Genomic DNA, 144,179 nt, shown 5'->3' with positions numbered 1-144,179 from the left:
TTGTTTCCAAGTGTATGAAATACTTTAACAGCATTATCAGACACTTAATATAAATGATAGGTAGATTTACACAGAGGCAAAAATGTATGTACTGTGAGCACAAAACTGCATCTCAGCCTATGATTGAAGTAGAAATGGGTTTGGTTGTCTGTGAGACATTTACCCGTGTGTTTGGAGTTAGATACAGGTCTGTTCTGGTAAGCATTTAAGCATTTCTGTAAAGGCAAACATAGAATTATAGACTTGTAGAATCATTTAGATTGGAAAAGACCGTTACGATAATCAAGCCCAACCATTAACCTAACACTGCCATGTTCACCACTAAACCACGTCCCTAAGCACCACATCTACATAACTTAATAAAGTCAGGAATAAAACTACAGGAGAAATATTAATTTAGGTCTGTTTTGATGCATTTATGCCTAAACAATAAAATGAAAAAATATTAAAATCAGAATTAAGGGTGAATTTTTAATTGAAGTATTCACAGAACAGCCTACTTTTGTCAACTATGTAGTATTTTCTTTAAAATGTTTTTCACTAATGTGAAAAAACAAAGCCCACTAGATCTTGCAGAAGTAATCAACATTTTTTAGAGGTTTCCAGAAAAGTAGGTTAAAATGAGGTCACTGAAAGTTAGTTATTAACATTGGCTTTTTGGTGAGCATAACTTAACTAGGTCTTTAAGTATATTTTCCTTTTTAAGTTCTCAGAAACCAGTTTCACTATTTCTTTGTAATGTCTGTGTTTTAATCACTGTTCAATTCACTGAAATACTTCCAAATTTCCATTGACAGAACTGAACTCATTACCAGGGCACAATGATGCTTCAGCCCAGACCACACGGTAGGATCCCATTCCTTTTTTGATGGTCATTTTTCAGCTATGAATGAATGCTGAAAGTCCAGGAGGTAACTGTTTCCCATCTGAACAGAGATCTGGGAGAGATTTTGATGGGCCCATTCAGCGTCAGTTGTTTCAGAAGTATGTCTCTACAGCATCTGAAGATCAGACCTTTTTAGTCTGCCTATTTAAGTTTGCACTTAGATATTTAATTCTAAGATACACACATTCATTCTTGCTAACTGGATACACAGAAATCACTGATAAATTCAGGCCACGCTAGTTAAAAAATATGCACACATCTTTACATTCTGTGACAGGTTTCTAGTGGCCATGGCTGCAGGCCTCATACGAAACTAAAATAAGTCTAAATAAATTATCTAGGTAATGAGCTTGAATAACTTTTTTACTGCTTCATTGATGTAAGCATTTTATAATCAGATTTGCTTTGCTCTCACACACCATATATTAAAATAGTCAGCTCTTCAGCTTTTGAATGAATGTGATCATGAATGCAGTCCAATTCCTAGAATTATAACACTTTTTCTCAGTAAATCAGACCTAGATAAGGACCAAGGCAAACCCTGAAACTTGCTGTACTGCCCAGATGATGAGATTTCAATACAGTGCACTTAAATGGGTGTTCTTTGTCCTGAAAGTGATGTGAATTTTCCTGCTAAAAAGCAGTTCTCATGATGATAACAGTATGCAAAAAACTCTGTGTGGTTGATCAGCACAACGTTTATACCACACTTGGACCATATTTTAAAACTCAGTGAAGGACTTATGTGTGGATCTGGGGTTCTGCTTTGCACTGTAATGATTTCACTCAGTGGGAATGTTAATTTGCACACATTATCCTATTATCATACCTCTCTCCAGGCTTTATTAACTTGAGTGCAATACTGCGTGAATGTAGCTAGACTGCCTTCAGATATGAATTGGTTCATGTACAGCCAGTGCTTTGTAGGTTGTTTCCATGTGTATTTTTCCATATTGTCCCCTGTATGTTTCTATTACAGTCTATGCCCACCTATATGATATTTAGCCCTTCACTCCAGGAGATTATCATCAATGTATTATATATTAATCAGAATTATTAATCAGTAACTTGCCTTGCATCAGTACACACCAGCATTTGTAAATGTAAAAATGTAAAATATATGCAAAATGGATTATAAGGGTAAGAAAAACTGAGCAGAGTAGCAGAAGTGAAAAGCTGGGCGAGTGTTTCTACTTTTACTTAAAATTGGTCAGTATTTTATACTGACTGAAGGAGAGAGGTGAGAGAATGTGAAAATTGTTTGATGACAAATAGCGGAAATCTCTCTTCATCCAAATACAGCTTGGGTAAGGGCTAGCACAAGTTTCTCATGAATTGACTGTCTTCAGAGGTATCAAACTAACAATCACACTCCTCTAGTCCCAGGCTTGTCTGACAGTTAAGATGCCAATAATATCAAACATGGTGTTGTGGGTAGTTGCTCACTGGAAGCCATACTGATCAATCTTCTGTATCCCCTGCGAAGTGGGTTCCCAAACCAGACCCCAGAGATACAGTCAGAGTGGAGAAGATGCCAGTCCCTGGTCAGCCAGTCCAATGGGAGCTGCAGAGGCAGCAAGGCACCATTAGTGCCTCTGTCAGGAGAGAAACAGTTCTTACCAACATTTTTGTGACTCTGATAGAGAGTGTCTGAAGACCAAGAATCGCTGATTCTAGTTGCAAAAAGGTGTTGTCCATAAGAATGATTAGTTTGTTGTTTGTTGTTTTATTGCAATCTGTTAGTGCAACGCAGAGCACCCTACAGGCACAAATTACAGTCCTCGCTGTGGTCATAAAACATTGCAATCAAAATTTCAAAAGATATTGGGCAGGTATCCAGCGTTAGATCCACCTTTCTTTAGGAAGAGTCTCTCTACCAACTTGCCCTACCCCAATTCACTGTGAGCTAAGCTCTCCCCACCCTGAATAACAGCACTAATTAAGAAAGTTTTTGGCTAATTACATTTCATACTGCTGCTTAGGTTGACCTAATTTGAGCTTGGCAGGCTCTGTAAGGAAAGTTAGTCAGTGAAGAATAGACACTGTGCAGCAGTAAACAACTCAATGCAGGCAATATCTCGGCAATCTAAAATAGACATTTGTATCTCTTAAAAGGTAAAAACACAAAATGATGTTTCTTTGTTGTTAATTTTATAAGAACTTTCTAAGGCAAAATTAAATGGTGTCTTTGTTGTAGCACAAGTATTGCCTGATGTGTGCAGAAAACTGGTGAATCATTTCCTGTTTGCTGCATTGTCGCTTCACAGCTTTTCCCCGGCAAGGGGAATGATGTTGCCCAAAACAACCCACAAAGCACATCTGGGCACCAAGTTTCATTTGAACTCCCAGATCCTTCTTGCCATGGAGGGCTGTAGACAGTGGTGTGTGTGGCGTGCTGCATTCTGGTGCGGGCACAGTGGCCAGGGAGGGGAGTGGAAGGAGCCAGGCAGGGATTGACACTCCACCCAGCCTTGCCCTTTCCTGCAAACCAACACAATGGGAGATGGCACTAACTTGGTGATGCAGATGACCTGATGAAGTCCACTCTCTCTTCAATGCTGCAGATAATAAATTGTCAGGGGGAAGATGGAGCGTTACTCTCTTTTCCTGGCTTACTTGGCATGCGGATTGCCATTGCAGGGATCTTTGGCAGTTCTTACACCCACACAAAATGTTACTGAAGTCAAGCCAGGAATGACACAATTACATTAGCAGGGCCTAAGTCTGAACAAGAGTCATGACATGTGTGGCTGCACTATGTCACATGAAGGAATGGTATCAACGCACTGCTCGCTTTGCTGAAGCGCTGCTCGAAGGTCAGTGGAAATACATAGTCACAGAAACATTATTCAAAGGAGGTTTGTGAAGGTCATCGACTCCAACCTCTCTCTGGAAGTGGGACTGCTGCCAGCACTGGTTGATCAGGTCACCTGTGACCGAGGTTGAGTCCTGGAAACATCGAAGGACTGAGACTCCACAACCTCCACAGGAAAGCTCTTCCAGTGCTGCACTGTCCTCCTAGCAAAAACATTTTTTGTAACATCCAACCTGAACCTCCAGTTTGTGGCTATAGCCGCGTGTTATATCGTCTGCCACCTCTGAGAGGAGTTTGCTTTTCTCATCTGCTTCTGACATGTCAAAATCGTCACTAAAGTCAATAGATACTCTGTCCAACACTCTCCTCCCATCAGTATAGGCAGTCCTTCAATCGCAGGCTGCAGTCAGGTTTGTCAAGGAGGATTTACCCTTGGTTTACCTTTCTGTCTGTACATGACTGGAAATTATTTCCAAGAGGGCATGCTCCATGATCTTTGCAGGGTTTGAGGTAAGCCTCACTTGTCTACAGTTCCTCCTCCCAGGTCCTCCTTCTTGCCTTGCTTAAAGATGGATGTAACATTAGCCTTTTTCTAGTAAGAATCAGAGATCCCACTCCCCCAGTTTCACTATGGTTTTCAGCTCAGCAGTTGTTCAGTAACTTTTCTAAAAGCCTCTCACATGGACCATGTTTTATACATGCTCTACAGACTCCCATCACTTCGAAATCATTCCTGACGCTATTCAAGATATCATTTTGCCCTTGTAGAGCATATCATCCATGTCCTTTATTTTCTTCATTTAGACGTGGCTGCCTCGTTGGAACATGAGAGAGAGCCATTGACAGAGGGGATAGTTATGCAGACAGAAAATTAACACAGGCTGATGATAAGCTATGTTTTCACTGAATGAAGCTTGAAAATTTCAGCCTTTAGGATACATTTCAAAACTTAGCTATTCCTGCTATTTTACTATAGGAGCCCTGTACTTTTTCTTCTTTTGGAGTGGAGAATAGTTTGTTTAGTCCTTTTGCAACCAGCTTGCCATAATGTAATTTACATTTCTTTTTTGAGTACTAGCAGTAGAGTTTTATGAGAGGAGCATTTTCTAAATTATAGCAAATGAACTTAATGGATATTATGCTTTACTCAAATTAAATACCCCCACCCAAAATATAGAGTTTACTTAATATAATTTAATTAATGTTTTGGACATGCAGAATGCATACACACATTGTATAGTTGAGTGTAAAAAACCAGGAAACACTGGCATATGACTTCACATTGTCATTCACATATCACATAATAATAAGGATGCTAAGTAACAGTTGGCATATAGGAATTTACATCACGGAAGTATTCCTTTATATAACAAGTATTTCCTTAGTCTCTTAAGTCCCAAATGTGGTTCTTAAAATTTCTACTTGCTATATATCTGATGTAAATCTTAGTCAGTCACTTCCTTCCTATATTCCTTCTATCCCTTCAGATATCTGAATTCCACATCTGAAATGACAACATTAAAAAATTAAATTGCAGAAGCCAACAAGGGCAATCAATCACATTTACCTAGGTTGTTTTAGTAAATAGACAAATCAACCATGAAATCAGCTAATGGAATTAAATTAATTGTATGTGAAAAGTCTGCTCTGTGCGTTGTATACGAGCTCAGCTTTTGCCTATTGAATCACTTTGGTAACACTTGTGCATAGGTTCTGTGGAGGGGCGTGCTATGCCAGTCACCAAAAATTAACTGCCAGCTTTCCATTGTTCATCCTTCAGAGCCAGTGTAATGCAACTTTACAGTGTTCTCTCTGAGCTCTCAGTGAGCTGCCCTGCCCTATGCACACTCTTTTTCAAGTCACAATATCTCAAGATGATAGCAGAAGCAAAGCTTCATGTCAAACATAGTATGAGGACAGCAAAATATTTCTGCAGTGCTGTAGAAGTTGCACATGCAGTATGTGTTGCATGGACATATGCGGATTGGGTACTGGAACTTACTGGAACTGAAATGTTCTCTGGGTTTATCCCTGTTCAGCATTTCTACCACATATACAACCAACAGCTTGTGCTCTGACCTAATAGTTACAGCTCACTAGAAGTAAAACCAGTAATTGTATGAGAAAAAAAGAGAAGCCAGAGAGGCTGAACATTGAATAGGAATTTTTGACAGTCAGTACTGGGTGTGTGAGAGGGAAAGACAGCATGAGCAAGACACAGCCTCTCAAAGTCTGAATGTACTAGGCCAGTTTTTCAGAGGCATAGCTCATTGGCTGCACCCATGCATCAACCCTACTCTTCTCTGTAATTCTGTCAGCTGTAATAAAAGGAGAAATGAAACATTTTGCTATCCCCAGCCACTGTGTTCAAATAGCTCGTTAAGTTTCTACCCTGATGGCTTCTTGGAGAGTTCACCATTTTCCTTTTTCTTTTCCCTAAAGGAATAATGCCCTATTGTTATCCTGCTCCTGAATACTTTCCAAGATGATGTCAGGTGAGTGCACAATGTTCCTCATGCCAGAAGTCCTCCTTCCCCACATTATGTAGGGTTCATTGTCAAGTCACAGACAATTACTTTATCTGATACTTGTCAACATGCAGTCAGACAGGAATTCTTTACCTCCAAAACTGCCTACTCGGCACCATCCTCTGCTGACTTTGCCCTCCTTTCGGCTTGTCTGGAAGGAATAAATGGGGTGGAAAGGAGTCAACAAGCTTGTTTTCAAGCCGTTGCACTCAGGGCTGAGCTGGGAAGCTCTCTGGAAGTATATCTTGTACAGCTGGAGCTCTGGACTCCCTCAGAACACCTCTGAGATCCCAGCACTGATGAAGGCAGGTGGTTGGAGAAAAGGTACTCAAGAGCCTTTCTATTTCCTTAAAGCCCCCTGTGAAGCCCACCAAGCAATAGCACAGATAGCAGCTTGCAGTGCATGCTCCACAGCCCGTTTTAGGCAGGCACGCTGACAGCATTGTGACAAGTCCATCACCCGTGTCACCAGTCAGCCCCAGGCAACAGCAGAAAGACCAAAGCTAAGAATTTACATCCCCCTAAAATGTGAATATCCATTGCTCTAAACGTCCTAGGTCATCCCTACATCTGTGCAAATAAATGGGAAAAACTTGGTGCTTTGCTTTTTTATTCTCATTCTTGCATTATTTTTCTATCACCTAAAACAAAGCCAGCTGATTTGTTTTAATTCCAGCTTAGATAAGATAAACTTACAGGTAATGTCCTCGCTTTTGTCTAGCAGCATGTGAATTAGCTAGGCATCTGATGCTGACCCAACATATCCATAACAGTGATATGAAGTCAGTGGATCTATTTGCAGAGTGGTATATTACTCAATTTAAGGGCAGAAGGGCAGGGAGGGAGGCCATGCAAAATCTGACTCATTTACCTATAAATCAGCTTATGGCTGGGAAGATATTTATTTACTGATATTTGGCCTCAATCAGTAAGAGAGGCAACAAGAACAAGTGGCTACAAGACTGCTGGAGTCTCAGGAAAGGTTAAGGTTTGATGTTGATACTTTGCCACACAGGAACGAGCAAATTTGTTTTCAACAGCTTTTACTCCAGGTGATTAGATGAGGTGAGACAGGTTTGTTACTAGTAAACCGTTTATCTCTTTTTTCAAAAACAGTACACAACATCTATGAAATGTAACTGATCAGACACACCCTATAGGAGATACACCCTTCCTACCCTTGTAAGCCAGCAAAATCTACATTTTCATCTCAGACCAATAGTGTGAAGCACAGGGGATGCTCAGAGCCAGCATCTCACCACATGTAAACCAAAGTAGCTCTTCTCAAGAGAGTGGAGTAGCGCCAGCTGTGCCATTTCAGATCAGATCTACAAACCACCACACATGTGTCTGTCTGCGTATAGGAGCAATCTGAAGTTATCTGCTTATAGCAGTAGGCCTTCAAAACATGTTTAGAAAACATATTGTGCAAAAAATTTGTCCTTGCTAGGAATCATGAATCCAGGGGTCTTTACACCAAGAGCAACTTTTAGTCAGTCCTCTTGCTTAACAGAGACTAGAAAATGTCATCAGCACTTCCTCAATTAAGTGCAATGCATTGTATTTGAACCTGGGTTTGCTTATCTAGGTTTCGTATCTACATTAATATCTACAATTACTGTTTTATGTATTGCAATGTCTTACAAGCAGGTATAAATAGAAGAACCATGAAACATAGACTATGCTGTCTGTAAAACAGCATTCCAGCCAAAAGATTGCTTTGTAGGCACTCTGAACTTTTAAAAGCATGGAATAATACTATTTTATTTAAATTTAAATTGTTTTAGCACATTGACCTGCCCTTCCAATCAAATATAACCAACATAGTTCAAAAGAGGTGTCCTTCCTATTTGTTAATAATTAGGGGTTTCCCAGAATAGTGGCAGTTTATCGCAGACTCCCCAGCCCTGCACTGCTTGAGTACAGATATGGAGGAAGGGAGAAGTAAACCTGGTATTACTTCTCCACAGGTAAAACCCCTTTTCTCAGAGGAGAGTGGTACTGTGTCTCCCAGAATGGACATTGCCCATGGCAGAGTACATTAGGGAGGAGTTCAGCCCCACCTCTGCACCCAGTTTAATGCTGGAGTTGCATTCACCAATACATAACAATGCCTCAGAGGGTGAGATGCTTATCTACTATAAACCCCCAGGGTTTGCTGGTCTAGCATCACAAAGCAACATGCATTGACTAAGGATATTGACGGCATCGCAATGTCTAAAAACTTTGAACAGACACAAGCGTATGTGCTTACGCACATCTTAATATACAGACATTGTGTAAAAAGTATCCTCCCAAAACAGACAAAATGAAATAAGGCTGAAATTCTGGAGTTCAGCTATTATGCTTTCTGATCTGTCTTTAGCTTGCTTTCTGTTATCATTGGTCTTTTAACAACTCAGGTGACCAGCACACATAAGCAACACAGTATTGTGATGGCTTGGTAAATGCAGACAGCTTGATATTAGGAATATTGTGCTTATATCTTTTTCAGAGGCTGGCCTTGATTTCTTTGCTGCCCCTGGTTTACTGCAGACCATCAAGGACTGGCACTTCCCAAAGCACTGCCATCACAAGAAAACATGGCTGCCTCTTCCTCCAGGTTCAGTCATGTATCTGATATTTGGAAAGGTCTGTGATGGAGGAGAAAGTGATGGAAAGTGGATTATTTTGTTTCCACTACTCTGGCGTATCTGGTAATCAGGCTTTTTATCAGTCCCCCTTGCCAAAACTTAAATATGTACTTAAAGTTTGAAAGTATATATTATGTAACAAACCACCATGGCTTATTGGGCACATATGTATTGTGATACACCACACAGGCCATGTATCATTTACCTGGCAGACCATAAGGACTAGAACGACAATCCTGCTAAGAGGTCAATGCAATTTGTGTGAAGTTGATGGCTGTGCACTGGCACAAAACCTCAGTTCTCCCCCTCGAGTGGTGCATGGGAAACCTCCTGCCCTGAGACACAGGGTCCGGGCAGCACAGACCTTCCCGCCTGCACCTCCCCACTGAGGCTTTGCCTCCACCAGGCAGCAGTGAAATGCAGTGCAGTGCAGCCTGCCACTTCTTGTAAATCTCAGAGATTTATAGTCACAAGGGATGCAAAAGCAAGTTACTAGTCATAAAGCGACGTAATACCGGTAGCTTTACACAGCGAACTGAACTTTCTTTGAGATAGTAGTGACTAAAAGGCTGTAAAGTAATGACTGATAGAACTGTGTTGCCTTTTTACAGCCAGGATGCTGATAAGAGTCCTTAAAACTGTTCTCAAGAAGTGAACTTCAGTCAGTAAGGGAAAACCTTCAATCAGATCTTATAAAATCAATTCTTTTATTGGTTTAAAGTTTTACAATCATGTGAAACGCAGACCTGAAGTCAGTGGCAGATTTATAGTTAGAAAATACTCTACATAAATGCTATGACCTTTCTTTGTGGTGGATATATCAGACAGCCACCTTCATGAGGACTATGATGGCAAAGCATGAAGACAGTTTAGCTTCTCGCAGAAAATCTTAGAAGCACACAGATCTTAAGTGCATGTTTATGAGATGAAGACATTTTGAATATTTTCATAACCCATACACAAGAAAGGGAACACACAGTAAGAATGTTATGTCAGGGCTGCTCAGGGTACGAACGTCATTTCAACGCTTCCTTTTGGGACCAGCCCAATAATGGTATGCTCCCCACCTCTCACCGCGGGGTGCAAGAGCAGAAGAAGCAGCTCTGGGTTGGAGCTTGGCGAGGTGGTAAAGGACAAAAGGCACATCATCACCCTCACAAGCAGCTCTGTGAAAAAGCTAGAATATGACGAGAGATAAGTAGCATAAATGAAGAGAACACCATTAGACCTGGTTAGAGCATATGAGCCTTAATTACTATTTCCAGAACACTTTGATGTCCTTAGGGAGAGAGTATATGAAGTTCAAAATGACTAGTTAATAAGTGAGATTTTCAAAAGCATTTAAATAGTGAAGGAGTTCCAGAGACCGCTAAGTTACATAGGTAGCTTTGAAAATTCCCCCTCCAGATAATAAATGTATGTCCCACTATTTGTTAAAAAGCCTTTCTTCTCCAGTGGCGCAGTATTACTTGCATGCATTTTGTAGTCATGTTTTTGTTCTCTGATTAACTGAAAGCATAGCCTCAGTGTATCTCTATGTATGTTGTGCAACAGCAGATTTAGAATTTGCATTTTTTAGATTACTAGACAATAAAAAAAATAGAGATTGCACAGATATGCACCGCCCTTCATTAGAGGCAGTGATATTCTCTCCCACCCAGTCCTGCCCATCCAAGACAATATTGCACATACGCCTCCAGACAATGAGACTACCACACCTTTTGCCTCTAATTAAAATTATTAAGTTGAGAAGCAAATAAATGCATTTTAGTCTGTGCTTGTTAGCCAAATGTCTTGATAAAACTGAACATGTTCTGCTGCTGCCCACCATCTGTTCTTATAAATACTTCTTAAAAACACTGAACAGGAAAATAGATTTGTCATCACTGACTTTCACCACTTTATACTGACTCTGCCCTCAGGTTTTTCTTTATGCAGACTAGTAAACGTCCATAGAATAGGATAAATATTTCTCCCATTAAAACAATTTTGCATCTGACACATTCCAGAAGAAAAGATTCAATCCTAATGCGTGTAGAAAGCTGACTACATAGAGCAATGAGGATGTCTTTATTGAGGACAGTATCTTAATGGGGCAATTGTGCTTTTCCTCTCTTGACCCATTCCTTACATATTCTCAGTCCTTTCACTGTTAGATAAATCATCATAGAAGCACTGTGGCTCCCTGTCTTTGAGAAAGAGGTAACTTTTCATAGTGCTGCAGCCTTTGAGGCATCATAACAGCATGCATCTTCTCAGCTTCCCTTTGCTGCTGGGAGTTTGAACACCTTCAAGAAAATATGCCTTTTCAAGTAATGAGTTAAAAAAAAAAAATACCCAAAACATCCAGACTTAACCGTATCATCTAGTCCTGTCATGATTCCCAGTATATTGCACATAATACAATGAAGAAATCCTGGCTGATGCAATACAGCAAACCAGCCATTGATTAATATGGGTTGACAAGAATGTCAGTGCTGTTTCTCATGCAGACTCCTCATTGAATTTTACCCAAGCTTACAGTGGGGTATTTTAACTAATTTGCCGTCAGTGCCTTCCTTAGAAGCTTCACCTCAGATACAATGTTATAGTCAATGGTGTTTCTAAGACAAAGGAAAATTGCCTTATTTGAGGCTAGTGTTCATCTCTAGAGCAATTGTTCTTCTTTGCTTGAAAAACGGGTATATATCCTCCTGCGTGCAGGACCAAATGTGAGCTGTCTTTCCATAGATAACAGCAATTAATTCTTACTTTTTATAACTACTCTTCTTTCTTCCCACAGAAACTCCTCCCAGCCAAGACTTGGTTCCCAATAGACAAGTGAGAATTAGCCCAGGTATTTATAAAATTGAGCTTCACAAGAGGGGTGAACAAACGGTGCCAGATATCAACATTATCCCATCACAAGAAGGTCAGAAGTGGCTTACACAGGTGCAGGTAGTAAATTGCTCCAGGCTTCACTTCAGGCAGAACAGAGGCTACTCTTTGTTTGGCAGATTTTGGTGAGATAAAGGCTGAGTGTGAAGATTTTTGGAATACCAGGACTGTTTAAGAAAAAGCTGCTCAGCTAATATTAAATCAGTTGTGGGAGTGCTGGTACTAATCCCACCAAAGATCCATGGCATTCCAGGTCGTGTGAGGCCAGGGCTGCTTGGTAAGGAGCAGTTGCACCTTCTCCTTAGGCCAATGCAAGGCTCTCCTCACTGCCGGAAAGGACGAGAAGACCAAGAATAGGACGGAAAGATCTCTAATACCAACTACAAGAAGTATGTGATTGTTTTGAACTGCAGAACTACAAGGAGGTCAGAAGGAACAGCAGCATCATGTCTTGAAATGGTAACAAGCATATCTAAATGGATTCTAGCGTAAAGCATGGGAAGGAAAAAAAGTGCCTTTTCTAGTCTTCTGTCAATTAAAATCCACCATTTGCAAAAAATCCCTAGAAATTCCTTAGGAGTAGGCTTTTCTTTGCAATTTCTTGTGCCATCCATTTCAGGTTAGACTGGAAATATTGTGAAAGAGGCTCCTGACTCGTGACCATCCCAGGCTGTCTCAGGCTCTTGACTCCCTCATATTCAAATCCACAAGCTTCTCAGGAAGTACAGGTATATAAGAGACTGAGGATGTTATCTTGTAAAACTGAGGACATTAGACTGGCTTCAAAAGTCAGAAACTAACTTTGCATCATTGCCAAGGCTGTTTCTATGCCAGCCGAGCTGAGAACAAAGAAGAAAGGTGAGGGTGAAAACAGGCACTTGATTGCAACTGGGATTTGTTTCTGTTTTTTTCTCTACACATTGAAGTTTCGGGGTTTTTTCCCTCCTTTCCCTGTTTCCAGTTGTATGCAGGTAACATAGTAAAGTGAATCTATTAAGCTACCCAAAGCTTTCTGAAGGCAATGGGAAGGAATTACATTAACTGCAAGTATGCACTGGGTTAATCCATGGGTTAATCTGACCTTTTTGTAAGTGCAAGTGCATGAGATGTTCTGAATACAACTTCATATACGGCAGTTACTTCATGCTATACCTTGCTAGTGCAGCATATAGGCATCTGAGATGTTGTTTAAAGCTCACAGTTTCCCTCTAAAAATCTCAGTAAGTACACACTGAACTTTGTTTCAAAATTCTGGAAAAAACCCACAACAAAGACCAAAAACCAAAACACCCATCACATTCTCTGTTCTCTGAAGTTCTGGATTTCTCCCATATTTGCATCCTAAAATCACAAAGTAAGAAGCTGAATGGGCAGAAAAAGTGTATAGAAAGAGATTGATGCCTGTTTTCCCCTTACCTGCCTGAAACAGGTAGTACTTCCTGGCATTAATTTCAAATTCAGAGAGGAATTCATAATTCTTTAAATCATGTGCATACAAGCGCAAGCATCCATATATACAAATACGTGTATGACATGTATATGTGTGTGTATATATCTATTGGTACATAGGAGCTGGAATCAAATAAAATATAAACAGTATCTTTTGGGCCCAAAGAGCCACCCATCATTGTCAATGGTGTCTGGAAAATATCTTAGATATACACCAGTGCCTTCCAGCACAACCACATAAGCTTCTAACAGAACTTTAAAAAACTTGGATAGGCAAGAGCAGAACAAGAATTATTCTAATCCATCTTTATTATTAGGACCATAAATTGTTAGTTGGGCTTACAAAAATTTCTCTATTTCAGATTTTCCAAATGTTATGAGGCTATTCTTTTCTCAACATCCATCAGACTATAACAGAAGGAAAACTAGCATTAAAAGCTTATTCTTTGGGGGTTTTATATTTATTTTTCACTTTTTTTTCTCGCTTTTCTCACCCTGTTTGTAATTCTGCACCCTCTCAAAGTTTGCACATCTATGGAAGCATTACTGTGGGAACGGGAGGAGTTTTGAGTAATGACAGAATAGCTTCTGTTAATTTAATTTTCCTTTCTGTCACTTAGATCTTTACAAACCTGAGAACATTTAGAAAAGTTGCAGAAGAATGAAAGAAAAATATGCATTTGCTTGTTGCAACAGGGAAGAAAAAGCTTAACCTGCCTGCTATTAGCTTCTTGTATTTACTGGAAAAATAAGAAATTAAAAGAGGAAAATAAGAAAATTTAGAACTAATATTTTGAGCTTGCAAAATTTTTCACATGTTGAAAAAGAAGTTGAATACGCCAAATGGTTCCTTTTTCAGTCTTACAAAACACCTTTCATGCATTTCTAGCTGGAGGTATTGTTCCAGCTTCCACATGAGTAGTCGTATAACTCTTTCCTGAACTTCTCCACAATTTTTAAAAACTTTTCATCCCTATTGCCTCCAAATAGGCAGTTGTTTTTTTTTTTTTTAAATGAACATCATTAAACACATGTGACTCATTAGTGATGATGGCTTAGCTTGGGACAACGTTGGTGGTTTCTACTCCTAGCTTTCTGTCCTGGCTTTCTTTTGGCAGTCCTTCCTCTTGCTCCAGGGGTAGCTCAGCAGCACATGAAACTCCTTCACCACTCAAGTTTGGAGGAAACCGGGATCCATTTCATCTTCCCTTAATCACCTGCCTCTAATTTATGGCAGCTCAGCAACTGCAGTACAGACAAGAGCCTTTGAGAGAAGAGCAGGGCAGATTTCCTGGCCGAAATCAAGGGCACAGGCTAAGTACATTAGCACATGCCACGTGTCACATTAAGGAAATTTGAGGAGTAATGTACTCAGTGAAAACAAAATAGAGCTTGGCAGCAATTTAAATATTTGGGGGGTGAGGGAGGAGGGAAGAGAAGGTGCTACAGAGCCATTAAGAGTAGTCAGATCAACATTCAGATCTGGAAAAAAATGCTTAGGAGGAGGGAGATGCTTAGGCCCCAGGGAGATACAAAATTAACCCTTGACAATATATTCAGAATTTGCCAATGTTTTTAATAAAGTCCAGGTAAAAAAGTGCACATTACTTCTTTAGCAGGTAACCCAGCCTTTTGGCTCAAGGTATACTATTTTTGAAATGGTAGGGGTCAGTACACAGAGGAAGCATTTGGGGATGTTTCACCACAACATTCAACACAAAGTACATGAAATTGATGCTCTGTCTTAAAGATCATGCCCACAAAAGTTCTCCTTGTACTGTAGCAAAGTATAAAACAAAGCCATGGTCCCCTGGCTTTGTGACTTAAAAAATGAAGTGAAAGAAATAAAATTGTTTAGCTGGGCTTTTAGATTTAAAGAATTAAATCCTGTGTTTACACATAGGCCCAAAAGAATTAAACAAACACAGAAAAAGGGGAACATTCCTTGGAGATGTGGCTGATCATTTTTCTAACCTGATGTGTCATCAGCAGCCTAGATGCTACCCTTAGAAAGAATGTGGCATTACAACATATATCCTTGTACATCCAGTTCCTTTTTTAGGAGTCTTTGTTTTCTCATATTTGAATTGTATTCGGCACCCAACATATTTCCTGAGAAAACAACTGTGTGTTGGTACAGGAAGCTACACAGGTGACAGTTTAATTTAGAAAAGAATAGCAGAAGAAAGCACGCAAATACCACATTAAAAATTGATTCTCTAAATTAAAGCAGGCACAGCTTTCCTCTTATTGCCAAAAAGGTATTTGCCTATCCTATGTTTTGTTCTCATTTTCCTGAGATACTTTTCCTAGGAGGTTCTCCAGGTCAGCAAGTGAGTGTGCTTAGCAATCCTGTGGGCTCCTAAGAATGTTTGGCAACAGGCTTCTGGTTCATCAGCATCAGTTTAAGCGGCTGGGGAGTGGGGACGAGAGTAAAAGAGGATAGTATGTTCTGTTGTCAGATCTTGTACCAGGGCCTCACCATCTCTAACAGCAGGGCTGGTGTCTCTAGGGAACCACACAGGTCCAAGCAACAGCTCAAAGCACCACAAAGGCTAATTTAACATTATGAATGCATTCAGCACAGTACGTCAGGTAAGAGCATTTGTAATTGTGTCTTATATTAATATGGGGTTGGGTTTCTTTGAGGAGTTAAAAAGTTCTGGCTCAAGAAGAAAAATGCAGTATTAGAGACTGCATCTTTCAGTGCTGAATCATCTCAGACAGAGAGTCTGAAGAAAAGATTGCTGTCGAGTACTTGTATATATTGTTAGTTAGACCTGGTCTGGCAAACGCCTTAAGTATAGAGCAGCCACTGGATACCACAAGAAGCAAACCAATGCTGCATGCCCTATAATCTAGGCTTTAATCCATTGTTGATAAATCCTGCAGAAAACTATTAAAGCAAACATTAGCAAGTCAACCCATGTAAGAGAGAGGAAGAAACAGACAGAAACAGAAGCACTTTACGTTATTGATGGATTTGCTGTCATGAAGACTGCATTGTCTTGCTTTCACCACCAGTTTGTAACTCTCAGCCTTGCGTGTACAAATGGGTTTTGGCCCGGTCATTTTTACATTCTGCATAATCTCAGGTCCTTTGTGGTTTTCACTTTGGTTTTGATATCATACCAAATACATCTTATTCTTCAAAGTATCAGAAACTGGTGATAAAAATCATCTGGGAGTGAGCATTGGCAAACTCACCTGGCAGAGAAACTGGCTCTTAACCTTGCATTGGAGGGGAGGGGAGGATCTGGCTGAGCACTCTGCAGTAGGTGAGGTGCTGCTGAGATGTGGGACAGCTGGAAAACTCCACAGTAGCAGAGACGTGAGATATGCCAGCTTCTGTTTGGGGCTCCACAGTGTGTGTTTGGTAGGATTGACGACGTCTACTACCTTGTTGGACTCCAGCTCTCAAATTCTTCATTTCACAAGCAGCTCCACTATCTTTAAGAGAAAGACTTGCTGTTACTTTCACCAAGCCCCAGCTCTTCATTTAAAAGTTCTATTGCCTGAGATTTTCTTCTGGCTTCCAGCTTCTTTTAAGGGATAAATCTTAGAAGACAACAAGGAAAAGCACATGCAGTCAACTTTCCACTATTCTGGTCATGGGGATGGATAATCAGGAATTACATTAAATGGGGAGTTTAATGGAAAAGGACTACATTAGTTTAATGGAAAGGGATTTTTTAGCTCAAACATAGTGGTGTTTAAACACCTGAGCTGACAGGTTCAGTAGCAGCCAAACTGCTGCAGGTCTCCCCAGCCCAGGAGCATGAGGCTGAGGCACCCTAACAGGCTGGTTCTTGGTGGTACAGTGACAGACCTAAGCTGCCCCTGCATAGCACCACTTTCATGTTCACAAAGACCAGATATGAGTTTACTGGGGCTCATTAGATCAGGCTCAGTCAAGATCTTTCTGGACCTGCTCCAGCCCTACACACAGCCAGCTCAGGCACTCCTGAAACCATCAGCCATTTAGCAAATGAACAGGTAACCCATTCATTGGCAATGGAGTTGACTGGTGCCATTTACATGACATTTGATGAGCAATCTCTGCATGGATCATAGAGGGGCAACGCCCAGCACATCTTTTGCATCTCCTTTTCCACATTGCAGCCTGTGTGTTCCCTCTATAACCTTTATAGAGGAAACTACACACACAGCTGGTGTACAGCTGCCACCTACAAAGGACCCATATCTCAGTGCAAACAAAGCAGTAAATGGTTTAGCTGCATAAAGTGACAACATAATAAACAGATTCTCTTTTCCTGTACATTCATTCCTGAATATCTGCTTATATTTGGAAACATTTATGGTATTGAGGATGATTTATAATTGTTCAACACTACCCGCTTTAAAGCATCTACTCTTTTCAACAAAAAATAGTAGCTGGATACACTCCTTATGATTCTTTACTCAGGCAATGCTGCAGATTTAAACAGGAATTGGGGAAACTGCAAGGAAATAGAGATCGTAGATGAAAATTCAGTGGGATATGATAAATTAGCTTACCACATGGCTGAATCCAACACAGATGTCCAGGGTTGTCCCCCCAAACCAACAGCAGGATGTTGTGGTAGCTGCCGAAGCACACTGTGGGAGTGGGTTAGGCACCTCTGAATGGCAATGCTGAGCAGGGAGCCGTGCCAGTGCAAAACCCTGGCAACGGGGCACCGAATTCCTGCCATCAGCTACCTAAGGTAGGGCAGTGCCAGGCTTTCCTCAGAGGTCCGCAGTGAAAGGACAATGGCATTTATCACAAGTTGCAGCAAAGGAAATTCTGACTAGATACAAGGACAAAATTGTTCACAGTTAGTCTAACCAAGCACTGGAAGAGGTTGCCCAGAAAGATTGTGGAGTCTCAGTTCTTGCAGATATTCAAAGCTCAGTTTGACATGGCCCTGAGCAACCTGTTGTATTTGACCATACTTTGAGCAAGAGGTTGTACTGGATGACACCCAGCAGTCTGTTCTGACCCACATTACCCTGTGTTTCTGTGAACCACTCTCCAGAGTCTGGGATGGTCACAGAGAAATGTAGTTAGGAGGTGGAACCCAGTTATTTGGAACCCATCTCCAACAAGTCTCTCCCAAAGTCCTGTAACCATTTCCTAAAAAGGAAAAAGCAGGGACTGCAGTTTGTTTGAAAACTTGGGACAGTGGTGATGCCAGTACTCAAGTCCTGTATGATATCCTGCTGGCTAAAGCACTTGAAAATAATGCCCAAGAAACAGCTATGCTTAGTGCTGTCTTTAACTTGAGCAGGTTCAAACACGTATATTGCAGCCACCAAGAAATAAGGATTCTGAAGAAAAGCTGAGGGACGTGAATGCGCCCAGCCCTGTGGTGTAAGGTTAATGTCTTCTTCTGAGAAAGGCAACCTTCACACCCCACGCTGGACTGTCTTTTGCATGGGCTCAGCTGGAGAAACAGCCATGGAGCTGGGGATATGTCAAGCTTTATTCCCTTCCCAGCTATACTGTAGCCGCTGGGCTGCAGTCATGCTGCCCCTGGTTGCTCCCTTCCTGGCCCTTTGAGTCACATATAATTTATTCTGCCAAGAGCCAGCTTCAACAACAAGCTCCAAGTTTCTCCCCGTCCTACAGCTGGCCTGCTTATTAGGCTGCTGTCTTGGGAAATGTACACTTGAGCTTCTGCAGGCTGAGGAAGACCTAATATTGAGGTTTCCTTGGGCAGGCACCCGAACCACTGCACCATTAACTAAAAGAAAAATCCACATGGGTGCCATCCCCATTACCTTCTCCATCATAACCAAGGCATGTTTTCAAAGAGCTTGGCCCCTGCTGAGCTCTGCAGGCAGCTGAACGCCGTCTGTGGGTGTTAGGTGTGCTCTGGGAACAGGTGGTGGGACGGGTCCCGAGGGAGCAGGGCCAGGAGCTGCCAGTTTCCCACATCCCGCCTTTCCTGGCATGGAGCCACACAGGCTGCAGTGCTTCTGGTCGAGCAGCGAAGCAGAGCTGGAGGTGCCTAGGGCATGCCAGGACCTCTCTTATGAGCGCAGGCAGTGCTGGGTTTTGGGAGCAGCTGAACAGACCCTTCTTGGATTGCTGCTTCAGAGACAGGCACCCGCCCGACGTGCCTTTCTGAACCTCAAGCCCTGTGACATAGCCAGTTTACACACCTACAGATTCTTTGGGCTTTCATGCTTACACCCAGTACTCTGCTTGAAACATGTTTTGGGCACCATGCAGCTGTCTTAAATTTTCTATACCCCATTTCTTCTCTCTTCTGCTAAACCCTCTCTCCTACTCTCCTTTCTATCCTGCCATGGTGCCTTTCTGCCTAGGCTGTCCATGCACTTTTTTTCAGTGGGCATTTTCTCTCCGTACATTCCCCCCACCAGAGCTGATGGGCATGTGTGTGACAGGACTGGTACTTCCCAGACAGACTCTGGTTGCGTGACCAGAGGCTCTCCTGCCACCCCAATTGCAAAGTAGCCAATGAGATCCACAGACTGCTTTCAGAGTGACCCTGAGATTAGGTCCCTCAGACAGAAAGAAATAGCCGCAGGTCTAGGCTGAGCAAAAACCTAACCTCCTCGAGCTTCTGACTCCAGACTTTCTCTACCAGCTTAGTCTTTCCCTTCTGCCATACACATCATGTGCTATCACTTCTTTTTTACTGTCTCCAGACTCATTCCAATAAAGCATTACTGCAATCCCATGACAAGACTAGCATGGACCAAAAGTGCCACCGAAGTTGTTTATGGCCACGTTTAAGTATTGAAATTTGATTTTTGCTTTTGTTCTTTAGAGATTAAAATAACGCTTTTCAAATAACTCTTCTGTCAAAACTGTACTAAGACATATTATTTGCAGACTAAGCCTCTTGCTTTTCCACTTTGGAAGGCAAATGTGGGTTAGGAGTGGAGCATAGGTCTTCCAATATCTCCCACACAAGCTTCTTTTGTGCTGCTCACTTACAAATCCTTCCATCCTACAGAAAAGTAGGGAATGTGTCAGGACCAGGATCTTAGTCTAGGAAATTGCTTAAGCACCTCATCACAGAGCATGATGTGTGCCTACTTCTTCAATTACTTTGCCTGCCACTCTTCTTGACAAAACTAATATGGTTTTTGAAATATTTTGACTTTAAAAAAATCAAATTTCAGAAAGATTTCATTTAAATGAAAATAAGCTGTAGTCTTTTCTCACACCCAGACTCCTACTTCACAGTTTCCTCCTTCAGTGTCCACTTTAAAAAATATCCTGAATGTCCATATGCTTCTTCTGTTCTTTCTTAGTGATGAACTCTTCATGGTACAAAAAGTACCGCGAATTGTTCTCCTATACCATTGAAGGCCAGGAGATGACAATCCACTGTACTCTACCCTGCAAGACTCCAACTAGAAGTTACAAGGACAGAGTAAACACTGATTTTTCCACCTTTGAAATGGCACAGTATACTTTAAGAAGTGGCACAGTTCAAAGAAGTTGTGGGATGAAACAGAAGGGCTGGAACACCGCAGGCAATGGCAGAAAACATACAATACAGGCATCAGAGAGGGTGACACAGGGACATCAAGATAGTGTTACCCAGAGACAACACAGCACTAACAGCACTGGCATATGGCCAGAGATAACAAGCCTACTTATCCCACTACCAAGTTTCTGAAGTACACTCTTCTCTTCAGTGCTCAGCGATCTGGCTGGATTTACCATCTTGGGCTTAATGCCAGCGATGCCAGACGTGAGTGTGGATGCTCTGCAGTCCTGGTGCTGGGAAAGCAACAGAAGGGACCTGAGGTGGCTTTGCACATAGTCAGCTGGAGTCCAGCATGGCTCCTTAAGGTAAAGGCTTTATTATTACCAGGGTGAAAATGAAGAGTGGGGGGGAAGGGTGGGACTGGGAGGGTGAAGGGGGAGAAAGGAGGGAGGAGCAGGACTACCCCATTTAAAGCCACTGAGCTCAGTTTAGCTGTTCTGCTTCTGTCCTGAGACTGCAACACAGCTGCAGTGAAACTGTCACTAGTGGTGTTCCCCAGGGGTCTGTGCTGGGTCCAGTCCTGTTCAACATATTCATCAATGACCTGGATGATGGGATAGAGTGTAACCTCAGAAAGTTCACTGATGATACCAAGCTGGGAGGAGTGGCTGATACACCAGAAGGCTGTGCTGCCATCCAGTGAGACCTGGACAGGCTGGAGAGCTGGGCCGAGGGGAACCTGATGAAATTCAACAAGAGCAAGTGCAAGGTCCTGCACCTGGGGAGGAACAACCCCATGCACGAGTACAGGCTGGGGGCTGAACTACTGCAAAGCGGCTCTGCTGAGAAGGACCTGGGAGTGCTGGTGGACAGCAAGTTGACCATGAGCCAGCAATGAGCCCTTGTGGCCAAGAAGGCCAATGGCATCCTGGGGTGCATTAAAAGGAGTGCGGCCAGCAGGTTGAGAGAGGTTATCCTCCCCCTCTACTCTGCCCTAATGAGACCACATCTGGAGTACTGTGTCCAGTTTTGGGCCCCCCAGTTTAAGAAAGATGTGGAACTCCTTGAGCAAGTCCAGCGCAGAGCTATGAAGATGATCAGGAGACTGGAGCATCTCCCTTACGAGGAAAGGCTGAGAGACTTGGGTTTGTTTAGCCTGGAAAAGAGAAGACTGAGGGGGGATTTCATAAATACCTATAAATATCTAAAGGATGGGTGTCAAAAGGATGGGGCTGGACTCTTTTCAGTGGTGCCCAATGACAGGCCAAGGGGCATCGGGCACAAGTTGGAACACAGGAAGTTCCACCTCAATATGAGAAAGAACAACTTTCCTGAGTGGGTGCCAGAGCAGTGGCACAGACTGCCCAGGGAGGTTGTGGAGTCTCCTTCCCTGGAGACGTTCAAAACCTGCCTGGATGCATTCCTGTGCCCCCTGCTCTAGGTGTGCCTGCTCAAGCAGGGGGGTTGGACAAGATGATCTCCAGAGGTCCCTTCCAAACCCTACTATTCTGTGATTCTGTGAAACCACTACCAAACCGGAGCTGGCTCTGCAAGCAGCAGGGCTGTGCCTGGGTGACATTTCTCCTAAACCAGTTAAGTGCAGCTGGTCCCCAGCTGGCTCTGCCATCCAGTAGAGTAGTCCCCCAAAACAACCATAGGTAACTGAATGTTAACTGGCCTGGCAATTTATGTTGCACAGTTGGTGGTATAAGCATCTAGCAGTGTCAGGGTCAACTATCTATGGGATCCTTTTAAAAAAACTCAGAAAACACAGGTCAGGTGCCTTCCTATAAACCCAGGAATTTACATTATGTTTTCCAGATGCTTATGATGGGCCCTAGTCTCCACTTGTTGGACTTCCTCTGACTGTCATATAGCATTCAGACACACTGGTGTAATATATGTGTTGGTATTCATACCTTGCCTTCACCACTGGTGGGTTAGCAGGGGGCTAACTAGGCTTCACAAGGGATCTGACCTCCTCTTTGCCATGCCAGACACAGTGTGGTCTCCCCACCCCTCCAGTGTCAGGTGACCAGGCTTAGCCTTGAAAAGTGCCCCTGAGCCTGCAGGTGCCTGCAAACCTTCCTGCAACACAACCCATCCCACAGGCATAATTTGAGAAACACCCCTGCGCAAGCTTGGTCTCAGTCTTAATTGTGCTACGTGGTAAAGCACCGTCCTGCCTCAAAACAATTCCACTCAAGTGGCCTCAACAACACAGGGATTTGGAGGAACTACAACGCTCTTCTCAAAGTACAATTGTCCTGTTCCTCTTCTGATAAAGCCTATGGTCCTTAAACCACACACAAAGCAGGAGACTGGGCAAGCCAGCACTGAGAATCCCACAGAAGAGAGGCTATCTGATAAAATTGCCTCTAAAATCTGCCTCATGCACTACTAAAATACTCATAGCTTCTTAGAACAGATGTTAAAGGGCAAACTAAGATGGAAGAATACCTTTTTTACTCTAACATGCTTAGGAAAATCCATTGGAAGAGTGTACACTTGAATTCCAGTCCTATGATACCGTAAAGTCTCTGCTGTGCCTATCACTTTCTTCTGAAACTAATTTATGTCAAAATATACTAATATTCTCCCTTTAATCCTGAAGCATTTTCCATGAAAGCCAATGGAAGCTTTTCCAGTGCTTTCAATGTATAAAATACCTTCTGAAAAAACCCCACATGTAGCTATTATAGCTACTTAATAGGTATAGCTTTATAACTATATTTTATATAGTTATATAGTAATAACTAGATACTTATATAATGTAGTTAACTACAACACAGTTAAATAGCTGTTATAGCTCAGTTCAGCAGGAAAAGGAATATTAAAATTTTACTGGAATGGTTTAACATTTGCTAGTTAACTTGCTAGAATGATTTAAGTGCACTGGCTGTCTCCTCTCCTAGCTATGCTCAGAAATCAAGTGCAGGCGAAGAAACTTTGGCTGAATAACATGGAGGTTAACACATGGGACTGAACCAATTTGCAAATCTTCTGGCCTGTCTTGCGCTGGGAGCAAGGAGCCAAAGGTGTTTTGCTAATCCCATAACCGTTTCAACACGGAGGTCCATTCCTCCATGCTGTAAAAGCACTGAAGAGACCTCCAGAGCACACCCAGTTCAGCCCTTCCACCGGAGCAGAATCATTCATGTGTGGCAGATGTTGGTATAATCAGTTCTTACAAACCTGCAATGAAGGCGGTTTGCAACGTAGCTTGTCTGGTGCTTAGCCACTAGATTTATTTTTTAATATATATAAATTATTTAAATAATCTTCTTTTCTGCAGATTAGACTCCTGTTTTATACCCTTCCTAGTGTGCATGCTAAACATTTAGTTACTCACTGATTTCTTTAAAACAACCTCTAAGCAGTACCAATGTTTGTCCACTTCACAACATCCTATGCTGATTTACACTAGCTGAGCAGCTGGTCTACAGTTTTAAAAGAGCTGTTCTGCCAGTGCCAGGCACTTCAGGGGACTGATGATGGCAAATCAAGATTTATGTTTTTGTGTTCATCTGTTTTGTGATCCTAACGCACTTAGTTTGATAGTGACGATAAGTTATTGTGAGTTTACAGTTCTGATGGTGACCTGTAGAAACCAGCTGTTTGAGGATGGATTGTGCCCACCAACAATAGACAGCTAGGCAGGTTTTGCAGTCTCAGAAAAAGCAGCAGGTCATTCTCTCATCATGCTCTCAGTTTTGCTCTCTCTAACACAGTTAAATTAATATTAAAAATGAGAGAGGGAGAAAAAGAACTAAATCTATGTTCTTTCCTAAACCTTTCAGCAGACGGTTGTTGAAGTTTCTCAGCATCACACAACAGGATTTTTAATTCCAGCCAAGATGTCAGCTGAGAGTTTTTGCTTTCAAGAATGGTCTGCTCTGTTTCTCACAGATGCCTGATGCATTTATTTTATGTGAATGGTCGTTCTGTAGAAAATTCTTGCAACCGTTCCTGGTTTGGCATGGAAAGTGAGCGCTCTAGTCAATGAGACAATGGAAAAAAAACCGAACCCTGTTGTATCAGCTTGGAAATCAATGCTCCTAGGAATTTTGTTCACAGAGAAAACAACAGAGCAGCAACTGATACTGTCTTCTTAATGGCTTGGAGATTTATCTTTAACTCATTACCTGAAATAACTCTGGACTGGATGGCCTAGATACACAATTGAAAGTTGTGTGACCCAGATTAGATTCCACCACACCTCTTGGCTATTGGCACGATTTGGCCCATATGGGATGTAGTGATAATGTCACTGGACCTCATAGGGAGGAGGAGGATGGTAAAAACTATGGGAAGAGCGGCAATACAAATAAACAGAAAATAGCATCAGTATAAGATCTTTTTGATATACTAAGAGTTTTAAAGCATGAATCCAACTGCGCTGCTCTCTTCTGGCCTGGCACGGCTTGTCCTGAAAAGAATAAGCCTCTCTGCATTTCCAGGCGCTTGTACGTGGGACTGCTTCTGAGGCAACAGCAACAAAGGGAGCAGTACACAGAATAATTTGTAAGAGAGAAGTTTTATAAACTTTAACAGGGAGCTTGCGACTGATTGCAGCATGGCAAATGATGGTATGAAGCTGGTTGACAAAGAAGCCAACAAGGGAAGAGTGCAAAGCAGTGCTGTCTAACAAGCTGGTCCCTGGGTCAGTGCTAGCCTAGGGGTGGATATCTCTTGGGCTATTTTGGCAGATTGTTTGCCCTAGAAATCAAAGAGTGAGCAGAAAAATCGATTTAGTAGGTCTACATGCTAAGTACTGTAGGGAAAAAAAGCAGGGATATTTTGCTTAGAGATAGACCTAAAATAACATATAGAAGAAAGATTTGAAAGTAAACAACTGGTACTTGATTTTTCTCTGAACCAGATGTACCAGGATCGGTCTGGAAATTGTCCCTAAAATCAGGGTGAACTTCAATGAACATTTAGTGCTTTTTCACATGGAAACACTGTTCCTCCGGCCACAATCGGGGTTATAGCAAGTACTCGTGGTGTCAATGCAACACAGAAGCTCAAAGAGAAGTGTTGGAGAGGTAGATCAAGAGCAAAGAAGGCTTTGAGGGTATTCGTAGCCTGGGAGCAGTGGAAGAACCAAATAATGAAACAAAGAATAAGGGCAGTGCTGAAGGAGATAAACAAGAGGAAGGGAAATGTGCTTGATGAATATCAGGTTGATAACAAGGGATTTTGTTAAAAGTGTTCAGCCAGAGTAGGCCACACCAGGAGGGAGGGGAAGCAGAGGGAAGCCTAATGAATGAGCTAAAGTCTGAGGATGAAAATGCAAGTCACTGAGAGTGAGAGTGGGAGAAGAGGGGAGCCAGAAGGCAAGGCATGGGGTGTGCTAAGGCTGGGTGGTGTCAGGCATGGTGTACATCACAGGAATGTGCAGTAGGAATAAAAGTCAGAGGGAGGATATGATATGAACTGACAAAGGAGGGAGAAGAGGGCAGCTAGCAGGCATGGAACCATCGGTTTTCATTCAGCTTCCCTCCCATGTAAAGGCTATCACAGGAATTTACCCTCTGTGTTTCAAGTATTTGTGGCTGAATTTGTGATATTTCTTCACAGACAACTTTGGTAAACTCTCCCTACCACTACTCTCTGTGCTGCCATTGTTGAGGGCCTTTACAACATCAAGTAGAGCAGTAAAAGCCATCTAACTGCTGTGCATGCAGGGTGGAGGCACCAAGCACTGTTGTTATTGAGTGGACAAAACACAGACAGTGTGGGAGCTGCTGAAAATTAGTCATATTTTAGTAGTGTAGCTATGCTACTTTTCCTGATATTAAATGCCCTCTGACATGCCAAATTTACCACAGACTATAAACAAAAGTTTGTAGCCAATTCCTGAACTGACACAGAAAAGAAGAATTTAAAAACGCAAGTTCATAAATTTTGTCATTATAATTGTGTAAATTACATTCCTGATCTCATCAGATGCCCCTTCTCCCAGTTACAGGCCCCCAGCTTCCACATCTCCTGCTGCAGAGCCCCATGACTCTCCCAGGCTCTAGTTCTCTGTGGTCAGCCAGGATGACCTCATGGTCCTGACTCATCTTCAGTTCTTCTGCCTCCAGGAGCCTCTGCGGTGTCCATCACCAAACAGCCTTGCTAAAGCAGAGCCTGATCTACTCGGAACAAAGGCAAGGCAGAGAAAATGGATGCACAACAAAAGAGCTATCTATTCGAGTTTGTCTGCATGCCTCTCACTAAGGCTGACTGTGATGGCTGCTTCTCTGGCCTCCAGAGCCTCTTCCCCATATCACCATGTGTCCAGTGGCAGCTCCTGACAGCTGAGTGCTCCCTCTTGGGAGCAACTTCTTAACTGCTTGCTGGTCTCTGGACTTTCAAGCCTCTACATCAGCAAAGTAGAGCCTGAAGCTTTTCACTGAACAGAATATAGGATGCTCAAAGTGATCAGCTTTTCAGTGCCTGCCGGGATATTGTTGTCTATAAAGTCACTGTACAGACTGACATGTTTTCTTCTTCCCACAGTCCCACTTAATTAGACCAATGCTGGCTAGCCAGGAATCATTCTCCTACCCCTCTAGAAATCAAACAGATTGGCTTAATTTCCAAGGGTACATTTACATTGCAGAGAATATGATGCAGAGATCCCCAAGCTAGCACTGGGCTGATTTGGCAAGTCCACACCACACAGCAATGTACTGTGCAGATATGCCAAGAGGGACGGAGAGGCAGAATAATCATGTTCAGCTGGCACAGCACTCAGGGCTGTATTGCTTTTGGTTCAGTGCAGGCTTGCATGGAGCCTCTGCACTTAGTTTCCCACCTTTTCAAGCTATAGGAGTAAATTGTACTGCACCAGCTTAGATGTCTTTGTGCACACCCTAAGTTGTTGATCAGATTCTTAGATTATTGCATGGCAACTTCACTCTATCACAACCTCTCTCTTTTAATCAGTGAGAAAGAGTCCTTTAGTATGACCCATTTTACTTTCATTTTGTTATGCTTCTGGTGTGAGACACTTACAATCTCTTAACCTCTACTTTCATGCACTGATTTTTTAAGCCTATCCTGGAGAAAGTCGAATAACACAAGTCCTAGGATGTCTGCACTTATCCCTATCCCTTCCTTCCCTCCAATATATCCCAAAGCCTTTGTGAGAAATACTTACAAAAAGAAAAAAAAAAAAGATATTTTACTCAGATAAAATAATGATCTGGTCCTAGATATGATATGATTAACAGTTTTGGCATCAACCTAGATTAGTTATCCTAAATTCAAGAAACCATTCCTTCTAGCAGGTCCTAGCAGAGCAAGGAACAGGCAGCATGAGAAAATTTGCCATCTTGCAAAGTTTTTGTAGCACTGACTCTGTGTTCTTGAAAAGCAGCCAGCACTCCATCCCATCCACTTGTAAATGTTCCGCAGTTATTCTCTTAATAACTCAAGGTTGATGGATGAGTGTAAGGTTGGGCAGCTTTGTTTGATAGCCTAGGGGGGAGAGAGGGAGGGAAAGAAACAAGTATCAGCAAATATATTGTGCAACAGACAAATAAAAAGAATTACACAATACACTCTATATTTTAAATTAGCCTTCTGGAATGTTGTCATTGCCACCAATTGATGTTGCTTAGAAGAATTCACCAGCTAATGCTGGCACAATCCTACCAATAATTTCATTTGAAGAGAAACAAATGGGTCCAAATCATTGCCCCCTGCTAGTGCTTAAAAGAGTGTCAACAATGCAGAGCAGTAATTTCAACAAGTTGAATTTTTTAAAGAAAGATATTCCCTTCACTTCAGTCTCCTTTTCCCTTCTGAGCTTGAGCAGCAACTCAGAAGAATGGGAGATCTCAAGCATGAGGTGGAGGGAAGACTTGAGATTTTTACGCACCTCAGAGCCACTTTGCTAGTCATTTTCGTAGTTGTTTCATTCAGTGATTTTTCAAACCCCTAGAAGACACAGAACAAAAAGTTTTGTGCGCAAAATTTTCACAATGGGATAATTAGAAAAGCAGTCACTTCTGTCAGTAGACAAATTTGGTAGAAATGGGGACTACCCCTCCACTTGGTAAATACTGCTATTGTCAAGATTGCCAAAGTTAATTTTAAATCTATTATGAATTCTTCTACTAAATATCAATGGATTACCTTCTGCTTGAAGAAGAAGACATAAAATTCCTTTCTTTTCCTTCATCTCTTGCCACTTCTCATCCACACTTCTTTCCATTCCCTCTCCTTGCAGGATCAACATCTTCCTCATTCTGTGATCACTAAAGCAAAACATAAAATAATGAAAATATCTCTAGTATGAACTTAGGGTTTTTTTTAAATGAAGCATGAATTTTGCAATTAAGAATGTGTGGAAGAATTATGGGAACCATAACGATTTCAGATCTATTACATATATGCAAACCAGCAGAAGTTAAGGACAAAGAATATGGTCGTGCATAGTATAGCACAGATCACTGGGCTCATCAAGCAAACCTCCAGTGAGAAGGTGAGCACCTACAAGTCCTTTTGATGTTTGGGCTGGGCTCAGAGTTTCACATAATTAATACACTTTTTTCAAAACCAGCAAGCATTGTATTCGTGCCTCGATGAAGAAAAGGCACAATAGCATATGCAATGGGTACTCAAACATACACTTATGAAAATCAACATCAAAATGCCTGTTGACCTCAGCTGTAATCAGCACTCTGTATGTATGAGAACAGACGTCTGAAGCTAATTGCAGTAAAATAGAAGATTCTGATAAACAGAGGAAAATATTTTTGAAGAGTTTGTAGCCACTGTGCAGCCAACAATACAATCCCACTATTGGCTAAGCCAATATGTAATTGGGTATTAGCTCTGAACTCCTGACACACAGTAATAGCACAGAGCAACTTCTGCAGGGAGCACTTGCCAGGCTCCCTCCCTGCTAAGACTCTACCTGACACCCTCCATGACTGGGGCCTGCTGGGGAGGTAAAGGTGGTCTTCCTCACCCTGCATGTCATGATACCAAGCTCCAGATATTACAGAAGACTGCAGCTGAACATGAGCTGCTATGAATTAATTTAACCTGTCTCCTGCTCTCTACCCTAGCCATTAATGGCATTTCCAGCATAGTTCAGGCTCTTAATCTTTGAGACCCTTCATGGTCATTACAAAAGGCCACAGAGAGTTGCAGAGCGAAAACTGCCATCAGCCTCAGCGCTCTCAGCCACAATCCCCTGAGGTACAGAAGTCCCTGTGGTAAGAAAAAAATCTTTTTGGCAGAAGTTAGAACTTTCTTCTAGAGCTCTGAATCTGCAGAATGAACTTTCCAAGGAGTTAAAGGCCACCACAAACCACAGAACTTCCTGCTCCAACTGTATTTGGCCATGTCTTTCTAACAATAATAAAAAGAAATGTGTCGACTGGTATCCCACCAAAAGATGGCTGCAGAAGGCCCACCCCCAAGGGGTGGCTGGCAGAGCACATCATGGCATGCATGTCCATCACTACTGTGAAGTACAGATACCATACCCATGACGGTGGAGGCTATGTAAGAACAGAATATACTGCCCTTATCAACTATGGGAAGATCAGGGTGCATGTGCAAACAGCAAATACTCTGAACAGGCCAATAAGTATGTAAATATCCTTTAAATCGATTAAGCTTTGAAAGACAAAAATGCAGTGCTGCCCCTGCCAGAGGCTTCCAGCTAGCATGCTATTTCTGCTGTTTGCCATCTCCAGCTATCCATCAGAGAAATCAATTTTGTCTGAGGAAGGACTGAAAAAGTTATCTCCACATTTGTCCTTCTTGAACCACAGTTTTTATGCTGTAATACTGTCGGATCAAAACAACTTATGCTTTAGTGCATTGATCACACCAAAATGGCAACTGGTTTTACTCTTATTTTTCCCATTTATGCAGCTCAGGAGTAGAGGGCAAGACTTACAACTACTTTTTGGGGTATGGAAGCAGAAAGGATTAGATAAAATGTCAGAGTACTTAAGTGAGTGCCCTAATATGTATCCAGCTGCCTTCTGCTAAATACCCAATTAAAGCCTCTGTGAAGTTGAGTCTAGAAGGCAGGGGTTCCTCAGTCCTATACCATGTTTAATTCATCTTTCATTACCATAACACTGAATATTATAGCACCAAGTAATCCAGTAATTACAGTTTTCCTTTTCAAGTCTACTGGAGTTCATTGATGCAGTTGGCATTAAAACAATCCTGGGATTTCTCAGAAGCAAACCAACTTGCCTTTATGTCTTTATTTGCAAATGTATTTACTCATACAAACAAGTTAAAGCTAATTTCTGAAAAACATAATGTGAATTCTATTTTGTATGATCCTGAAAGAGCTTTGACTACCTCGGCATTAAACACACAGAATCCTGCTTGGGAGATATTAATATCATCTCTTTCTTTCTAATGAAGCCTGTTTGACTTGACAAAACATGTATTGTCAAATACATGACAGGTACAGATGATTCGGGAGATAACATGGTACAAACAGGCATAAGGTCTGAAACTCAGGTAACTACCAGAAATTCCCATACAACTTTTATTTTTATGCTATATTCCTTGTGAATTTGTTCTTTCAATATATGAGTAATTACAGAAGTAGTTTAATGACAAAATCATTAGAATAACCTGACATTTATAAATTCTCAATGGTTTTTCTGCTTGTACATCATATCCTTCCCCCCAGATTTCTTTGACAATTGTAGCTAGTCTGGAATGAACATGGTTTTATGAATGAGTATATGGTGACTGCTGTTGATCTTGTCAGAGACTTTTAATGTTATCAAAATACAAGTAATAATAATTAATATCTACATGACAGATATGGCCTATTCAGTGAAGAACTAAAATCAAAATTATAGCTCTGTGGGGTTTGCCAAAACTGAAGGAAAAGCTAGAAATACACTATTCTGTAATCAGGTCAACTTACCTCATAGCACTTGTTGTACAAGCCTGAATCACATTATGTTCCCTTGGCATTTCTGTGGTTGCCAACTTTTTATATGCAAACCTTGTAAAGAGCCTTGCAAACAATTAGGATTAATTCATAGCTCCCAGTAAGATTGGCTATACCCCACAGGTGCAGGTCCGCGTTGTGGCAAGCCCCTCCATGTTGGTCCTGCAGGGACACCTGGCTGCATCCTGATGGCACGCTAGGGCAAGCCCCAGGGGTCACCATCTCCCTCGTCACCCCATTTACTGGTGGAAACCCACAAGACAGTCAGAAAGGGAGATGCAGCAGGTCACTACAGAGCACAGCCAGTCTGTAGCGAACTACACATGGCTACACAGAGGTTAATCCCACAGGAGCAGGATTAACCAAATCAGCAGTTCTCAAGACAATGCTGTGCTTTGGGTTGAGGAAGGAAAGTGCTGGTGACAGAGATACAATGGAGGCATCCATCATAGTCCAAACAAAAGAGAACTACATGCTTATTTTGCCTTTTTTTTTTTTTTTTTTTTTTTTTTTAAATACATCAGTATGTATATGGAAAGGCTGGATTGTTTGGAAATGGTCGAATTTCTCTGAAGGGATGGAGATCCTGGAAGTTTTTGTTCCTTCAGCTGATGCTGATACACAACTTTGGATGCTTAGTACCTTTGAAAATCAGTCACACACATAAGATAGGTATGTGAGGGCCTAATTTTCAATTATGTTTTTTAAAAGGATCTGGGTTGTAGCCTTGAGAAATAGAATAAGTCTAAGAAGTTTTCATTGTCTTTCAACTCTGTATAATAGCCTGACACAGGGTATTTTCTGTAGGTGCTCATATTCACTTTGCAGCCAATCTGAAATCAGTGTGTTCAGATGCATAAAACACTCAAGGATGTTGCTGTCCTCTTTGAATGGGTTTAGTGAGTTATGCCCAGGCCCATGGGTGTATTTAGGTGCCTGATGACCAATGTAATTAGTAGGAGCCAAGTGTTCAAATATCTTCACACACTCAGGACCTGCACCCATCCCTGGGCAGAATGGTGAACAAGAGATAACTCAGCTTTCTACATCTATCAAGGGCAATGCCAAAACCAGTGACTTCTGTGAACAGCAAGGCTGGCACCCTGCTCAGCACTGCTGTAAGGTGCAGGGTAGATACTGCTAGGACAAAAGGGCACCCAACACCAGCTGGGATTCCATCCTCCTATGGACAAATGAAAACCTGCACCAGCATGTTCCCAGAGGAGCCCCACCACACCCAAACATGCAGTAGCGGCTGCACACACCGCCCAGGTGTAACACAGAGCCCATCTTTCTCCATTGCCGCATGGTACCAGGCCCTGCTTCAGCTTGACGCTGCCCACGTGCTTGTATGGGCCTGTACTTCACCAATGCTGAGAGACAAACATGTGCATGTTCCTGACGCTTCACCTGTGAGCAGTCAGGTCTCCAGGCAGCACTTCTGCCACCTCCTGGGGCTACAGAAGGGCAGTCACCAGCCAAGAGGGGCAACCCTCGGGTGTTGCCTGTGATACAATCAACAGAGCTGCCCTCTAGCAGTACTTGGATCAGGCTGGGTGCATTTCTCATTTGGGGCCCAGTTCTTCCACTGCCGAATTAACAAGAGTTTGTGATGGGGCATGTTCAGGCTTCCAATGCATTAGTAATAACGCTAATGATATTATATGTTTTGCCTGCATTACAGTACAGTGCTTAGAAAATAAACATCTTGGCTTTGCCTCAGTGTTTATCTTCAATAAATACCTCAGCTTTGCCTCAACAATTATCTCTCCACAGCAGACCATTATCCAGTAGCAACATACCATTCCATTAACAGTACCATTTAAAATACATCCTTTTTGTGCTGCAGAGACAGGAGTTGTATGTGGGAAATGTCTGGGGTCTCATGTATTTTTGGAATTAAAACAGAAATTAAACCATTCAGGCTATTTTTTCTCCTCTCGGGTTTTGTTTTTTCTATTTCTTATTTTGCACAATACAGGCTCTCTCCGGCTCGTGAGATTGCAATTGGAGAAATCTGGAAGGCTCCCAGAGAAAGCACATTTTAGGGCAAACCTGTGCCAGGGGCTACTGCAGGTGATAATAACTGATAGAGGTTCAACATATCACCTAAATCTGCTTCAAACTGGCGATAGGGCTTTAGGAACAGGTAGGCATTGGACTTCTTTATATCTTCTAAGGAAGAGGTGTGAGAAGTTCCTGGTGATAATTGTTAAATGTTAACATTGTGTTGACATTTAAATCTGATTGCACACAAATCAGCAAGAAACCTAGAGGTTAGCAGGGTGTTTAAAGAAAAAATTATCTTAGTAATTTTGGAGTTGGTGTAGGAACACTGTGGGAGGAGCCACTGCTGTGACTACAGCGCTCTGTGCAAACAGCCCAGGCAGCAGCATCTGGGAGGTAACCGCACTCTATTATGCATCAGGCTTTTTGTCCTCTGCCTTCTGTACTGAGCCAAATATGCAGTTAGCACTTAGCAAATATGCAGTAAGGCAAATTAAATGGGAGAGTATCTGTTCTCATGTGCACCAGTACAAGTCCAGAGGAACTCTGTTGAGGTTGCAGAAGTAAATAATATCAGCACCTGGCTCATTGCATTTATGACCAGTTAAACTTTGGCAGAAATCTCAGCTAGTAGGACCTCTCTGAGCAAAAATGTTGCAGTGATGGAAAGCGGCTGAAGAGGAACGGACAGTGGCAGAACTGGGCAAATAGAGCCCAAGTGAGGATGGAAACAATACATGGGGTCTGCAGTTAAAATCGCCATGGTTAAATCCAGTAAAGGATATGGGTGTTGGGGGGGGGTTGGGGGGGGAAGGGGGTGTTTAAGCTGTTTGAGACACTTGCGGCCAAGCCTGCCATTTTCCAAACTCATGTGGTACCTCACTATTGAACCTCAGCCTTCCTGGTCTTCTGTGCAGCCCAGAGTCACCACCATCTCATACATGCTGAACTCTTAGCACCCACCTACTTCATGCCCACGGCTGTGTGGCATCCCGGACTCAGCAACCCAGCATTAAGATCTCCTGAAGGGCTCAGTCTAGTGGGTGCACTCTGGACACACCTCAGCACTGAGTTTCATGCAGATCACCACAGACAGGGCCCTGTACCTTGTGGAGGAGCCCAATATCTTCCAAAATAACCAGTCACCCACTTTTATCAGCTTTGGGACCCAATACTGGTGGCACAACACACAGGAGCAGGCAGCATCCCCTGAAGCAAATAGCTGTCTCTACCCTCATCCATCATCAGCCACTAAACAAGGTTTCTGCACTGCTGTGGTGAGGGGCTGGGGAGATGGGGGTGGAGGCTGCTCTGTAATCTGGGTTATGGCGCGATGAGGAGGTTTCATGTGGTAATTTAGAAAGGCTCCCTACAGGAACAGCTCTAGTAATACTCCCTATCTCCTCCAGGAACAGTGGGACAGATTACAATGTTACCTGGGCTGACATCATCCTCAGGTGTGGCTGAGCAGGCCTGGCAAATTTGGTACATGCTTGTTAACCAGCAGAGATGAGCTGGAGGTCCTCCTCCACAGCCTTGTTTTCTCCACTAGGCAGCGAAAATAAAAGTGAGCCTAAAAAATGAGATTCAGTCTTGTGGTTCAGGAGCTCAGGTGGGACAGAGGATCTTTTGTTCCTACTCCTCTTGCGTATTTTATCTGATGTGAAATGCATGGATAGCCCTGTGAGCAGGGACAGACCCAAAGTCACATGAAATGATGGAGTGGTCATTAATGAAGAAATGAGATCCCTGATAAGGAGCAATGTGACATACTTGGCAAACTGCACAGAAGCAACCAATTTTTGATACGAACTTCAGCACAGCCAAAAGTCATCATTTGTCAGAGGACAAATCTTGCAGGGCATCCTTACAGTTTAATGGAGCCCTTAGAAGCAGTCACTCTGCAGAGGGATCAAGGCAGGTAACCCAACAGGAGAAAATGTTTGTTCCAACAAAAGAGCTAGAGGAATCCTTGTGCATATGAACCTGGGAACTCTGGATGCTATGGACAAAGTCTATAGCTGGTCTCTGGTTAAAAGTGTCCCGGCGTCATGTGTACAATTCAAGAAGAATGATAATATATTAAGGGGCTTCAGAAAGGAGTCGACTGGATGACTGAGGAATGGAAAACGTCTCACAGCAAGAGTTTCCAGAAGCTGAAGCTCTTCACTAGAGCAAAGGGAAGGGTTCATACAGGTGTAGTTTAGGAGTACCTGTATTTGGAGCAAAAGTTTGGAAGTGGGCTCTCACACACATCTGTCTAAACAATATGCCTTAGAAACAAGGCATGTGGTGTCAGCAGTGAGGATAAATTAACTGCTGGAACAATTTACAGAGAGCAGAGGATAGATCCTTTGTCACTAGGCATGGTTTAATTAAACTTGGCTGTTTTACTCAAAGAAAAGCAATAGTTCAAACAGGAATGAATGCAGGGAAGCACTTTAGTCCATGTTATACAGAAAGACATGTGAGATGGTTCGTTCTGGATATCGGTCAATGAAAAGCGGCTCATCCTGTGCTCTGCTTCCCCTTCACCCTCCATCCCTCAGCACCATGTCTGTGAGGGAAGTGAAACATCTCCAGCGTTGCCTTCCTCCACCCTGGGATGAAGAACCCAGGAACTGCAGGAAGGGGAGAGAGATGGGCGAGAATTCTTAAGTGAAAGAACTGAGCTTGGAAATTCAGGAATTAATAGCATTTTTTGCTCAAGCTGCATAGCTAATTGTTGAGCAAGAGAAGAGAGCAGATGTGGGCTGGTAGGATCTAGAATAAATTAAATAGAAATTAAAAATCTGATGGCCAGCTGGAAAATTCCTACTCTTGGGAGGCCAGAGAGAGCTCTTACAGAAGAGGGTATCACTCTGTCCGTGTAAAAGAACTGGCAACAGTCACTGTCTGCTTTTCTCTTTTACACACAAGAAAAGAAAAAAAAAAAAAAAAAAAGGGACATAGCCTTTTTTGAAATACCTCATGATATTAAGGTCATTCCCATGATTAGGGGAGTGCTGAGTTTTCTTCACACCTGGGGTTAAATGTCCTGTGCAAGATCCAAACCATAGGAGGCAGACAGTGGCCCCCTCAGACTACCCTTGTGAGTGCATTGCTTCATGCCTTTGTGAATGCATCTGCTGAGGATGCTGCAGTGACCTCTCTTGGCAAGCTTCACATGTGTCAAAATGCAGGCACATTTTTTTTCTCAAGGTACTCTTTGTGTGGTATCTGCCAGGAGATGCAAAAGCAAAATCATCTCAAAAAAAAGTGCTAACTGCCTGGAAGTTAGTCAGAATATTACCTATTCCTTACAAATTTAAAAAAAAATGCTCTGCCCATCTTTATAGTGTTAACACAGTGCTAGTGTAACAGTTCAGCCAACAAAATTTGTCGAAGAGACAGTCCAGATTAAACAATAAATATTTTATCACTGAGCACTCAAATCTGTTCTTTTAAAGGATAGTGCTTCGTTAGAATAATCTTCAGTGCATTAGCCTCCCTTGACAATGATCTTACGAATCCCATCACAAAATTAAGATACAATCCTACGATGCTCACCCAAGCTGTGAAAGCTCATGCCTGCATTTACTTACTTCTCTGACCTCTCTGTTGTTCATCCCGGGCAGCAGATGTATTTCAGCCATCTGAATTTGCACTCCAGGCTTTATTGCAGTATTCCTCTCACCATCCCCTCCCTGACCCAAAGGAAGTACTATCTTTAGGACACCCTGCAAGTCACCGGTAGTGTTGCAACATGCCGCTCTGCCTTTATGTGGCTGGACAGGTAGATAAGGAACCTAGCCCATTCTCCCATCTGGATAAAGAGAAGCTTTCCAATGGGAAGGATGAGGAAGCACTGGAACAGGTTGCCTGGGGCACTGGTGGAGTCTCCATCCGGTCTTTAAGAACTGGTTAGACAAGCACCTGTCAGGAGTGATATAGGCACAGCTCGCTTTGCCTTCCAACTCTATTTTTCTGGATCTAGGGTGAAACTCTGCTCCTGAAAAACTGTATTCATATTTGCCTGTTCCCTGCATCCTGGGTAACTGAGGAGACACAGTTTGGCAACTGGCATTGAGGTAAGTGGATTGCAAGTCATGTTAATCACCTTAGAAGACTATTTGGCCCTTATCTACTATTGTTCAGCTTCTAGAGTCATTGGTTTTGACTGACATTTGAATCTTCAAATCCCAAAATGAGCAACAGCTTCCAGACTTTTATTACTTGCATTATTTTTAGCCTATTACACAGTCCTCATGACTGATCTGCCTGGAGTGGCTTTGCTGTGAGCCCCAAGGGAGGGGAGAGGAAGGGGTTCATGGAGACAAATTTCCATAGGTGATAAGCTTGCATCTGTTTTGAACTGTAAAATGGCAGCTCATTGCGAAATCCTCTCAGAGCATACCTTTTAAACACCAAACAAGCAGAGCACCAACAGCACATAAAGAAATAATTGAAAGGCTCTGGAGGAAAGCCAAGAGGACGTGGCTAATGTTTCACCTAATCTCACCCCCTTGCTCGCTCGCTCTCCCCCAGCAGTCCTGCCTGCGTGATGTGAACCTCAGAGCTCCAGTAGGCAGCTGCTCTTTGACTGCCTGCACTGTCTGCCCTGCTGGCAGCAGGACAAGGAAAACAAAGAAGCTAAAAACATAAAGCAGTGAGAGATTAGGAATGGCGCAGATGGGAGGATAGCGCACTCTCCCTTCACGGTTGGGCTGGGGTTAAAGTCCCTCCCGAGGTCCTGCCTGAGCGGGGCTTGGAAGGCCCAGCCTGGAGCTCTCCTGGCAGACATCTGCCCATAGAGCTGCCTGCACAACCACAGGGTTGGCTTGGCTGTGTCTACTTCTCCCTTCAGGAGGGGGTCAGCACCAAGGAGACCTGAAATGGTCATTCTTTAAGATCAGGCAGGCATTAACACAGGAGGCAGTGTGGGAAAACCTTGCCTGGCTGTACCTTTCCTTTGAATAAACCCACTTTGATTCCCCAGCTTCCAGTCACTTGTCCTTTACATGCATACAGACATTTACCTCCTCTTTCATGCCTCCAAATACCTTTCCTTTGGCACAGAACAGCTTATTTTTCAATAATCTGTATTAAAAGTAATCATCTAGAGGCCCTTCCCAGCAGTCCTGCTCTGAAACTCCCTCTTTCTCCTAGTTACTTCCTATTGTGTGCTTTACTTTATAAAATTAGTACCACGAACAAACAATACCCAGGACACAAAAAACTGCAGAATGTCTGCTCTCATTTTGTTTCTATCGCTTGCTGGCAGGTAAAATTGAAAATGAAGCTGACAAGCCTGATGTGCCAAGAGAAGTGTTCTGTATGCAGGAATTTGGACTTCTTGGAGGTAAACAGTGTTAATTATTGATTGATCGTATCCACCTCTGTTCAAGTGATGTTTTTAGGACTGACCTTTTACCTGCCTGAAAATACAAACTGTGTTTAATGAGGCAGTACAGCCACAAAGCTTTTCAGTGGATTTAGAAAAAAAAAACTTTTCATGCTAGCATCAACCTAGGTGACAAAAGTATTCCAGATCCTAAATGAAAAAAAAAAAATCATAATTTTTTACTAGGTGCAGACCAAAAACTTGGAGTTTAAGTCATAAATCACCAGTGGTGTGGTTTTACAACATAAGCAGCAGCATAGAAGCAAAGCAATTGCCGAACAGCAGCAAAACAGAAGTGAAGATCAGAGACTGGTAAGGGACTGAAAGCAAATGTGATTCTTCTTGTGAAGAATGTATGAACCAACAGGGAAGAAAAGAGCTAAAAATGAATGCACAGTTTGGCCAAACCAGATACAGAATTAAAATCAACTGAGTTTCTGAAGGTTTGGTTTTGTTTGTTTATTTGCTTACTAGATTTATTTTTGATACGGCTGTTTTTCATTTTGGTTAGTTTCATTTTGAGGCCAAAGTGATGAAACACTACAAGAAAGGAAGTTCTTGTGGTTTTTCAGGGCCATCCAGAAGCAGAGTAATGGAAAACCAATAATAAGCAGGAAGGACTGGAAAGCGCGTGAGAGCTTTCCTACCCAAACTCTGCTGAGTTCTGCAGACTGACGGCATATCGTGACGTACAGACTCTTCTTGGGGTTGTGCAGCTGCAGAGACCTAGTGTAGGCACAGGAAGATGTCATGATAAACTCCTACAGATTACCAAAACTGGATTGCCTTTGTGGGCACAGTGATCCATCCCTTTCCAATCACCCCATTTGTGCTCCTTCCAACATCTCTAGTCTTTGTGTTCCATCTGCCATAGGACTCACATTGTGTTCAACCAGCAAGGGCTGGAGACATGTTTCTGTGCCCTCCTCCCTGCTTGAGCACCCATATCAGGTCAGGAGCTTCCTGGCCTTAACATAGGTCAGAGGTTGCATTAGCATTGTGCAAGCTTGGGCCAATCTCCCAAACACTGTAGAACTACCATTTTTTAAAATTCCTTTTCTCAGTAAAAACCTGTGAGTGCCAGAGAAAGTGCATGGCATTGCTCTAGATGGTGTCTTACTTAAGCTGTCTCTCTTTGCATAGTTAGCAGGTACTTCCTGTAGCAAAAGTCCTGAGGGAATTTTTCCAGAGTCCCGAGGGAATTGGCTGATGTAGTTGCTAAGCCGCTCTCCATGATATTTGAAAAGTCATGGCAGTCAGGTGAAGTCCCTAGTGACTGGAAAAAGGGAAACATTGTGGCCATCTTTAAAAAGGGTAGAAAGGGGGACTCAGGGAACTACTGTCCTGTCAGCCTCACCTCTGTGCCGGGGAAGATCATGGAGCAGAGTCTCCTAGAAGCTATGCTAAAGCACATGGAGGACAGAGAGGTGATGCGAGGCAGCCAACATGGCTTCACCAAGGGCAAGTCCTGCCTAACCAACCTAGTGGCCTTCTATGACAGAGGGGCTGCACCAGTGGACAAGGGAAGAGATATGGGTGTCATCTATCTGGACTTCTGTAAGGTCTTTGACAGTCCCCCACAGCATCCTTCTCTCTAAACTGGAGAGATATGGATTTGATGGGTGGACTGTTCAGTGAATAAGGAACTGGCTGGATGTTTGCATCCAGAGGGTAGTGGTCAATGGCTCAATATCCAGATGGAGACCAGTGATGGGTGGTGTCCCTCAGGGGTCCATACTGGGGCCGGTACTGTTTAATATCTTCATCAATGACATAGTGGGATCAAGTGTGGCCTCAGCAAGTTTGCAGATGACACCAAGCTTAGTGGTGCAGTAGACACACCAGAAGGACAGGATGACATCCAAAGAGACCTAGACAAGCTGGAGAGGCGGGCCTGTGAGAACCTTATGAGGTTCAACAAGGCAAAGTGCAAGGTCCTGCACCTGGGTCGGGGCAACCCCTGCTATCAATACAGGCTGGGGGATGAAGGGATTGAGAGCATCCCTGTGGAGAAGGACTTGGGGGTACTGGTGAATGAAAAGCTGGACATGAGCCAACAATGTGTGCTGTCAGCCCAGAAGGCCAACCGTATCCTGGTCTGCACCAAAAGAAATGTGGCCAGCAGGTAGAGGGAGGTGATTCTGGCCCTCTACTCTGCTCTGGTGAGACCCCACCTGGAGTACTGTGTTCAGCTCTGGAGCCCTCAACACAAGAAGGACATGGAACTGTTGGAATGGGTCCAGAAGAGGGCCACAAAAATTATCCGAGGACTGGAGCACCTCTCCTATGAGGGCAGGCTGAGAAAGTTGGGCTTGTTCAGCCTGGAGAAGAGAAGGCTGCTGGGAGACCTTATTGCAGCCTTCCAGTACTTAAAGGGGGACTATAGAAAAGATGGGGCAACCTCTTTAGCAAGGCCTGTTGTGACAGAACAAGGGGTAATGGTTTCAAACTAAAGGTAGGTAGATTTAGACTGGATATAAGGAAAAAAATTTTTTACTATGAGGGTGGTGAAACACTGCAACAGGTTGCCCAGAAAGGTGGTAGATGCCCCATCCCTGGAAACATTCAGAGTCAGGCTGGACAGGGCTCTGAGCAACCTGATCTAGTTGAAGATGTCCCTGCTCACTGCAGGGGGGTTGGACGAGATGACCTCTAGAGGTCCCTTCCAACCTAAACCAGACTATGATTCTATGATTCTATGAAACTATGCGTGTGTGAATCTACAGGTATATGATACGTTAAGTTCATTTTACAGGCTAGTCAACACAGACTTTTGAACAGTCAAAATTGTTCTCATCCAGCCACTCTGCACAAGCAAAAAAAAAACAGAATGAGCTCTGAGCACTGGACTGGCCATGCCGAATCAGGTCCACTGGGTGCCCTGGTCATTAGCATGAGAAAAGGTGAAAAATGTTCAGGAACTCACATCTGCCCTGCAGGCAGGTACAGAACAGGCAGGATACCACAGAAGGGCAATGGCTTGAGACTGGCTTATAGCCTGAGAATGAAGTTTCATATATTTGCCCATGTAATTTGTGGAAGTTTTTTGAGTAAAGAAAGTCACCTTACCTTCAAATCTTTGAGGGGGTGTTTGCCTTTTTGCTCTATCTCTGGGTTTAACCCTATAAATGTCAAAAAGGTTGGCTTCTGAAGTCATACAGAGTTGTTTTTAATGACTCTCCATCCTTCTTTTTTTCCCAGCAAGCAGCAGAGGACACGTGGGTACACGTCCACTACAGGAAGGTTGCGTGGGGTGAGGGCACCGGGTGAGTGCCGGCTGGAGTGGTTGCAGGGGCCAGAGGGATGCCACGGGGGACCCAGCAGATGCCTTGGGGACACTAGGGAGCTCTCTGTCCCACCACCTACACAGCGTTACTTAATACAGTGGTGACATGCTTGTCAGTCACACTGAAACTGCCTTTCCAGCTGGCATACACAAGAAAGCCTCTTTTTTATATCACGCTCATAGAAATAAAACAATACCACAGGATAAATCCTGCTTTCCCATATACCAAAATAAATCTGAGATGACACTCTTGGTTTCTGGAGGGGAGCTTACATTTCTGCATCTTCCCAATCCCAGAGGAAAAATATTTTCTCTTCTTTAAGTAGGGAGCAGAGAATCCCAGATGTGACTGGAGTTATGGGATTAATCAGCAGCTGATGTGCAATACTATGAGAGAAAAGTCTGGGGAGGGGATATAAAGTAAAAAATCATTTGGGGGGGGCAGTCAAATATTATATTTTATTTAATTTCATTAATAATTAGAAAAATTAATTTAACTAAGTCTGACCTTCAATAGCTCCCCTTAAAAAGGCCCAAAATATATAATTTTTAAAAATAAGAGTTATTTTAACCATTTAAAAAATATTTCTTAAGGCGGTTCACTGAATTCAGTACAACTTTCCCAGTATTTTCAGCCAAATCAGGATGGCATTTTAGTCTCACTACACAAACCATTAATCTGAAAAAAAAAAATTTCGTATTAGGCTCCAAAAGCAGAAGTGCTTTACTTCTGTGAGTAACCTCAGATTCTATATTCCTTTATTACTCTTACATTGAAGGACTGAAAGATTTAATTTTGTTCCCTTTTTGCAGAGCTTCTGTGTCCTAATTTACTTTCCACTTTACAAATTGAACTCTCAATCATCTAGGAGTGATTTCAGATTATTTCTCAAAGATGTAACAATGAAATCACTGACATTTTTTAATCAATGCAACTGAATATAGTTTGCCTTTTAATCAGTCGTTTGTTTCTTAGAGTGCTTGTTCAATTCAAATACTCAGCAAGAATTTTTAAAGGAAACAATTGTTTCTTAAAGATTCAACACCCTGTTCCACCCTGTTTCCACCCTGCTATGGGTGGAAAAAATCAAGAACATAATTTCTGAGACCACCCAAAAAGGCATGGAGAAAAAGAAGACTGGACTTGTGAACCTCCTTGTGATTTTTGTATTGTGAGTTTTATTTATAAAGCTGAAAATCCAGCCATCAGAGGAGTTTACTGTGCTCTCTTGGAAGAAAAAATGTATTACAGAGCAGTACATTTCCAGCTTTCTCAGTGAAGTTTAAGTCTATATTTGTTCCTATTCTATGGATTTAATCATCTGCCAAAAGCGTAAGGGAACACCTTCCCCCCACCAAACCATATTTTATGTATTTAGTCGATTTTCTAGCTTTCAGTACACACAGGGATTTGTTTCAACTATTTTTCATTCCACGTCAATGTGTTAAAAGTGTTCTGCACAGAACACAAATTAACAGCTGGTTAAAAGACATATATAAGTATTTTCAGTAGGTTTGTCATCTTTCCTATCATCTGATACCAAGTGACACTGGACATTTTACTCTCTTGAAGAATTTCCTTTCTTTATCAAGTCAAACTCCAGCCACGTTTTTCAGCAGAAAAGATAAATAGGAATTAAAGAGGGAGGGCTCTGTGCAAAGGAACCACTATTTATCAGTGTAAAACCTACAATAAATTAAAACAGTTTTCTCTGAGGCATTGCAGCTATCAGGGGAGCTTCCACACCATTTTGTCATTCTAAGATACGTTCATCATTAATCACTGCATGCACGTGGCTCTGCACTTGGTCAAATTAATGGTTCTGGACAGCTACATCCTCATGCACCCTTTGGTCCCTGAGCTTACAAGCCTTTCACAGGATGTTTAGACAGGAGGAAGGCGTGCAGGATGCCAGCGTGCTTATGAAAGCCTGGGGGTTACATGGTTGTGCTTTCCAAACGGGTGAATATTTCTCCTTATTATATCAACAGGTTTCCACCAAAGTTGTGACAGAAAAGGAGAAAGCCCAGAAAAAGAGGAGGAAACAAGAGAACGGGGTGTCTGCAAAGTAGTCCCAAGTAGTCAAAAACCCAAGATGAGAGCTGCGTCCCATTCTTCTCCAGGGAAAGGAGGCAGTAAGAACAGTGACCCTGCCCTTTCGGACACTGTTGTTTCTTTAACTTTACAGGTGCTGGAGAAAAAGTAGATGAATAGAAATACTTCCAGCCCCAGCTTCACTTCATTAAACCATGGGCTGTCAGATTGTTTGGATGGTGGAGATTTTAGGTGAGCAGAAAAGCAAGAGACACACCGAAGATAGATATGAACAGGACAAGACCTGCACATGTTGCACCAATTTTGCATTATATTATTTTACAATAAATCCACAGGAAACTCTTACAGACCTTGACCCACAAAGGTACACAGACCTGCTGTTTAGTTAGGTGGTGCCTCTTCACCGGTGCAGAAACTAAACACTGGATGGCTGGGCAGTCACCCCCAAAAAGGAGCTGCTTTGCCTTGCAATGTACAGACTGAAATTGAGCCCTATGTGTGCCTGCAGTTCTTCCTTACATCTACAGGTTACTCTGAGATACACTGCAAAATGCATTCAGATCCACAGTTGCTTCTTCTAAGGATAAGTACCCCAGAGCGCCATAAACTCTATGCATTTCTAAAGGTCTCTGTGGCCTGATCTGGATCATTTACCATATGAAAGATCAGCTGTACTACAACCCAAGGCCATTAATGGCATGCTATGCCACTCTACCTTTCCCATTGATTTTGTCCCACTTCGTATCTGCAGTTACAAAACTAATATGCCATGCATTTTATGTGTGCTGATGGCTGCAGTGCTGACATCTTGAGTGGGGACTGGGGTGCCAGGACAAACAGATGCATGAGAAGCAGGATAAGAAGCATCCTGGCCAAATGATACAGATGTCGGAAATGTAGCCAGTAGTTATGGGATGGGAATAAAATGTTAAGATTATGTTTAATTCTATCTGTACTCATAGCAGTGTGCAGGGATGATGGCTCCCTTATTCTAAGGTTTGGTATGGGTACGTATCACCTGCAGAAATGAGCTGTGGGGTGGGGCATGGGTTGGGCAGGAGGCAGAAGCATTGCCAGAGTTGTGATTCTGGTCCCTGCCGTCTGGGATGCCTTCACCTGCTCTTGGTGCTGAGTGCAAGAGCACACCCTCAGCCTTCCACTGGCATTGGTACCCCTCCACCAGCTGGGTCCAAAGATGTACCTCCCCAACCTTCAGGAACTTCAGTGAGACCAAACATCACCTTGAACAGTAAATTTTGCAAGTCCCAAAATCATGGGCATCTCACTACCAAAGCCATTCCCAGGAGCCCATCAGTTCACATAACTTTTAACATCCCTCTGTAGAAGTGAATCAAGCAAATAATTTTTTTCTTCTCTCATTTGTGACTTCTAAAAGATCATGTAAGTTTGAAAAAGCTATTTTAAAGTTCTGGTGATTCAAGAATACAGTCAACCATCAAAAGCCAGTCAGGATGCTTGTTATCACAAAATGCTTACATCTAATTAAAATATTTCAGCGTGAGTCTGATCACCTCAAGTATTTTGAATGGTTTAAATATTGTTAAAGGAAATTCTGAAATAAAATGCTGATGAACCAAAAGTACTGAAAAAATTCAAAGTGACAATTTAGTATTTAACAAACTCCTTTATTAAACGCTTCTATATTATATGAACAATTCTGCAAAATTTCCATGGATTCATGAACTGTCTCAGTGTTGTTACAGCAGCTTTCTCCCTTTAAACAGAGTTTGTTTCTTCGGTTTCATGAAGCCCTGCCTTATCTCATTCAGCCACATAGAGTTGAAACTACACAGAGTGAAATAGGGAAGTTTGAGAACATAACCATTGAAAGACTGAAAAAATAGTTTTGGATGACCTTGTGTTTTCTCTCTCTCCTTCCATTTTGCTCCATGGGAAAAGACTTTTGTGAGAGCCACCCTTAGATGTCCTGGTTCGGGGGAGTTCAGTGATCGTTTTTGTTTGCAGTTTGCTGAGCATTACAACGCCTGTCTTCTTATCCTAGCCTGCAATGAATTGAACAACTCAAAGTGATTCTCGTAACATTGAATTGGGGCTGAAATGATGTGATTCATAATAATGACCACCTTTTCTTAAACTGAATCTGTCTTTCACAGCCATAATGGAAATAGGCAGTATCTTGAAAGGATGAATCAATCCCCATGGACCTGATTCTGATTTCACAAATAACAATATAAATCAAAGGCAGGAAAAACATTGGAGAAATTAGTGTTAAACTACTGTAAGTAAGAGCACGACTAATTCCTACATTTTCAAATAAACAAATACGCACATTAAGAATCATATTCAGCTAGGAGCATTATACTGGAAGTAGTCATCTTACTTTAAACATAGTAAGATTTATCACAGAATAAGTACCAGAGGAGTACAGGAATATTAAAGTTGTTCTTGTACCTTCTGCAACCTTTCTTTCTAGCAGATGCTGTTTGGTACCTAATTGCCTTGACCATAAATGTAGAAGGAAGATAAAAGCAAACAGGGAAAAGTAATTAAATACATAGTAATGATTCAGGAGCTTGATAAAAATAAAGTTCAAATTTGCTAAAGCTGAACAGCAGGAAAAAAAGCTTATTAATGTGTCCACACAATGTCAAGATGGAAACAGCCATTCTGAGCTATGATGTTGCCTCCATAGAGAGTCCCTGGAGACTTTAATCTTCATCTGGAGGAAAAACCCCTGACCAAAGAAATTACAACTTGACGTGTACCATCCTAAATGCACCAGGTGCATGCTTTTGCAAAAAGCACGCAAAAATATTCTATTTGCTGGGCTTCATGCCTTCCTGTCTTCTAGGAACCAATCCCTCCACTGAATCCAGATGACTGTGAATTTTGTACACCATCAAGTAAATCTAATAGGAATCACCACACCACCACACTTGAAGAAGGTGTCATTTGAGTTAATGGGAGCACTAGCAGAAAGTAGAAGAAATCATCCCCACAACACAGTTCCAACTTCTTAGCTTTTCCAGCAATGTTTCCCCAGATCAATGTTATTAGCATATAATAATGAAGTAATTTTTTAAAACAGTTTTATATCATATGACCTTATTTTCAGAAATTGTTTAATATGTTAATATGTCCTTGCTTTGACTTGGTTTTGTTCAGGTTTTTTTGAAAGTGAGCATTTTGTGATGAAAGGAATATATCTGATCTTGATTTTCTGTTGTCCCACTGGGCTTGATTCCCTACCATGTTACTGGAGATTCATGCCACTGAGCAGTTTTCATTTAGAAGTGGTAGTTTTTGAGCATGCAGCCATGAAAAATGAGCCCAGGAAAGCATGGTTAATACATGAATAAATTGAGAAAATGATTTGAAAATGCTTTAGAAAATCTGATATACCAAGACCAACTACCACTTTCTCTCAGTTGCCTCAAGTTAGTACATCAGGAAAGTAGACACTAAGAATGAAGAATACTTACTTAAACCAGTGACCAGTGGTGTGTGTAGTTCTCACAGACCTGACACGTACAGGTGTATGTGGGTCAGGATGCCACTTGGTAAGAGTCAAGGAGGAAAAATTTTGGAAATGTTATAGCACATTATAATAGTATAGTGCCTCTGGAAGGTGTCAGAGTAGCTGCTTGTGGTATTTTCACAAATCTGCCTCACTCTCATATCCTTGCAGTTGCTTACATGCAAGTGTGAGTCAGCTGGATAGTAAGAGCACGCCTTCAAATTTCATATTAGAAGCACATTATTTATTCCTCATTTTTCACTATTTCATTTTTGGACTTGGAGGTTTTTGTGAATGTGATTCTCATCTGAAAATTTCATTCTCAGTAGAAAGCACAGCATCTTATCAAGGATCAAACGTCCCAACCCAATCCTTTATTGTTAGATAAAAAATACATGCTTCTAATAAACAAGAGGCACAAGTGACAGTGAATATGCCCTACTGTGAAGCTTGTTCTTATGTCTCTCTTTCTCTCTTCACATCATGAATAACAAATGGGAGGACTAGGTCAGAAAAGAAGGCTAACCTACCCAAAAATGCTAGTTTCCCAGAGGTAGTATTTCAACAAGCTCTACCCATGACAACACAGATATGGGGAAAAGCGAAAGATAAGGGTTTCCTCAAACATTATTTGGCTTTTAGGAGGGTGGAAAAGGAGATGAAACACATTTTACCAGCAGCAGGGAGGGAGAAGCACTAAGCAGCCAATTCATGGTAGCCAGCACTCGCAGGGAGGAATAGATTAGAGCCCCTTCCTGCCAGCCTGGGGCGGGAGCCATTTTATTTGAAAGGAGAGGATACGCTTGGCATAAAGTTTTGGCAGGTGGAGCTGGGCTGGTTTAGCCAGACACCGAGGCAACAATCACAGGATGAAGAAAAATAGCACAACTGGAAGTAAATGAATGTCTGTAATGCAGAACAGTCATAAGGGAAGAGCCAGGTTACTGGGAGGCCGGAGTGTGTGATCAAAGGAAATTAGGAAGGTATTGGAGATGGTGAGGGAGAAGGGCTGGCCTGGGAGGTATATCTTGGAAGCTGTAGTCTGGATTTTAAGTTTATTAGAAAAACACAGTGAATATGTGAAAAGATGGGAATGGGGATATGGAGAGAGTAATGCTACTCTGCCAATCATATTCCATTTCAAAGCCTGGTTAAATAGGCATTTACTTATACCAAATAGCAGTAGATGGCTGCAGCAGGCATTCTGATAACCCCCAACGCATTTTCTATCTATAGAAATGCACAATGAAGTCTATTTAATATGGCCTTCGTTTCAAATTGAGCAGAAGAATTTAATAGACTGCAGCCTTTTGTCTATGGACAAAGGCAGGGAACTATGTAAAGCTAAATAATATGAAATACTCAGGAGTCTGCTTCTGGCTGGTACTTAAGCCTCTGTTTTACAGTCCTGGAATTTGGGGGAAACGCTGTCCATAAAAAAAAAAAAAAAGAGCAGGAGGTGCTTTTCCCATATAGTCTATTACTTCCTGCAATTCACGAGAACTCTTTCCTTGTGCATAAAGGTCACCTTTCATTTATGTACCATATCTGTTTGGTTTGCTGAAAAAGAATGTCCTGAAAACATATTTAAAAAAAAAACATGGAAGGAAATGTAAAAAGTAGGGGTGAAAGAGTGTCTCTCATGGCAGGACTTCTGTAAATAATGACTATTAAAGGCAGTTGGCCATTGAAACTGCTCCATACAGAAATATCCTCACAGCACTACAGATCACACACTGAAAAAAAATGACATTTACTGACTACTGTTACCACACATAGACTTTAAAACCACAGGCCAAGACTGCTCAAAGCTTTTATGAATGGCCAAAAAAAAATATGTAAGGATGTGAAGAGAGATGTGAAATTTTGCAGAGTAATGCTATAACAGGGAGAGAACCAAAAAAGAAAACCATCAACCTAGAAAACAGGGGAGCAAAGAGGCTCATTTAGATGACTGGATGCATTCAGAAGCAAGTGTTATGTTTGTCCATGTACTCATCACTGCTCCGTGCAGGACTACTTCCATCTTAAACAGACCCAAGATGACAAATGTCCCCAGCAGGTCCCAGCAGGTTGCTGGGTGGGAGGGCAGTAGTGTCTCCATAACCCAAATGCAAGTGAACAGGGGGAGAGGGCATGAGATGGGATCAAAAAATGCTCATCTCATGCTCAGCACAGGGGATTTGGTGTGTCTGCCTGGAGTGCATAGTGGCAGGAAGCCTGCATCAGCCAGTGGTGGGATACCCACCTCGAGCAGCAGCAGCTGGCTGCAGAACCACAGCCTGCCTTTGAGGGACCGTGGGCAGCAGTGCTTTTCTTTTGACTGAAAATGAGTGATGATGTTGTCACTTTGATGGTGCCTCTTTAGGAAACTCCCCACACACCCTTGCTCAGTGAGAGAAAAAATGTGATTGTAAGCAATAGTTAGTGCAATTCATAAGGCCTTCCACAGCCAAGGGCAAAGAATTATGTTTGCAACCACTCCTTAGAAACCCTGAACAAAATATGGCTTAAAACTAAACCTACATTAGCTCAGTTCCATCAGTGTTGCCATATGCTCCCATGACTTGTGTACAAAAGTGTACTTCAAGTTGGTCAGCAGTGAGATGCTGCCACTGGAGCTGCAAAGCCCTGACCTTGGCTGCCTTCTCATGCACAACTCACCCCTGTGTATGCGGTATCTCCTTGCCTTGAGTAGTATACAACACTAAAATGTCCTTCATGGCCTTCCCAGCTTGCAACCCCCGCCCAGAAGACCCTGAATGCTCTGAAATAATTTACATAGAAGTGAACATCTTGGTGAGCATCAGGATTTGGAGCAGGGTGGAGTGACGCCGGTGAGCAACCTGGCAGAGCAGGGTGGACTGTGAAGGAGAGCAGACGCTGTGGTCAGTCAGGATTGTGCAGGGCACGGCCTGGCGCCTGGGGATGAAGGGAGGGAGAAAGCACAAGTGTGTGGTAGGCAAGCAGCTCTCCAGCACCTGCAACAGCAAAACCACTCAGGAGGCTGTGGAAGTACGCAACGAGGGTGCGCAAAGACAAGTTAGGAAAAAGTTTAAACCAGGGAGACCCTCAAAAATCAAGATGAATATCAAGCCTATGTTTCAGAAAGCACTGCAAACATGAGATTTATTCAGTTGCAATGGTAGGAAGGGGACTGCCGGGGCGCTACGTGGGAAAGCATTCAGCCCTTCCTCAGCCAAAGGTGCTAAGACCAGGCAGCTGAAAGGGATCTGCACAGCAGAAGGATATCAGGGTGTGTCAGTAATGCAAGCAGCGAAGGACAATGCAGAGCTGCAACTCCCTTCCGCCCCTGCCCCCTCTGCCAGACATCCGGATTCCAGGCACAAAAGGGCAAAGTCATTTTTTTTCCCCTTGAATCGTTTTTTTGGACTCTGGGAGGCTGCCCTTGAGACTGCCAAAGCCTTGCTGCTGCCCATACGAGCTGCTAGCGCTAGGTTCAATTAATCATCCTCTCGGTGGCAACTTTAGTAGCGCTGGGACCGACATTGTAGTAAAATATCTTGAGCCTGTTTCCTTTCTCTCTACCTGTTATTTCTGTTACACAGCTGATGGGATTTGACACTTGCAGGTAAAGTAGCCATGGCTCTGCTGTCAGGGGTGTCTATTTCTAATGTAATGATGCTTTACAGGCTTACAGATATCCTAGCTGCATTTTTTCCTACTCTTGCTTTTCCTTAATGCTTTTTTGACTAAAGTTTGGTTTCCAGATTTTTTTTTAAAAGTGGATTTTTTTTATTTAGTGACATTTAAACAAACAAAAAAATCCCTGACACTCACAGTTTACAGTTCAGGAGATTCTCAAGGCAAGAAAACACTCAGCGCTGCTCTATGGCACATTCATATGTCTGGGACTTCCACCTTCCTGGAGACTGGACCACTGCACGGTATGCAACATCTTTACCTGGAAAACACAAAATATTATTCATTAAAGTCTTGCAAAGAACATCAGGTCCTGACCTGGTAGTAGGAGAATAAAACCAGGCAGTAGCATCATGCAGATTTTTTTTGCATTGGGTTAACAAAAAATACGTATGCCTCTATATTTGCTGCATTTTTAAAATAATCATTCAGCATTGCTTTTATTTTTCATTTGATTTGAATGAGTTTTATTAGTTACTGTTGTGATGTGAATTTTTTATTGCTGATATTGCATATGTTATTATCTTCAGAGTGCAGAATTCCATACGAAAAAAACCCTTTGAAAGTGGGTTTTGGCTGGCTAAGTTCTGACAGGTACTTAGAGCTGGTAGACAGGTGCTTAGACTGCCATAGTCCAGTGTTTTCCTTGGGCTTTCTCTAAGGTCTACACACCCATGATCAGTCCACTTTCTCCTTGGCTGCACAGTCCTGGCTGGCAGCAGCTGCAGCCCAGCGTCCTCAGGAGGTGAGTGTATGCCTGTGTATGCTTTGGTGAAGGAGGCACCTTGCAGAGATCCCAAGGAGACCCCGTTCAGTCCCTTGCTGTGAGAAAAGGCAGGTTTCACCAGTTTTCCAACACAGTACAAATGGAAGCCAAAAAAAGTCACATTTTGGAGTAACCATGACTTCACAGTTAATAGTAACACAGAGCTCTAAGATAACCAGAGAAGGTATGGAAGGAAAGCTAGAGAATAATAATAATAATTAAAAAAAACCCAAAACCTTTTAAAAAAAATCTCCAAAGAGCTGGGACTAGATGGCAAGTCTTAATTTCCACTTAAATTATAAAGTGTTGGATGCAGAGGAAGTTAAGAAGCTGACCTGTTATGTCAGAAGAAAGCATTGATTCTGTGATTTTCTTAAGATAAATCTATTATTTTTCAGTCCCATTTGTACTGGGCTGTGGCCTGAATCCAAGTCAGGGACCAGTTCACAGGAGGGAATGAGAAGGCAGAGCCAGTAACAGATGACCAGATTAATTCTCCCAGCTCTGCAAGTGTGCTGCCAGCTACAGCTGGGTGAAAACTGCCAGCACGCTGGGAGGACCTTGCAGCATGCAAGCCAGTGGAGAGATAAGGCCCATGGGAATCAATAAATCAGAGGTTATTATTAAACAAGACTTAGAATTAGATTGAGCTTAACTGGACAGTGGAGACCAGGGCTGTGGTGAGATGACAGCGGTTGAGGCAGCTGTGTGCCCTCTGAAAGTGCCTCAGTTTGACCACACCATTTTCACAGGATACTTGAAGCCCAGTGAGACCAGTGAAGCCAGTAAAGGTAAAGAGAAAACAAGTCTGCCTAGCTCAGAATGAGGAGAGCCTCTGCAGTTGCTTTATGGTTTTATGTTTATAGACCCACATCAGACAAAATACTAAGGTCCCTAATTCTGATTTCAGGCTCCTAATTTATGCGTGTTTCCTCAGAGTTACAGGTCTAAACGTTCTGTTCATTTTGAGTCATGGTGCCCAAAATTGCTTGAAAGTCTTCTGTTTTATTTTATTTTCTGCATGGGAAATTAGCTTTGGATAACAATCCTTCCCCCCCCTCCCCTCCCCCCCCAAAAACCTAGTTGCCTCTGATGGAAGATTTTGTTCCTCCATCAAGACATTCTCACTCAGAACCAAAATATCCCACATTCTGCCACCATGAACAAAAGCAAAGCTGAGCACTGCAGCTCCCGACCCCCAGGTCCCACATTACCCACAGCCACGAGGGAAGCCTAGAGAAGAGGAGGTCTCAGGTTAGGCTGCTCCCCTAATGCACTTGATTTTGCATTTCCTATCTTCACACATGGCCAATTCCCAAATGGTCAAAGGGGTCACACAAAGGAAACTGAGTACTAAAATAAGTTTCACATCTAACATAGCTTTGCACCTTATGAAAACGCATTCCGCAGATAGGCTAATCAAAGCAGAGATGACAATATCTTGTTAAATGTTTTAAAAGCATATCATCTTCCAAGTTTCCCAGTGGGAAACTGTGTCTGTAACATTAATATTATTATTGTAATATTGTAATATTGTAATATTAATATTATGTATTGGCATCGTCCGCTGCTGATTTTTGTCTGCAAACCTTTCAGAAGACCTTGTGAGGCATGAACAACATCTGTAAATTATTTTTAAATACAAGATGTGCCTGGGTTGATCCTACCTGAGGGGTTTCTCAGCAACAGCCTAGACGGGCAGAGGCAGGAGGGGCTGCTGGGAGAGGGCAGCGAGCAGGCAGGCAACCCCAAAGTGCAGTTCACCCCAAGGAATTGCAAAGAAAGATAGGGGCTTCTCAATGGGGAGATGGACTGTCACTCTCTTCGATCCACGTGCGACTACTGGTGAGTGAAGGAATAAATAATGCACACAGTGGAAGACACTCAGTTTCTGAGATACCCTAATCAGCCGTAGCCACATGTGCTCAGTGTCCTTGGAGCTGTTGAAACCAGCCAGGCCCATCACATTGCTGGGCATGCCTTGGAATAGAGTAGAAATGAGCTAATGGGCAGATCCCCCAGGGCAGATCCACCCACCCCCTGTAATCCATCCCCTGTACTCTGTCACCTGGACTCCACCTCTGCCAACACTCTCCATCTGCATCTTTATCTCCACTCAACTTTCCTACCAAAATTCCCTTCCTAAATAAAAAAAATCTATGTCCCCAGGTATGAGTATGAATACCCCTCTTCAGAGGCACAGAAAAGTTCTGCTGCCCCATTCACACTGCAGCATACTGCCTCTCTCTTCAGCCCAGGACCCCATTCGAAAAGGGCTTCTTGTTTGTCTCACTCCACAGGTTTCCTCATTACCTTTCCTCACAGGCTTTACTATTTCTCTTCCTGCTCTCCACCTGCTCTGTGCCTGCTCTCTGCTGCTTCAGCCAGGACCCTTTCTCTCCTGGTCATTTCTGAGCACAGAATTAGAGAAAAAGACACATACTTTTTCTTCATGTCAACTGCAGATACAAAAAAAAAAATGTTAGTATGTCTGCTTGCCACAGGGATATTCAGTGCTGCAATTGGCAAGCTTGAATTTATTTTTATTTTTAATTGTAGCTTGATATTCTCCCTTGTCCTTATATTTAGAAGCCAGTTAGCAACCACTGGACAGGAGAATATGCAACCTGTTTGAACAAAAAAGTTATTAGCTTTACAGCTCTGGCATAAATGAGTAACATTTGGGGAGTAAATGACCTGCTGTAGTTACTAAAGTTAATTTCCTTTTTGTACTTTTCTCTCTTGGTTTCCCTCTCAATGTTTATTTCCTTTTATATCTTCCTCTTAGTTCCCCTTCTGACCTTTTTAATTTTTTTCCCAAATTAGTTCTGCTGAAGCTTAAAAGAAAAATCAGAGACTTGCAAGTATTTTCCTTTGTAAAGGTCACACAGTCGTTGACTGCTCCTTTAAAAAGAAAAAACTTGTGTTCATCTGACACCGGGTGCAGAAAGTAACAGATAAGAACATGCACAACTGGAGCCCGGGCACCCTCCCAGGCGTGCTGCGGACACCAGTCCTTGGGTCCTTGGCCATGACCTGCGACCTCTCCCGCCTAGGACATCTGCACTCTTTAATGTAGGGTTTTGTGATAAACAGAAGTCCCCTAAAAGACCAAGATATGGGGCCTAATCCACAGTTTATTTTTATTTTACCCATCTTTCTAGGCAGTCTTTTCTTGTCCCAGACCAGTTCCCATATATCATCTGCATCCTCTAAGGTTGTCATTTCAGCTGTGTGGGCTCTGTTTTCCATGCTGAGTTTCCACTTAAAACTCTGCTCCTGACCACCTTCAAGGCTTCCATTCGATTCCACAAGAAGCTGGTCAGTGATCTAAGCTCCCACTCACAGAAATCACATTTTTAAATCTATTTAGCCCAACACTAAACTGTAACTCTCCAAAGATTCACAGACAGTAAGAATAGCATTTTTACAAGAAAAAGGCATACATAAGATCAAGGAATCTGTTCATCAGTCCCATTCATGAGTAACGGCATGACTGTTAATGGCAGAGGCTTCAGGGACATTTTATGGTTAAATGCTGGCAAAAGAGTAACTCCTTTCTCTTTCTGACCTAATGAACATTTAATTCAAAATGGAACGGCTCCTACAGGAGAGAATAGCTTGGTACCTTGAGTATTCACCTGAGATACATATATCATGGGTTTTAGTTCCCTCTCGGGACGAGGAAAAGCCCATGTATCTGTCCAATTCAGCCTGGACCTCTTCTGTCCCAAAAGAGGACTGCAATCACTAGCATAGCTTTTTACAAGGGATTCATGACCTCTGCAAAACAAGCAAAGAAAAAATCCCCAGGCCATTCTGTATTCCATTAGTCTTTGGTGGTTAGGAGATGAGAGGAATTGCAGAAAGAGGATATAAATATAAAGTTATATAAAACAATTGTTTTACAAACTCATAATTTTACTGTTATAGCTACAAACATTTCAATTAAGAATACTGGCAATTCCTGCCAGCTCCCAGCTATGTCTGCAGTCAGGCATTAGCAACAGTTGGAGCCAGTAAGCGTTTCACAGGCCATTTTCGGGTGTCTCACTAGTTGTTCGTGGAGCATGATGGAGCACCAGCCTACTTGGCCATCAGAGACTGCTACCCTTGTGCCTTTCCCCAAAAGCATTTGAAAGGTGCAAGTCTCATTTTGCATCAGACCAAAGCCAAATGTCAAAGCCTAAAAAATGCTGACAAAGAATAATGTTCTCTGCTGCACAATTGCAGCTGTAATACCCTCTCCTATATATTAATGCTGAATTTCATTTGGGGAGGTCCAAAAATATTGATAAGTGAAAACATAAAATGGACAGAGAAAGCTATAAAAGAAACCACCGAACAAAGCAGAGCCATAAGGAATCAATCACCATTATTCTTTCCATAATTAGGACCACAATAATAAGCAACGATGAAGTACTGGAACCATTAAATAAATCAGCAAAATTTGTGAGGTCCAATTTCACTGACACACTTAATTTCCTTGTAACTTTCCTATACTAATGTCAAAAATTATGGGAAAAAACACTTCAGAATTCTGAATACATAGCTGAAGTCTTTTTCCTCCAGCTTGCAGAAGGAAAAATGGGATAGACTGGTCTCTTCTCTGCTCAGCTGCAAAATGTTAATGGTTATGTACCTGTATGTAAATGCTTGTGTGGGCAAAGCTACACCCCCACCTTGCCAACCCTACCAAGAGCTCCACTTCTTACAGATAACAACTGCACACAGGGTCTGGAAGAGCAAGTTCACTTGTGCTTCACCACCCGCTACAGACTGTTTCTGTGCATTTGCGTTATTCTAGGCTTAAAGAGCTTTAGCTGACCAGTCCAGACCAGTAGAATATCTTTTAGCTGCCTAGTCTGGCATGACAAATAATCAATAGTGAATTCTCAGTGTGAAAAGTCTGTGACTGGTCTGTGACTCTCTCCTCTGAGATGCCTCAAAATACTGCAAACTAAAACATTGGTAGAAATCCAGAGCATTTTACGAGTGATTGGGAAGGAGAGGAAAAAAATCAGAGCAAGTGACTAGTGTGCATATGTGACTTCAAACACATTTTTAAAAATAATTTTTAAATCTTACTGTAGCATAAGATCTAAAATCTGCAGCAGGGGACTTGTGGCCTACAGAGACCGGATAAAACCCTTCTGCATAAACAACATCCATCAGAAATCCACATTTGCAAACTGACTTGCAGGCAGTTGCACAAGGGAGCTGGGGTTTGCATCTCCCAGCACATTTTTGTTCAGCAGAGGCTTTCTCACAGACTTAAGCTCCACTGCAACTGGCTTTGAAGTCCTGTGCACACCTGCATAGATTACAAAGAAGGGAAGGCAGGTCCCTCCACACCCAAACTGTAAATTAACAATGCAACATGTCAAGTTAAGATATGCCCTCCAGCACCCTGTTTTAAAGTCAGACCAATGGCTGACAATCTCCTGATACACTTAACCCTTTCCCTGGAATTCACACCCAGCTTCCAGCCTCCCCAAAGAAGAAACAAACTTACAGGAGTGACTCTCTGATTTTTTCTAAGTAATATATTGGTTCAAAACTGGGACATCTGCTTTAATCCAAGACAGGAGCTGAACTATACCCGTTTTTTTTCTGCACAAACAGGAGAAAGTTAGCACTGTACTAATTTGATTTTTGCATTGTACAGCTGTTTGGAGCAATAGTTTTGGCCTGTGTATTCTGAGGTTGAAGAAAGCCAGCCTTTACCCTTCCATTTCACCTGTTACACCTGGAACAACCCCCTGCTATGGGTATGTCATGGCAATTACTGTGGTTTTTTTTCTCCAGATCCCTTCAGGAGGCTCTGTTCTTCCACCATAGAAGCACGTCACCAGTAATTACAGATTCGAAAAAGGACTTTTTAACTGAGCCAGGAGCAAGTATACTCACCCAAACTGCAAGACTTCCTAGTCTTATAACTGTAATTCCTTTCCTTTCTTCCTCCACTTTGTCATGGTGGGCCACTAATTACACTCATCATGTCCCATCACTTCATACCTAATGGTAGGTGACAACTAATTCCTGTACCATCCGTAATGTTAGCCTTCTGCTGATCTAACCTCCTCTCGACCCTATCTCATCTCATGGCTCCTGTAGCTGTAGGAGACAAGCACATGAGAATAAAGGATCCTGCTGACCTCCTTAGCACAATATCTTCAGGGACAGCTTGCTGCCCACTACAACTCTGCAATCCAGCACTACATTTATTTGCCACGTGCAGTACAAACCCAGGTCTGTGCTCAAGATCAAGCTTGTACATATCCTCACCATGCAGACACAAGCAGACATTCAGGCACGGGGTCAAGGTACTGAGAGGCCTGCTGGGGATGGGCAAGTGGTGCATCTGACCTTGTTTTAGCCAGCAGCACAAGGCCAAGCATGCCCCCATTTACAGAAAAGCGCAGGGCACTGTGGCCTCAATATGGCCACCTCCAAGTCTCCTGCCTGCTCTTACAGGGAACTCATGCAGCCCACTCTGGTCTGTGGTGCTCCCCGGTGGTGTCCCAATGCCTTCCACCCCAAAGGTGAGAGGCTGGGGCATTTGGGTTGGACTGCCATTTTATAGTATGGACCTGGTGGCCCAAGTCACTGTTGTCCCAGAGGTGGTAACACTGAAGTAGAGCTGGGCCAGTGAGGGACCAGACTGCAGTTCATCCCCGGGGCGAGCAACAGAAGTTGGTGATGATTTCTGTGCCCAGATGCTGGTTCTTACAGTAAGACCTGACATACTCTTGACCAGTGATAAGAAAGATCATCCAAGTATCCAGCCATACTATTGGAAAAGTGTCCTCATCTGCCCCCTGTCAAGGACCAGGGGCTAGAAGGCTCTTCATTTGAGAGAGTTTCAGATAAAAGCCACGAGCTGCAGCCTATATCTGGCTTTCTATGCCTTTCAAATCTTAATTGAACTTTTCACATTTGGATATTCTTTGACTATTTGTTTTTGGTGAAAGGCAAAGGGCAAGGGAGAGGGAAAGGGCAAGGGCAGGGGAGGGGAAAAGGAAGAGGAAAGGGGGAGGGGAAGGGGAAGTGGAAGGGGAAGGGAAGGCTTTACTTTATCTCCGTGTTCTCTACTTCTGTCTCACACCCATCTCCTTCCTTGTTGCAAGCCCATAAGGAAGAGACCCAACCATGTTTTCCAGAAAGTAGGACTGATCTATTAAAATTACAAAAGCTGATTTTCAGAAGTTTCTTCTCTCAGTTTAAAACAAATATACCTCTGATAAACATTACTTCTTCATGTGTCTGTATTAAGTGATTTACCTTAAGCATCAAAAACCGAGCGCTTTGATGCATATTCCTAGCTGCATCAAAAGGCACTAAATATCCTGGGAGACAAGCAAAAAAGGAGGAAAAAATGAGGAAAAAAGGAGGAAAAAAGATTAAGGAATGGCAGCCACCAGGGAGTATTAAAGGATGTGAAGACAGAATGAGACAGAAATAGGACCTGGCATGTTCAGGTGAAAGCTGAACTGTGCCTTCCATTCAAAGAGCACCAGATAACAAGAGCAAATCATCAGATTGCTCTATGTCTGTATGAAAAGGTATATGGGAAAAAAAGAGCTGATTAATAGGAGGGATGTAAAGAAGGAGCACTGCAATGCATGGTGGTGTCTATTGCTTTTACAAGAATCTGGAATTCCAGGCTGCTTCTCCACCCAAGGAATTCTGAATTCAGGTATAGATTTTTTTGTTTGGTTGGGTTTTTTTCTCTTACAATTACACAGCAAAGCTAAAGGGAATAGTTGTACATCATTCTGTAGCACCCCAAAATGTTATCACTGTTGGGGAGCAGATAATGTAGATAATGTAGGGAAATGTGAACAGATTTTTTTCAAAAAAGAGGACAAGTGGGCAGCCCTCTGGGTCAAACTGGGACTCACCCCATGTCTAGGCTGATGTTCCAGGCACTCTCTGTCTCCTATAAAAAAATATTTTTTTTTCAGTTTGTATTCATAAAATGTACACAAAGAATCCAAAGCAGGACGCACAATACACATGCCCCACCACCCCTGTGGAAATCACAAGTAACAAGAGAGTAACAAGGTCCCACGCCCAGGGCGTGAGTCCAAAAGGAAAACGGCCCAGATAGGGAACATATGGCATCTAGATGAAAAGCTAGTAAGCCAACGACTTGTTGCCTAATAAATTCCTAAAGTCTAGGACAATAAAGCATCCCCAAACCTTTCCCTGAGATTCCAGGAAGGGGTATGGCATTCTAGATGGTCCAGTGGATTGAAGATATCACTTGTCCTTCATGGAGCATTAGGTGGATTTTTAGGTTTTTTTAATGAGTGCATCTTCAACCCAACAACAGATCAAAAATTATGTGCACATAGATTCAAAATAAAATTTAAGACAGAAGGAGGTGTGCGCGTGTATGAAGAACAGAATAGAATTAATGCAATCAGAAGTGCCCAAATGCTCGGCTTGGTTGAAAAATTATTTAGAAAATATGCCAAGTAATGCCAGCACCTAACTTTAACCAGCTTATTTTCCCTCCTTTCTACTCCTTTGCTTTTCACCTTTTATCTCAAGAGCCCTCTATCATCAGCATCTCAAGAATCCAGGTCTCCAAACTCCCTCACTGAGAGAATATAGTGCATTAGCTAAAATAAGCACAACACTGAAATGACTGACTGCCCTGATATTGATTTTACCCTGTTAGTAACACAGAGACTGCAACAAACACATAAAAAGGGATTACTTTCATTTCAAAGGGAAGGGCAACTTGATCTAATCTGAAAAATGACAGAAAATAGCACTAGGGAGTGTCTCACATATTGTAATTCACTGAATTCATACCACTTCAGTTTAGCTGGAAGAGAAATAAAGACCCTCTAATAGTACTGGGGAATTTGAACTTTTCAGAGGAGAGGCAATCAGTCCTCCCCTGAGCTAATCTTAAAGGGCAGAGTACCTATACACTCAGTAGAGAGGTATCTCATTAATTCATGAAATACTGACACATAAACTGAGCGAAGTGTAATTACTTGCCCTGGAAGGCCATTGCAAGTAAGGGCTTGGAGTTTCTCCTGCCAAGAGTTCAAGCTCCCTCCAAGTATATCATGAATCTAATTGACCTGGTACCTCAGAGGTACAAAACCGACCAGATTTTATAGAACCATGGCTCAGAGGCAGAGATGCTACCCTGACTGTGTTGGTGCGACTAGGCTACTAAACCTCCTTACTTCCATTTTCACTCTTCAGCCAAATTTGCACACCCTCATGCTTCCAGACATAAACTCTCTAGTGTTTCAAACACTTTTCCTATTACACAGTCCCTTAGAAACCAATCTGCGGATGTCTCCCTTGTCCCACAAATATCTCCATACTGTGCTTTAGTCACTGGTCAAATCTCATTCAGCTGCCTCCGGGAAACTCATTTCTGCCACCATTCCTGCACATAGTTGCTGAGTGGTAGGCACTCATATCCCTTCCTTCGTATCCCAACAGAATTACTCCCCTGCTCCCCTTGCTCTTCTGTGAGCCTGACTGCCTGTGTAGCTGGGGGTTGCTGTAGAGAGCACGGAAAGAGTTAATATCGCAGGGTCTGTTATTGCTTGTTAGTACTGCAGAGGTGCCTGGGTGTCCTGGCAAAGACCAGGACTTACTGGGCCACGGACTGTACAAACAGTAAGGGACAGCACCTGCCTCCAAAGTCTGAAATCTAAACATACAGCACAAATGCACGCCAAGCTCCCATCTCCACTTGACAAGTGGGAGGAGGTGCCACCTCCCTTCTGACCACCACCTCCCCTTCCTGCCCACACTGAAGGCGAGGTGCTGCTCTGTGGGGCTCTCCAGTGGGAACCCTCATCTCCTCTGGTAAGAAAAAATCCTACTTTTCTCTAAAGACCTCCTGATGCATCCCGGAGTTTCTCGCTGCATAGCTCCCACACCCACCAAGGGCTGACCTTTCCCACGTCTCACACACGCAGTGCCCACCAAATCACTGCAGCCCATGCACCTGTGAACCCACGTACACATGCACAGCCATGCAGGCTCAGAGCTCTCCCTGGCCCAACACACCTAGGGAGACCCAGGACTGCCCACTTTGCCCTTGGGCAACCTAATTTCGTTGCATGCTGAACCTACACCCTGGTACCCCAGGAGCCACTTCTCAAGGGTACCCACAGGGGCTTTTCCTCCCACTCCTACATGATCTGATTCATGCTCTAGGTTGCATGACATGACACACCCCCTTGAATTCACCTGTGTTATATTTAGCACTGGAAACAGTCCAGTTTCCCCAGGCCCACAGGTGTGACTAGGCACTGAGCTGCCCTATGTTATTGTTCATGGTGGCACCACACCACTTGAAGTCACCACCCAAGCTTGGCCTCACAAGGGACTCCCCTCCTGTCTTTCCCTGCCTATTCAGGGTACAACCAAGTGTCCACTTCTAGCAGCATCCCACCTAACCCTGGCCACTGCTAGACCAGCAGCCAGCCTGTAAATGACAAGTCCAGTAAATTCAAGAAAAAAGGCAACTGTAGCGGTAGATATGAAGTGAATGAGGAACAGAACCAGACTGAAAGCATTTACCTCTGGGTGCTTGGTGGTACTCCTGAGCCCTGAGAGCAGGCTCGTGTCAGTTGCTCTGAAGACAGCTCACAAGAGGATGCAAACTTTAAATTGCCAAATAATTAAGGTTGGTCAAGCATAACTTCAGAATTTCTTTTCAGAGGATAAAACTCTGACTGCTGGCAAGTCGAGATGCCCTTAAGGATAGAAAATTAAATTAACAGTCAGGCTGCCATAACGTTTTCTCTGGGATTTCCCAGATGGAAATATGTGTGAATGAGCTCTATAGACCATGTGTTACAAACCCGACATTTCAGGAAGCATCCAGACTGACTGCACATAATCTGCACAAAAGATCTGTGGATGTTCAGTAGTGGTGGGGTTCAGATGTGTGAGGGCTCTCTGTTAACTGTGATGGTGACAAGAAGGGCTTGCTCCTTCCCCCTTCACCTCTGACAGACAAACACTTTCTTCTCCAGGCAGAGCCCGTGCCTGATGCCATTTTTTGGAAGGTTGCATTTGTTTGTACTAGCCCACCAACAAACAGATAAAGAGGACATGCAATGCTAATTAAATACTATATGTACCTGTTAATCCATTTGATGGACAGTTGTGTGCCTTTATAATTTAAAGAGACAAGCTCAGTGAGTTATATGTAAATGAGGTCTGGCTTAGCATCACAGCATCTAAAAAGGACACAAGAGAGGCAAATAAACCAGGAAGCCCTTTTCTTCTCTGCATTACTGCAAAGGAGGCAGGCAAAGCGCTGGGGCTGGTGTTGCCTGCTGACAGGGAAGCGGTGGTTTGTTAGCAGAGCCAGAGGCACCACGTGCCCTAAGGGAGACTGTACCCGCCAGGAACAGGGTGTAGCAGAGGCCTCTCCTCACCAAACCCCAGCCAGCAGGTTGGGATTGGCACTGGAGGGAGCACCTACAGCAGCCCTGGAGGGAGGGAAAGGCTGCACCCAAGCTGTCCCCTCCCAAATCCCCAGGGCCAGCTTCCCACCCAGTGCCAGTGCCTGCTGCTCAGACGATAAATGTGAAAAGAAATGCCTGTGAAGGGAAAACCAAGAAAAGGAGACAAATGGCTAGGGAAGTAAAGCTCACCGTACCCATGGCCAAGTTCCCAGACCTATGCAATTTCCTAGGAAGTATCACACACGATACCACAGCATCAATCCATAAACAAACAAACAGACAGTAGTATTCATTTACCTGCACTGCAACTTCAGTTGTGATGTTCAATGAAGGCAAAAGCCTAGCAGGATTTTTAAAAGGACTTGAACCTGTCTTGAACAGTGAGGGATCCAAAATTGCATTAGATAAGAGCCTTCTTAAGAGACTGGAAGGTTGTATGCTCACCTCATGTCACAAGACAACCCATTGCTTATGGAGACAAGGAAGGACTTTTTCCAAGACGCTGGTTTTCTTGTGAGTCGTTTCTTCCAAATTCTTCCACCTTTCTACATTCATATTAGTCATATCCAAAAACAAGAATCTGAACCAGAAACTGTTTCTTCTCTATTAGTTCAGATGCAAAAATTACCAACCCAATCACCCTCCTAGCCCTAGGCAGTATTTTAGCTGGTTTACTCATTACATCCTACATCCCCCCAAAAAAAACACCTCCAATAACCATGCCCACAACTACAAAAACTGCAGCTATCACCATCACAATCCTTGGCATCATCCAGGCTGTAGAACTCTCAAACATAACCCACACCATAACTCAACCAAAACAAAACACCCTCCTAAACTTTTCCTCCACACTAGGATACTTCAACCCTCTAATACATCACACCACCTCTAAAAAACTCCTAAACAGTGGAAAAAAAATCACCTCCCATTTAATTGACCTATACTGATATAAAAAAATAGGACCGGAAGGCCTCACCAACTTGCAGTTTATGGCAGCCAAACCCGCAACCACCCTTCACACCGGACTGATCGAAGCCTACTTAGGGTCCTTCACCCTATCTATCATCATCCTTCTCCTGTCAATACAGAGAACCCAAATTAATGGCCCCAAACATCTGAAAATACCACCCTCTAATAAAATAACTAATAACTGGAGCGGGTGATGCGATTCAGCAACAGCCTGAGATTTTTAACTTTGCTGACTTTTATGGAGGTATTCTTGATTTACACATACAATGCGCTTCATCACCTCTTGTCAAGGTTTCCCTCCTACAGACACCACCTTGCCATAGCTAGCAGTAACTGGTGAAGCTGAGGACAATTCCTGCAGTGGTGTAGGTGCCTGCTGGAGCAAATCACCAGTTCCCCCTTCAGGTGGTGATTCCTGATCAGCAGTGAACAAATTAGCAGAGCGTCAGGAAAAAGCCATCTTTGGAAAAGATAAAATTTCAGCTTCTAAGCTGGCCCAGCTGTAAACCAGAATTAATTTATGTAAAAGGAAGAGATGCCTGAAAATCCAGAAAGAGCAATGTCAGACTGAGGAATCGTATTCATTGAGTGTTACTACTGCAGGCAGGCATGGTACAGGAGGTATTTCACAAACCAGACATGGCTATTGAAAGGCCCACACTTCTCCCAGTGTTTTGATGGATGAGCAAGTCCTCAGTTAAGGGCCATAGAGCGTGTCTCACCCACTGGAGAAGCCACCCTTCCATCCCTGCTTTCCTTCAGGCCAGAGATACCTCCCAGGTTTAGATCATCCCTCAGTACCAGGCTGCAGCGCTTGGTTGCCAGCCATGGGTGGGTGTGTTATTAGTCAGGTTTACATGTCTAAAACATCATTTCTGCAAACACCATGGGCATGACTATGAAGGTGCACAGAACACAAATCTGAAAAAGAATTTCAATGAGTAGAAAAAGCAGTGTCCAAGTTGAAGCACCCCTACAAGTAGGTCAAATCTACTCGCATAAAATTGGCTAATATGATTTCTCACCAGATTTACTGCAGACCGTGCTCTGTTATTGAATGCTTCTTTCACTTGTATTCACTTTGCTCTGCTGCATGCAGTATGTCCTCACTATTTGTCTCTAAAAAGTAAATGTAATTCCTACACAAAGGGCACATCTCCAGAGGAGATACTCTAAGCACCCGCAGTGGCCGTTAAATCAAAGGGACTTCATTGGCCATGAACATACAGAATAGTTATTCAGCTACCTATCTTGGGGCTTGCAGGCTATCACTCTGACTTCATTCAAAGCACCTCTCTCTGTGGTGCTAGGATGCTGCTGTCCCCAGAGAGCAGTAAAAACCACAAGGAACTCCAGACCGAGACAGTAAAATATGAAGCCCGAGACAGTAAAATATGAAGCCAACCTCAGAGGAATGCAACAGACTACAAGCAGTTGAAAAGGTGTAAAAACATACTGTAAACCTGTTTTAAACATTTTCACAGAAAAAAAAAAAAAACACAAAACCAACAGGAATCTATTTTAAAGGATCCTACTCACATTTTTCATTACCAAGGCAAAATTAATGGCCACAGTCAAATGTTGTTGGGGAAACCATGCACGGGAGCATGGGGCTCGTGGGAAGCAATTTTGAGTCGTATCAATATCACACTATTGGAAGTGCAGGGAGTAAAACAGCTGAACTGAAATGGCACCCAGAATCTATCCTTCTGACCAGATGGCTCCAGATCAGTTGTCAAGGGAGGTGCTGTGCTTTCCTCCTCCTGCAGCACTGGGGAGAAATAAAGTGCTGGGGCTGCAGCTCTCAAGGTGAGAAGGAGAAATATTGTTGAATCCAGAAAAAAGTCCAGAATAACAAAGCTTTCAGAAGGCTTTTGGGGCGCTGGGCTGGAAACATCATTTCAGATCCCTGGTTGTTTTGCTGCACCTATTTGCATCCATATGCTTCTCCTCAACCTCTGCGTGCTCAATGGTCCCAGCCCCAACAAGAAACAGGAGTAACTGAGCCGCTCTCACTCTGCCTGTGTAACCACGCCATCACGGTCCTGTAATCCTAGACCTGGTGCAGCTCAGTTTACCTGATTACATCGCTTTTGTTCACATTAAGTGTTCATTGTGAAACTCTCTCAAGACAGGAAAAACTAGATAACAGGGGAAGAGCTCCTTTGTGGAGATTGCCACAGATAACACCGGTGAGGCAGTCCCTTCCACCACTGAAGAAATCATCATGACATCCAAAATGACCAAAATTTTCCCTGAGATGTCCTAAGCATGCCATCATTTTTCACAGCTAAGCTGTGCAAGGAATAATAAAAACAAAATTTATTTCAGTTTGCATTCATCAAATGTACGCAAAGAATCCAAACCAGGACATACAACACATATGCCCCACCACCCCTGGGGAAGTGACAGTTAACAAGAGCCAGGTTTTTAAAAACTCTTTTGGAATAAATTGATTATATAAGAAAAAAATATTTAAAACGATTCACAGGAGTCTTGGGCACACCTGCTAAATTATTCAGATATGGTCAAAATCAGCAACCCCAAAGATAAATGAAGATCATGTTAAAACTCCTCCAGTTGCTGGCAGGAAAATAAACAAACTCAGCCCACTCTTCATGTTTCTTTTTAACAACTCTGATTGTAACCCGGGGCAATCCCCTTAGGTCATTTCTGTCCTAGACATCATCTATTATCCCTCCACACAACAATGCAGTTCCGGCCCTGACTGGTCTCTTCTTTATTTCATCCATCCAGATATCCTCCCCTCCTTCCTCCCTGGGTTGCATTGGTAGGTATAGAGGGGAGGGTGCCAACTTGCTTTCCCGCCTGCAGGGAGAGAATATTAATCCCTTCCTGCTCCGCGGAAATGTGGGAGCTGCCTACCACGCTGCAAGCCAAATCTAAGTTTATTTTTAAATAGTACTGCCTTGATTTTTGGTATTCTGGGTTTAGGAAAGGCCTCAGTCTGATCTTATCTTGCGCTGTTTTCCTTAACGACCTCAAATTATGAAGCTGTGATCTAGAAAGAGCATAGCAGTTAGTATCACCATATAGAATAATATGCACCAAAATGCTCTCAGACCTACACCCACACACAGCCCTGAAATTAATTAATGAATGACCAAATTAGACCAAATTGAAACTTTCTGGTAGCAACAAATATTTGTTAATTGAATAAAAATAAACTACTGAAAATATAGTTATAAACTTTGCATTTTGCAAATGTTTTAAAAGCCTACATGTACTACTAAATACAGAATTATTTGCCTAATGATTTTCCTATAAAATATGCTAAGCTATTTTCTTCACCTTTTTTCTGTTGGTTTACAAAAAGCAAACTATTAATTTATATAAGCACCTTTATAGACTCACTGCATGGGCCATATATTACAGGTTTTTCTCTGGTTTAGTAGTGTAAAATTTCTAGATTTTCACAGCTAAATTAATGAGAATGTATAATTTAGGACTCTGATGGCCACAGATGATTTGCAAGTCTAAACTGTAATTAGCCTCACCAATTCAGTGCAATGACTTATTATTAAGCACATGCATACAGGCTGTGACTTGTAAACTCAACTCGCACACAGTTAAAATGGACAATTTATTAAATCACTAAGGACTGACAGTATGTGATGGAGAGTTTTGATATGATTTCTATTGAACGGCTTTTCTGATAGGAGACAGCATTTTTATATAACTACAGTACGTGCCTTGTATCTATGTTCAGTACTAATACAAAACATAACAAACCAACAAAGCTATGCCAGCAGAAGGGACATTGTTGAAACACATTTCTAATTCCTTGAAGAGTCATGTTTTATTGTTATTTAAGAGGATATATTGGTAGAATTAGAACTGTTTTGAAGCCACACCTAGCAACAGTTCAAGGAATGAATTTGTTGAGCAAAAACTTCATTTACAGTAAGTGCACAATTGCTCTAAATTTTCGAGATTAAAAAGTTTTGAAGTAAAATGTAGCTCTATTTGCTATATAGGTAGTTGAAGTTTGCTGCTCTTTATCATTAGTTACAGCAGTGATCTTAGGCAACCCCAGAAAATGTCAACGGGAAATTGCAGCCAACAAACCACTAAAGCTCCATCCTGTCCTGTGAATGTCCCATTGATTTCAGTGGTGCAGGACCCATCTGAAAAGCTTTGCTGAAAATGGTCATGTGCAGTTCCACTCTAGAATTCCTGTTTTAAGAATGCTGTCCTCAAGAATTATTAGTGCCAGCAGCAGTGTACACTGTTCTAGGGTTTGCCCCAAGTTTCTTTTTCTTCAGCAAGACTAAGGAAAGCCCTCTGCACTGTTTCATATGCTTTCCATGCAGAAAGTTTAGCCTATAAAGAGTACCTTCCTCTGTGGGACCCTAATGCTTCAAAAATTATAAGCTGCCGCACACCTCAACGTAACAGAAAAGCTGCCATTGACTTTAATGGGAATCAGACTGGCACTTCCTTTGCAGTGCAGATGACTTTTAATACCTTTCCAGGAAAGGAGAGAGCTCTATCAGCATGTATGGGACATCATTGTCATTTCTGTGTGTGAAGAGGCAAGTGGGTCTGTGGCAGAGCCCATTGATGATTTATGAGCCAGATGGATTTCAGAAATATCATTTCCTTAATAAGGACTGAGCCATCTCTTTGATTTGTTTTCCCCTACTAATGACAAGTGTCCCATGAAGTTCATCATTCTCCAGTAATGTTTCTCAAAGTATGGATTGTGACTCCTTTGAAGACCTGAAAGTGTTCAAAAGAGGTCATATAACATTAGCACAAACAGCTACTCAGCTAAGTTCTTCCAGGCAAAGCGTTCTGTTTACTGGCTACCAGCATTTGCACCAGCCCAGGAACTGTGATCTTCCTCTCATTGCTTTTAACTGGCTGGCATTAATTAGGTCCCTTCAGCACATGGGCATCATTGTTTATACTTGCAAGCAGTAACTACCAGCAATTCTTCCAGCAATTATCCCACCCTAAAGGGACTGACCTGCTGTCAGTTCAGGAGGTTGTACAAAAGATGGATAAACCAGAGGAGGCTGCATTTTCAGAAATCCTTGATGTCTCACGCCCAAAGGAGAATAGAGGGCAAACAGTTCCCTAATTTTGGAAGAGGTAACTGTATGGGCTCGAAACTGTGGAGCAGAGGAAGAAGGGGCTGGGCATTCAGCTGGCCTCTGCACCCGCAGAAAAGCTTGCTTTTTAAGAGACAAGTTCACTGTATGAGTTAGGAAGCTGGCAAACTAATAAAAAAGGAGTGAGTGAAAAGGAAGATTCAAAGAACACTCATCAAAATCAAGATGTTGAGAACAAAATCAGTCATGAAGCCAAAGGACACAAAAAGAAAAAAATATAATTGCCTAATCATCAGCACCAAGAGCTGGATAATAGATGAGAGGGACTGGAGTTACACAATTATGAGCACCATTACAATGTTACAGAGCCCAGCATGATGAATATGTTAAAACGAATTGCTAGGACCTCCATAGGCATGGGGAGGAAGGGAGATGGCCTTGTATGTCATGTAAGGTACATCATTACGTGTGTGCAGCTCAGAAATCACTCACAGCTAAAAAGCTTGGCAAACATCTGCCCACTCAGTTTGTGTGTTCAGCGCAGCCACCGCAGGCCCTTTGCAACCAAGCTGCTCTCTTAAAAGTGTACCCCCTACAACTAATATCCCAGTTGCTGGCACTAAGCAAGAAAATTATCTTGAAAACTTATTAATTAATATTGTCACTTATGAAGTTCAAGATGAGTGAGCAGGTGGTCTATTTTGCAGGCTATCAAATCAAATCAATTAGCTAGACGTCTAGCTATCTCTAGTGCCAGAGTTGAAAAACACATTATCACCCAGATCTTCAAGCTGAATGAAGCATGCTGCATGTCTTCTGTTGCCACTAAAAAAATGCAAAAATGCAGTAATCATTTCCTATTTTGAAAACTAATTGCATCTGATGTAAGGTAAACCTACACTAGAACTTGATCGAAGATAGTTTGATCACAGAACCGTATTTTTGGCGCAAGGGATTATATGCCGTGAGTTACATGTCAAGACAGTAAAGTCCAAACCAGTAACATATTCAGCTTATGATTTAAAAGGACAAATGTCACTAAGCAGAAAATAGCTATGAGCTAAATCAAATGAGATTAAGAATTTAAACAAACTGCGTGAATGATAACTTGAAATTCTTGAGAAACTGTAGTGGATGTTCAATAAGCCACAGTTCCAAAATGCCAATGGCAACCATCCCTTCCCTTAGGAAGGGAATGTGAGGGCAGATATTACATTAACTCCTATGAAGGAAAAAGGAAGCTGATAATAATTATTACCAGCCAGAAGATAAGGACCGACAGAGAAATAAAAGCACAATAACCAAAAAAATTAGTATGTTATGAAAAAGAAAAATCTTCTATAATGAACAGGTTCTACAGTGCCTCTATAACATATAATGAGATGAGAATGGTAAAATTATCAGTATCGGTATACAAAAAAGCAGAAGTGTTAACCAAATCTTTCTATTCTGTGCTGGGAATCATCCCAGTCAGTATACAGTCATATAAGGTAGTGATGAAAGGTGAAGCCTTGAAGCTCTATCAGTCCCCCTGTTTGGCACAACAACAGAACCCAAGTGTCAGACTTTCATTCATATCTCAAAATCTCACTAATTAATTCAAAGATTCAAAGATTGCAGATCTGTTGCGACCACCTAACCTGCCCTCCTTGCATGAATCCCATCTTAAACTACAGAAAATCTACTAGGAAAACACCTACTCATAAGGTTAGAACTATGAAACTGAGAGCTTACTTCTTGTTAAAGCTTGTTTTGATTCAACTTGTGGCCATCAGAGCCTCCGACCTACCTGCTACACTGAGGAATTCGTTACAATGCTCTCAAAGCACTCTTCACAGACTACAACCAGGACTCTCCTTTACCTTCTCCCCAGTAAAACATGAATGCCATTCCTCAGGACTCCATTTGTACCCTTGCTAACATGATAGCATTCTTCTTGTCCTCTGAATTCCCAGACTGAACACTGAACACCAGTAATTGTTAAATTGGTGCTAAACACAAAACTAACAGCAGTGTCTGCATGAGAAAACTAAACACCGCTGCAAGTACGGGCACACATTTGCTAACACTATGTCATGGTTAGTTCAATAGCATTTTTTGCGAATATGTGAACCAGCCTTCTGCCAGACAATGCCTGAGCATGGTTGGAGGAATAGCATGAGACAAGTTTCTCAAGCAAGCAGTATGGGTGACGCCACTGTGTTTGGGGGAGTCTAGGTATATGGAAGCAAGCTGTGCTATCCCACTTGCCCTCATAGACAGAGAACTGAATGTGGCCCATTTTACTGATTAGAATATAGACTCCATAAGCTTCTCTAACCAATTTCCTCATATTTTTAACTTGGAAGGTCACAGAAGTTTGTTTTTCACTGACCTACACCAGCAACTCATGCTCAGACAGTTATTCACCCTGTTTACCATGTCCCTCTCAACATCTCTCTTCCCCAGTGCAGACTGGTCCATTCCATCTGTATGACCTAAGATTTTTGTTCTCTCTCCAATGACTTTATATTCGACTATGTTAAAACAAGCAGTCCAAGGTCACTAGAGTTACAATACTGACTCCTTTGACATTTGCTAGTTTCTTCAGTATTAATGGCCTTTGCAAACTACATTTGCACTAGTTTTGTGCTTTCTCCCATGTATTTGGAAAAAGTACTGAACATCATTGACAGAAGAACCATTTCTCAAATAACTTTGCTAAAAACAAATCTGTTTAAGGAAGAGGAGCTTTCACATTAAACAAGAGATTGTGCAATCTCCACCTGTGGAGACACCCCAAACTCTGCTGGATAAGACCCTGAGCAACTTGATCAGCCTTTGAAGCTGCTACTGCTTTGAGCAAGGGGCTGGACTACACAACCTGCAGAGGTGCTTTCCAACCTAAATGATTCTGTGATGATTCTCCATTTATATTCCAAGACCTATCAGCTGGCCAGCTTTCAATCAATGTAACACATGCCACGTTGATTTTCTATTTTTTGGCTTCCTTAATTTCTGTCTTGTGTGATGTTGGGTCAATTTGGCCATTTCCATCATCCTTATCAAACTAACTTGCCACCTCATCAAAAAAAGTGGCAAATAAGGTTTACACTATTGATTTAACATACAGTAATATTGATTGGCATTAATTTTTTCTCCTTTAATTTTTCTTTAATCTAGTCCTAATCAGCTGTTCATTCTGCCCATGATTCATAATAGGCCATACTCTATCTACCATAAGTTAGTGCAGATTCCCAGCTCTTCCAGAGTATCCAGAGTCCCTAAACATCAGCCATGAGTAATTAGACACTCCAGAGAACGACTCTGCTAAAATGTTTGGAGGTAAGTTATCTGGATGATTTGTTTTTTCAGTGTTTAACTTCTCCTCCAGTTCCTGATGGAACAGAAGTTGTTTCATCCCAATCCGCAGATAGGAATGCCTCTCTTGACATTCTTCCAAATAAAATGTTCATCAAACCCCACAGCCTCCGCTGTGCCAGCGGCGGGTTTCGGGGCCGACCCCGGGCATCGCCGGCTGGCAGCCCCCAGCGCCGCAGGCACAGCAGCGGGAGTCCTCCTGCCTGCTTTGCCCGTGGCGGGGCCGGGTAGGCCAGCCTGAACGCTGCCTTCCGCCACCACTGCGGGCAGGGCCCGGGTGGAGCCCAGCGTTGAGGTTGCTGGCTCAGGCTGGTGGGGACCCCACCCCGCCGCAGGAGTCACTGCCCGCGCCCTTCCCGCCCTTCTCCTCCTCCTCCTCCTCCCCGGGGAGCAGCCCTGGCTGTGCTCGCCAGTCCTCCCCCGGGGCTTTCTGTCTCTGCTCCTCCCTTTCTCCTGCGTCTGCCTTCCCCAGGGCTGCAGCAACCCGGGCCTGGCCCCTCTCAGCACCGGCTCCTCCACCTAAGGCGGCAAAGGCATTCTGGCTTCCTCTTTTGAAGAGCTGCAGGGGGGAAAAACAGCATGACTGGGATACTTCTTGCTCTTTGTATATCTAAAAAAACCCATGCTAATTAGTTGCATGCATTTCAGAATGGCCACTGCTTGGTGTTAAGATGCATATCAAAAAGTCCCATTTGTCACACACAGCCCAAATCTTATCTATTTTGCTGGCCAATCCAATACCTATAAATTCCAGGAGATTCTCACCTCTTTTTTTTTTTTGCCTGTCTACTCTGTTTTTGAGTAAACAAGTCATTGGCATTTGTTCACTGTCTCCATACACTTCCACACACTTTATATTTGGCAGTACCTGTGGCACATCCAGAGCCAAATGCCAACACCCCTCTTTCCACTTACATCATCTGCCAGTATAGGCAGCGGACTAACGTTCCCAAAATATCACAGACTGACCCACTGACTACTGAAAAAGGACAACTGATATTTCTGTATTTAGCATTGCAGTAATGAGAAGATAAATAATTTGTGTCCTTTTTTATTTTATTTTTTTCTGCAAAAATGCTGGTTAGTTTTGAGATAAAGTTTAGTAGCCAGTATTGCATTTTGGTAACTGACCTTAAAAATTACATTCATCATACCCATTTCAAGCTTGTGAGAAAACTTTTAAATATTTCTCACTACTAGTTGCAAAATCTGCCTTAATTTTTCACCGTCAACCCTATGGGCTTTCCTGTGGCAAACTGTTCTGCCTTTTGGTCTGCAGCCAAGTAGTGTGTTTTGAATCCCAGTGATCACGCACAAAAAAAATAGTGATTTTGCATATCAGCACTCATCTGTCACTTCCTGAAAATCTACCCAAACTGATCTTTCCACTCTGATTTTAGTTAGCGTTTTTTTCATACAAGGCCACTCTCTAAAACACAGCTTTTAGGCTGTCCTGAAATGGTGGAGTTCATAGTAGATGTTAAGGAGGAAGCTACAGGGAGTTTTCTCTCTCCCCTGCTCTACATACCGCCAGAAGTTAGGTGTCTTTAATAGTAAGTTCCTTTCACCTGAGATGTCTTTCACAAACAGTACTTAAAAACTTATGATGAATACAAGGAGGATGCGCACCATTCGCAGACCGTGCAGCCATGGCTCACTTAACAAATCATTGCTTTTGGCACTGGGACGTTAATCTTTCCCTCCCTGAGAGACAGTGCAATGCCCTACCCTATACCCCTTATCTCCTGTCTCATTAGGTTTCTCTCCCACAGTAGACATCTGTGGACTGAAAAGCAGCCTCTTCATCTGTGAAGGATTGTCTTCAGGAGCAGAAATGCCAAAGTTTCATGAAAAATCTCGTATTTACGACATTGCGTGGAGCAATATTGACAGGCTAACAATAGCTCTGCTTCTGACAAATAAATGTACATAGGACGATCAAGAGATTACAGCATGGGCCTGGTAATCAGCCAGCTTCAAGTGACTAAGTGGCCACACACACTTATTGTCCAAAGGCCTATCCTGCAAGAACTTCAACATACGCCAGAAGAGTCCATCAGGTCCCATTAAAATCAGGTTAAGTTAATAGGACCATAAATGTGGAAAAAAAAGGAAGACACAAACCCTGCCCAAAGACAAACTGAAACAGAGTCACAAGCCAGGCATGGGGATCTGCTTATATCAGCACAGGAGAGCATCAAAGATAGAAATGGATCTCCAGAGAGAAGAGACAGATGGTCCTGGTTCAGACATAAGCATGGGACCTGTGAGAACTTCTGGCAGTTCCCACCACTTTTAGAGACATCCTGTGCGGCTTAGACAAATCCCTAAGGGATAAATATGTAATATGTAGGTTTCATTCTCATCCTTTGGCATACATACACCCACTGCCTTTCACAAGCTCTTCATTCAGTGCACAAGGAGGAGATGCTCATGCAGCACAGGTGCGAAGATGCTGAACGTGACCTAGGAAATGCCAGGAGAGGGATGAGTACTAAGCCAGGCCTCTCCTAAAGTGCCGGAGCCTGAGTCCAGGCTGCAAAAAGATGCCTTCTTCCAATCAGGGGCAAGCTAAACCAGGTCAGTGATTGTACACGGAAAGAGGAGGAGGAGGATGTGGTGGTAGAAATGACACCCAGTAGCCCCGGGCAAGGGAACTCACCTGGGAGGTGGAAGATTCAGGTTTGGATGCCTTCTCTTCTGCCTGACTTGGAGTAGAGATTTAATCTCAGGTCTTCCATCTTCTAAACAAGTGCTCTCAATGCAAGCCATCTGTCACCCAGGCTTCTAAGTGTCAACTGCACTGCTTTGCATAATATTTTTAAATACTCGTTTTGCCAGAGACAAAAAAACATGCTCTCATGCCCTGGTGTTAGTGATCCGGGATGAACGCTCCAGCCCTCATCCAGTGAACACTTAAGAACTTTATACAAACTGGAAGAACTGAGACCCACTGCAGAATATCCTCTAGTCTATTGAATTGGGCACTTTTTACAGGAGAACTGGGTTTAGACCCAGGAAAAGAGGGATCAGGACTTGAATTTCTACCATGTCTGTGCAAGGTTTTGTGGGTTTGGGGTGGTTCCTTTTAGGTTTTGGGGCATGCAGAAGCAGGGACTCCTGCTTCTCATGCTTTGGGACAGGTGCAATACAGAAGGCATGCTCTCTCAGATTGCACATTTCAGGTGAGGTAGAGAGACTTGAAGCTGTGAATGCACACAGGAGGCAGTTATTAGCAGCTCAGAGGCATTGGGGAGGGGAAAGAGGATTGTGTGCATGCCCACAGCAAAAATGTAGGTACATTATGGCCTTAACTTTTGCCATCGTCAACGCAAGGGGACATCAAGTGCCTCCCAGGCTAAGCAGACCCTGCACAGGGGGTTCTGATGATCTCAGTAACATGGAAGCATCAAGTTAGCCAGACACCAGCCTAAACGTTAATCTAGCCCTTAATCTCCAGAGCGCATCTCCATTGTGGTGGGGGAGCATCATGATGTTAAGGCTCCAGGCCAGACTCACCTCCTATCCACCTTACTCACTGGCAGAAGCACCTTTAGGGCAGGTTCTGGGGCAGCCCAGCTGGTACTTACAGGGATGAACTCTATGTGCACCCCATGCACGGAAGTGCACTCAAGAGCACGCTTACTCCCATGCAGTGCAAACAGGTCCCAGGACTCTGTGAACCCTCTGCCTAGCCCATTTGCCTGGCAGACATTAGCTATGACCTTTATCAGGTGGACAAGAACACATGGAGTAAGACAGAAATGTCTCTTGCCACAGGTACAGATGGGATTTGTGGGCTATCTGAGCGCAGGCCAACTACAAGTGTGAGTGGGAATGTAAACATGAGATGCTTTGCTGCTGAAGAACCCTCGCTCCAGGCCACATGGGAGCCCACTTTGCAGGGGTAGAGTACTCACACCCCCTCTGTTTCCACTCCGCTTGCAGTGGCTGTGATCATCCCCCTACCAGCAGGGCTGTGAGGATGGACGCAATAGTGTGTGCTCACTCACACAGCAGGGGCCACTGTGACCACCAGGCAGGGGTATTTCAGAAGAGGCAGGAAAGTTGATCTGACAAAGAAAAAGTGGAAAGGTAGAAGCTCTTTCCTAGAAAGACTCCTGAAGAGCAGAGCATAGAGAATAGGGAGGAAGAAATGAATGTTGCCAAATCCCGGCACACCAGAGTCATGAGTCAGGCCCCAAAGAATCACAAGATTTTGAAGGAAAATGACATTTTTGTTCTTTCTATCTGCCATCTGATTTTTGAGTCTCTAGGGTTTATATGCAAACCTTTCCTCCATTACAAAAATAAAGACGAGATTTTGCCCTAATCACTTATCTCCAGAATATGTGATCTACACCAAACAGAACAAAGCTCCCAATGAAACCCCCAGAACTGACAAGCCTCCTATTAATCAGAGGGTTGGAGAGAGAAGGAAGATTGGAAGAAACATACAGCAGAAAGCTGGATGTGTAAGAAAAAAAGGCTGCAAACACCTCTTTAACCCTTGCTTAAGTCAGTAAGAGACTGAAAGACAGGATATAAATTAGGGAGGGTGGTAACAGTCATACGTCTTGGGAGAAAATAAAATTCTCCTTAGTTTGCTTTCTACCTCAGAGAGACTACAGCAAGTATTTTTAGCTAGAAAACTTAAAACTCAGACGTATAGTATGGGTAATTAGTGACATGGCTAATTGGTGACTTCCACAATCTGCTCTCCCACTGTGAAACATAAGATGTTTCATATTTGTGTAGACTGCAAGTCTGAAAGGAATGGAAAAAAAAAATTGAGTATTTGCAAACACTGCATTACTTTTTTATCAATCAGGGTGCTATTAAGAGACATTTATTTGAATGAATTCACTGAGTTTTTTGTTAATGTGTGATGCACATAGATGAGGATGTTGTGGGAAAATGCACTTGGACATTCACCTTGTCTTCCCAGCAACACCTGCCACATCCGTGCTGTTTTCCTGTCCCTGCATGTTACAGCTCTCTCCCCCTGCCTGGGAGAAGGCCTTACAGATCACGTAGCTGAAGTACAGATCTGTGAGTTTTTATGAATGTGGGCGATCCAGATGTAACTGACAGCTTACGGGAAGCAAAATAGAGGAGGTTTTGTCTGTATTTACAGTGTAGCAAACAGGTGAGTTTAATATCAGGAATTAAATATATCCAGGTAATAAATCACACCACCATAAATCAAAGTCTAATTGTACTGAGAACAGCCTTTTTTCTAACTCATTCTTCTTTGACATGGAATCTTTGTTCTCATTATGAAGGTTCGCATTTCTCAATGACTTGCTTTATCAATTTGCCAGTCAAGTTTCACAGCAATACAAAAGCATCAGAATTCTAATCCAGTTTAAAAATTCTAATGTTAAAAGCACAGATATTTAATTGTTAATTACTGAAATGTCAGCTCAAGTACCTGTCATTTCAACCAAGATTCTTCATTCAAATCCAAACCTTTCTTTCTTTCTCCAATACAGTCATACTACAATAGTCCCAAGGAAACATAAAAGTCTCTGTTGCATCTACAGGTAAAATCTTTGTGAATTCCTGAATTGGAGGACTGTTCAGGGGAATGTTTCTATTGAAATAGCCAGCCTCTCACAGAGGCAGAAATTTTAGTTTAAGGTATTGCTACATGTCTTCTCCAGCACGACTCTGGGGAGTCTTCCCCCGTAGGAACTGGAGAGAGAAAGAAAGAGATAACAAAGAGGATTTTAGGGATAAAGTGCAAAAACCTCTATGCATTTTGTGCACTGCAGTAAAGCTAAGGGCATGTTGCTGGCAGCATGGCTTAGTGTGCCCACGTGCATTTGCAGGGAAATGCAGATGCCTGCTTGAGGAGCCAGTGAGGAGCCATGCAGCAGCACAATGAGCCTGAGGTGCTGGTGACCCCCAACCTCCCTCACATCAGGGATCACTACCACCTTCATGCCCTACAACCATCTCCCTCAGCTCAGGGCAAGGCAGGGCTCATGCACGCCTACCTGAAGAGGAGTGTATGGCTGATACCAACAGCCACTCACCCCAACAATCCACCAATGCATCTAGTGCCCCTTCTCCTCCACAGCTGTTTTACCTGCAGGGGACTTCAACGCAAATTGCTACGTGCCTGAAGTGCAAGTTTCTTGCAGCATCCTCACCTGAGGGAGACTCTCTGCTAGGAGGTGACATGCTGATGGTGCCATCAGTCAGGCCAGCAAAGCAAGTAACTCATCTATATTCACACCAGCTCAAGTTCACTTTCCAACACCCACATCTCCCCTCCGCCTGTGAGAAGTCTTTCAGCTGTAGGAAACCTCTCTGGCTTGCATTTGCCTCAGTTCTTTCCCAGCTAGTGCCCTTCCTGAGCGAACACAAACATGACTCAGCTTTTCCTTTGAAACAGAAGAAATTTGGTTCTTTTCACAGTTCCACTTTGGTGTGCTATGACAGAACACAGATCTGTCTTTTACTTTGTTTAGAAGATGTGACGCCAGTAGCAGTTGTGGATTTAATTATATTTCAGCTGCAAGAGAATCTCAGTTATGTTTTTTATGTCTCTTCTGACCTCAAAAAGCCAGCTTTAACCAGGCAGAACATTCTTTAATATCACTGATTGTGGCTAGGTCTGCCTTAGGTCTTCATAAAATAAATCACTCCTTTTTGTTAAAAATGTTCATTTTGGCAATATAAAAAATTTCTCTTTCATATATACATATGTGTTTGTGTATGTATATTGAATAAATGTAATTGTATAATTCCATAAAGAATTGTATAATTAATATTTGAATTTCCTAATGAAACTACATAATGTATGTCTTGGCACATAAATACATGTCAATATTCAAAATGTCTTTCATACATGTACCCCAACAGTAAAACTTCTCAGTACTCCTTAGTCAGCACAACCACAACAACCTCAAAAGAAAGAAAATATGTTTGTAAAGGCTGAACCCTCCTGTAAACACCTCTCAGAAAAAAACAACTTGTGATAGTCTTAATTTTTTAATATATTTAATAATGTTCATTATACCTCTCACATATTTTCTATAAATTATTGCTTAAGGATTCATATCCGTGCAATATCACTGTCAACCTTGGCTTAGATAGTTTCTCTGCTCTAGCTCCCTAGAAATATATTAGAGATGTTTTATTCACTTAGTTCAAAACCAGCACCTCTCTCCGCTTTGATGAAGTTTCGTCTTCTGACAGGATTGATTTTTTCATTGCAAATTGGTGATAGACCTTAAAAAGCACCTTGGAGCATGAGTGGCAAGGAGGAGCCGGTATTGCACATAGCAATGGAATAAGCGGCGGATTAGGATAATGAAGAGGCACATGTAGCTATTAGAAAAAGAGGGCGGATCTGAATCAGTCCAGCTCCCTGCCACAGCGATGCCTCACTTAAGGCAGGTGTGGATGAGCGCGGGCGGCTGTGTGCTCCCAGCCCCTCTGCACCAGGCTGTTCAGTGCCTGTGCCGGCTTCCAGCTTAGTACACCTTGGGGTTCCTGGTCCTCTGTCAATCTCTCCAGCCACCCTCCAGAACCAATTTGGGGTCACAGGTACCACTTCACCACAGAGAAGCTGAACTTCAAATGAAGTCCAGGGGGCAAAACCAGCTTCTGCTCAAGCCATTGTACAAAACCCAGACTGCAGCTTTCACTAGGTACAGGCTAACTTTCATCCATCACTCCTCTCCTTTCCTCTTCTGCCCCTTTCCTGCTTGGCCCATTCCCATTCCTGTGTCAGTGGCATGTCCTTTGTGTGTCACTTGGCTGAACACCAGCGGAATATAATATACATGAAACAGATATAAGACATAGGGCCACTTTGGAGAATCAACAGTCTCAAAGGAGATTTCTTTTATTTTCCGTCTTTGTTGTGCTGGGAGTGGTACAGGGGAAAGAGCTAAAAAAATTACTTAGAAGATGGAGCCCCACTTAATAAAAATTGAATAAAAACAATAAAAATAAGCAAAGAGAAAAACTGCTTCTTTCTACATTCTCTGTGATACTTCACTCTCAGCATCCAGCAATTGCATTGCTGCTGGCATGTTTTCCACACAGGGCTGGGCTGGCGGGTGGCTTGCTCTTGTACAACATTGCCATGGCAGGACAAGGCAATGCATCTGCACTCATCCTGAAATCAGAAAAATGAGAAACAGAGCCTCTGCCCTTACAGCAGCTACTGCTGGTACGGTAAGAGCTATGTAAATCTGGATTTGAAGCTTTCCAGCTGGGATCAAAAATACCAGAACCCCATAAGCAAAGCACCGAACTAGTATAACTCATTCTGAAAATTGAGATTGTTCAAAAAGTCCCTGTTGGGTTCACTTTGACTGGTATCTGCAGGCTTTGTGCCTGACCCATTACCGTGCCTGCCTGACCCTCTCTAGATTTTCACCACCCAGGCCAGGACACAGAGGCTTGCCTTGGATGATTACACAGAAGTGCGATCCTGCATCACACCTGATCTGAATCAAACGTACTTCTGGGAGATCCAGTTATATACAGACCAGCATTAATAGTCGTGTTTTCCAGAGAGAAAACTACAGGGCCAGGAAACAGTTGGGGATTCATGGAAATGGAAGGCAAACGAAACCATTATTGCAAATTGCTTCTTTGCATAACAAAGCCTGTAAAATCTTGTTCTTTGAGAGCTATCAGTTAAGCGATTTTTAATTCACTTAATGCAGTGGGATTGTACTGCTTTCCTGTCAGGGACTTTTTCAATCTATGTTATAGGGACAAATGCTTTTCAGAAGCGTAACGGGTAGCAGAAGGAGTACTGTTAGTCCAATTTCTAATTTGGAACTGGGGGGAGAAATTGCTAACAAATTGAAATCCAGCTACCACAAAACTACATGGCTGAGCATTAATTATGCAACTATCCTTTCTGCTCACATGCTACAACAGCCCCTCTAAGATTTTACCTGAGACTGAAGAAGTTTCCCTGTTCAATTTGCTACAATTTTTAAGCACTAGCACAGGCAGATCTCTGCAAGACATCTCTGTGTGCTAAGCTTTAACACTGGCAGTTCAGAAAGCCACTCTGCCAACTTCAGTGACGCTTTGGGGAGAGATTTTAAAAATGTTTAACTTCAACAGTTGCTGCTTTGTGTCCTTGTTGGTTGGTAGGAGCTTGTTTCTGCCCACACCAGGCAGAGCCAGCAAAGCTGGGTGTGTGCGCCACAGCCACCCAAGGGTGTTGCACATCCCTCCCCTCCCCTCCCTCTGCAACAGCCCCGCTGGCCCAAGGCGAGATAACTCTTCCCTGACCTTCTCCACAGGCGGTGGGCAAAAAGCAGCATACTTAGCCCTGGGGTATTCGGCTGTTGGTCTCCAGTCCCCACAGGGACTGGAGACAGAAGGACCAACAGAAAATATGCATTATTGTGCAGCCTGATCTGCTAATCCTCTCTAGGCTTCTGGAAATACTCTTGTTTAAGTGCAACACCCTGGCTGTAGGCTTTAGGGAGACTGCTTGCAGTAATTACAGTCTGTCATAACATGAGTTTATTACAATAGTCGTGTTCATGTAATAGACAGAAATGTTTGTTCCCTTATGAAATACACAGATGCTGGAAGATTTATGTGGGTAATGCAAACAATAATGCCATCACAGGTTACAAACCACAGTTGATCTGCATATACTGTACTGACGAAATGACAGCAGTTTATAAACTTATCTGCCTAAAGCCATGATTTCAGTAAATTATTTACCTTCAAGGAAGCGATATCCCGTCTCTCAGTGATGGTTCTGTTTATTGACAATCACAAGTTATTTGCTGCCACCTAAAAATAAAACATGAGGGGGTTATGGGGATTTGTCTGCTCGGGGAGGATTTCTGTTGGCTTTTTAAGCATGAACAGATCCCTCTAGGAAACAGGTACAGCATTAGTATGTTCACGTCACACTAGCATAAGCAGGTTTTAATTCCTGAACTCTATTATTTTGGCTGCCATAGCAGGCACCCTCTAAACACAGTGGTGGAGACCTTGTCTGCTGCAGAACGAGCAGTCAGACCCCTGCATCACAGCTTGCTCATGGCTATTATGGGACCTGAAGGTCCTTAACACTGAAACAGCATTTCCCTACCCTTTTTGATCAAAGAACCACCTAATTTTGGAGTGAAAAAAACCCAAAACATCCTCGAATCATCTTCAGTAGTACAGCCACAAGACCTATATACAACTACCAAAAATGAGGTTAAGCTCTCAGCATTCGTTTAGAGTGTTTTCTTTTCCATACCTTGTTTCCCCACGCTTGCCCCCCGGCGCTGTATGAGTATGGTTTATATGTGTTTTATTTCCTTGTGATTGTTTTGAGAAGCCTTTCTGAGGAGGTGTAGCTCATGTGCCACTCACTGACAGTGTTTTAAGGGACGGGGCCTGAAGACGACTGTGGCAGGCAGGCAGCTGCCAGGGTGGAGGGCTTGTGCAGCTTCTCAGGCCGCTTATTTGTCTCAGTGTCATCCAAGAGAAACTCTGTCTTCAACCCAAACCGCCACAGGGACCTCAGCAGCAATAACCTACACCTGGCCTTGAGAAAGTTTCTGTGGCAGGGGTAGAAGTTTAATTTGTGTAAAACTGATACTTTTCTGTTGAAAGTTACATTTGCATTACAAGGTTGTAGCTCCACCCTCTTGCTTTCATTAGAGCAAAATTTGCAAGGATACTTATTTGCATTTGGCATAATGGTTCATCTGTTTGTACAAGCCACAGTAACATCTCTTACTTTACTGAGCACACCAAGATGTTGGCAGGACACGTAAGGATGACAAGCGTAGCAGTGACATGGCTGCTTCTTTGGATCTGCTCTTGACTCTTCTTAAGGTATTTTTACTTAAGGTATTTTCTTCCTGAAAAGCAGCTAGGCACACACCATCAGGCACAGGGGGGGAGACTAATCAGTGTTGCTTACCGTTTAGAAAGCACCACAAAAATACTTGTCACTTTACAGAATATAAATTCAGAAATGTTGAACAAACATGCAGGATAGTCCCTGCTCTGAGTAACTCAATTTAAAAATACGAGGTGATAAAAAAAAGAGAAAATAGAATAAACATGCTATTAAAAACTATGTTAAAAATTTCTCTACTGAATAAATTTAATTGCTTAAGTATTGCTTTGGCTTACTCTGTCTTTTTAGAGCTCTCACTGTGCTTGATGCTTAACTTCCTACTTAAATTTAATTACTTTTTGAAACCACAGAGGCACCTAGTATCCACAATACTTGGTGCCAATTCTGCTTTAATAGCATGTTGCATGAAGTATCACCTCCTTTTATTAGTCTGAACTTCCCACCTGATGATTTTATTTTATGCCCCCTAATTCTTGTGCCGCAAGAAACAGTAAGCAGCTCATCCCCACACAGCTCCTCCTTTCTGTTCACTTTATCGATTGCTAGTTTACCCTCCCTCGGTTATCTTTTCTCAGGCTTAGAGATCGTGGTCTATTTAAGTACTCCTGATAGGAAACCTACTTCATCTTTTCAATTATATTTGTAGACCTTCTCTATACCTTGTATAATATTACTGTACCCTTTTTGAGAAGAGCACACAGTATTCAGAGTGGGAGTGTATCATGGATTTATACAGTGGGGTAGCTTCACCTGTATGGGCAATTTAGTATCTTCCATTGCTAATTCAATTAAATTTTGGAAAGATGCAAAACTATGACAAAAAAAGTAAATGTAAATTTGCTTGTAACTTCAGTGACCTCACACTGATTGTGGGTCTTGATATTCAAGCTTAAGTTTCTCGAGTCAAATTACTGATGTGGGGAATCTAATTGCCTTACTTGGCCATATAGTTCTAAATATTTTTGAGGCTGTAAACAGAGACTTAGTAGCCTAAATTTTGTTTGATAACTCATCTCTGGTTGAAAAAAAGCAAGTTATCTTTTTCTTTTCTTCTCCAGGTTGCTAGATGAGAATGGGGTGGGAATGAAAACTCCTCATCTTGTAAGTCAAGACACTACAAATCACAAATCTCCTCTGCACCTCTTTTTTCTTACTGGTATACTCTGTTTGATCCTAGAAGCTAAAGGCAGAACCTGTTGCTGTTACTGGCCAGAAACAGAATCTTAAACAACTCTATTCAGCAAATATACATGTATGTATATGTAATTTGAATGGTCGCACAATAAAGAAAGCTTTTTACTTTATGAAACCAGTCATAACATATGTAGCCTATGTACCAGGGTATATTGCATAGCTATAGCATTTCTTATCACAGAGTATTCAGGTACTTTGAACTAGACCTAAATCAGCATAGGTTCTCTAAAGCTAATGGAGATGTGCTTGTTTCAATTAGTTGAAACAGGATGAAGCAACTCTCTGATCATGGCAGAGTCATAACTCTCCTGTCCCTTTCTAAAGGACTTCCAAGAGCTTGAACAGCATGATTTACCTTGCTATAGGAGGTCCAGGCAATCTTTACACTGCATTCGCAAAGCTTTTTGGTCACAGCCATACTGCTGACAAAGGCATTATTTACACTGACTGGTTTGGTAAGAGAATGTAAACACCTTAAAAGTGCCATTCCCCTTGCACAATTAGCTCCTGGCTGCTGAATCAGCGCTCTGAGGACAGTGCTTCCTGCCAGCCATGGCGGGTGTTGTTCAGCCCGCACCTATCTCTGCTGCCATCGCACCATCTCTCTTGTTCAGGGCTCCACATGAGCCTCCGAGAGCCTTTTGCCAGTCAGCACAAAATCGTTATGCTCTTTTTCTAATCCCAGTATTTAATAAACTAACAAATCAGAAGATTAGCCAGCTGTGATAATGCTCCTTTTCACGAGGGCAGGAATAACAGGTGAGAGTCCTTACCATGCACACATTTTCTTTCAGGTAAGTGCACAATCCTTGAATTACCAAACCAACATCAAAAATATGAGGAATCCTAGTAATAACTACTAACTGTTTAAAAATTTTTTTTTGCTTAGGTTTGTAGCTTCTTGGAAAAGCCCAATGACTCCAAAGAGTAAACCACTGTACTATCTGGACAGGGACAGACATACTGCATGTGCAAAACACACAGCACCACCCAAAAACCTTCATCCATACTGTGTAAAAATCAATGGATTTGAACCACGGATAAAGGTTTATCTTTGATTAACTTGTAACAGATAACAGCAGAGCTGATTATATGATCCAACAAGTGTTTGCAATCCTATTATTGTATTTCATAAGCTGCCACTCCACATCTGTCAGCACATCCCTGAACCGTAGCTACTGTGCAGACTGCAAGGCAGTAATGTACAGTTTGGGTGCTGCTAGCCAGTTGGGATGCCCAGTAAAAGCAGATGCACCTAAACCATTTGGTGAGTGCTCACTGCAACTGGGTCACGGGAGGGTGCAGAGAGGACAGAGCCACAATCTGCTTGGAGGTGCATGGGGACAGGACGAGAGACACATACTGGAACATGGGAAGTTCCAGTTAGATATAAGGAAAATATGAGGGGGACCTAGCACTCGCACAGGTTTCCCAGAAAGGCTGTGGAGTCTCCATCCTTAGAGATACTTAACACCTGACAGCACGTGGCCTGAGCAACCTGCTCCAGTTGACCTGCTTTGAGCAGGGGGGTTGAACTAGAGTCTCCAGAGGTCCAACCTCAATTAGTCTGTGATGCTGTGCATTCATGGCCACTTCCCATATTTTAATGAAGGAAGTGGTAGTTAACAAGTTATGAGGATTTTCATATCATTGTAACTATGAAGGGGAAGTAGCAATAAAGAATTAAAGAAAATTCGGTGACAAGAAAATAACTTATCTACAGGGGAAAAAAAAAGAACAAGACAAAAAACCCAGAAATGTTGGGGTTGGTGAGGTGTTCCCCAACTAAATTATTAGCTGGCAGCACAGCTCCTCAGGAAATGGAGCTCATTTAGACCAGGGGAAATTCCAGCACACCAGAGTCTGTTTTCAACTAGATTTGAGATGAAAAATACAGAAGATATATTTTGCAGAAAAAAATCCAAATTATTTCAATTAATAAAAAATGTGAATAATGTTAAAAGATTATCATATAATACACACACGCACATACCTGCATGCACAAAAATAGAAAAAAAAAAAAAGAACAAGAATACCATACTGAAAATTCAGGAAAAGTGATACAGGAGAATCAAAATAAAACAAGATTAGAATATCCAAATGGGATCTCCCATTCTAATTTTGAAGGTCTTTGAAATTATCCCATTCAAAAGGCTAGTTGTTTTCAACGTTATACTTCAAGAAGTACATTTTGCACCCAGTGGAGCAGCATTTTTCAAAGGAAAATTTCCATTTCAAAACTTTATATCAGTTCAGCTATTCTTCCAAGGGTCAGTATCTTTGAGGAATATAGGCTTTCTTCATTGATACATCTCCGTTTTTCCTGAGCCAGGATTTTCCTTTCCTTACAACAAAGCAGTGAATTCTTCATGTTTGTTACACATTCCTCTAGTGTTTTATAAAAAGACATCTACAAATTTTACTGCCCTGTTTCTTTCCGGACCACCCTAACAAACAACTTCTGCTTTATTTTTAGAATTAGCCTTTCTTGCTGGTTTTTATTTTCCTGTGCAGCCCTAACATGATTTACTGTAATTCAAATTTAACTATTAGTTTGCTGTATCATACACCTGACAGTATGACACAAATAATACCTACCAATTTCTCTCTCTGTCCAGGTACTTCATGTCCCTCATCACTTAGGCTATTTCAGTACCCCAAATATTGACAAACAGAAAGAAGATAAAAAATACAACTTTCTTACTTCAAAGTGCAGAGTGGACAGGTAATAAGATTAGCTTCCCAGCGATATTACCAATCAGTCCTCACTGTAGTAAAAGCTGTGACACTGTGCATTACATCCTTGGGTGTAAGCATATAACATTTATGGAGGTGAGTTACGGCCAAAAAGGAGGTTTGTACTTCTAGTGGTGTAATGCCACAAAAGGTCATGTTAGAACCAAAGAACACTGTATTACAAGGTTATAAAGAACCCCGACATTTCAAAACAATGGCAGTGAAAAACGAGACTGCTCTGAGCTGCCACGCAGTGTGTGAGGCAGCTGCTGCTCCACATTCGGTCAGGAAAAGGTTAAGATTTTCTGGAAGTGGCGTCTCCACAGATGGCAAATTCCTCTTTCTGTTCAAATGAGACTGTCAAAAACAAAACAACCTCTTTCCCAGAGAAAGAAAACTAATTTTCCACGAATTCAACCCTTCCTTCTTCCACCATTTCCTCATCTGTTGATTCACTGCCAGCTCACTGCATCCTCAGCCCTCAGCTCCCTGTGGTTCTCAGAAAAGATCGTGTTTGCTGCTTGCTGTTGTTTCCGGGCCCCAATTACCCTACTCTTGCTGTGGACATTATATCCCCCTTTCTCTTGCTCTCCTTCCTGCTTTTCCCTCTTGCCTTCACGGTTCCACCCCCTGTTGCAATATCATGCACTGTTCAAGCAAAAGACACTACCTCTCCCTATAAAACCGGACTCATTCACACCTCTGAACTCACAAAGTTAATTGCCTCAGGGTTTTTTTTCATCTCAACAGCATCAAGCTAAGCCCATTCTCCTGATGATTCAGTTTCAGATCTATGTATTACCAGCTGCTTTTTCAGATCTTTTGTTTCTCTGTGATAATCTTCATTTGCTTCACTGGGATCTTCTTTAAGCTTCTTTGACCTCAACAGATTTCAGGAACTGCAGTTGGTAGGCTTTTATTTTGCCTTCAGCCTTCCTCCAAGGCTTACATTCTACCTATTTTTTTTTCTTACCATGTGAGAATAATGAACTGTATGTCACAACTAGTAGGAGCTCAACCATCAGAGTTCAATGTCTTAACTAGCCCCTGTACCCTTCTCTGAATGCCTGAACACTCATCTGTGAGAATGTGGATGTACAAATCTGCCATTTATATGAACTTGAAACTTTTTCAGTAGCAGGTCTCTCTCTCCAACAGGTATGCTAATTCTTTTCATATTCTCTGGCTCTGGGGCATCAAGATGGTCAATAATTTACACGTTACTGCACTTCCAGGCAAAGTTTCACAGTTATGGGAGTGTTTTTTTAATATTCTAATGAATTACATAAAAATCTGCCCAAGAACATAAATAGCCTTTATTAGGTGAGCAAGCCAGCAGGAAAACAAACTTACTTGTCATAACTTGATGTGGAGTAATACATTCATATGAGAAAGCCAAATTTTCTAGGAATTTCCATTAAATTCCTGAGCCTCAGACTTTTCTGTAGGTCTTGGCTGCATGTGCATGCAGATTGGCATTTAGTTCATACCTCCATACATGAATCAGGTGGCAAAACTGGAGCTGCAGACTGGTATAGAAAGGAGGGACTGCTAGTGGCATGGCTGGCTATATTTTCATAATTTTCAAGCAATACAACCTCATGTAATTGCTTTGTTTTGAACACACACAAAAAGTGCAGCAGAGCTGAGGAAGAAAACCCCCGGCCTCTGAACAGCCAAACTATTTGTGCAGCTGGATCCCTCCAGCTCCTGCAAAGGAGACATAGCAGACAGCCACCTACGCAGCCTTTCAAGCCACCTAATTTCAGTGCTATGCTAACCCATTGGATATGCCACTTTCAGGCACTTATTCTGCCTGTAAGTCCCATGCACAATACTCACAGGGGCTCCTTTTCTAGTCTTTTTTTCTCTCCAGCTTAGTATAGTCAAATAAGAGAGTCAAGGCAACTATACTATATGAGCTATGCAATGGGTACACACACAAACATTTATTATTTGTTTTAGCTCTATGTTGTACTTGTTCAGCTCATGAGTAACTCAGGGGAGGACAATCAGAGGGGCTATGTGTGCTTCAGAGGTCAATTAAATAGGAGGACCTCTCCAAAAAGTTTTGCTTACAGTACCAGGGGCCAGGGCCAACTTTGGTCTCAGAGCACCTAAGGCACTTGTAACAAAAAGCCCCACTTCTGTGAGAAGATCCTGCACAAGACACCTACATCCAGGAAAAGATAAATACTTTCCATAGGAAAACTGTGAAATCTTTTCATGATGAAATATTATCCCATATTTTCTAAGTATATGGTGCATGAAAGTTACTACTACATCATCTTTTCCTACTGCCCCTCTATGCTTTTAACTCCACTTTAATTCCCTCCTAATTCCAAGCCTCCCTAATCAGCACTTCTCCCAAAATCAGTGATCTCTGCCAGTGCCGAACCACCCAAAGTGCCCTGTGTACCATGCCTTAGCTGACTGATTCACTGACAACTGTGCCCATTACTCCCAATGAGAGAGGGCTTTGTCGGCAAAAGGAATGGAAAGTGATCACTTATTTTGCTAATCATAATTCCAATTATGCAAACAGGATCCCCCATTGTTTCTCTTACACCTCTTTTCATGGTAGTAGCTGTGAATTTTCATATAGCCTTTGCGTAAGCTGTGCTGGCTGGCTAAATTCTTTGCTTATATATACTATCTAGAGCTGTTGATACCTGGGCTTTCCCAGCTCAGCCAAGAGGGAAATCTAGCGTGCTCAGTCTCAGCTAAGGAGCAACCTGTTTCTCTAACACTCAAATGAAGCCAAGTTGGTTAATTTTTACATCAGGAAATCCTTAAAAAATATGCCTGTAGTAATTCCAAGGAGTTTTCTTGGTTGTTAAATTGAACTATGCCATGACAAATTGGCACTTTTAAACAAAATGCAGCCTCATAATTCTTGCATTTCTGTAGATAAATGTCAAAAGAGAACAATGTGGCGAAATTCCAGGTAGCTTTCTGGAAAGGAGAAAGGTTAATTAATCCTCAGTGTAGTTTCAATCTTCAAAAAATAAAAATGTTTAAAGAGCTCCACGATTTAAGTTTCAGCAGAGGCTGCTATAAGTACAGCAAGGCTACAATGTTCTTCATCAGTGTCTGGCACTCCCCAGAGATTTTTCTGTATAAATCCCAAAATTTAGGATTTGAATTTTATTCACATTATGGGCCTCAGGCTGACCGGCTGAGCCAACCTCACTGGGATGTTGGGGCATCCTTATAGCTTCAGCGCCCCATCTCTCCCCTCTTTCCCACCTCTCCAAGGTCTGATCTCTTTCCTTTTCCCTTCAGGATCACTGCTGTCAGTCCCATGCCAGAGACAGGCCATGACCCCCAACCTGGCATTTCTTCCCATTGCAGACCCAAGGGTACGCTCCATGGTAGGAATTCGCCTGTTAAACATTGTGCCCAAAGAGATCTGTGACATAAAAAAGCCTTACTCACTCTTCTGCCATCGTTTCCATTCTAGGCACTGTATTTTCCCAAGAGTCTGACTTGTTCATTTATAGAAAAAAAAAAACAAAGCATTTTGCTCCTTATAATTGGATAACCATTTAGTGAGAGAGCATCATTTTAAGGACACCCCCATATTGATAGTGCCGATCCTACATCAATCAGAGGAACTTTTTCCCTTCATTTTGGTGGGAATCAAATCAGACCCCAAACCACTTGAAAGATGAACACAGGCAAGCCTGTATTTACTGCTGGCTGTTCAGAAGTGTGGCATATGAAAAATCAGACCTGCAGCTCCAGTACCGGGAAGCTCAACACTGAGTACGTGATTCAATGGCTTGTGCAGTGAGCGTGACAAGCACAACGACTTACAGAACAAGGCGGCACACCCAGTATCAATGTTTAAAGAGTTGAAACCTGATCTGATACCTTTGCAGAAGGACAGAGAGGTAAAGGACTATTAATATGTATTAGAAAATGGATATAAATTCAAGTTGTGAAACACTCCTTATGGAATAAAACTGTGAGATAGGTCATGGCCAAAACTATAGATCTCAGTTTCCTATTTCTCTGGTATGGCAAATTAGAACCTTGGATACAACTGCACCTAAATCCCAGATTAGGACTTTGGACCTGGATCTAATCTTTCCATCTTTGTAGGTTTTCAAAACAATGTTCAGATTTGATTTAACATAAACTCAGACCCAGACACAAAATCTCAATTCAGTCTCACCTCCACTGAAAATGAGTTACCCAATATATGCCGTTCAAATCCAAATTTGTCCAAATTCCCGGGAAGCTCAACCTCAGATAAGCTGATTCTGAAGTTCTACAATGACGTTCAGATTGAGTTGCCTGAAAAGTCTGGAGAGATTAGGATACCTAGAGTAAGAGGAAAACACAAGGATGGAAATCAGAAGCAAAACAGTGAAAGGACCAGCTGACTGCAGAGAGAGGAAAGAAATACCGAGAAAAGGGAAAGAAGGAGACACCATTGCACAGCTCTATTTTCATTTCTATCAGGTAGGATATAAAAAGCCAGTTCTGGTGTGAAAGCCATGGAGCGGAGATATGTCAGCATGCAATGTGTCTATTCCAATAAATCTTGCTTTTCAGGTAGATTGGCTGGAATGGGAACACTCCCATCCTAACCAGCGATTCAGCTCTGGGACTGGAACTGACTTGCAATTCTCTTGGAAGCAATGGCACCTGACTGCTTCCACCTGTGAGCAGGTATCTAGTATTTTAGATAACCGACAGACACACTGACATGACAATGTAGACATGACATGAGTCTGGGTAACAGGCCCAAGCAGAAGTAACTTAAATCAGTACCAGTGACATCTCTTCAGCTGTTAAAGACCCTCATATCAAAACCAAACTCTTAGTTTAAATGTGGCACTTTTAAACCGAAATACTAAAATTGTTATTCCAGCCCTGAGAAGGTCATTTCCATAAATGTGGAATATTACCATTTCAGCTTTGCTATTCTTGATAAAGAAGGAAACCACACGTCCTTGCTTGCTCTGCAGTACAGCAAGACAGAAGGAAAACCAAGTGGCAATGCCAAGTGATCACTTGCTGTGCAAGCACAGCCTAAGATGAATGTAAAAGCTGGCAAGGAATAAACCTGAAACAACACTGTTTCATTCTTAGTGAGACCAAAGGTATAAACCTCCTCACAGACGGTGTCTCCTTGATCAGCAAGATCCACATGGGCTGTTGACTCAACAGAAACTACTCTGTGTACTGCTCTCTGTCACCTCTCGTGTACTTACCATTGAACGTAACTTCCCCAGGTGCCGCACAGAACCATAAAGGTCACTATTCAAACAAGGGAGGTGCATTCAAAGACACATGCACAAAGCACCTTGCTATTGCCTTTACAAAGGCAGTGACATTGCAGAAATTCTGCAAAATTAATGTGCCCAACCCAACGTGATTTTGTATTTTTGTCCTTTTCTATTATCCACATCTTTATTTACCTACTTATCACATGCATATGTGAAAACTGCACGTACAGCCACAGGTGCAATTGTTGCTGTACTGTTTTGTGCATAGATCTGCGCAAAGCTTCGACGCACATGGGCCAAGGACAGATTCCAGAGACCCAGGCAGAGTGCTGATGGTTGTGTTGCAGAAACATTCAGGGGTAAAATCAGGGCCATGTGAGGAAAAGGGGACCAGACTATGTGCCAGAGATGCCTGATACGGTAAAGAGGCTGGAAATTGCAGGCTGGATCTAAAATTCAGCTAAGACTTGCATGGGGCTGCAGTGAAAAGAAAACTGGACTGAACGAGGTCTCTCACAAAACAGAGAGGAAATCCTAGCAGTGTTGAAAAACCTTATGAAAAGGAGGAGAAAGCAGGAGTAGCAGCTACAGATGCAATTGAGATCCAAGGTGGAGATTTTTTTTAAGGTGGGAGAGACAAAAGCTTGCTTGTATTATGGAGCAAAAAAATGGCTGAGCAAAAAGAAATGAAAGCAGAAAGCAGAGGAGAGTAGGGATGGGAGGGTTCAGCCAGAGATCAGCCTCCAGCAGGGGTATATTCCCTGCCTCTCACCCCACACACTCCTGTTACCAGCCATAGGGTGCCTGTAGCTTGTACCGCATGACCATATTCCCTTGACAGCAGCTTGACTGCTGCCATTCTGGGATGTGCCTTTAGGACCTTTTGGCCAGCCAGATCTACCTACATGACATTGCTGCAGTAGGCCAAGAAGCTACAATGACAAGCCTGAGCTGGGCTCTTGCATCTGTGAATATGGACACAGACAGACTCTGGGCATGAGAGCAGGCCCAGACCTGTGCTCAAAATACACAACAATTTTTGAAGCATTTTTTCCTAAAATTGATGGCATAGCCCAGGAAATGAAAGCTGGTCTCCAGGGTATTATGCTGGCACCTACAACACATTTTTTCTTCCATGCCCTTGACATGGCGATTTGTGGATCTATGCATGACTGCTCACATAGCAAAACACATGGCAACTTAACATTACCCACATAGCAAATGTTGGGAAGTATCTTCTGAGTTAAAACATTAACCGAACTCTTTGACAGGCCTGGAAGAAGCTAACTTAAATTGAAGCTTTCTTTTTTTTGTTTTTCTTTTCGTGAGATATTCAGCACTTGGCTCAGACCCAACATGATGCTAAATGTACTCGGTACAAGAGTTTGAGGATATTGAGCATCCCGGAGGACTGGGGACACAAGTCCAAGGAGACACTTTCCTTAGGAAATAGTTTCAGGTTACCTTTAAAATTACAGGGAAAATGGCAACAATAAAACAGGTAATAAATTACTATCACAAACAGAGCCCCATACCTCCTTGTAAGCAAACATCTGAACGAGACCAAACTACCAGCAGTGCAATAAAACACAAAGGGTGTGGAGTTTGTATAACATGAAGACAATTTCTGCTTCATGAATCTACTTATAGAAAGAGGAATTAATTTCTGGGAAGTAAGCAAGTTTGTTTAAATAGAAAATAAACTTCAAAGAAAATCATAAAAAGGGGAGGGTAAATGCAGAGATGACTTTGTTTTCAACTCTGTATAATTGCTCAATAAAAATGTCTGCTATTCAAATTTCATTTTTTGGTTTAAACATTATAGTTTCTTTTGCTACTCTTGGCAAAACGCCGTCCTTACCCTGGAGGCACTTCTGTTGTTACTCTTTTCCTTAGGCTCTGACCTTGAGGCTCCACTGGGACACCAGAATTCATCCCCACAGATTAGCTTCCAGGATCTGGAGTTGCTTATAGCTTATCGGAGGGTGTGGAATGATGTTTTTCAGATACAGACACCAATGCTTTCCTGCAAAAACAGTACAGGTTAGCTTAAAGTTGGAGAAGCCGGATATGTCACTATTGCAGAAAAAAAATAAAATCACATTCTTCATTATTTCTTTTCAAACTACAGTGTAAATTTCAACTATAAGGAACCTACTCTGATTTTTAACTTAAAACTGCACACTTTTAGAACAGCCGGGGTTAGCTGGCAAGTCAGCCCCTACTTTTCGCTGCCTCTGATCCCAATTCCTCTTTTAAAAGACTCTCTGTGATCCTCTTCAGCATGGCATATCAGACATTCACCAACCAAAGACGAGACTCAAAGGTGAAAGTTGCAGTTGCTGTTTACTCACATGCTGTCTTTGAGAAGGAGAAGGTGAGATTTTCTAGGAGATATGCTTTCGCAATACATACTCATAAGTCCTTCTTTTTTAAACTGAGAGGATTCCAATTTTTATCAAATGATGTAGCCATATTTTACCCACAATTTCCTTATTCTCCTGCTAACTGAACCAGCTGACATTTATGGCTTTAACTGTTAGCATGCCATATGTGACATGGGCATATGTCACATATCTGTGAATCTTAATTCACATATGCACTCTGTACACAGCGGCAAGGATTGCCAGAAGAAAAAGCAATTTTAACAGTTAAATTTCCTATGGCTTTTAGTGGACTTAGCTTCCTTTGGGGACCCACCTCCTTTCCCTGCCTCTGAAAATCCAAACTAATACTAATATTTAACAGTTTTTATAGCAACCCTTATGCCAGGCTTTTAATGTTCTTTAAACAGATTAATGAATCAAACCTCCTAATACCCATGAGACATAAGTGGTTATCTGCATGCAACAGATCCCAAAGACCCCCAAGAAGATAAAAATAAACCCCAAAGCCCACTGGAGCCAGGGAAAAGACATGGCTGACACTAGGGACATCAGGATCATGGCTTCAGCCAGCTGCTGCGCTGAGAACTGGGAAAAACAGAAAGTTGCCTATTTACCCACAGGCCTGTCCTTCCCTTGTGAACATCAAACTCACTTGGAGCATGAAATGTTTCTGGAGACTGTGGCATTGTTCTAGTCTGGTTAATATTTTGTTTTATAAAGCTTTTTATTATGTTTTTCAAACAGTGTTAGCACCAAAATGACCTGCCACCTTTTATTTTTGAAAGAATATGACGGGTCAGATTCCTAGGAAGAGCTGTTAAAGCCAGAGGGCATGTAGTAGCCAAAGATCCTCTACACTTACAAGCAAGTACTTCTATAAAACATCGCTTCAAGCAGAGAAAATGTGGCAGATAAGGCACTGCTGGATGACAGTTACATTTTCCTCAAAGTAGGAAAAACAATGTCATAGTTCCCAAAGGCCACATCTCTAGGCTTGAAACAGAGCAAAAAGAAAAGAAAGAAAAAAAAAGTAAGCACTGTTTTCCATCTCTCAGGAACTGCCAGTAATGAAAAGACAATGGATAAGCCTTTCTTGCACTGTATACAATATTTTTGCATCTTCATGAATGCTATAGATACCAAGTACACATGCACACAAATACACAGAGATGTCAAGAAAAAGAATGCCATTAATGCAGCTACAGAGTTGAGAAATCTAGCATTTCAAATGCAGAAAAACGCAGTCTTAAAACAAAATGATGTCCCTGAACTTTACCCTCCTGTATTTATTCTAAGATACGGGATTTGTTATAGAAATGAACAGGAGAAATATTGGTGATTCCAACAGCACAAACAACATAAACCCACATTTTGTACAACTCAGCATAATATCCTCTACCAAAAGCAATATTTGGCCCTTTCAGATCTATAGGTTGGAGAACTTCATCTCAGCCAGTTTTCTGCAACATTGTCATACTTGAATTGCAAAGGTCTATTAATTAAGCTAACTTTGGTTAAACTGCCCAATTGCTGAGCTATCCTTGAACAAAAAATGTGTGGTTTTACTTGGGGGAAAGTTATTTAATGCATTTGGAATGAAAATGCAGTAAATGCATTCTCCTTGCTGCAATAAGACAAACCATGAAATCCAGTTAAATTCGATAAAATTGTGCAAAGTTGGGATGAGTCAGAAATCTAAACTAAAGATCCCCCTTTAGTACTCAATATTATTACTAGTATCTTTTTTACCCACCCAAATGATAATGCTCTCATAAATTAGGAAACATATACTCTGAGTACATCCAATTTTCTCTTCATGTGAAATAAAAATAATAATGAATTAATAAAATCTCTGCATTGATATCAGACGCTGACATTTCATGAAATGCTTTACAAATTCGCCATTGAACAAAGTGCTACTTAAGTGCTACTTAGGTTAAAATGAAATTAAATGTAATATTAATTCCTGCATCGAAGGATTAGAAACAAGAATTTCTGCAGTGTGGTGGAGGTAATTAACTGGAAACACAGAAGACACAACTGAGGATACCAGGATCACTGAATGCCCATTAGACCCAAATGTAATTATGGATTAAGTATGTGGTCCTGGGATATTTCAGACAAAATGTTTCCATTAGAAATGGAATAATATTCACGGCAGTGTGCAAAGCACTGCTGCACCTTCATCTGAAATATTTTATATACAGTTCTAATCACCCTTTGTTCAGGAGGGATGAATTCAGGATGCAAAGGCAGTGCAGATGACTGGCATGAGCCAAAGAACAGATAGGCCACCATACATAAGAATACAATAGCCTCGTTTATTTAACCTAGTGAAATGAGGGTCAGCTAGGGATACAGCATAAACACCAGAAAGCTGAAGTAACTTTTTCAGCTAGTGAATAATGCTGACACTTGATGGAAATTGTAATTAATACATTTACAACATAATTTAGATTTTTAACCAACAAAGAGATAGGGTTCTGAAACAGAGACTATGAAAAGTGGAAACAGAAACCTAACTAGTTTTACAGAGAAACTCAGTTAACTTGTGAAAGGGATTGTATGACACAACTGTCTGCAACAGGAAAGACACAGACTTGATGATCCAAAAGGTCCTTTTAAATTGTATCATCCTACCTGATAGGTATTAATCCTGTAAGGATGGTATACGCCACAGATTTTCTGGGGTTCAGCCACTTCCAGCAGACCAGGCTTCACCAATATTTCAAGGATTGCAACAGATGACAGGAGCTACCATCTCAACATCACTTTTTAATTAAAATCTAGAGCTCTCAGGCAATGCCTACTCAAGTTTACTTTTTTTCCTGAAAACACTCTGGGTTGCTATAGCTACAGATGCACAGGCAGTGGTAGTCACTGCTGCAAGCACCTTCAAGTTCATCGGCTATCCAAGCCCGTGCTGCACGGGGTCTTGCTGTCATCCCTGCGCAGGCTCCTCTGCCGAGTGCTGCCCAGTGACACATCCCCACAGCAAATTGCCACGCATTGAGCACAAGCGCTCAGAGAGCTGGAAACCCTGCACAAAACATGCAGTAAACCCAGAGGACTGTGTGAGGGGCTAGCAGAGTTCAAGCAGACAGGATTTAGAAATTTTGGCTCTCAGCAAGAGGACAGTTTGTTACATGAGCTATGGATCCTGGAGTGTTCAAAGCCCAGCTCTTTGACTTCAGTCTGTTTTCAACAAAGACCATCTTTTCAGATGGATGGGGTGGTCCTACCCCATCTGCAACCTGGTGACCGCACGTGATGTGGAAAACTGCAGCTATTGCATACTGAAAAGAAGGCTTGCCTGCCATTCTTCCTGCAATCTCATTAAGCCATGTTTTGCTTCGCTTACACCAACACTGCCAAAGAGATCAGCGGGCGAAGGAGACTGTATTGGTAATGGGGCTGGCATTTTGCCCCCTGCAGTTGAGATCACTTCTGAGCACTGACTCTCTACTGGTCCACTCAGATGGATGGCCTAAAACTCTCTCCCTCTTGTTCAGCTTCCCAATGATGTAGTGTGCTCATAATCAGGCTATTGCACTGGCCTTGCTCCACAGCAATGATAATATCTATAATTACTATTTTTCTTGCCTTGTATCTTCTCTTTCCTAGCCAGCCATCTGGCTGTTGAAATACTCCATGAGCCTGTGTCCCTGTTCCATTCCTAAAGCTCCAAGCAGTCCTGTAGCCCATTCATCTTAGCTCATGGCAACAACTCCACTTCACTAGAAGATTTTACCTAAATTGCTTCTAATTTGGGTTACAATCTTTCTTTTCCAGGTGTTCCCTTGTGAAATACTCATCACTCTCGTTCATGCAGATCTTTTCATTTCAGAGATCAGAGGTGTGAAGTGCAAACTCTGTCTTCTTTGCACAGTGTATAAAAAGCCCTAAATGTAGCGTCCAGGATGGGGGGTTCATTTCACTTCACCGTAGCCATCTAAAAGTCATCATCCCCCAACCATCTAAATTCTCTCCACAACAACTGGAAAGGGGAAATTTCTTTTGGAAGGAAAACTTCTCCCATGCTGACATGTAGGGAGGTCTCACCCTCTGGAGAAGTCTCTCTCCACCAAATGCAGAACATGTCTAGGACACCTAATATTCAGAAAAATAAAGGTAGATGAGACTGATGATCGATGTTGTATGTCTTGACAGTATTTTGTAAACAGAAACTAATTATTTCTGGCTCTTAAAAGCTAAGTAAAGCTTTCTAGCCCATTTCGGAGAAGGTAAATAGAAGCACATAGAGAATATATGACCTCTCAAAAGACAGGCTGGCAATCCCTGTCAAAATCACAGGAAGAACACAGGAGATCCTCAATCACAGTCCTGTGCTAAGACCATTAAACTATCCCTCTTTCAACAAATGTCATTCTACTTGTTGCCAGCAGACATCTCAATAGCAGTTTTACACGGGTTATTAATTGCTTGTAGTGCCTTGCCTTTGAATAGCAATAAAAAGTGGTCACACACAAAGGATTCTCTGGAACTGTGTGGCCAGTTCATGTCCCCTAACCCCTTTGAGCTGGCTTGAAGAAAGGAGCCAAGAGTGGCATCCAGAGCCTTTCCAAGTTATCCGTCACTGCTCTGGATTCAGTAAAATTCCAGTGGGGAGACAGGTGTACCAGAAAGGGCTTTTTTTTTTTCCCCAGTAAAGAAGGGATATGAGCAAAAGCAATCTTTCCTCTGGTCATAACTGTGGAAGCCTTGTCAGCTCCAAACATATTTTCTAGTGTAAAGCAGATCTCCAGCCTTCACAGGTACTATATCATCTCCCATCCGTAAAAGTCAGGCCAATGAATCTTCAAGTTCATATATTATCCAAGCCACTATAAACACATATCTGAGTGCATATCTGTATTTATGCATGCATATTTGGGGGTACCCAGGAGTGTTTGCATGCACACGCACACAATTTTATAATTTTTAGGAACTAATTCCAGATATTTAAATATTTCGTCTTATTAATAAGGTATACAGCTCATTAGAAATCTGTATACACCTGTAGAGGAACCCTAGAGGGATTTTTTTCACTCTACCAAGCTGGATCCAGCCTTCAGAGCACTGAGGAGACCCACAAGACCCGGAAGGGAGAGGTATGACTATAAAACCAGTACAAATAATTAGTGGTGTGTCTCTAGTCCACGGAGCTGCTAACTCCCTGTGGAGTGCTGGGGACGGCATGCTGTGGAGCAGCTCAGCTGTGTCATACAAGAGCCTGCATGGAAGTCCTGAATTCTTACTGCCAGTTTGTCAGAAACAGTTGTAAGACAAAGAGAAGGATTTGCTCTTTTTTAAAGAGTTCAGTAACTGAGAGCAGAAAATAGCGGGTTTGTTTGTGGTAAAGGCAGCAGTATATCCTGCTCTCACTTCACTACTGTGCAGAAAGAGAACATGTAAGAATGTAAAGCAATGGCATTTTAATTTCAGGTTGTAAACGCTACACCCTGCTCTTCATGCCCCATGCTTCATGCAGAGGAAAAGCTGCAGCACGCCTGAAAGGAGCTCTTTTCAATGAGCAGAAACAAAACTGAGGAAACTGGAAATCTACATTATTTACTGCATCTAAACCTCTTTCTTATGGTAAGCAACAGCCCTGGCCAGCAAGCCACAAACCAAAAAACACCTTAGTGGTCCAGGAAGTTCAGAGATCTTTGAGTTAAATATTGAGCAATGCAGGTGCAGGCTGCAGATGGGAGGTTTGGGTGTGAAAGCATGCCAAGTACATAACAAAACTCGATTGAAGGAAGCCAATTTTAAGATCTCAGTCTGAATTCATTGCACATAGATGGCAGGAATTCCACAGATACCCTGTCTGAGAAACAAGAGTTTTCAAGGTTCCTTAGTGTGCAAATCACTGGCATAAAAAGGGACCTGCTTTGCTTTGCATTCTCCCAAGTACAGTTATCACTAGGCACACCCAAGTATATCTTCTGTGTAATACGTGGGGGCAAATAACTTCTTGGTGCAACTCATCTGAAGTCAGCAGGGAATTCAGTCTGTATTCACTGATTTTTTTTTTTCCAAGATTTGTGTCTAATTATTTGAGAATTAAGAACTGAAGATTTTGCTGAAAGAAAGGGGGCAGACCATTCATATTTGAATTATTTCCACCTTACTTCTTCCACTCATCTTTTGTGCACTTTGTGTTCCCCTATCCACTGGCATATGCGAACCATTTATAAGATTGAAAGAAATCCCATTTTGGTGTGTTCTTCTTATCTATCTATACAGAAACAGGAGCTCTAGTCTGCAAAATTGACAGAAGTTCAAGCAATAAAAGAAATTATAAAGAAAAAAAAAAAAACAACAAAGAAATGTTGAGGTGGAGGGTATTTGGAAAGAAATCAGGTTAGCCTGAAAAGTCTGGGTGCTGATGGGCAGGCAGACCTTACCATGCTTTCAAACCTTGAATTCTCCCCATTTCTGCAAAACGGCCCAATTAACTGTCCACCATTTGGAAGGAAGATGTCACAAATACAAAGCCAATGTGGCACCTTCTTAAAGCAAACAATCCTTGCTTGGCTACACAGCAATGTTCAAGCAGTGCCTACCACAAGTCTTAAAACCGTGGCAACAACCCAGGAGAAATCCACCTTGTATAACACACAATACTGAAGGCTCAATAGCCTTTTGGTGAACCTACTCGCTTAGGAGTTTCCTTGAATGGGATCTTTAAAGAAATAAAGAAAATCTGGACATTTTCTTCTTCATTAGGCTCCCAACTGCATGATGTATCCCTATTTAACATGAATTTTAAAGTGAGAAATCTACAACACCATCTTGCCTTACTAATGCCTGGCTACAAGGCTACATAATAAAGACTTGTTTTGGTTCCTTAAGGTGTTTTCTCTTAGCTTCATTGAGACATTTACTAATGTAAAAAAGAAGCAAATATCTGTTTCTTACCCCATCGTGCTATTTCATCCATAAACTGTAAGTGGTAATAACATAGGTGACTCTGTTGCATGTAAAGCTTAGTGAAGGGGCTCTATTCTACAGCCCTACCAAAGTAGCCCCTTCAATTTCCTTGGGACTACTGACATGAATACTGGCATTTTGGATCTGGAGCCTTGTCCAGACAATGCTTCTAATATATATAGTCCTATGCATATGCTAACTACTCTGTTACTGTTGACACATACTTAAAAGGTAAGATCTTACAATTTATTTTTCATGTCTTACATTTCTTTGCTTAGGTTCCAATTCCACCTAACCTTTACAGCAAGCATTTTAAATTTACACGTTCTAAGTTATCATACCAGAAGTATTTGCCATATATTAGGTTAGGGACATACATAAGTCTTTGCAGAATCCAGGATACTTATTAATTCACAAAAACTGAAATCCTCCCTTCTTGAGTATGCCTTTAAAATTACCCCTAAACATTTACTCCAACTTAAGGATGTAAATGGGATTTATGCGGGAAGTGGGCCATTGCTGGCTGTTTACACATGGGTGAATTTTGTCCAGTGGGTGTGTATGTTAATTTTCCACTCTAGAATTTCTGATCCTCCCAATTCTTCATTACTACCTGCCAAAAACAGTGTTCTTAGTTTTAGTTTTTTGTACACTTGAAGTCAGATTTATAACTTTTGTGGTCAAAATATTCCACGTTTGATCCTTTTTACCTTTTATTCTCTTCCCCAGCCATGATCGTAACCGCTTAAAAAAGTTTAAATGGATCAGTGACCCTTTTATTAATTACTTTTGTAACTAAAAGCTAGCTTGTTAACAGAGTAAGTCTTGATTTCTGGAGTACTGTGGAAAAAGCATGTCACTGAGGACATCTCTAAGTTGATGGTGCCTGTATAAGAAGCTCTAACTTTCTCAAATGTTTATTTCTGAGAACTTCCAACCCCAAAGGACTGATGTTTATCTTCACAACAATTTTCTTTGGGAAGATTTGAGAGTTTAAAGACTTCTGATATAGTGGCAAATTTTGCAGGAAGTACACAACCCTTTTTGAGAAAAACATTCATTTGCATTTTTAATTCTATAATTATTTTCCCCAAAGCAATAAAATTCAACTGCTTTTGAATAAGAATATTATTTTACCTATCATAATTTTTAAAATAATATCTCCTCAAAGCTTCACCCTTAAGTTTAAGCAGCTCTTCTGTTTTCATTTTACATCTTAAATAACAAACACATTTTATTAGCATCTCTGAAACCCAGTAAGTAAAAAATCTGATTTGAGACTTCTGTATTCTAAATTTATACTTCTTCCCTGCCATAAGCACACTCCAAAAAGAGATGTAATTTTGCACCAGACCTTAATCCTACAATTATATCACATTTGCTTTTCTAAAGTCAAGCATTCAAACATGGTAGAATAAAGAAAAAAACCACCTGTAAATTGCATTAGAAGCAAAAGCCATTAGAGTTATCCAAGAAAAATATGTATATTCTGTAAACTACTGGAAGCTCCACAAGCCCCAAATTCTACATTTCCAACTACTCCTGGAATATGCAGCTGACCACTAGCAGTTTGTCCAGGCCTTTTATTAGAAGTATGTGCAATGTATTGTCCTTTCCTGATGCTCTCTGCAAAGGCTTCTTAAAGAGGAGAGATATCAACAGGCACAATGGGAACAGATCAAAGGAAGATTTTGGATATTGTATGCCCCACAGAGATGACAGGGCAAATAGGATGCCTGCAGAAATAAATACAGCACACATGCCCCTCAAAAGTATATGCACTGAGTAAGCACGAGGAAATGTGAATGGACACCTTTTTGTTCTCAAGAATGAATACTGAGCATTTATAAGTACTTTAAATCAAGCTTCAGAATTGCTGCAGCAGATCTTTATGATGGTATTCCTAAATAACTGTTCACCAAAGGTGGAATTTCTCCACTGACATGAACCTGCTTTGTCCATGTCTCACCAAAAAGTTTTGCAGAGGGAGTTCTTTTAAGAGGTGATCACCACAGGAGTAGCTTTGCCGTTCATAAGGGATCCAAAGGAGCCTGAAGAGAGCATGCCTTCTGTGTAGAGGAGAGTAAACTTAACAGAAAAGCCATCTTCATGTTCTCCCAATCCCGGTCTTCTCAGTCCTATGTAATCCAGACATCTCAGGCACACTCTTCAGCTGGCATGTAAGCTGCAGTGCTCCCAGCACCAACACACTTCAAAATGCAGCTGTTATCGACATCCCCATGGCTCTTCCCACTCCCATCCCTAGTAAAACCCTCTTACCAAGTTTCTGAAAGCATCTGTGGAAAGCAGCCATGCAGCTGTCCTCCCCCGTTCCCATTCCAGGTCAGTTGTCTCCTCTCTGAAGACCTTTTCCTCTCTTCCGTCTCTCTTGCATACTGTGAAAGGAGACAACAGGGATAAGGATCTCATCTATAGCTTATATAGATCCAGCAACCCACGTTTTGCTGCCCAGGAGAGGTAAGATCTCATTTTTGGATAGTTTTCAGTAACTTTTTCCTGTTTTGGGAACTGTTTTATTTCTGTTTAAATGTTACTATAGATACTGGGAATACAGCCTTGTAAAGTTACATAACCAGCCTCTGCAGAGGCAAGGGCAAGGCCGTCAGGAGGGACACATCCTCCTGTGCAAACCCTATGCAGAGGAGAGAGTTCAGTGCGAGAGCTCTGGGAGGGAAAGGTACACCTCACACCTCTCTCCAAGTCTGGGAGGCTGCATGCCTGCCCTCAGACCCATCAGGGACTGAACGCAGCTGAAGCATCTGGGAATGATTGGGTGAAACTAGTCATAGGACAGTCATTAAAAATATTGAAAGGGTAACAGCAGATTTTCTTCAGACATCGAGAGACGGCAACACATGCAAGCAGACATTCCACAGCTTGGAAACAGGAATGAAGGTATGTTACATTTGACTGGACTATTCAGGACAGGGATGTGCACAGAAATGAACCCACCTTGGAAGAAGCTAACTCCAGGCCCAGAGTGCCGGTGTGGCCATGCACCCCAGCTAACTAGCCCAAAAAGCAGAGCTAGTCAGTTGTCGTGTCAGCGCTGTCTCCGTGCTCAAGGCCTGCAGTGGTGGCTGGCTAAGCACAGTTCAAAAGTCATCAGCTTGCTCAGAGCAAACTCTGAGCAAAGTTACCTAACCATGGTGGTATGCTCATGGCCTCAGGCATTTTTCTATTACTCATGCATATTTCTTTATCATATGGTAGGGAAAAAGCTGTTTCTAAACCAACTTGTAAATGATTAAAGGCATTTGGCTTTTTCACCATCACGCTCATAATTTTGGCAATTACTTAGAAAAAGTCCACTACCCTCAAAACCTATCAATTCTCTATTGCTCCACCAAATACAGCTGAATTCCAAGTGGATACCTGCATGTAAGAAGGGGAAGGATGGTTCAGTGATTTCCCAATGTTCCCCAGTTTCCCAATGTTCTGAAGAAAGCCAGGTTCAACTCCTGACCCCTTGAAACATCAGTCTAAGTCCATATTTCCAAACTGAGATAGGCATTTGAACGTTTCACAGAACATCTACTATTCAGCCACTGTAATTTTCACCTTTCCCTGCTAATACTATCTCCATTTTCCACGAATGAAATGGTGATCATGCTTCCCTATTTCACAGAAGCACAGCAAAGGGAAATTCCTTTAGTGACTTAGTGACGCTTATCATCAAAGTTTGAAGAAAAAGACAGCTGAAATAGAGATTCCCTGCATCGCAGGCATATAAAACGCCCAACTGTTTTTTAAACTAGTGTCAGTTGTAATCTTGCCTTTCTTGACAACTACTACAAATGCTCCTCCTGCAACCAGTACAGATGATGCTGCTGCTTCTTCAGTAAAAAAAGGAGAGAGCTCAACAAGACAGAGCCATCAGGCACAGTCATTTAGGGCTAGAAGTGAATAAGAATTAACATCACACAGCAATATAGGTAGGCAGGTTTTGTGAACAGAAGCCCTGTTTCACCTTCCCTGTTTTTTTGCACACAGCTGCCACCCCAGTTTTATATCTCACAGCTCCTCAAATGCTCCTCAGTTATACTGATACCAGAGCTTTTAACTTGTGCAGCTTTTAATCAAACAAAGGCCATTTACATACTCTTCACTGACGCAAATATTCACAAGCTACGCGTGCAGTACTGTACCTGAAATAGTCTCTGACACCATTCTAAGGAAGTGTACAGTTAGTCCACTTAAGTTAGTAGAGTTTTCCCAAATCCTGTAAAACAGGGCAGACACAGATCCATTGCATTTGCACATTTAAAAGATAGGGTTTATATAAATATAAAGAGGGATATTAAATGATCCAGCACTGAGAAGGCAAGTAGATGGTCATGACTCCAGTGCTTGTAGTGCGTATATATATACACACACGGACATTTCAATTCTATTTCCTCCTTCAGTCATCAGCAACAAAAGTAAAAAAACCAACCAAACAAACAAAAAGCCCAGTTTGCCATAAGAAATGCCAACAGAGAACAATTTATAGGATTTACCGACTCCTCCACTTTTTGACAATCTGATACCTTCAAAAATATCTCAAGATGCACATCAAAAAGCTGAGGATTTAAAAAGGACCTGGTCATTTTTTAAAATATAATACTAACATGAAGCGTTGTAGAGTAAGGAACAGAAACAGTGAGGCTTCCCCTAAAGCTCAGACCGGAAAATGTTTTTCTGGTGCTAGTTTTATCTGATTCATGAAAAATTACGAAGGTGTTTGGCGAAACACACTGTACAAATGCTTTTCCTATTGTATTGAAAAAACTACGAGCACAACTGGAAAACTTGCACATATTGTGAAATAGTTTCTTGCTTTCACGTCATTTTAATGTCACTCAGTATTTCTTAATGAAATGCTGTACAATAAACTGAGCTGCAGGCAGGATACCTATATAGTACCTCACCATGTCTTTGGATGTTCTGAATGCTACATCCCCTCCTATCCCAGTACCTTTTCTTTTACCATCCCATAGACTTCGCTTGAATTCTAACCACTATCAGACTATTTCAAAGAAATTCAGGCCACTTTAACCAATCAGTTTTCGTGTCGTTCTTTCTCAAAAATGCCAGTGTGACCTTACCATTTGCTGAATCTGTAAATAAGTAATTATTTGGCTTACTTATTAAGGTAACACACCCTAGCTAGGATGAAAAACCAGACCTACAAGATAATCCTCATCTCAAGTTTCTGCTGGCTGTACTGTCTCAAAGCATTTGCCCATATTGTATTAGTGAAATTTCATCCATGCTTCATACTGTAGTTGGAAGCGTGAGGCACGGGTGGTCAAAGCAACAGTCATCCAATAGATGCTTTCTCTCATTAATTTATGAGCTTAGAATCTTGTTCTGCAGATAGATATATTTTCCTTACTACAGAAACTGTATTGCTAAGTATGTAACTAAAACTTTCTGTCAAATCACTTTTCATTAAAAAGGTGGATCAATAACCATATTACTAGGTATCTGTGTAGAAGGCAAAGAATTACTTTTCGTATTTCACACTATAGCTGATATCACCCAGAACATTAATCTTTTTGTTTATATATTGAAATTCTAAATAGCATCGCTTTACAAAAGCAATCTGGAAGTATCATGAAAACAGCAGTTACGGTTAAAAAATTAGACATGCTGATATAAGAAAAAAATATATTTCTGAAAGGATGTATTTTTTGCTTTTTTGCTTTTAGTACTTAGAATATGCAGTAAAGGAAAAATAACAAAAATTTATGGTATTGATGGTAAAAATAAAGAAGAGCACTTGTTCTCTGTTTTTAACCAACAGATAGCATTCCTGCTGGAGTATACAGTACTACATACAGGTATGGAAGATGGTAGCCACTGGCCATTCCTTTGCTTTGTTGTTAATGTCTGCATTATGGTAAATTCAACTTGCAATTTGTTTTCATTCAGGTTTTCTATTTAACAAGTACAGCATTTTACAGGTAGTGGCTGCCATACACAGCCTGATTTCAGAGCACATAATGATCCTTACCTTCCCCTAAAAGTGTTACTTAATGCAGAATCACAGAATCACACCATTGGCCAGGTTGGAAGGGACTTCAGGAGGTCATTTAGTCCAATCTCCTGTTCAGAGTAGGTTCAGCTCTGAATTCAGAACAGATTTATCTAGGCTTTATCCAGTCAGATCCCCAAAACCTTTTGAAAATGTTTAAGAGCCTCTCTGGGCAACTTGTTCCAAAACTTCATGGCAAAAAACATTTTTTTCTTGTTTTGGCTTGTCCTCCCCCCCACCCCCCCACCCCCTTCCCGTGTTGACCCCTGCCTCCCATTCTCACACTGTGCTCCTCAGCTTCAGCTTCAGCTTCTCAGTGACCTCCCTGTGGGTGCTGGGGGGGTGCTACTAGGACCCCTGGAGCCATTTCTTCTCCAGGCTGTCACAGCCTTTACTAAAATACTTTTTTTTATATAGCAATATTTTTATTATACTGATACAAATTTTTACTATACAGAAAATTAGCTAAATATGGCAGCTAGTCCAAACGGGTCAGATTCTGCAAAGTTTTTTCAAACAGCAAGGGAAGGAACTAATATCATACCAACTTCAGAATGTCTCTTCAGAGAAAGGAATTAAATTCTACGCTTTGTCTGATAAGTCATTTCAGGACCTCACAATTCAGTGAAGAAACGTGCTAACTTTCCCATAAGTATTTGATGACATTAGAGTAAAAAAGACAACATTCTTCAGTCCTACATTAACTTTCCAAATTCTGCTAGTATACATTTTTCATGCAATACCAGTTTTGCAAGGAAAAAAAGGAGCAAACAAAAAAGTTGTTTCCCAAAATTGCATGCTTTTGGAGGTTGTTATTGAATATTGAGCATTATGAGTCATTTGTGACTGTGGAAATTCCAGTAAGTCAATGGAGTTATGACAGACCTGAACTGGACTCTTTAATTTCTGACAGTACGTCCTAAATTACACAAGGAAACAAACCCCCCTAATGTGAAAGGAGGAAAAAAAATGCAAAAATGGGTGTTAGCCTTTTCCATATTTTTAAGACACCTCTCAATCACCCAAATTAGACCCAAAGTTATTCCTCCATTTTAGCAGGACACCTAAAAAACTCTGATATCTGGATATATGGGACTTCCAAAGGCCAATCTGTGTCCTATTCAAGTTCTATAAAGCTGAAGCCATATATAATAAAATATGACAAAATGGAGAAAGAAATGCTTTGATTAAACAAAAAAAATTTACCAGAATATCTTAAAATTTATCCACTTTCCCATCAGCCAAGCAAATAAATAATAACTGGAGGTATAGCAACCTTAGCTATAGGCTACTAGAGTTAGATAGCCTTAACTGTCTCCTGGAAGATCCAAGATCTATTTTTCTCCTAGGACGAATCTGGCTTTGCATCCATTGAGTTGCCTGACTGAGAGAAGTCAAGGTGACTTTTATATTATATGGACCCTCAATAGACATAAACAGATACATCTAAATTTCTTTTTGCACAGCAAAGTCAAATTTCATCTGCTAATGACTTGACTTTCTGTCTAACTGGCACATAACAAGATTTTCTGAGAGTAGTAAAGAGCAGAATTACTTCTCGGGACTTCCCATTCAAGACTTTTGGAGCGTATTTTGGAACACAGAGCAAATCATTATACAGTGAAAGTCAACAGATACATAGGCAGACTAGTTTACATTTTATATCCAGTGAACTGAGCTGAACAGAGTAACTCACTTCTTACCCACATGTTTCCCATTGCTTTCTGTTGGGAAGGAACAGTGGGCAAGAGACTAAAAGCAACAGAATTTTTATAACCAAATCACTGACTGCGTATATTTTTTGTATGAGCAAATCACATCATTGTTCTGTTTCCTGTTCTACACTCCGAGGAGAAATGCCAGCCCCATTACTGAGGAAAATGTCATTATATTAATAAAGCTCACGAACAGTGGTAAGAGACAGAGCATCTACACAGATGGCAAGGCTGCGTTCTCGGTTACATCACCATCCACACCTCCTCTTGAGTTCATGTCAGCACAAATTTGATGAGAATTTGGTCTCCAGACCCAACAATCTTTACACATACATATCTGCTATTACTTCGAAAATTGCTGCTATTCTTTCTGCTATGGAAACCTCAAGCATCCCTCAGCTACACCTTGGACATCAATACTTAATACAACAGCCTTTCTACAATTCAGATAATGAAATTCAAGCCAAGCAGCCTTCAGTAGCACTTACACCTGCAACAAAAACATGCTTGATCTCAAAAATACCAACATGTAACAAGAAATTCAACACACATACCCCCCAGTCCCCAAATGTTGTCTCTGTAATTTTGATTGCTACAGTGGACTTGAGGGCTGACCCTTGGAGGGCTGGTTTTTATTAAAAGCAGTCATGTGCAACTCAGTGGTTTTAACTAGAAAGAGCAGTCATCCATCCTTTCCTTGTGTGAGGCGGTGAACACAAAAGAGCCTTGTGTTGTGGTGTTTGAAATTTGTTTCTGCACAAAATGAGAATTCATTTCAGGGGTGAGGAACTACAGCAATTGTCTTGGTCCTCAGGCCATGGGAAGGGGCAGGCGGGGAGGTAGAACCTGGGCCAGCTCAGGCAGCAGGACTCGTCATCCAGCGTGCGGGCAGGAGGAGGGAGGGGTTTGGGCGTTTGCCTCTGCCCTAGGCTCCATGAGCCTCAACACCAGCTCTGCCCAAGCTCCTCGGGTGGTTTCCTTTTGCCCGCACCTGTGCGACAGAGCCAGGGAGCCTGGCTGTTCCCCGCTGCCTTGCCCTTCCTCTGAGCAAACAATAAGGTCTCAATTAGGCAAACACGTGGGTTGACTCATGGGTTGCTCACGTGCCCAAGTGGCTACAGAATGAGAGCCCACCATTTCAATATGGGAAGTTTCAGTGCAATAAAAGTGTATCTTATGTTGCACTGTGAGATTTTCAATACCTGCAAAAGCCTTTCCCAGGGACCAGAGAGTTGATGCTACCCACATGGCTCCCAGAACAGCATGGGAATCATCTGCCAAAAGACGGGGAGTCACAGAATTCACAGGAGAGTATGTCTATACCATAGTCACAACTGATGTGACAGCAATACAGTGTAAACATAGCCAGGCAAGCTCTAAATTAGCTAGCTTGGGCACCGGTAGTAGTCTAGTCATTGAGTTCAGGCCAGCCTAACCACTCAAGTATTTACCCAGCTTTTTGGGCATGTTTTCCAGCCAGCTCTGAGTTCCAGGCTGCCGCAGCTGGATTGCTACCACCTCCCCAGCTGACTAGTTTAAAACCAGCTCAGGTATGTCTGTGACTGCAGCATACAAATACCAAAACTTCTAAATCATTTAAACTCCTATTTAAACTCCCACTGTCTCAGCTTCCACATTTCTAAAAACTTGGAATTACAACACTGCCGAGATTGGGGTGCAATAAACAAATATAATTTTAAGGGTGAAATTTATGATTCTTCCAAGATGTGAAATGTGTTTAACAAAAGTAATGAATTTTGCTGGCTATGTGATGACCTCTCTTTCATTCATTCCAGAAGCAGTTCAGTGAGTACCAGATGTATGAGGTAACTATGTGACCTGAAACGCTGCAGAACATAGTAAGTTTATACACAGATACCCAAATACCTCAAACATGTTAAGGCCCTACCCTCTATCTGTGGCATAAATAGCACTCATTGACTATATAGTACCTTTTGTTACACAGAGCAACTTGGAAGAAACACTTCCTGGAAGCCAGCTTAACACCTGCATTGCTTGGGACCATCAAACCACTCCAACTTCACCCCATTACCTGAAGTTGAATTAAGGACTGAAAAAGCACACAAAATTATTAACTACTACTTTTATTTTTAACTGATTTTTGGGAAGCAAAATATGGCTTTTACCTTTAAAAGCCATAAATTTTTATACAATTTAAGTCACACTCATCAAAGTGGTAATTTAGCTGATGGTAGCAAGGGTTCGTTTCACCACGGCTGGACTTGGCCCATCTGAACATATTATACCTTTTCATTTAACATTTTAATACTGATTTGCTCATGACAAAGACCCACACGTTCCCCTCTACCCACTCTACATACCACCTAATGCTTGGGAGTATGGATCCTCAAGGCCCCGACATATGTCAAATGCTCCATCTCATGGCAAAAGCTCATGCCATGTGCAACAAACCAAAGGACACCCAAGCAATATTCTTTATTCTTTCCATACCAAGGACTTACATACCACTTATCTTCCTTCTGTTTTGAGAGAGAAGTCATTCAGCATGTCAACATTTGAAATGCTGTGGGAATGATGGGCAGAGCAGGGATGGAGGAGGTGTTGTGCTGGAAGATGTTAAGGGCTGCCATCAGCCAGTCCTTTGATCTAGAAACACTTCCAGACCTGGTTAAAACTGCTGGGTCTGCTAACCAGATGGTAAGGGCTCTCTGTGTTGCCAGCTTCTCCCTCACAGTTTTTCAATTCCCATTAAGATCAATGAGGTTGTGCTCCCAGCAGAATTTTAACATCCCTCCAAATTTTTGAATTGTTGAAGTATGAAGACTAAACACAGGGAGGCAATGAAATGCCGGCAGGTGTACAATCTTGCTTGGCATCACAAAAGCATCATTCACAATACTCCCTCTCTTCTCATTTGCCAATACAAATCCAAAGCATCTTCACAAGAAGACAGTAAAATTACACCAGATTAAAGCAGGCTCATCTGAGGCCAGAACTAGATAATAGGTAGCAGGAAAACCCAATGACTTTACCAGGAGCAGCACACTAGCTACTACTAAATATTTTGGCATTTCTCATGATTTGAAATCAAAACACCTCTGCCTGTGGCCTAAGGGTTCTAGTTAGCTGCGTAACCTCTGCTAGTTCTCAGAATAAAAGAATGCAAAATTGGGTCATAACTAGTTTATCTTGAGCATGTTCACGCAAGAAAACTACAGCAGCTCCTTTTCACAGCCCTAATGAAATGGTTTGTGTCCCCATATATGTTCTAGCACAGCAATTCTGTTTATTTTACAGGCTTATAATAAAAAAAAGACACTTTATTAGCTACATGATAGTATTTCAACAATACCTTGTTGTGACATGATACGGTGTAATTACTTAGCAGGAGATACTACAATTTATTGTTATTGAGTCATACCCTTCAGGGCTTCAGACTAGTGTCTTAGTTGCTTTTTAAAGCAATACAGACTAGCAGGCTAAGTCGAGGGATGCATTAAAACATCCTAGAAATAAAGACATATACCCAACGTGTGCCCACACACAGCAGCATGTTTGAAAACTCTTCCCTGATCCTTTCCCCTTCCCTCTCTGTTTTGGTGTTACAGATTATTGACTGGGTTAATAGTAATCAAAGAGAGCAGAAAATTCAACCCAGACATGTAAAAAACAGGTATGTTACCATTAGGGTCCTCTTCAGGCAGTTAAATACACGGTGTGATCCTGCGGGGCCGGAGACGCTTGCAACCTACCACTGCCTTTACCCACGAGACAGAGCAGGCAACCGGGGTCCCGCAGGGTGACCTCTCCACCCGCAAGAAGCGTTGCTGGCTTTTCATCCGGCCACGCAGTCCGCGCGGGAGGATGGGGCCTTGCGGAGCACAGCGTTTGCCCCTTCCTTGGCATCGTTTTTAAGTAACACGTATCAATCAGGAGAGGGCACGATTTTATATGGCACGCTATAACAACTGTAAGCACGATACAGTGAATCAGTGGCAGCGCCTGTCCCTAAGGACGGAGCTGAGAGAGCGGGCCAGGATCTATTTAACAACCCTTGCTCTGGGTGAAGTCCCTCCGTCTGTCCGTGTGCGTGGCGATACGCGGCTCCCCCTACACAGGCGGTAACGCGCCGTGCCCCCCCGCCGAAAGCTCCGACTCGAGCAGCAAACGCAGCCTTGGGGCAGAGCCAGCCTGCCCGCCGACGGGCCGCGGGGGGAGCCGCACGGCGCCGCGGGGCCGGGCCGGGCCGGGCCTGGCCTCCTCAGCCCAGCCGCCCCCGGGCAGGGAGGCAGCCGCCGCCCCCGCCCCGCTCCTGCCCCTCCAGCTGCCAGAAAAGCCCGGAGAGGGGGAGGACTGGGACGGACCGAGGGACACCCGCACACCTGCCCCGGGCCGGTGCCGGCGGCGGGGCTGGGCGGGCAGGGGTGGCGCGGGGGGGCGGCCAAGCCAAGCAGCGCTGCTCCCCGCCTGCCCCTCTCCGTCCGGCGCGGGGAGGCGGGAGCGCACCCGGGCACGGCGGGCTGATGGCAGCCGTGAAAGAACCACCCCGGCACGGGCCCCAGGCAGCCGACGGTCCCGGCGGCCGGGCCGGGCGAGCCGCCAAGCCGGGGCGGAGGCGGGCCGACACCCCTGCCCCACGCCCGCCGCGCTCCGGCCGCCGGGACGCGCCTCAGCAGCCCCCACCTTCTGCCCCCCCCCCCCCCCGCCCAGCCCCGCCCCGCCCCGCCACCTCCCCGGCGCGACGGGGCGCGGCGCGGGCAGCCCCGCGGCGGCAGGGGCGGGAGCACCACCGCCCGGCTCCACGCCGCCCCGCTCCCTTTCCCAGCCCCCGCCGGCGAAGCCAGCTCGGCGGCAGCGCCCCAGAGCGAGCACCTCCCTTCCTTCCCCCCCGGGCGCTGGGTGTTGCTGTTGTTTTGCCGCCGCAGGTCGGCCGGGGTGGGCAGGGAGGGAGGGGACGGGGTGCGCAGCGAGCCGGGTGCCAGGCGCACGCCTCTGCCCGACACACGGGCGGGGAGGAGGAGCCGGACGGGCAGGTTTGTCAGCGGGGCGGTGGCGGCCCCGCTCCTCTCCCTCCCCTCCCCTCCCCGGGCTGCTGGGGATAATTAGTGTCTGTGCGAGTCCGTCTGCCCCCGGGAGGCAGGGCGGGCGGCGCGGAGTCACTGCGTGCCCGGCTGTTTGTTGCGCGGTGACTCGCCCCGGCCCCTCGGCGGAGCCTCCACCCCGCGGGCGGGGAGCCGCCCGGCCCGCCCGGCCGCGCTCCCCGCCGTGACCCTCCCACCGCCACTCACCCCGCCGGCCCGGGGAGCCTGGCAGGGCGAGCGGCGCCGGCGTCATGTGACAGCGCGGCCCCGTGCCAGCAGCCCGGGGGGAAGGCAGGGGAGCGAGCGAGCGGGCGGGCGGAGGGCGGGAGGCAGGGCGGCGGCGGGCGGGCAGCTCCTCCTCGCACACAGAGCCGGAGCCACCGCCGAGGCGCCTCAGCCGCGGGAGACGCCGGCCTTGGTGCCGCCGGAGCGCCCCCAGCCCCCGCCACCTAGCGCGACCCCCGGCATTGCGGGAACCGACGGAGGCCCGGCGCCCTCCGCACCGCCCGCCCAGCGTAAGTGTGAGGGCGAGGGGGGGCCGGGCCGGGCCGTGCCGGCTGCGGGATGGAGCTGCCGGGGGAGGAAAGTTTCCAGGCGCTGCGAGCGGCGCGGAGCCCGCGGCGGCCGGGGGGCGGGACGCCGCCGGCAACCCGGGGAGCGGGAGCAGCGGCTGGGCCAGGGGGCGGCGGGGACGGGCTCTCCATCCGTCCGTCCGCCGCTGCGGAGAGGGGGGGGCGCGGGGGCTCGCAGCGGGGCTCCCTCGGCGAGCCTGTGAAACTTCCTGCGCGGTGAGGCGGCGGGAGCAAGGCGGGGGGTGCTGCTGTCCGCCCCGGCGAGCAGCGCACCTGTGTGGCCGGCGGCGCCGCTCGGGGCCGGGGCCGCCTCCCCCTCCCCCGCGGCGCCCTCCCCCGCCGGCCGCGCTCCTCGCCGGGGGGCCTGGGGCCTCCCGGCCCTCCGGGCCGCCCTCCCGCCGAGCTGGGCCGCTGTCCCAAGCCGCCCGCCGGGATGTGACAGGATCGTCTCCGGTTAGAGACCGTCAGGGATATCGCGCCGGACGACGCCGAGGTGAAAACTATAGCTGGTTCCCTCGGTCGTGAGAGCAGTGGGGGAAGTGGCAGGGCAGGAGCTGGCTCTTGGCAGTGTACCATCGGCAGCGCCGTGTCCCCGGTTTCACTCCCGCGGAAGTCAGGGATGGGACCGGCTCTCAAAGATTTAGCCCTCCTGTTGTCATCTAACCTTGGCACCGCTTAGCTAGGATGTAGGCGAAGCTGAAAGGCTGGCGCCTGGGACAGCACGGCAGTTAAGTGTGGAGTTAGAAATAACGACCGTAATTAGCTTCCCTTTTCTGGATGCTGAGTTTTTTTGTTGTTTGAGTTTTTTGGGGGTTTTTTTGTGTGTTGTTGTTTGTTTTTTTTTTTTTAAAGCCGAAATGGGAGTCGGAGTTATTTGTTTTGGACCTTTGTCAGGTGAGCGCCTGGCACAGCCAGGGGAGCCCTGGAAAAGGAAGGTTCAGCGACAGGAGCCCGTGCTGGGAGATCACAGCACCTAGTCAGAGGTTGGGAGAAAGACCTATTTCAGAATAGTTATAATTCAAGAGTTATAGGAAAAAAAATACATTGAAGTTGCTTTGTGTACCCCCCGGTGATTCGGGTACTGTACTTGCACTGTCTGCCGTGTTTTATTTGCTTACTTGCCTTTGAAAAATCAGGAAGTGCCACTATTTGTGGAGCTGAACTCTGAAGGTTTTATTGTTGGGAAAAGATTAATTCGGGAGGCTGATAGGAGAGCTGTGAAGACTTGTCTTTATTTAAGCTAATATCCATATATGTTCATTACCTGTATTGAAAACAAAGGATTACACAGCTGACCGCTAATGATTTTTCCATAGAATACTTTCAAGATACACTGTCTTGATAATCACATGAGGAGCTGCTGCTTGAGTGAGAGGAATTACATCTGGATTTGATAATCCTGCCTGACCCAGAAGAGATTTATTTCAAGCTAACTTTCCCCTTGTATTTTTAAGAATATTTTGTCTAGTATCAAAATACAAAAAAACTGAGGCTGACTTGAGTGGACTTTCTTACTTCTTCCCAAGCAGACAAATACTTTTTTTTTTTTCCCCCTGCACTCCCTGTTACAGATATGTTATAGACCACAAGGGACACTGGGAGTAAGGGCAGGGGGAAAAAAAAAGGATACTAAATAGTCTCTCTCCCTTCCCTGAGAAAAATCAGAGCAAAATCACTCCTAAGTAGGAGAGCTGTGAGGGAGCCCTCAGGTATTGTGAGGATTTGACCTAGGCAACACCTGTTTAGCCAAAAGCAAAAGTCTTCAGATAAATGATGATGTAAACATGAGTGAGATTAGTCGAAGGCTCCAAGGTAATAGAGATGGCAGTTATACAACCACCAAATTACTTATATTTCCAGATTCAGCAGGAAGAAAGTAAGGAACCGACACTATCTGAGTAAAACGTACACCTACACGTTGCTGTGTAGATGCTGTTACTAGTTGGTTGTCGCCTCATGTGCCTTGTTAAACTTGAGCCATGAAACCCCACAGCAATTATTAGTGTTACTGCAGTACTCATCCACATAATTTGCTCTAACACATTCTCATATTGGATAATACTAGATCTCTGGCCCATGGTATATAAATAACCAATGCAAAGTACGTGAGAGAGAGAGTATTTGAAACCATGGCTTTGAAGGAAAATGAATGTAGAAGTTGTTCTGTTGCATGATATCTAGATAAGATGTGCCTTTCCTCTGCCTCATGTTGCCAGCTTATTTCATTTATTCAGCTGTATATTTGGGTGCTTCAAAAATAAAAGCATTATGTCCATGGGCAGTCAGGTCCTGAGGTGCAGTCTGAGTGCATATGAAACAGGGATGTAGAAGGCTAAGCATGTGCTGGCTTAGAAAAATATTCTTGGGTGTACTGAGTGATGTTGGTCCTCAGCTATTGATCAGTACTGAATAAAAAAAAGTGGGACACTGTCCAGGAGCAGCCCCTAGCTTTACAAATCACTCCTGCAATGGTCTGATCCCCCTAGCTCTGTCTACAGAGAAGGTGCTTGCTGTCAGGCTGGGTGCTGCCTGTTTGATGTTATGAAGCTTTAGCTCTTTTTAGCTACTAGCATTCTGTAAATACAGTAATAAACCAACAAGTCCTAGGGAAGGTTTCAGCTAATCGTCATGACCCATGGTGTCTAAAAATCTCCCGCTCCCTTATGTTAAGGGAGCCTGTTTGTAAATAGGGCAGGTCCCCTGCATAAGGACACTGTTTTTCTTCACACCCAATGAACAAACACCTCCACCCACTGTTGTTGTTTTAAAAGACTCCAGCTGCTCATGAATATAGGGTCAGGGAGGGCCGCCTAAATGTTTCTCTGTGCTTTCTCCCCAGCGCAGCCAGCAGAGCTGTTTCCTGTTCTTTGTTTCAAGGCTGGGGTTTGCGTCACACATTCCAAGTGGCATATGTGGTGCTCTTTCCTGTTTCAGGCTGTTTTCTGGCAGATCGGTAGCCTCGTCCGGGCCCCTTGTCACTGCCCCTCAACTCCCAATCCCCACCCAATGAGTTATCATGGCTCTACACACGATTGCTTAAGATGCCTGTGTTATGTCATAATGAGGTTTCCAAGTTAACCTTTAACGCACGCCCTCGACTCCAGTATGTTTATGGGGGTGAACTGGAGAGCTTCTCTCCCTTTGATGAAAACTTGTACTCGAGTCTCCAGAAAGTTGTGAGCCAGTTTTCTGCACTCACTTGCTCATCAGCTGGTCTGGAATAGCTCCATTAAAGTCACGGAGTTACACTGGTGTAAGAAGAGTGTAAGAGAGAAGAGAATCCACACCTGTAGGCTCATGCTTGCCAAGAGGGTTTTGGCTTCTGCCCTTACCCAATCTGAATGGCCCACCGTAAGCACTTTGTATTTCCAGATCTCAGAAGGAATAGTTATTTTCTCCTTATACAGACTAGAAGATTCACTGTCTTCCAGATGTAATACAGAAAATGAGGCACTGCTGGCTAACTTTTCTTTGGAATGAATAGGTATGGCAGTCCCATATTTTGCACTTTGAAGGCATAAAAATAAATTTTTTTACTCCTGTTTTTGCATTTGTCTTCTCCTCCCACCCTGTTGCAGGCAGACATAGATAAGCATCGAGAGGAAACTCAGAAAGAGACGGTAAATCTTTTCTGTTGCTTTGGATCTGACAGAAGAAGAGCTAAAGGACCCAAGCCAAAGCTCATTGAAATCAAGAGAAAGACTTGCATTAACTTCAGTGGGCTTTGAACCAGGCCCTGGGTGAAAATGCAAGATGGAGTGTTTATTCTTCTCTGTCACTTATGGGCTGGAATATACATAGTTTCTGTGCACACAGAAATATTTCTACCCTTTCATTTTACCCCTTCTTTATTTCACTCATTTTTAAGTATTCTTCTAGTTCCTGCTGTTGGTCTTTCGGATGCTAAAAGTTAGCTGTTTGTGGTCATTGCAGGTATCTTCTAAAAAGTATTGGAAACACATTCTTTAAACTTCCTTTTTCAGGGTTTAATTTTATATGAAAAATAATTTTTACTGAATTATGTGCACATCCTTACATCAGCTTCTTTCTTGTCTGTTCAGAAATCCAGATAACGAGAAGTATTTGGCCACAGAGTTTTGGTAAGTTATTTATTTTTTTTTTTAATTTGTTACTCTCAGTTGGTTTTACTTAGTTTTTTAAATGTTAATTTTAGAATACCATGGGTGAGCTTATCCTTAGAACCTGATTAAATATCTTAATTCTGGTACTGTTAGTTTGCACAGGATTTCAAACATATTTAATAATTTTTCCCATGACAGAGGAAAAAAAAAAAGTTTTGCATTTAACTGCATTTGATATTGGAAACTGGTGTATAATAAATGCAGTAAATTTTGTGGTTCATACCTTTTTGTAGCCAGAAGTTCTACATAATCGGGGACTGAGATTAAAATTATAATAGTTTTGTAAACCAACTTTTTAATATTAATTAACACCACTAACAGGAGGTCTTTTAGAGTTCCTTTATGCTGTCAGCATTGAAGCTTTGTGTTTTCATTCCAAGGCTAGCTGCTTGCAATCCAGAATATGAAGTTTGGCAGAGCTGGTTTTAGGAGAGATTTAACCCTTCCCTGTTAAGCACTCACTTGATGCAGAGGCTTCCTTTGAGGGTTTTGTAGCTGTAATGGGTATCTCCCAGGGGAAGTGTAAGTGTAGATCAGCCAAATGGAAAGATAAAGCTCTAACAGGTTTTTAATAGTAAACTAAGTCAGAATGGAAAAAAAACCCAAACGTGTGGACTGACTATCATGCAGTCGATGTGTGTTACCCACAAACTAACTTGATCCGTGAAGGCATGACAGACTTTCCACTTTTAAAGGGTCTAAGCTGCTTTGATCACTGCCTCATTTGTACTCACTACACTGTCCAGCTTTTCTCCCTGTTTTTTTTTTCCACTTCCGTAGGTACACAGAAGTTCATTGACATTTGCCCTGTATTCAAATCCTCATTCAAATTAATCATTCAGGCTATTATTCATGAATGTACATTTCCTTTCTTTAGGATTAGGGGTTGTTTTTCTTCTCCCCGTACTATAAAAAATGTTGAATTTCTGTTTCATATGTTTCATGAAATAGCAGAACCCTTTACGTATGAGAACAAGTGTTTTCTGTCATTCTTCCCTTGTAATAAAAAGGTAGGATTTCTATGTATTCTTTTAAATTTTCTTCAAAATTAACCTCTTAAGAAAAACACAACAAAAAGTTCAGTTTGGAAGGAAAGATTATCATACCATTCCACATACTTCACTTGTTTTCGAAAGTCTGATTTTTATCCTTACTAGACTGTTTCTCCTTCGAAGAAGTAGCTTGAGACAGGAAACCAGACAGCAGTCTGCCCTGATAAGGGAGAGTATTGTCTAATGGAGGTGCCTCAAGAGCTTTTCTTTCTCTTTCCCTTAGAGAAATATGTAGAACTCCCATAGTAAATGTAGAACTGAAGGCTGAACAGGGTTTACATAGGCTCCATTTTTTTCTTGATAGAGAAGACATTTTCTTAATGAGTGCTTCAAGAACTTTTTTTGCCCAAATTTTTTACATACAAGAAAGCCATTTCCAGGCATATGGCTTCAAAGAGCCTGTGACAGTATTATAGCAAATTTAATGGAAATGCTGATTAGTCTGCTACACAGCTGATAAATTATTACGTCAAAGTAGTTCTAAGTCAAACAAAGTGACATCAGCAAAGTTAGGATGCACAAGTTGTGCAAAAAACCCAGATTTTTCCACCTGCTAGCATTTCTGAAAGGAGAAAGGTAAAAGATTTTCAAGTCAATAAAAAGCAAAAATAGTCTGAAATAATAAATAATAGAATCCTATGGAAATATTCTTTCTCTTCATGCCTGTCAAGTAAAACTTTCAGCAGAAATTTTTTGCCCAGGTACTATTTTCTTTTTACATGATATCCTGACTTTCTCAACAGTTACTGCAGTTTCCCAGTGGAAATCCAGTGAGTAAACAGAGAAGGCTGTCAATGAGTAAAGGGTTTTCTTGGTGTACTACTACATGATTCTCCCCCTGCTCTGTTTTTCAGGGACTGACTGCTCTGGTCCCTTCCCCCAGCACCCTGTCTGGGCCTTTGCTCCTTCCCATGCTCTTGCTTGCTTTGACTAAGTCTGACTGCTGTGGTGAGCTGGAGAGTTTCTTTGCCTGCTGCTATTTTGGGGCCCAGTGCAGTTAAGCGCTTGCTTACTTCCCATTAAAGCTAATGGAACTTCGGAAACACTTTTTGCTGACTCAGGTCTTGATGAGCAACTGGTACAGTAAGTGCAAACATCTTGTTACTAGCTCTGGAAAACTCTTTTTCTACCCTTTCAAGGGAATCCTGCTCTCAGAAACTTTTTTTTTTTTTCTCTGTCAAGCTCTCTTGCAAGGTTCCACTGACAAAGACTTCTCATCCAGGTTCAGAAAACCTACCCACCATTTGGATTTCATCAGTGGAGAGTCTTCTGACATTATCACTTCTCCATAGCATCAGGAGAGGTTTGACTTGAGGCTCACAGAAAAGTAACATTTTCAGATCAGCAGCATAAGTCCCAAAGGGCTTGGAGTGAAGAGCTTTGGCCACATGACTTAGGTTGGCTGCTAGATACCAACAGTGCTGCAGGAGCTGCAGTGTCTTTGTGGAGGGCAGTCATGCAGTGCTAATTTAGCAGATATCATTACATTATTCTGTAATTATACCAACAATAACAATCATACCTTGAAGCTTGGAGACAAAGCCTCACAGTACCACAGGGCAGCATTTCTTGCTTCCCCCAGGCACAAAGATTGAGAAAGCAAACCCCATGCATGCTTTCATCCAGGGTGAACAGAGGCAATATTTATGGTCAGCACCCCCTTGTCCACAGCAAGAGTATCTGTTGGGTCACTGACTGCTCTTCCAGGTATTTAATGAGAGCAAAGGCTCTGTGTTAGAGGGAGGGTTTGTAGTTGCTAGATGTGCACAGTCAAAACTGGCCCTTCACCCCACCCTTTCCTTTCATAACAGGTCTGCAGAGTTGGTGGACCTTGAAGGTAGATGTACAGAGCTGCCAGGAGTAGCTGCAATACGGTTGCGCTTCTCCAGCTGCTCTGCAGTGCAGATGTGTAGACTGAGTGCATTCTTTAATCGCTTTGCTCGTTTCATCCAGGGTAAATAATCTGTACAAGTCCTTGTTGTGAGAATACATGTTAAGTACCTTTAAGCTTTCATTTACTCTTAATTATGTCTGTGAAACAGTAAACCATATCTGTCAGGGAGTTAATATCGAGAAGTCTTCAATCCTGATGAGACAGTGAGCTCTACCAATGATGAACTTCCCTTCTGGAATGCTGCATATTGGATCATAAGGGCAGAGCTTGTTCTTTTTCTGGCTTGCTTTCTTCATAGAAGAAAGCAAGTCCATATTTTCGTATATGGACTTCATATACGAAAATACTGAGGGACTTTGCCTGGACTTTACCTTGCACCTGTCCTTATTTGCATACAAAACCCAATTGCTTCATTTGTCTTTCTGAAGTACAGGGTGTGAGCAAAATCTTATCAAAAGCCATGTCCTGTTTGGACAAGTTGGACTGACTTGGCAGAGATCCACAGGGTGGAGTGAATGGGAGGAGGCAAGAAAGTAAAACTGGGTGGCTTGTTAGCAGAAAAAGAGAGGGAGAGAGAAAAAAAAGAGAGGGTGGAATGTTTGCCTACCGGATTGTAGTTAATTATTTAGTTTCAGATTACATGCATTCTAAATTCTTTTAACCCACATGAAAAAAACCCTTTAATGCAGAATAGTTTATCTAATAACGTGAAATACAAAGGCCCTTATTTTTTAATACCCTTAATATGAATATATTGTTGTCTCTTCACTGTTTTTTTCCAGGGTACCTCAGGAGTGAGAGACGGTGTTTTGATTTTCCAGAAATTAGTTATATTTACTAAACAATTTGCAGGCTTTCAAACAAGTACATTATGAAATCAGTGTGTAAAGTAGAACCCAACTGTTTTTTCATTCCTCTGTAATAGAAACAGATAAGGCTGTTTACCTTCCCTATTGCCCCTTTCTCAAATGTTTAGGAGAGAGAGATCGGGAGGTTTTGAGTTAGTAGGCACAATTTTACAAATAGACCAGGGAAAACTACCCACTTCTTTCTAGAAGTAGAATGCTTTGTTTGTGTGTGAGGGTGCATGCATGTATTTTGTTTGTGAATGTGGTCCAAGCAATCAATTTGGAGCATTATTTTTAAATACAAAAAGAGTTGTTTTGTGAGGTTATTTGCGGCATTAGGAAAGTGTCCTGAGCTAAATTTTAAATGCCAGACCCAAAGCTGGTTTAGATTGACTCTATAGCAGCTCTATCAGTTTCCACCAAATAAGAATCTGACCCTCTGATCTGGGCCAACAGGGCAAAGCATTATATATTAATTTTCCTTTCTTGAAAATTGGTTTCCAGTCACTATCAAATGGGGAACCTACTGCTTAAGAGTAACGTGGTAAAGAACTGACCAATTTCTGTACTATGATGCAGCAATAAAAGTAGTGTTTTCTTCTGCTGTTCTTAGATGACTACACCTGAGAAAGACTGAGAATTACTTTTCACTTTTATTCAGGGCATTACACTTTCTGTTGTTTGTGTCAGTCTAAGTCCTGCACAGTAATTTAGAGCACTCTTGGGAAACACTCAAATGTGTAGCATGACATGTGAAATGTGTATCAAGTGTCTTTCACACACTTTCTTGAAGTAAAAGGTGAAGAGGAGTAACTCTTAAACTGAAGAAAACCCAATTTTAAAACTGCGAAAATGACAAAAAGAGTAGCCTGGGAGCATGACTGCTTGTTTAGAACAAACTCCTTCTCCCTCCCTCCTCTTCCCTCCTCCTCCCTCCCTCCCTCCTCCCTCCCTCCCCCCTCCCTCCCTCCCCCCTCCCTCCCTCCCCCCTCCCTCCCTCCCCCTCCCTCCCTCCCCCTCCCTCCCTCCTCCTCCCTCCCTCCTCCTCCCTCCCTCCTCCTCCCTCCCTCCTCCCTCCTTCTCCCTCCCTCCTCCTCCCTCCTTCTCCCTCCCTCCTCCTCCCTCCTTCTCCCTCCCTCCTCCTCCCTCCTTCTCCCTCCCTCCTCCTCCCTCCCTCCTCCCTCCCTCCTCCTCCCTCCTCCTCCCTCCTCCTCCCTCCCTCCTCCTCCCTCCTCCTCCCTCCCTCCTCCTCCCTCCTTCTCCCTCCCTCCTCCTCCCTCCTTCTCCCTCCCTCCTCCTCCCTCCTTCTCCCTCCCTCCTCCTCCCTCCTTCTCCCTCCCTCCTCCTCCCTCCTTCTCCCTCCTCCTCCTCCCTCCTCCTCCCTCCTTCTCCCTCCCTCCTCCTCCCTCCTTCTCCCTCCCTCCTCCTCCCTCCTTCTCCCTCCCTCCTTCTCCCTCCTTCTCCCGCCCTCCTCCTCCCTCCCTCCTCCTCCTCCCTCCCTCCTCCTCCTCCCTCCCTCCTCCTCCTCCCTCCCTCCTCCTCCTCCCTCCCTCCTCCTCCTCCCTCCCTCCTCCTCCTCCCTCCCTCCTCCTCCTCCCTCCCTCCTCCTCCTCCCTCCCTCCTCCTCCTCCCTCCCTCCTCCTCCTCCCTCCCTCCTCCTCCTCCCTCCCTCCTCCCTCCCTCCCTCCCTCCCTCCTCCCTCCCTCCCTCCCTCCTCCCTCCCTCCTCTTCCCTCCCTCCTCCTCCCTCCTCTTCCCTCCCTCCTCCTCCCTCCTCTTCCCTCCCTCCTCCTCCCTCCTCTTCCCTCCCTCCTCCTCCCTCCTCTTCCCTCCCTCCTCCTCCCTCCTCTTCCCTCCCTCCTCCTCCCTCCTCTTCCCTCCCTCCTCCTCCCTCCTCTTCCCTCCCTCCTCCTCCCTCCTCTTCCCTACCTCTTTCCTTCCTTTCTTCACTGAAGTACAAATTGATGTGTTGCTTTATCTGTGCACATACAAACTAAAAATTGAAAGTTTCTGGAAACCTGAAAGCAAGTAGTTCCAAATTCTTGTATATGAGGTTTGAGATGCTACATTTTACTGCAAACTTTTAAATGTCTAAATGTATAACTTTTTTTGTTTTTACCATGCATACATATGTGTGGGAACATGTGTGAGTGATGCATAGGTGTACATATATGTATTTAATGCATAGATATGGGGAAATATTTCTGGGAAGACATTTGTCTGAAACATTAGCTCTATCTATGCAAAATGCTAAAAACCTGAAAAAGTTATCAATTCAAAGAAAAATAGCATAGTTAATAACCTTCTCACAAACATAATTGAAGTATTTCCAGAACTATCACAACTTTTAGAAAATAGTGTCATCTTACACAACTGCTTCTAAAATACAACTACATGTTAAATTTAAACTGGAAATTGTATTGAGCTTCTCTATTCGTTTCACTTTTTTTGTGATTTGGGTTTGTCAGGCCTTTGACTTTTCTAAGAAGAATTATGAAGATACTTTACTTTTGATACTTGTTCGTTTCCATTATTCAAAATGTACACTTTCCAGAAGTCTTTAAACTTTTTTCATAGACCTGAATAATTAATTATAGACTTGTAACAACTCATGCCATCTTTCTCAGGAAGCTCTTAACAGATTTTTATATATAAACAACACATGGTAGTTAATTGCAAGATTGTTCATTAGTGTAGGCTTATTAGAATAGTTTTAATTTGAGCAGGTACATCTTAAAATCTTCATTTAAATTTCTGGGAGAGTTTTCCAGCCCCAGCTACAAATCTGTTGAGCCTTTAGCCTGCTTTCACAGAGTGAAATTGGATGGTGTAGGTTGGCTGTATTCGTTTCTTTCCAGTGCCATCTACTGGTCAAAATTGATTTTGTGTTTTGTTTCTTTGGCCTCACGTCTTAATAGAGGTCATACCACTTCCAGGCAGGGCTGTGCACTGTACAGTGCATGGTCAGAACTTGCTGCTTTAACATCAGTCATATAATGTATAACCTCAAGTGATTTCTAAAAGCTTGCAACTTCTAAACATCATTGAGAACAACCTTCCTTTGCCTCTCTTGGTTTTCACTCTGTACCTTTATGGCTTATCCCAGAAGAATATCTCCTCGTTTCCTTCACAGCATCTTTCCAAATTGACCACAGCAAATGTGTAGTATGATAGTTATGACATCCTTTATGCTAAATACTTCTATTTCAGGCAATTTGAGATAATCTAGAATTGGACAAGTGAGGTTGAACACTGTAGAAAAAACAACTGAAGCTGCACAGAATACAAGCAGATTTTTTGAAGGGCTTTTCTTTTGCACAGTTAGCACAAATTGTTCAATTGTCACTACATCTATTATCTCATGGAAATAACTGATGTATTTTTTATGTTAAGTCATTGCAGCATGTTGAATGTACCTCTCTAAATTAGTCCTGCATTTTAATCTTTCACATTGATTTCAGTGTTACTGTATGTGAAAGTTTCAACTTTTCTATCAGGACAAGAAATACCCTCTCCAGAATCAGTTCACTATATTATCAGTTAAACAAGATTATTCTGAAGCTATAGTGCTGATGAGAAATGCATAGTCTAAATTGTAATGTGTTTACACACTAATAACAGCTAATGAAAGTGACAGTTCTGTGATTTGGTATGCTGACATGCACAACAAAAATTCAAATTAACTTTTATTAAAGTGAGCAGATGTCCCTTTGTTTCAATAGCAATTGGGAAAGAATAAGCTTATAATAAATGAAATATTTAAATTTAGCTCAGTCAAATATTTAAGAAGCTATGTTAGAGATGGATAAGTATTTCAATTAATCTGACAAAACGGTAAATTCTTTACAGTTCAGAAAGTTGGTTAGGGGGGCTTCTGCAGCTTTCTAACACCTTGTCTTTTCCCTGCAGGCCTGGACATCAGAGTCATCAGAACAAGCAAATAAAAAAGATGCTAATGTTTGACCCGGTCCCAATCAAGCAAGAAGCCATGGATCCTGTTTCAGTGGTAAGACTTTTAAAATATTTTAGCCTTTGTGATGACTCTATAGTTTTTCCCATCTTTCAATTCATACCAAGTTTTCTCTAAGCTTTGGACTAGTCTAGGAAAGGCTGTGAAGTTATATTTTGGTTTTAGGGCAATCAAATTTACGCTCTATGAAAACTTTTTCTGTAGTTTATTAATTTATTACCCCTAAATGACCTGCCCCATTACCTCTGCTGGTCTTCCCGTCCCCAGAGCAGAGGAGAGAACATCCACATACTTCTCAGCCACTGCAGTGCAAATATGATCTCTGTAGCTCATGCTGCTGACGGAGGTGGGTTGAAATTAAGTTGCCAGACCTCACAGTGCAGTGGCAAGAGCCTGTGGTTTCATTGTTACACCTTTGAACTAAATGAACAGCTGCTCACTGTCCCCTTTTCTGTTTCTCTCTTGGTTTTGAAAACAGGTGCCTGGGGCTAACTGTGCTGTGAACAGCAGAAAATTAATCCTGACAAAGAAGTAGTTGCTTTTTGCTGAGTAAACTGGGTGCATTACCTTACCATGTGAACAGATGAGAACCAGAGCAGTGGAGGAGGAATGGGGGAAAAAGGGAAAGGGGAGACTTTCCTTTACAATTGGATTAATTTTCCGTCAACTTGGTGTATAGGGTCATCTCAGAGAAGAGCCTGGTAAGCGAGAGCAGCAGGAGTAGCTGGGAGGGGGACAGTGAGAATTGTGATGATTTAGGCTGCTAGGGAAATAAGGCCTTAGGAAGCAGTTTCATGTATGTTTCACGTATTCAACTGCAGGCTGCTGCTGATATGGAGGGTTCAGGCTTTTCTCCCTCCTTTCCAGCTTTCTGTCTGCTTTGTATGACATGAAACGTTTGGGTGGCCACAGGATGATTTGGATCCTTTGGGTCAGCTCATTGAATGGTCAGAATTGCTAACCATCCAAAAATACCCTTATTCTTTGGTCAGATTAGGAAGCTGATCTGACTCAGTCTGCAGCTGCTCAACGCTAGAGCAAGGGGAGGGGGAGAACTGAGGATGAGAGAATGGGACCTCCCTTTTCAGCAGTAGCCTGCAATAAGATCAGATTAAGTGTAACATGAAGCCACACCCTTAGAAAGGCTAATCAATTAAAAGGGTGAAGTCAGTGCGCATAAATTAGTGCATTAAACTCATGATCTGAATAGCATCTTTCAGTGAAGTGCTTGCTTCCTGTTTTATTTAAAAGTAGAATGTCATCAGTTTAAATCCATCTGTAAGCAGTCTGATTTCTTCAATGTGTTAATAACACTTTTTGAGAGTTAAGTTTATATGCATTTTAAAATGACAGTTTAACTTTCATGGGGTTTATCTATTTGAGAGCAATCATAGAAAAAATTATCTATCACTGAGGGTGTAAATATGACAAATTCCAATATTTGGGTCAAAGAACCACCTTAGTACTGGCCAGTCTACCTGTCACTTCAATCACAATTTTTGCATAACCTTATTAAAGTTAGTGGTGATTATCAACAATTATCTAAGGAGATCTAATGGTGTCCATCAAAGGCCACTTTTACAATAACACTCTAGAGACACTGTGGGCTATCTTTTGTACACATCTGCCCTCATCTCCCAGTGAAGGTTCTGCAGTGACTGGGGGTGATGCGCATGAGAGAAGGTCGTGCCCCAGACAGCTGTGTGCTGCTGCAAAATGGGCAGGGTCAGACCCTCAGCAGCCCGACCAGGAGAGGCATGAGCAGTCTTCCCCAGATTGGCAGATGAAGGAAAAACTGCAATTGGAAGAACAAGGGAGCATTTCTGAGCCAAGTGCATTTCAAGATTGTATTTCCAAATGTTGCTTACTCTGTACTATGTGCTCCTTGCAGAGGTGTGGTACCTGCCATGCGTTGGACCTCTGGAGGCATCTTGGGTGTTCTTATAACTTGGTGCAATCGACCAGGCATTAGAGACTATTCAGAGCATTTTACCAAATCTGTATGCTTTCCTTTTTGTTATTGCATAATGAAAAAAAAAGGGGGGGAAGGAAAAGCAGAAAGTCCAGAGGAAAGGACGTTTTTTGAGTGAGATTCCCCTTATGGAGATTACTGTGGTTTTTCTCAGGCCGAGGAGTGTGTGCATTTCAGCTTCTGTACGCAGACAGGCTGCTTAGCCCCAAGACCTGGAGGTCCTGGCTTCCCCAGCACTTTTTGGTCTTGTGGCTTCCTTGGAGCCCTGCCACCACAGACAGTTCCCCAGCAGAAACTGCTCTGGAGACACTCTCTGAAGGGACGAATCATGGTATGGAGAGAACATAGGAAAGGATAGCAGCCACTGAACGTGGCAGTTTTCTTGACCTTCTTTTGAGAAGGTGGAAAGAAAGAGAAACTTAGAGTGGTGTTTGGGAGGTGCTGAGTGTAGCATTCAGTTCTCTGTGGGCTGGCATAACCCAGAATTCTTAAATCAGGATTTATTTGTATTGTATCTGTCATTCTGATAGTATTACTAAAGACCAAACTAAATTAAGCCCCTTAGGAATTATTCATTATTTTACCTGAACATATGCTGGCTGTAGGTATAAAGTCTGTCTTTAAAACATCCCCTTAGTTGGGGTGGGAAAAGGAAACAAATTCTGGTTTTGACACCACTGTATTTCAGGGTGTGCGGCTGAAAGGATTAACTATACTTCTTTGATGACTGAAGCTCACACCCACAGTATTTCATCACTCTACTGACAGCTCATGCTACTGACTGAAGTATTGAACATATTTTAGGATGGTTCTTATTGAACAAGTGACAAAGTCATGAGTCCTACCTACACATTTGCTGTAAGAACCTTTGAAACATTTGGACAAATACCAGTGACGGTTCAGTGAAAGAAGTTGGGTTTTATGTGTTACCATCTTTCTTTGAACTGAAATAAAGAGGTTTTCTCTGTCTTTCCATCAGTCCCAAAACTACTTGTTTCACCCATTTTTAAAAGTAGCTATATGCTACATGGAGGGGTTGAGGTCTTAATGTACTGGAATACAAATGTCAAGTGGTGAGAATGCTTTTTCATGTATTAGCTGCTATTGGGATTAAATCCTGTTCATCCTCTTACATGATACTGATTTGACAAATAGTGTAAGTAGGTAAACATGTTCTTAACCTGCTTCTGTTTTTCTAAGAGGCTGGCTAAATCTTTAAGTTAAATTCCTAGGGTTAGGTAGTTTATAAAAGACTTGGTGAATTTCTTCAAAATCTCTTCACCTGTACAGCAAAGAAGATGTTTCATTGCGGCAGTACAACAGAATTTAGCAAATTATATCAGATTAGTGCTTGATAACGTCCCCTTGTAGAAGCAGCGGTCTTCTTGGTGGTGATAGGTATGCTTATGACTTATTTGGCAAGTCTTTATTCTTGATAGATTGTCAAGAGGAAAAGCATTGTGGTGCTTCTTTTCGATTTATTGATGTAATTGTGTGAGCCACATGGATATAACTCAAAAATACTAGAAGTTCCTTTGATTTATTTTCCATTTTCTTTGTGGCTTTAGTGCTCTGGGTTTTATTATGGACAAACAGCGAGGGAAGATAAATGAATTGCTTTGTAAGGCCCAAAGAGGGAAAGTGATGATATCAAACATTATAAAGAGCTAGGTGGAGACTGTAAAGGAATATAAGTTGAAATACAATCCTGCATCTTGATAGTGATGTACTGTAGTGACATACCATTCTGCACAGGAATGTTTAGGAAAGCAGAATTTACAGGAAAGTGGGAATTTGTTGGGTTTTTTTCAATCCAAGTTAGACAAAACTCCTACTTACACTGTTCATTCCCATAGTAGAAATCCAAGGAAAATGTATCAGCTTAAATATTTTAGGCAAACAGAGCAGTGATATCTAATTTTGCATTGTTCCACCAGAATACTTTGCGTATGTTCTAGGATAGGTGGGAAGAGGCTGCTCTTGGAGGCTATGAAGTACACTTACGCTTCTTGCAGTTAGTGTCATTTAGAAAGCCAAATAGTGGTAGTTGGACTTTTTTGTTTGGTTTTTTTTTTTGTATTGTTAATGCTCCCAGTTCACAGAGAGAGACTCTGAAGTCATCCTTACTCTCCCATCCCATATCCCCCAAGGGGTACTGTCCGCTTCCCTGGCAAAGAAAGTGACTTACCAATTTGAAAGCAGTGGTTCATATCAACCTAATGGAAATTGCTGTGTCCCAGGGAGCTAGAAACGGAAACTTTGCTGTGCTAAAAGGTACAGGAAGCTTAACTTCAGAACCAGGAGATAGATCTGAGTGTGACTTACTCCGAACGAACCAGGTTTCAACCACACCTCATTGGTAGTGAAGCAAAACTGTTTCCCACCAAAGAGTGTCTGATTGACAGCAGTTATTTTCCTTTTCATTGTTCTGACATCCTTCTCGACTTTTTCACCCTTTTGCTTCCCAACACAGATGGTTTGTCACTCCACTTTTTTCTGTCACAACTTTATCTGCAGTTCAGATAGAAACATAGCAATTAAAATTGCAGACGGAAGAAAAGTTTAGAAAAATGATTCAGCTTCCCCAAACTGCCAGAAAAAATAGCTGATATTAACTGTGTACCAACTTAATTACAACAATGAAAGCCTTCTAAGCAAAATAATGCAAGGCATATGGGATAAAATACCAAGTCCCTAAAATGATAATGTCTTAAAAACATCATTATTTTCTTCCTAATTCTTGGGAAGTATTTCTTGCTTGTCTAAATATATTTTACTGAACTTGTCCAGTTCACAGTTCTCTGTGCAACATTTTAATAGTTTGGTGTTTTTTCAACACACACACACCCACCCCTGGTGTTACTTGAAGAGTTGAAAGGAGGATAACTGTTTGTATAGAAAGGTTACAGCCTGGAGATGCTTCATTCTTTAATAGCCTTGTTGAGCAAAAACATTCCCTAAGATGTAAATTGCATAGTCTTTTTCCTTTCTAGTATTCTTACAGAGGCAGAAATGTTCATAGGTGGTGACCTTGTGAAGATCCCTGACAAACCTGCAGCACTGTAAATGCACTGATGCTTAGTAGTTCAACGTCTACCATTTGTTGGAGCTGAGTAGACTTTGTACTATAAACCAATAACAGCAATTTTAACAGAAGCAATTAATATCTCTTATGTGTTTAAATTTTGAATTTTTGCCTATGACCATAACTTGATCAGATTTAGTAGATATTAAATACTGATAAATACTAAACTCTGTCAATAGTCAGTGTTCAGTCACTTAGAATGCTAATAATTCCATCACTTGGCTCAACAGTGGTGGCAAATCTACAGAACTTGTTTTAGCCAGCGCTGCTTGCAGTAATGGCATTTTAATAGAATTCTGAGGAGCCAATTACCATCAAAGGTGAACGTTTTTATAGATTGAATTTGTAAGAATAGTCATAAAGAGAATAAATAAAGTTTCAGGATTTTAATGTAATATTTACTATTTGAAGATTAATCATAATTGTATATACTGCTTTATTTGAGTATTTTATGAAATAGGTGACTCAGCTTTGTTGTTTTATCACAGTGCTATGAACGCAGCAGGAAAATTTAACATTTTCTGAACTTACTGTTTCAAACAGTAGCTGAAAAGAAGACAAATACGTTTGTGTCTCATTTTGCAAAAATACTTTTAGCTAACATTGACATTTAAAATCAACTAACTGTCCCTCACAGGGAAGACAAAGGTAAGAAAACAGGAAGACGTATTGCTAGAAGTTTTCACCCCAAGAAAAAAAATAATTAAAATGTCATGGGAATGTTTATATAAAAACACAGTAGTTTTACACTTCTAATCTGCTTCACTTTCTACTATTTTGAACTTTTTAAAAACCCACTCATCAAAGTCTTTTTGGTGGCAAAGAATTTAGCATTTTTTTTAATATTGGTGTGAAACTGTTTGGCCTTAATGTGAAGCTTTACTTACTAGAATCCAAAGATAGCATTTTATTTCAAAAAACTTCCATTTAGCCCTTAGACATTGTATTGCATTTTCTATGTCTCTCTGCTCTGTTAGAACAGCACATCGGTTTCCATTTTAAGTTGTCTGTTAGTAAACAACCTCAGTTTTCAACACTTTTAAAATGCAAAATTGATCTGGATAGTTGTTTAATAATACTATAGTCTGCAATGAGTGTTAATACTTCTTGGTTTACAAAAGTTATTTCCATTAAAATGTGGAGATCACCATGTAGGTCAAGATTAGCTTTGGGGTTTATATGATCTCGTAGTGAAAACTGCTAGTTACTACTAACAGGAATATTCTTCCAACATGCCAAATATTTATCCTTGTACTAGTTTTCCAAAATCAGACTGGCTAGTTAGTTGCTTTATTTCTCAAAAAAAGAAAAGGTTTGGAATTTCCCTTTTGCACCCCTGAGTTTCTCACCTATTGCTTATATAATTCCGCAGTGTATTTTTTTTATTGCTTGTAGGGTTCAGATACATAATTTCTTGCTTTAGTGATGATTGTTTTCCAATTACTTAAGCAGTTGATTGGGACCCATTACTTGAAATTCTAAGTCCAATTTAACTCCCCTTTTGCTTGACTTTGTGTTCCTCAGTATATAGTTATATGCTGGGCATAGCACCATGTATCTCCCAGGTCAGTTAAGTAATGTGCAGCTTAGTTCATGAAAGGTAGTTTTTAAGGGAGAAAAAGAGCTGAATAAGCCTTCACAATTTGTTTTCCATCATCTGTTTTACATTGCTTCTGAAACAGTGAGTCAGTACTTGAATAACGTCCTTTGAGTGAAACCTTAGGCTTTATTTAATTCACTTTTATTTGCAAAGTACATTAAAGTGCTTTCTTGAAACTTTTTCATTTTGCCTCAGTTCTATTAGCCATCTTTCTTTTTCAGCAGTAATTATGTGTGTGTTCATTATTTGATGTTCTTTTTTTTTCCCCCCACTCCTTCTGACAGTCATACCCGTCCAATTACATGGACCAAATGAAGCCAAACAAATACAGTGTCATTTATTCTACACCGAGTATGTTGCACAACAAATTCTATCCAAACCCTGAAGGACTATCAAACGGAATCCAGCTGGAGCCAGTAGACCTTACGGTGAACAAACGGAGCTCACCACCTTCAACTGGAAGTTCTCCTTCCCCCCTAAAATTTCAGACTGTGCATAGGAGAACTTCACCTGGATTGACTCTGTCCTCACCCAGCTCGCCTCTCAGTAAATTCACACCATCACCCCCAGGAGTACAGCCTATCTCCATGCCAATAACAATCCCACCTGTAATGGCCGCTGCTCTTTCACGCCACGGACTGAGAAGCCCTGGAATACTCCCAGTTATACAGCCTGTTGTGGTCCAGCCGGTTCCTTTTATGTATGCTCCCCATCTTCAGCAGCCCATCATGGTGTCCACGGTTCTTGCAGATGAGATGGAAACTCCAAGTAGCATGCAAGGTTGGTGTTGTCAGCATTTCTTTTTTATGCCGTCGCATCCTGGGAAACTGTATATCCAAGCACTTTCTTGTGTGTTTTTTGCATTTTAGGAAATGGAACATAATTCCTGTTCTTCTAAAGTATGCAGGCATAGAATTTACTGTGTAAATATTTTACCACACTTACCAAGGTCGTATTGTGTTCTGATTTATACCTGCATAAAGCTGTTTATCTACTGAGATTTGGACTGATAAAAATGTTGGACTGATTTTTATTTCCATAACTCACTGTATCTTTGATGTGTTGCCTTCCCTCTCCTACCCTCCCCCATACAGTGCCTGTCATTGAGTCTTATGAGAAGCCTACACTGAAGAAAGCTATCAAAGTAGAGCCAGGAAGCGAACCATCGAAGACTGACTTCTATCCTGAACAAATGTCACCTCCAGTGATGACCTCATTGTCTCCCCAGCAAGTAATGTTGCAAGAGTAAGTAGCTAACAGTAGTCCCAAGATCAGCAGAAGAATGAAAAGCAGCTCATTGCAGCAGTTACCAATTTTGAGGAGTGTGAGGGCGTGTTGCTGTGCATTAAAACATCTGAAATACAGAAAAATATCCTTCCCCACCACTGCCACTGTGAAATGAGATTTCAACTTCTTTTTCTCCTGTTCAGTAATATAGGAGTTATAGGTATTTATACATCACAACCACATAGATCTGCCATTTATATAATGCATTTCTAAAGTAATGCTAATCCCAATCCTACAATTTACCAAAAGTAGGACTCCCAATAAGCCAGTGATATCTGTTTATGTAAAACCAGCAGCAAACTGAAAAGATGCTGTAAAGACATTTCATACTGATCTCTCTATTTATGTTACATAAAATACCTTTCTTTAAAAATTTTCCTGTGACTTTCTTTTCCTGGAGGACCTCTCTGTCTTTTAAAAAAATTTTGGCTACTTGGTGGAAAGAACCCCCTCAAGCCTACAAGTTCTGTGTATATCCAGTGAAATTCTGTGTTTACCTGAGGCCGTTGTTCCGTGGGTGGTTTTTTTGGCAGCTGAAGTAGTTCCTGAAGCTCACTCTCCTCCCAGCCACTTGTTTCCACCCCAATACCAACTCATTGTGCTGGTACAGTCGTTACTGGGGCCACTGGATGAACGGGATCACAGATCTAACTGGATTAAAACAGTCCTGTGGGCAGAAGGCAGAGCAAGGGCTAGAAAGAAGTGAGATCTGGGGCAGAAACTTTTTAATGGGAAATATTAAAAGCTTCTCAGGAAGTACCTGAAGAGCCATGGGCACCCTTCCATTTCCCATTTTCCTATGGCAAATTCTGTCAACCAAAATCACAGAATGGCCTGGACCCCAGCGCATCCTTCAGCAGGCAGTGCTCTGGGCAGGTGTGGAGGCTGCTGGCGCGGCGCTCACAGGAGCTGAAGTTGGGAACTGAGCTGGGCTCACGGCACATGTCCTCAGAATCCATTTCTGCCCTTTCTTCCTGCTCACTGCCCCCTCCGAGCGGTTGTACAGACCTCGCTTCCTAGGGTGGCGAAGAAGCACTCCAAGCCAGACTCCCAAAACCAGTGTGTGAGTGTGGAGCGATTCAGAAAGAGAGAGAAAGCATGGGGCAGGTGGTCGTCTGCATTTCCTTCAGAAGGCAGCCTCTTCCTCCTGCTCATGACCGTTCCCCAGTTAGAAGACACACTGTGGCTCTGGGGCTGACTACATCCTGCGCAGTCTTCTTGTGGGCACCCCTCCTCGTTTTCAAGTCTCTGACCAGCTTAGATGCAGCTTCTAGACTGCAGGCTCTTTGCAGTTAACTGGTTTCCAGCTAGCTTTCATAAACTATATGCTGTTTATTTTAAAATAACCTTACATATTTTATTATAATAAACATAAAATAGTAAACATCTGTGTTTACTAGGTCGCTACTTACCTTCCATATTGTACCTGCCACACTAGGGAGTCAGGTCTGTATGTACTTGGAACTAACTTCTGCTAGGTCAGGACTATCAAATGGTTCAGTTTAGTTTTGTTCTTCGTTAGCCCTCTTTAACAAGAGCAAACCAGTAAGTGCTGTTCTTGGCTGATACCACACCCTTCCTCCAGGGCTGAGACTTCTGCAGACTTGTCACCTGCATTAGTGATTTGCATCAATTATTTCCCAATGGGTCCAGTTACCACAGGAAACCCATCTGCTGAGCAAAGAATACAAAATTTGGTATAATGTGTAGGTAGCATTGTTACAGAAAGCATTTGAACAGTCCATGTTTCCAAAGCATCTCCTCTGCTTGCCCATGCTTGCTCCATGTTTACAGAGACCTTGTCCTGATATTGTAATGGCTTAAATTGCTTCCTGGCGGTCCTGTAGAGCCTGGAGTTCTTGCTCGTTCCTAAAGCCAGCCCTTTCAAGTTCACATTCTACTGTATCCACAACAAGAAGTTAGTAAAGGGTAGTGTTTATCTTTTTATCATTTAAAAGAATACATAGACAAATCACCCAAGTTACAAGATGAGAGACCTAGACCTTTATAAAATTTCCTGTTGTCTCACAGCTTCATCATCTTCTCTCTCTGCATTATGAGCTATAGTTAGGCAATGAGGTTTTTTTTTCACTGTTCATAGGTTCCAGCTGCCTAAAGCGCACTATTTAGACACATAAGCTACATTGAAAGGGACATAGGAAACCTTCAGCCTCACTTTTAAGTGACTGATTCTGCTTTAGTGTTAGTTTTTGGCATACACATTTTTATATATATAAACTGTTGGTGGCATTTCTGTAGGGATTGCTGGACTTTCTGGTATGTCTGATAGCCGATGTAAGTGCAGTTACTTCAAAAATCAAACCTGAAGTAATATTCTCTGACCAAATACAAGAAGCCTCGTTTATGTTGTATTTTCTTGTGAGTGCAAGTGTCAGAGTTGAACTCATGCTGCCAACATAGTGTGGTCTGTTGGTAAAGAAGGAGAAAAAGCTGTTGAAATTGTAACATGATTTTTGGAAGACACTTCTATCTATTAAAGAATGATGATTGAATGGTTAGACTTAATGTGAATTTGAACCTTGTTGTGCAAGAGAGGATGAAATAGGGCTGTGCTTTTATTATTGGCACTTAATATTTACCTCTGATTTTTGACACCACCTATACCCATTTTTTAAAACTGCCACACCCTATATGTTTATTGATAACATTCTGTATTCTTGCCAGCCACCTTCCTTCTGAAGGGAAAATGAGACAGAGACAAATTCTCAGCGCTTTTTTTACACACTCTCAGATTGAAAACCATCACAAATGGTGTACAGTCAATATCCTTTTTGCCCCTTTTTCCAGATGTGGCCATGTCCAGTACTAGCATCCACACATAGGGATTTAAACCAAGTTTGCGTGCTGTCCTAAGGAAGAGCTTCTCCAAAAAGACTAGCACGCAACAGCATTAAAACTGAGCATTGCTCTAGAGAAGCATTTATTTGGAAGCTAAAAGCCTGCCTTTGAGAGCATGTACATCTGTGTCTAACAGCACCATCTGGGCTGTCCTGCCATTATAATATTTTTAGCTAGATTTAATGTGTACTTGAAGAGTACATCACTCAACAGTCACAGAAACACCCAAGAAAGAGTATTTGGCTGCTGATTGCAATGTTGTAACTCTAATAAAAGAATTAATAACAGAATTAAACTTTCCCCACATGGGTAATTCCCATCCTGCTGCTATGGAGGGTAATAGAAAATTTTTTTCTTGTTAAACCATGCACAAGATTTTCTTTGCTGTGCCTGGTAAGTCTTTTTTTTATTTAGTTTTAACCAAAGGACCTTTAGCACATGCCCTTTATTTTGCTGGCAGAAGTAGGTGTTTCTGAAAGTTAGGCCCTAAAGGAACTTGGTTTAAGTCACTAATATAACCTAGTGTTATAAAACATAATTTGATCAGTAAAGAAATGTGAAATACAGTGACTGAGAAAAGACAGGAGTTGTAGAAAGCTTATTTCAGTCACATGGAGGCGCTGGTTTTGCAACAAAGAATGCTAATACCTGCACATTATATACTAAGTTCCAGTTAAAAGCTGAAAAATATATTAAACGCACTGATACAGTTCTGCTAATGGGTTGAAAATGCAACTTTGTGAGGTTGCAAGATTTGTAATGCCACATACCTTTTTGGTGAAAATATTTGCTTTTCTAACATTGACATGGAAGAAAGAATCAAGGTTGTCCCCAGCTCTACACTGGGGGTGGAGTTCAAACCTAAATATCCACAGTCAATGACACCTTTCAAGATGCTCAATGTGTTTGCACATGTGTGGATGTTTATGTTTGTTTGTTACAAAAGTCCATCTGTTGTTAGTACGTGTCTTACCTGCACTGTACCTGTGGGCTTCAAAAGCAAAAAAATGATGTTTATGAAGGTGGAGGGACAACTTCAGACATCCTGTGGGTGTGCCACATGGGCTAAACTCTACTTTTAGGAATTGACGTCAGTGGTATAGGGAGGCCGCACCCGCCTGCCAGCACCAAACAGGAAATTCTTAATTACTCTCTACAGGAGTGGCTGGAACAATAAAGATTGAGTTCTGTTTTGAAACCCTAAAGATACAATTTCTTTAATGATATGGGATCGCTGTTTCCAATTACAAGCAAATCAGTTACATTTGAAGGAAGAAGAAAAATTGTGAACAAATACAAGAAAAGGTCACTATGAACTCAAGAGTTTGAGAAATCTCATTTGACTGAAAAACAGGAATTTGAAGGGGGGGTTTTCCTTTGTAAGTTTAAAAAAGCTAGAGAGTAGTAAAAATGGCTACATCATGCCACAAAGTGAGTAAACATTTAAAAATACTGCTAGAGTACATTAAATTTGCTAAACCCTCTTGAATTTTTCGACATGCATGTAATGTTGTTCTTTCTGCCAAGAGACATAGTGGTAGTGAATGAAGAAAGGGCTCTGTCATGAATCAATATTAGCTGAGGTTTGCTGTGTTAAATGTTTTTCATTTTTAACATGCAGTTTGACTTTGCAGGAATCACCCTTCAGTTATAGTTCAGCCAGGAAAGAGACCTTTACCTGTGGAATCTCCGGACACGCAAAGAAAACGCAGAATACATCGATGTGATTATGAAGGCTGCAACAAAGTCTACACTAAAAGCTCCCATCTGAAAGCTCACAGGAGAACCCATACAGGTTTGAGTATTGCTATGCTTTTTCACCAAGTCTATGGTAAAACAGTAGACTAAGCTTTTAGTTTGTGCCAACAGCCAGCTGACCACAGGTGTAAATAACAAAGTGACAGAAGTTAGACCTGGCATTGTTCTGAATATAATTTAGGCTGTGCAAAAGTCAGAGGATGTAGCAGGAAAAACCCACAACAATAGACTGTAAGCCAAAGCAGGATCATGGTGGATGCTAGTACGCTTTACATTCACTGGCTCTTCACTTGTTTTCAGTCCAGTTGCTTGCAGATTACTCATTCCACACACCCTGTAAACACCAAATCAGTTCAAATTGCACTACCTCACCTCTTACATCACTGTTAAATTTGACTGAGACTTCCATGGGAGTAGCCCATTTGCAAAAGTCTGGACTGTGTGCCAAATACAAACACACCTGCTTCATGTGGACATGCTGACCACTGGTCCGATAGTGCTGCTTTCTGAGTGAGTGTTCCAGTACACATATCCCCATCTCTGTTCTCCGCAGAAATGTTCATCTTGGCATGCTGAATGAATATATGTACATTACAGATTTTTGCAAAGATACGGGATGCTTTTAGGTAAAATGGAGCCCAGTTCCTGTCTGTGCTACATCTCTACACAAGCCAGCCCTTTACCGGTTGGGCAGCACAACAGTGTTAAGGAGAAGGAGGATCTTAGATTCAGAATTAGATTTTAGGATTAGAAAGTAATGACTGAGAGAGATTTTAAGTTGAGCTACTTGTGACAGTGGTGCCAGTTATTTATACTACAGTAACTTTACGAGGTCATAACAAGATTTCTACCTGCTGTGCTGAATGGTGACACCAGTCCTTTCCCCCAACTAATCTAGAATATGAGGTCCTGGTTTTGAAAATACTTGAAGGAATGCTTAAACCTTCACACTTCTGGGCTCGATGAGACCAAACAAGTGCTAATGTGGCAGAGGGAGGAACAGAGAGACAACAAAAAAATAAGTTGTGGCAGGAAGCAATTTTTTGATCTGTTACCTTCAACTACACAGTTTCTAGCGCAGAGTACTCTGCAGCCCAGTGCTGTTCGGAGGCTTTTTGAGTAAGCGTTGAAGTACATGCTGAAATACAACGGGGCAAGAGGATAAATCTGTCAGATATTTAACTGATGTGTTTGTGTCCTAAATCCCCACTTCTGTGTTTGTTTTTCCAGGTGAAAAACCGTACAAATGCACTTGGGAGGGATGCACGTGGAAGTTTGCTCGTTCTGATGAACTAACGCGGCATTTCCGCAAGCATACAGGAATCAAACCTTTTCAGTGCCCAGACTGTGACCGTAGCTTTTCACGTTCGGACCATCTTGCTCTTCACAGAAAACGCCACATGCTAGTCTGAATGTCTTCTGTCCCTGACTCCTGTCACACTTCTTTTTTTTTCATGCATTTTAATTTGGATTCAGCTGGTCTGAATCTCTGAGTTTATACCATTAAAAGCTTACATATGGTCAGTAACAGATGTTATCTAACCCTTCTATGTCCTTGCCACGGGTCAGACCTAAAGAATGTGAACACTTTTTTTTTTTTCTCCTCCTGGGGATGCTAAGCAAACCCTTTCTGCAGACAGTATGTTTAATGTATTCCATTGTGAATAAGGGAATTTGTAAACTAACAGCCTTTGTTGGTTTCTTCATATAATCAACCCAGCATATACTGATAAAGTAGTAAACATTATTGAATATCTGAAATGCTAGTCCTTGCCAGAGACTTATTTATGTGCCCTGTAAGGGATACACTCTCATTTTATGCTCAACAATGCAATGAACGGACTCCCAACCATGTTGATTTCTGCAATATGGTTAATACAGCAGTCTTAGAAAGGCACCTGATTCAGAAATCCCCTCTGCCCCAACAGTGAATAACACTGTAGAAATAAATCTAAGCAATATAATTACTTCACAGAAAGATTGAGTCGTAGTGTCATTTACCCCAGACCAGAAGAAAAATTGGCAGGAATTGGTCTATACATAATATTGTGCATCTAAACCAATGTCGTCTATCCTCTGTATTACAGTGTAGTATATATATCCTTGGGTTTATTGCATAATGCCCTGGTAGATTTGTTAAATGAAGACCTTGTGTGACTCTGTATGTCTGGTTTCCGTGCAAGTGTATGGGTGGAACGCACACGGTACTCTCCTGTGACGCGGCGTTAAATGATATTCATAGAAACCTACCACACCTCATTTCAGGGATAGAGAGTATTCCTCTACAATCACTCCCCTACATTTCCTCTACTCTAAATACTTTTTCTCTTTGCTGTACCTCAGAAGATAGCAATCGTTACGTTAAAAATGCTCCAAACCATGTTGTTGCGAATGAGTGTCACTTTAATACACTACAGTATTCAAAATTATTAATGCACAATATTTTTGTGAGAAGATGACACCAGATATGAAGCACTTCTGATGATAAATTGAGTCACGTATCTGTTTTGGATAAAAATGTATACCAAATCGTCCATTTGATAACTCCGACTTGTGACTCTGGTAGTCTCTCAACACTAAGTAGACTAGGCTTTCCTGTGGCTGTGGCTGTTGCATTAAAATACCCCATCAGCAAATCTTAACTCCATGTCAGTTAGCAAACACAACTCAATAGTGAAAATAAACTGAATTCAAGCAACCTGCAGTTGACCCTAGAAATGTTCCTGTCTCTGGAAGCCCGCTGAAAGGAAGGTTTCTGTCTTTATTAGCTGTCAGACTTTGTGGCACTGCAAGGAAACAGGACGTATTTCTGTAGGTTCTCACGCACCAGCACATTTTTTGTTCTTTCCACTACATAAGGTAAACACCATTCCCTGCAAATTAAACATACTGAAGTAAAATTTTCATTTATCTTGGAAAAAGCCACTGGAAAATGGAGAGGTAAGGGGAGGATGAGTTTCACAAACTCTCCTGGAGGAGGCAGGTGGAGCGTCCATCTGCAGGTGGGTATATCTGAGCTTACAGAGCAGGTAGGCTGTGCTTCTACATCCCGTGGAGTCCAACGGCAAACTAAAACAGTCTTGCAGATGCAAGGGTTTGATTGCAAAGAGCCTTCCTTTGGTGGTAGAGCTTACCAGCTGTTCTGGTGACATCCATATTCCTGTAGAATTAGGGAGAGGATGTGTACTTCTTTCAGAAAAGCGCTCCTACAGTAATTGCTGTGAAATGCAAAGTATTGTTTGTGTTGTGTAACAAATCTTACATGTGGGAAGACAGAACCGTCAGTTTTATTTAAGGAACAGAGCCCCGAACGTGTGCTCTGCAAAGGGGAGAACAGGGATTTGCAAAGCAGGGCTGGAAACGTTGCTGCAAAGGTTTTGTGAGGAAGACCCGTGTGCTCTGTTACAGCACCATACACCCTCACCGCTTCGCGAGGGCCGGGGGAAGTGACACCAGATCTGTCTGCCTGTAACTGACGCCTCTGCTGACCTATGGAGCTGAAAAACCTGGGCAATGAATCAGTCTTTTTTTGATTGGCCAGGTTGTTACCAACATTGAGGAACTTGCAGGGAAGAGAACAATATTAATGCGAAGCTGGTCGGGAGTGGGGATTTTTGTTGTTTTTTTTTTTTTCCAGCAGTAGCAATATCATGTGGAGTCAGAATCGGCCTTCATTAGGCTCTAGGTTCTAATGGCAGTTCCATAAAAGCAGACACATTCACTGAGAGGCCGTGCGGATCCCCTGTAGCATCAGTCACAAGCATAGAGATACGTAGCATCAGTCACAAGCGTAGAGGTATGTAGTATCCTGGGATGAAAACAACTGCCTACTATAGTCTAGGGAAAAAAGCAGATT

The 144,179-nt window shown here is 42.5% G+C and overlaps 1 protein-coding gene and 3 long non-coding RNA genes across 10 annotated transcripts; 2 read left to right on the top strand and 2 right to left on the bottom strand.

The window, feature by feature from the left end:
- Positions 1 to 27,800: 27,800 nt before the first annotated feature.
- On the bottom strand, positions 27,801 to 37,283 carry LOC142056589 (uncharacterized). The gene is made up of 3 exons (XR_012660389.1): positions 37,173 to 37,283; positions 28,773 to 28,894; positions 27,801 to 28,112 (listed from the first exon to the last, which is right to left on the bottom strand). It is a non-coding gene; the product is annotated as an uncharacterized LOC142056589 (long non-coding RNA).
- Positions 37,284 to 37,347: 64 nt separating this feature from the next.
- LOC142056587 (uncharacterized) lies at positions 37,348 to 47,633 on the top strand. Of its 3 annotated transcripts, none has more exons than XR_012660385.1 (4): positions 37,348 to 37,658; positions 38,852 to 38,929; positions 42,173 to 42,224; positions 44,250 to 47,633. It is a non-coding gene; the product is annotated as an uncharacterized LOC142056587 (long non-coding RNA). The 3 variants fall into 3 exon arrangements; XR_012660384.1 differs by having other exon boundaries at positions 42,173 to 42,237; XR_012660383.1 differs by lacking the exon at positions 44,250 to 47,633 and having other exon boundaries at positions 42,173 to 42,647.
- LOC142056588 (uncharacterized) lies at positions 45,951 to 107,016 on the bottom strand. 3 transcript variants are annotated; one of them, XR_012660387.1, is made up of 6 exons: positions 63,377 to 67,798; positions 62,811 to 62,986; positions 60,146 to 60,183; positions 51,614 to 51,737; positions 47,778 to 50,793; positions 45,951 to 46,337 (listed from the first exon to the last, which is right to left on the bottom strand). It is a non-coding gene; the product is annotated as an uncharacterized LOC142056588 (long non-coding RNA). The 3 variants fall into 3 exon arrangements; XR_012660388.1 differs by lacking the exon at positions 45,951 to 46,337 and having other exon boundaries at positions 47,497 to 47,851; XR_012660386.1 differs by lacking the exons at positions 45,951 to 46,337; positions 60,146 to 60,183; positions 62,811 to 62,986; positions 63,377 to 67,798 and adding exons at positions 95,006 to 95,170; positions 104,748 to 107,016 and having other exon boundaries at positions 47,497 to 50,793.
- An 8,588-nt stretch (positions 107,017 to 115,604) lies between these two features.
- KLF3 (KLF transcription factor 3) lies at positions 115,605 to 142,487 on the top strand. 3 transcript variants are annotated; one of them, XM_075091677.1, is made up of 7 exons: positions 115,605 to 115,800; positions 119,919 to 119,957; positions 127,702 to 127,798; positions 134,704 to 135,199; positions 135,514 to 135,664; positions 140,200 to 140,360; positions 141,554 to 142,487. In XM_075091677.1, exons 3-7 carry the CDS (start codon positions 127,742 to 127,744, stop codon positions 141,733 to 141,735), a joined length of 1,047 nt encoding a protein of 348 aa, XP_074947778.1. In that variant the 5' UTR covers positions 115,605 to 115,800; positions 119,919 to 119,957; positions 127,702 to 127,741; the 3' UTR covers positions 141,736 to 142,487. The 3 variants fall into 3 exon arrangements, with proteins under 3 accessions (XP_074947778.1, XP_074947777.1, XP_074947776.1); XM_075091676.1 differs by lacking the exon at positions 115,605 to 115,800 and adding an exon at positions 116,193 to 116,350; XM_075091675.1 differs by lacking the exon at positions 115,605 to 115,800 and adding an exon at positions 118,223 to 119,341.
- The last annotated feature ends 1,692 nt before the right edge of the window (positions 142,488 to 144,179 follow it).

Source organism: Phalacrocorax aristotelis, chromosome 4 (assembly GCF_949628215.1).
Source record: "Phalacrocorax aristotelis chromosome 4, bGulAri2.1, whole genome shotgun sequence".
Lineage (NCBI taxonomy): Eukaryota > Metazoa > Chordata > Aves > Suliformes > Phalacrocoracidae > Phalacrocorax > Phalacrocorax aristotelis.
Note: the sequence above shows the minus strand (reverse complement) of the source record. Positions and strands in the feature narration are given on the sequence as shown.

Excerpts from the sequence above, each read along its gene's own strand:
- KLF3 (XM_075091675.1), top strand. Across the intron at positions 127,799-134,703 it reads CCATGGATCCTGTTTCAGTG|TCATACCCGTCCAATTACAT; the intron begins GTAAGACTTTTA and ends TCCTTCTGACAG. Across the intron at positions 135,200-135,513 it reads AACTCCAAGTAGCATGCAAG|TGCCTGTCATTGAGTCTTAT; the intron begins GTTGGTGTTGTC and ends TCCCCCATACAG.